This window comes from Glandiceps talaboti, chromosome 8 (assembly GCF_964340395.1).
Source record: "Glandiceps talaboti chromosome 8, keGlaTala1.1, whole genome shotgun sequence".
In the NCBI taxonomy this organism is placed as follows: domain Eukaryota; kingdom Metazoa; phylum Hemichordata; class Enteropneusta; family Spengelidae; genus Glandiceps; species Glandiceps talaboti.
Genome location: NC_135556.1, coordinates 12719211 through 12863389, shown reverse-complemented (window position 1 = coordinate 12863389; position 144179 = coordinate 12719211). Strand labels below are relative to the sequence as shown.

The 144179-nt window shown below is 36.8% G+C and overlaps 11 protein-coding genes and 4 non-coding genes across 16 annotated transcripts in view; 10 read left to right on the top strand and 5 right to left on the bottom strand.

Moving 5' to 3' along the window:
• LOC144438591 (WD40 repeat-containing protein SMU1) overlaps positions 1-4780 on the top strand; it is a 7324-nt gene extending 2544 nt beyond the window's left edge. The window contains exons 4-11 of the mRNA XM_078127685.1: positions 1-55; positions 240-380; positions 770-865; positions 1228-1355; positions 1798-1924; positions 2163-2330; positions 2723-2875; positions 3501-4780. The exon at positions 1-55 is cut by the window's left edge and continues 185 nt beyond it. Of these exons, the coding sequence (XP_077983811.1) occupies positions 1-55; positions 240-380; positions 770-865; positions 1228-1355; positions 1798-1924; positions 2163-2330; positions 2723-2875; positions 3501-3599 (967 nt within the window). The 3' untranslated portion in view covers positions 3600-4780. The remainder of the gene's footprint in view (positions 56-239; positions 381-769; positions 866-1227; positions 1356-1797; positions 1925-2162; positions 2331-2722; positions 2876-3500) is intronic.
• Positions 4781-5737: 957 nt separating this feature from the next.
• LOC144439040 (uncharacterized) lies at positions 5738-8666 on the bottom strand. The gene is made up of 3 exons (XM_078128285.1): positions 7776-8666; positions 6360-6490; positions 5738-5840 (listed from the first exon to the last, which is right to left on the bottom strand). Exons 1-2 carry the CDS (start codon positions 8616-8618, stop codon positions 6362-6364), a joined length of 972 nt encoding a protein of 323 aa, XP_077984411.1. The 5' UTR covers positions 8619-8666; the 3' UTR covers positions 5738-5840; positions 6360-6361.
• A 1847-nt stretch (positions 8667-10513) lies between these two features.
• LOC144438641 (signal peptidase complex subunit 3-like) lies at positions 10514-15722 on the top strand. The gene is made up of 4 exons (XM_078127758.1): positions 10514-10697; positions 10975-11128; positions 12554-12669; positions 13023-15722. The coding sequence occupies exons 1-4, from the start codon at positions 10555-10557 to the stop codon at positions 13141-13143; spliced, it is 534 nt and encodes a 177-aa protein (XP_077983884.1). The 5' UTR covers positions 10514-10554; the 3' UTR covers positions 13144-15722.
• Positions 15723-16377: 655 nt separating this feature from the next.
• LOC144439529 (ubiquitin carboxyl-terminal hydrolase 12-like) lies at positions 16378-34655 on the bottom strand. Of its 2 annotated transcripts, XM_078128834.1 has the most exons (11): positions 34579-34655; positions 34230-34310; positions 29222-29435; positions 28180-28260; positions 25524-25645; positions 24729-24805; positions 23949-24032; positions 22891-23023; positions 22300-22364; positions 21628-21706; positions 16378-20569 (listed from the first exon to the last, which is right to left on the bottom strand). In XM_078128834.1, exons 1-11 carry the CDS (start codon positions 34579-34581, stop codon positions 20462-20464), a joined length of 1047 nt encoding a protein of 348 aa, XP_077984960.1. In that variant the 5' UTR covers positions 34582-34655; the 3' UTR covers positions 16378-20461. The 2 variants fall into 2 exon arrangements, with proteins under 2 accessions (XP_077984960.1, XP_077984959.1); XM_078128833.1 differs by lacking the exon at positions 34579-34655 and having other exon boundaries at positions 25524-25648; positions 34230-34343.
• Positions 34656-34845: 190 nt separating this feature from the next.
• On the top strand, positions 34846-38136 carry LOC144438867 (large ribosomal subunit protein eL21-like). The gene is made up of 5 exons (XM_078128074.1): positions 34846-34879; positions 36022-36165; positions 36531-36643; positions 37211-37361; positions 37981-38136. The coding sequence occupies exons 2-5, from the start codon at positions 36031-36033 to the stop codon at positions 38068-38070; spliced, it is 489 nt and encodes a 162-aa protein (XP_077984200.1). The 5' UTR covers positions 34846-34879; positions 36022-36030; the 3' UTR covers positions 38071-38136.
• LOC144439557 (small nucleolar RNA SNORD14) lies at positions 36756-36852 on the top strand. The gene has a single exon (XR_013481120.1). It is a non-coding gene; the product is annotated as a small nucleolar RNA SNORD14 (small nucleolar RNA).
• A 29304-nt stretch (positions 38137-67440) lies between the features above and the next one.
• LOC144439533 (ribonucleoside-diphosphate reductase large subunit-like) lies at positions 67441-81914 on the bottom strand. Its single transcript, XM_078128838.1, has 17 exons — positions 81828-81914; positions 81599-81687; positions 80115-80292; positions 78895-78995; positions 78529-78588; positions 77383-77499; positions 76640-76725; positions 76360-76501; positions 75994-76077; positions 75346-75587; positions 74351-74552; positions 73776-73925; positions 72708-72929; positions 71830-72042; positions 71417-71512; positions 70307-70495; positions 67441-69343 (listed from the first exon to the last, which is right to left on the bottom strand). The coding sequence occupies exons 1-17, from the start codon at positions 81850-81852 to the stop codon at positions 69152-69154; spliced, it is 2388 nt and encodes a 795-aa protein (XP_077984964.1). The 5' UTR covers positions 81853-81914; the 3' UTR covers positions 67441-69151.
• A 3743-nt stretch (positions 81915-85657) lies between these two features.
• LOC144438922 (epidermal retinol dehydrogenase 2-like) lies at positions 85658-91406 on the bottom strand. The gene is made up of 4 exons (XM_078128148.1): positions 90894-91406; positions 90022-90266; positions 88318-88434; positions 85658-86204 (listed from the first exon to the last, which is right to left on the bottom strand). The coding sequence occupies exons 1-4, from the start codon at positions 91347-91349 to the stop codon at positions 86111-86113; spliced, it is 912 nt and encodes a 303-aa protein (XP_077984274.1). The 5' UTR covers positions 91350-91406; the 3' UTR covers positions 85658-86110.
• Positions 91407-92321: 915 nt separating this feature from the next.
• Positions 92322-92403, top strand: Trnas-gcu (transfer RNA serine (anticodon GCU)). Its single transcript has one exon. It is a non-coding gene; the product is annotated as a tRNA-Ser (tRNA).
• A 1743-nt stretch (positions 92404-94146) lies between these two features.
• Trnas-gcu (transfer RNA serine (anticodon GCU)) lies at positions 94147-94228 on the top strand. Its single transcript has one exon. It is a non-coding gene; the product is annotated as a tRNA-Ser (tRNA).
• Positions 94229-96053: 1825 nt separating this feature from the next.
• Positions 96054-99609, top strand: LOC144439457 (5-hydroxyisourate hydrolase-like). Its single transcript, XM_078128744.1, has 4 exons — positions 96054-96164; positions 96975-97144; positions 98297-98432; positions 99224-99609. The coding sequence occupies exons 1-4, from the start codon at positions 96114-96116 to the stop codon at positions 99311-99313; spliced, it is 447 nt and encodes a 148-aa protein (XP_077984870.1). The 5' UTR covers positions 96054-96113; the 3' UTR covers positions 99314-99609.
• A 2453-nt stretch (positions 99610-102062) lies between these two features.
• Positions 102063-112665, top strand: LOC144438583 (galactose-3-O-sulfotransferase 2-like). The gene is made up of 4 exons (XM_078127667.1): positions 102063-102156; positions 106391-107452; positions 109700-109808; positions 110180-112665. Exons 2-4 carry the CDS (start codon positions 107238-107240, stop codon positions 111110-111112), a joined length of 1257 nt encoding a protein of 418 aa, XP_077983793.1. The 5' UTR covers positions 102063-102156; positions 106391-107237; the 3' UTR covers positions 111113-112665.
• Positions 112666-113520: 855 nt separating this feature from the next.
• Positions 113521-120192, bottom strand: LOC144439207 (GTP-binding protein 8-like). The gene is made up of 6 exons (XM_078128478.1): positions 119855-120192; positions 118757-118855; positions 117142-117272; positions 116257-116356; positions 114814-114932; positions 113521-113626 (listed from the first exon to the last, which is right to left on the bottom strand). Exons 1-6 carry the CDS (start codon positions 120188-120190, stop codon positions 113521-113523), a joined length of 891 nt encoding a protein of 296 aa, XP_077984604.1. The 5' UTR covers positions 120191-120192.
• Positions 120193-121294: 1102 nt separating this feature from the next.
• Positions 121295-121376, top strand: Trnas-gcu (transfer RNA serine (anticodon GCU)). The gene has a single exon. It is a non-coding gene; the product is annotated as a tRNA-Ser (tRNA).
• Positions 121377-143834: 22458 nt separating this feature from the next.
• The window catches only part of LOC144439009 (kynurenine/alpha-aminoadipate aminotransferase, mitochondrial-like), an 18321-nt gene continuing 17976 nt past the window's right edge, over positions 143835-144179 (top strand). Inside the window, exon 1 of the mRNA XM_078128248.1 lies at positions 143835-143997. Coding sequence (XP_077984374.1) covers positions 143931-143997 — 67 coding nt within the window. The 5' untranslated portion in view covers positions 143835-143930. The remainder of the gene's footprint in view (positions 143998-144179) is intronic.

The following is a 144179-nucleotide window of genomic DNA, read 5'->3' as shown; positions in this document are numbered from 1 at the left end:
TGTCAAGGATGAAGAGGTGGAAAAGTACCCAACACAGCTTAGTAAAACTATCAAAGTAAGTATCCATCATAGCCAAGTAAATCTAAACTACATAACACAGACTCTCAGCCAACCACTGAAGGGTGTATAAAAACGATGTGTTGTATCACAAAATATTGACATGAAGATCACCTACCAAATATTGATGACAACATAGCTGAACATGTAATGATTCTATCTCTATATCTTCACATTCACAGTTTGGTCAGAAATCCCACGTAGAATGTTCAGCTTTCTCACCAGATGGCCAATACTTGGTGACAGGTAGTGTGGATGGATTTATCGAAGTCTGGAATTTCACCACGGGTAAAATCAGGAAAGATCTCAAATATCAGGCACAGGTAAGTTTGACATTTTTGAAAATGAAGCAAATGACGGAAAGAGCTTGATAATAGAGTTTAATGTACAAGAAAGAGAAAGTTACAGATCCAGATGAAATGTATTTAGTTGGTTCCCTGTGGCGCAGTGGTTAAAGGGGAACACCACTCCAGGTATTTTCATATACTTTGGGTTCTTTTAGAGTCATTTCATGATTTCAGATGTCGTGACACGTATTTCGCTTGATTTTCTAAGTGCCTACATGCTTATTACCTTCAGATAAAGTCATGCATATACATTGTTCATCTAATACATATTCACCTGTAAATCTTTGCGACACTGTTATGCATATGTTATTCACAGGATAAGAATGTAAATCTTTGTGACACTCTAATACTTCTGTTATTCACAGGATAACTTCATGTTAATGGATGATGCAGTACTGTGTATGTGTTTCAGTAGAGACAGTGAAATGTTGGCAACTGGAGGACAAGATGGCAAAATCAAGGTAACAATGATGAATAACAATACTGAGTCTTTAAATAGCAAATTCCAAGACGCCATACTCAAAACACATACTGGTACATGTTGTAATGTACTGCTCCATTCGGTGTGACTTTTTGAATGTTTTGTATGAGCAAGAAAAGTAATGTAACTTCTTATACCCAGGAGAAAATGCAAATGATGTTTTCTGCTGCACTTTCACTAACTTTATTCATCAAAGTAGAGTTACAAAGAACACAGCAAGCACTTGTGTAAATAACCAGAGTATGTCATACTGGCTCATCCTGCGTTATTGCATTATTTATGTCGTAGTATGTAGTATGAAACTTTCAGGATAAAATTGCTGATATTCTGTTTCATGTATAGGTTTGGAAGATTCAAACTGGTCAGTGTCTGAGAAAATTTGACAACGCACACAGTAAAGGTGTAACATCAGTCAAGTTTTCTAAAGATGGTAGTCAGCTGCTTAGTACATCATTTGACCAAACTATCAGGTAAGACCCTTGTTGCCCTCATCTCCTTTCAGGTAATGTTTGTTCTTGTCCGTAGTTGGTACCAAGAGAGGAAATCGTGAGATTCATTTTTATCAGCCTGTGTATGCATAATAGCAAGTATAGTGATAGCATGTACAGATTTGTCAGTCACCACATGGCAAAAGGTACACATATTAATATATATATTGTTTTCATAACTACCTATGTTATGACCCATTCACGTCAAATCCTTCTGACACATTTCACCATACTGGGTTCATAAATTAAATATGAGTGGGACTATAATATGTGAAGACTTGTTTTATTCAAACTTGGAATAAATAGTTACCGCTACCCTGTATACAATGTGTACACTAATGTGTTGTTGGAATCGATAGACTTTAAGCTAAATAATCAGTTTCTGACCACTAATGAAAGTCTATCATTTCTTCCATTGTTTCAGAGTTCATGGTTTAAAATCAGGCAAAACATTGAAAGAGTTCCGTGGTCACACATCATTCGTGAATGATTCTATGTTTACAGCTGATGGTCATCACATTATCAGTGCATCATCTGATGGCACAGTCAAAGTGAGTTATCACAGTACAATGTATCTACTCTTTGTTCTTATTGTTGTCAGTTTGTGTTGTAGTTTTAGATGATGTGTATGTATTTGTAGATGATATGTATGCATGCATGTATGTATCATATGTATGCATGTGTGACTGTGTGTGTGTGACTGTATTACGTACATACACGCGTATGTACATATGCATGTATATGCGTTCATAATTTCTAATACAATGATATCTATGCTATTCTATAAAGGTTTGGAATGTGAAGAGTACAGAATGTACCAATACCTTCAAGTCTCTAGGAGGTACATCAACAGCTGACATCACAGTCAATAGTGTCCATACACTGCCAAGGAATCTGGAACAGTTTGTTGTCTGTAACCGTAGTAACACCGTTGCCATTATGAACATGCAGGGCCAGGTCAGTTGTAATACAAAAATGTAATAGCATTGCCGCCAAGGCAGGAATAGATATCTATAGTGTAACACAGGCATGTAACTGTTGTGTCTGATGATACAAGGTCATTTACTTGAGGCCCAAATCATCCATATTAGAGTACAGTATTAGGTTGAAATCGTGAGTGTGTTAGGGGTGCTCATTTTAAGGTGCAAACCCAAAAATCAATTTGATTGTATGTATTCTACCATACTATATGAACAGCTACACAAATATGTTTACCAACAGGTGATTCAATACTGATTTTGGTGTACAATATTACAAGTAAATTATCATATCTAACAAAACAGTTCCAGAAAATGATCCAGTTGCAGCTAGATCAGCTTTAATGAGAATTTTGTCACTTTCTTCTCCAGATTGTGCGTAGTTTCAGTTCAGGTAAACGTGAAGGTGGTGACTTTGTATGTGCGACTATATCGCCACGTGGTGACTGGATTTACTGTGTGGGTGAAGATCTTGTACTCTACTGTTTCTCTACCACCACCGGTAAACTGGAAAGGACACTCAACGTAAGTGTGAAATTATTTACCATCAAATGATTTACACAGGTTATATAACACACAAGCAGTTCAAGGTCTTTTTAGCATAGATCTGTCTTGGTCGACAATCATGATCAGAATGACAAAGTCTTCATCAAAATGACAAATTCCATAGCTACAGCTAACCACATACTGCCACCAGGTCAACTGTAATTATGACATTGTCATTCTGATGAAGATTGTCAACCAAGATAGATCAAAATTTATAGGCTAAAAAGTGTTCAAAATCCTTGTGACCTAAGGGGCCTTTGTCACTACAAGTCCCTAGACAAGTGGTGACAACCCTTACCAATAGGTTATGAGTATTTTCCAGCCAAATGAAGAAAAATATTGGAGAATAACATAATTATACCAGAAGTGGTAATATCAAAATCGGGGAAAGTAAGGGCAATTTTGAACGTTTTGACTCATATTCAAAAACAGCAGAACCAGTGATGTAGACACGCGTGGTCATGATGTAGAACAACCTGAGTATATATTTCGTATTTTTTGTTCTAAATGGCTCATGCATGGTATAATGTCTCATCTTCACCACTTTGATACAATGGCATACCAAAACACAAGACTGTTATTTTGTATCTGTTTATCTCACCAGGTACATGAAAAAGATGTGATTGGTATTGTTCATCATCCTCACAACAATCTGATTGGTACATACAGTGAAGATGGTCTATTGAAGTTATGGAAACCATAGGATATCATGGAATACAACGGATTTTCAATGGAAAGATGCTGCCAAGTTATATATATACCCATCATATGACATTCTGATCAGAGACATTAATAGTCAACTTTGGGGTTATAATTCCCATCAAACGACTTCCCTACAGACGTAGTCAAGTTTGAGAACTTCTTTGTCAGCACAGCCATTCACACATTGACAATGTAATTTTTAACTCTATTCAGTTGTGTAATCTTGTTGCAGGAGCACCTCTAGCTCTCTCACCCAACAGAATCCCGTTTTCCTGTGTCATATAATTAATAGAGTACTGGGGTACTTTCATTTGATATGAGCTATGTGAAATGTATGTGGAAGGGAAACTCTTGTTTTTCAAACAATACCATATACATTTGTACTGTAGTTGTACAACAAGTTCTTGCAATTGCCCAGCCAAGTTTAGACTACATCTGATTAAAATCAGATGTAGTTCGTGAGTATGCCTCTAATTCTTTATTCACCTCACTATCCGTCATTTATTGTCGTTTGTTTTCAATTTTGTCATTCTGAGAGTGAGTGCCTCGTTCCATCTGACTGAATACAATACAAGTTCACATTCAAATCCCTCACGTACATGTAGCCAATCAAAATCCATCTTACAGTTGACACTCCAGTCTCTGTGCTTGAGCTCTCGGAACATCCTGAGATACTGCACCCATCAGTTGTAGATGTAAATGAAAACGTCTTCTTATTGGTATAGTGGGTAACTCAAAACATTAGATTTGAATGTGAACACCTGTGGTATTCGGTGACAAAGAGGTGCTCACTCAGAACAACAAAATTGAAAAACACAGTCATCGAAAGACCTAAAGGTAAATAAAGAAATTGAGTTGTATACATCAGATTTTAATCAGATTGAGTTTAGGCTGAAAGATTCATCATTATTGATGCTAAACACAAGTAAAGGTGTTTACACAACAGCTAATATCTCAGTCTAAGTAAAATATTCTACTGCTCTGTAATGTATATGTTTCGTCAGCTTTTCAAGCACATATTTTATGTGTGTTATAACTTTTATGTAGGGACGACAATTTTTTTTGTAAGTTTTATTCAAGGCAATGTGTGCTTCTTTTGTTTAGTTTTGTTAACTACAAATATTGTGGTAGAAGTTAGTATTGGAAAGTATCCAAGATGGCACCAGAGTTTTTAGCAGTTGTCCCCCAAAAATATGAGAAATAAACCCTTTTTACATTAAAGGAGATTTGTGTGATGTTTTTTCTGACTCAAGGTATGTATTTAAAAATGTGATGATACAAATGAGACACAGACCCCCTAACACCACCATCTGAAGTTCTTCGGACTTGCGTTTCAAAATATTGTCCCTAAAAATATAATAAATTCTTGATATATGATATGATATGATATGATACAAAGGAGGAGACATAGACACCTCCCAACCACCACTTGGGGTTCTTTTGACTTGAGATGTATATTTCAAAATATGAGAATGATAAACCAATAAGACACCCCCCCCCCCACACACACACACACACATACCACCACCTGAAATTCTTTTGACATGAGTTCCAAAATGTGAGAATATCTTACAAACAAGTAGGAGACGCAGAACCCCCACCCCCACCACCACCGCCCTCAACCAGCACTACTGGCACTCACTGTATCACCACCACTAACTTCATTGACCTATTGGACTATAAATTTGGTCAACAGAACCCCACCTCAATGATTCATTTGCCCTCATTCACTAAATTGTCAAATCATACTACAACCCCTGGAAAAATACTGATGCATTTGCTTGCTTGTGGTAAGTACGAACGAAACATTTGATTGTCGTTATCAGGCTTGACAACAATCTTAGTTAACTAACACGGCTATATTTCCTTTGGGTGATCTACACCCTTAAAGACCCATGATTCAATCCCAGGTTCTCTTTAGTATTATCTTATCAGTGGCATTACATAAGGATTACATAGGATTATTCTTTTGTTCACAACCAACTTTTTCACTCATGAGGCCAACTGGGTTTTTTTTTCATGATTTTAATCCTAATCTGAACTGGGATTCAAATGTAACATTTTTTTATTTAAAAAAATCGTGTCAAGCCAGACAATAACTAGTACACACAAGACACAACATTGTGTTATTTTGATAAGGGTGTTTATTGACAGAGGCCATGATGATGTTTAAAGTTCACAATTTCAATTGCAGCATTTTGTGGTTTTCTTCACTGCCCTTGACTCTTGCAACTTATTGCTTCTGATGAAGAAACAGACAAAGAAGATTAGTGTCATGGGGGGGGGGGGGGGTCTTGACTGCATCTTCGAATTGATAAGGGGTAAACCATGTGATATCTGGGGGTTGAAGGATTTTGAGCCAACGATGATTTTTTTGGCCACCAAAACTTGAAAAAAAAGCAAATGTTTTTTCAAAGAGCAACTGGAAATCAATTTATTTGGCAACGAGAGTCGAAGCAATTTTTTTCTTCGAGATGTCATCGTTTGAATTTGGACGATGTCTCATGTCGTGTCGCATGACAGCTGGTATTGCTTGGTAAATTACTGGCAAGTCCAAGTTCATTCAGCCAGTGGCAATGCTTGAGAGCGCCCTCAACCATTCAACTATCTAAATCACGTTTTGTTGTGCTGTCGTTGACATCAGAAATTCCATTTTTGTGAGTCTGTCTGTCCCCTCATGAAAATATGCCAAAAAGTTGGTAGACATGGTGCATTACAGCAAGTGTAACTAATTACAAAAAAAAAATCATGTTTGCTATACCTTTAGGTTCTATTTCTAACTACAACACATTGGCTACCACCATGTTCTTGTTTCTTACAAGCCAGTACCTCAGAAGTGCTGCAACAGGCTTCATACACAGCAGCACTAGAAGGACGTCTTGGTAGGGTGCACTAAGTATAAGACAGGTTAAAAAAAACACTTCTTAGCTTAAGTAAAATGACACTACTTGTGTTTCAAATTCATCACACAACATACTGATTTCACCATGCAGGACACAGATAATTATCAATACAATAGACCGGTTGTGGTTCCAATATGCATTATGGAATTATTGCGAATATATATTTAAGCAATAAACCACCCCTGGGGATGGTATATACCAAGAGGTTTTGACTAGTGAAGGAAATATATATTGAGTTCACTTGTCAAAACCGAGTGGTATACCATTCCCAGGGGGTGGTTTATCGCTATTACATTATACCAGCATTTTGAAAATATCGGAAACAAGATAAGACGCAACATTTTCTGGTTTCATTTGCGCCCCCATCCCTGCACGGACTACAACGTTCTAGACGAACAGTGAACATCAAAATTTGGACGCGTGCCAACTGTGCATTATCGCTCATTATATTATACCAGTATATTGATGGCGCAAATGGAGAGATCTGATTGGTCTAGACATCGAACTAGCACGTCTAAAATGAGCGATAATGCACAGTTGGCACGCATCCAAATTTTAATGTTCACTCACTGTTCGTCTACGAACGTTGTAGTCCGTGCAGGGATGGGAGCACAAATGAAACCAGAAAATGATGCGTCTTATCTTGTTTCCGACATTTTCAATATACTGGTATAATATATTACTATATTAGCAATAAATCACCCCTGGGAATGGTATACCACTCGTTTTTGACCAGTGAACTTAATATATATTTCGTTCACTGGTCAAAACCTCTTGGTATACCATCCCCAGGGGTGGTTTATTGCTTAATTTTAGACGCGCTAGTTCGATGTCTAGACCAATCAGATCTCACGATTTGCGCCATCAATATACTGGTATGATATAAATAGGGTTTTGAATTCGTTATCATATTTCCCCAAATTCATGAAATTACTCTGTATAGACTCGTTTAAAATGAAAATGTATTCCCTGATGCACACTTGCACAGATTCCCTGAGATTGCCAAATCTGGTAGAATAAAAAAAAAAGTTAAAACATTGTAGTAAGCGTCTATTATATATTGCACTCCTTAAAGTTAAAGTTCACAGTCATTATATAAATAAAGTATATTATTTGAATTATTAAATTATTTGAAATGAAGTAGCCTGTTTACGGAGCTGTCAAGATACATCGTAGCCCCCATATTCTCCGGGCAAGTAGGAGTTACGACCAGCTAACGGCGTATCTCAACAGCGGGCGCCGTAGACACGGTATATAAATGAAGTTGAACTTACACTATCACCGGCAACCCGTTCTTGTCCACACTCAGAAGCAAGACGGGAGTTAAGATTCGTCTCGTCGTCTCGAACTGGTGCCGAGTCGACGTTATACTCGTCATCTGGTCTCTTTTTCTCCTTGGGGACGGGTTCGTCTCGAACAGGTGCCGAGTCGACGACATCTGGTCTCTTTTTCTCCTTGGGGACAGGTTCGTCTCGAACAGGTGCCGAGTCGACGACATCTGGTCTCTTTTTCTCCTTGGGGACGGGTTCGTCTCGAACAGGTGCCGAGTCGACGACATCTGGTCTCTTTTTCTCCTTGGGGACGGGTTCGTCTCGAACAGGTGCCGAGTCGACGACATCTGGTCTCTTTTTCTCCTTGGGGACAGGTTCGTCTCGAACAGGTGCCGAGTCGACGACATCTGGCCTCTTCTTCTCCTTGGGGACGGGTCTGTCTCGAACAGGTGCCGAGTCGACGACATCTGGTCTCTTTTTCTCCTTGGGGACGGGTCTGTCTCGAACAGGTGCCGAGTCGACGACATCTGGTCTCTTTTTCTCCTTGGGGACGGGTCTGTCTCGAACAGGTGCCAAGTCGACGACATCTGGTCTCTTTTTCTCCTTGGGGACGGGTTCGTCTCGAACAGGTGCCGAGTCGACGACATCTGGTCTCTTTTTCTCCTTGGGGACGGGTCTGTCTCGAACAGGTGCCGAATTGAAGTCAACTGCTGGTCTAACTTTCTCCTTGGGCACGGGCTCATCTTGGACAGACCCTTTTGACTTCAGAGTGTTTCCATTCACTGGATGAAAAATTGTACAGATGACAACCACGGCCATGAATCCCAATATGATAGAAGATTTCATGATGACGGCTAATTTCTTGCACGTCCACGCCGCACTGCACTCGACCGGAAACTGGGAGCGCGAGAGTGGAACATTTCACAAAACCAGTGAAACGATCGTCTATTACGTCACATAGGGCGATGGAACACATGAACATGAAAAACGACATTTTGTGTAGAACGCGTCTCGACCAATGGCAAACCGGTATGACAAGTACAGTGCGTGAGATTTTTAATTTCTACACATTATGCAGTTTGTAGAAACAAAAGCAGATTCGAAATGGGTAAAAATGTTGTTTTGTTGGCATGGCCCATGGCCTATGTAGCTAGCTAGGTTGAGCCTTGGATCTGGAGAGGATATTATTATTTTGATACAAATTATGTAAGTGGCAAGATGACGTAATCTTGTTTCGTGGGATTTTCATGACCAGCCTGATTGGTCACAAGTTCTGGAGTAGCCATTTGATTGGCTACAGCGTTGGACGATAGTTTGAGACAAGTGGTGCGCATGCCATTCCAAGTTGACACCGGGTACTATAGTAGGGGGTACAGCAGCTCTGGATGTATGCGCTACGATGTTCGACACGTCTTTCCATCTCAATGATGTGGAGTACTCAAGTATTAAAGTCTAAGACTCTTATATATTAGTTCAATGGTTTTTTCTTTGTGTGCATATAACAGTGTTACAAAATGTACATTGGTGAATCTGCTAGATTAATCTACCAAGTTATCTATTCAAAAATTATGCAAGAAAGTCATTTTCACTGATGGTATTACAGACTGACCTCGTATTAATCTTCCACTTGGATCTTCATTAACTTTGGCCATGTTTACTATAGTTCTGGCTTGTTTGGCATATCTGAGTGACCAAGCTGCAACCATATCTGACATAGCTAAGACATTAGCTGTGTCAGAAGAACATGTCAGGATGTGTGTCCTCCATCTAGAGGCACTGCAGCAGACTGCAAAGATAAGATCGACGGACAGATTTAGGAAGAGGGAAGAGGAAGATGCTTTGACATATGAAATGTAAGATTGGTTGTCATTAACTCTCAGTGGAACACTTTCAAAACTCAAAGTTAAAGAATTGGACAAATACCTTGAAAGACATAACTTATCAAAGAAAGGGAAAAAAGAAGATAAAATGAAAGCCATTATGGCTGACTGTCTTCGAAAGTCAGTTGTTGACAATGCAAAGCTTTCAAAAACAAAATATTGTGTTGAAAGTGGGCCAGATGACAGTGATGAAGATGATGTTGTAATGAGAGACCTTGACAGTGAGAGTGAGGAAAGTGACTGTGTCAGTCAGACTGAATCAGTTGTTGTAACAAGGGGGGGTAGAAAAGCTGGCTCATGGCGGAATGCTCTTAATAAGTATTCTTACTGAAATGAAGTTGTTTTGTAAGTACCCCAATAATCATTAATAATACAATTGTACCAATATAAATAATATAATTTCCTCTCTTTAATATCCACCACTTCATGTATATAATGGAAACGGGGGGGGGGGGGGGTCATCCAAATTTCTAAAGGCGGGTGGGGGGGTCATTGATGTTTTCCCTGCAGGATGGGGGGGGGGCAGTTGAATTTCCACTTCTTATCAACCAATTCCTCCGACACCCCCCCCCCCAACCGTAAATAATGACGGCTCCCTTAGACGAGAGGGTACTGTTTGCCATTCATCCTTTGTTTGCTGTTTCATGTGTGCACTTTACGTGCCTCTTTCAAAATATGATTAATACTTTGATTTTTCGAACGTTTACAATGAATGAAATTGTGATGTAGGGATACGAAAACTGGTGCTTTATCATGTGTTTTAACTCTGTGTTTTGAATTAATCAGCGCCCTCTTCAGTTGATCTATGTAAATGAAACAGCGACACCAATCGTTGACCCTTTGAAAAACAGGAAGAAAATACACGTTGCTTTACCTACCAGATTGTACATACTTCGAGCAAGATGAACACATTTCTTTCACGTGTAAACACAATATTTGCCTTCACACTGAGTGTGTTGGCTGCTCTAACGTTCGGCTGTTTTCTGACAACGGTATTCAATGACAGTATTGCCCCCGTAGAGATAGGAACTACAAAAGCCGTCGTGTAAGTATATCATGAATATGATCATTCATTTCAATTTCTACACCACTGCAGAAACGAAAACATACGCTCTCGAGCAAACACACTCATTTACTTCGAAATCTTATCGCAGTCTGTCTCTAAATGATGGAAGAGTGTTCCTTCCATGGTTGTGTTGTATTATAGACGAGTCTGTGGTTGTAGTGGGAGCACTGTTGTTGTTGTGGGGGGGGGGGGGCGCTCATGTGAATTATGAAAATCAAGAAATTAAATAAAGTGTCTCATGTAATCCTCCCAACAGAAAAAATGTGGCAAACTTTGCAGCATCAACAAGAGAGAAAAATGACCTGGGTCAGATTGCCTTTGACCTTCATGTTGACCTTGCACCCTTATTCAATTGGAATACAAAACAGTTATTCTTGTACTTGACAGCAGAATATGAAACAACAAATAATGTAAGTATATAAAACTAATAATTAATAATTAATATGACTGTGTCGACATGTGCCTATCACTGATCACATTAGTCTGAAGAGGCTCTGACTTGAGTACGGAGTCAGATATATTTGGTCAGTATGACTACGTTCTCAGTATGAGATCCAAGTGGTCTCAAACTTGCGAACAATGTATTTGAATAAATAATGAGATAGTGGGCCGATTACCGATCACAAAAAAGTAACATGAAGCGAATTAGCTGTGACCCACCTTAAACTATTCTTTGTACTCCCATATTTTATTACAATTTTATTACAGCGAAAAACAATGTGTCATGTTAAAAGTTTAATCATTTGACCTTCATGGTAGTGGTGGTGGTGGTGGTGGTGGGGTGGGGGTGGGGGGTAGTAGCTGTAGATACGTGTCATAATCTCCATTGAGTATTAGACCAGCAGTTTCCCACACGGATAGCTATTGCTACCTATCGGTCCTTATGACCAATAGTCATTTTCCTTTAATTTCACACACTGCTTATGGATAATAATGTACAACATAAAATCCACCTTGACTCAAGATGATGGCCATGATGATGTAACATGATCTTGTTGTGTGAAGTCATTGTATGTGTAATCCCAGGACTAGAAGTTTTGTCTAAGCCATAATGGGAGTAAACGATTTGACATTCAGATTCTTTCTATAAATAACATCATTGTGAACCATACTTTTCTAACCCAATTATTTCAATGGGACTGAGCTGCTTTTCATCGATGGGTCTCCAGTACCAATCCATTACACACAAATTATATCAATTGAAAAAAATAGTATACCCCAAATAAGACCTGCCACTAACCACACAAGTCCATGTAGATATTCATACTAGACATGCTCATCAATGGTGTTAATAGAAAACAGTAACATAGCAACCAAAATTTCAACCACAGCAACCTAAATTTCAAACATAGCAACCCAAATTTCAACCACAGCAACCTAAATTTCAAACATAGCAACCAAAATTTCAACCACAGCAACCAATATCTCAACCACAGCAACCTAAATTTCAACCATAGCAACCCAAATTTCAACCACAGCAACCCAAATTTCAACCATTCATTAGTATCCAATAGCTAGCTGGATTTGATACTCATACCATTCCAAGACAAGAGTAACAAATGACAATAGCTTTTAAGTTCAGTACTTAGTCACAGTGTAACAGAGCTTGATTTGTTTGACAGATCTGGAGGCCTACTGATGAAGAAGAACTCAGTCACCTCAAAATATTTGGGCTAGAAATGTATGGTTCACAGTGGGATTAAAAGACAACAATCAAGTGATCCTTACTGCAGAGAAAAACATTACCGTGTCTTGTTCACTTTGTATTTATTTCGTTCAACTTTTGCAAGTAGATTTGATCAGATAACCACCTGTTTATTTGTTTGTTTCTATAGAAACTAAACCAAGTTGTTTTATGGGATAAAATAATCAAAAGAGGTGAAAATACCAAACTGGATTTCAAGAGCATGAATACAAAATATTACTTCTTTGATGATGGAAATGGACTCAGGTAGGTCAAAGGTCGACATAACCTGCTAGCCACCAATATATACATTTTGTATATAGTTTGTGTCAGATTGAGAATCAGATTCATATTGAAATTATGAATACAATACAAGACTTCATATAATATGTCACCTTTGTGTCAGGTTTAAATGAAATTGGCCATTGCACATTAGCGATATCAGTGACTCTCGGGGGGGGGGGGGGGGGGGGGGGTGGGGGGGGGGGGGTTGTATTGTGTCTTTCACTGGATATTAAATTATATCGCTGACTTAAAGGCATGTAAATCAATCATATTTTGCTTTATATGCATTCTACCTAATGATCAATAAACATTTGCTGTTCTTGTTTCTGTTACAGAGGTAATCAGAATGTAACACTATCCTTAGCATGGAATGTTATACCCAATGCAGGAACACTACCAAGGCTAAAGGGACCCGGAGACTATATCTTAAAGTTTCCAAGAGAGTACAAGCAATAGAATGGTTGATTTATTTATTTCTAACCTCGTGCACTGTTAAAAACAGTGCGTATTACAACCCTTAACACCCAAGTAAAACACTTCCACTATGTACCTCAATAATATAAAAGTATGGTGTGTAAAGATAGTGTGTATTACAACCCAATGTGAACCTGATTCCAAATTTATACATGTAAACAGTGTTACCATTGCAAAGCAATTAATTAATAGTGAGTTTCTAAAGTGCAAACATCGTGAAACATCATCTAGATGTCACTAAGAGCTAGATATACAGTTGTAAAGTTATCATTTACTTAACTTAAGCCCACTCAGGGCTTTCTATTAGCAAGCAACATTGCCTACAGATTAGTACGTTTATAGAAGGGCCACATACCTGGCATATTTAAAGAAAATGAATCTGTATTATATTACATTTGATATGAACCCAATAAATGAGTATGGCACACTGGCAATTACGTTCCTTGGGTGTTATGGGTTGTACAAAGTGTGGCACATAGTGGAATCATTTTACTTCAGTGTTATGGGTTGTACAATACATTATGTATGGATTCTACTTTGACACCAAATATACTAGCATTTTGAAAAGAAAACATACAAAATTGACCAAAACTGTGTCTGACCATGTACATGGTACTATCACATACCATGTATATCATTGTTCTCGTCTTTTCATCTGATACTGAGAACACAAACAATGTTGAATCTGTAGGCAATGTATCATAAAATTTTAAAAAAATTAAAAATTGTATCTTTACTTCCCATCAGCTTGTCAGTGTCTGCAACAATAAGGGTATTTGTGTTTTTGTTGTTGTTGTTGTCATATCATACAATACTACACCTGCAGTACAAGCTGTATGATTCTGTCAATGTGTACACAGCATTTCAAATAACACATTCAGTGAGAACGTATGTGAAATGTATTTGTAGTTTAGACATGGTATGCTCTGTCATTTGCCAAATACTCTTGACAATTTCAGGGACTTCAGCAGTCTACTCTACTGGATAATTAGTTGATTTATCAGACTGATGATCAGTTCTGCTTGTTTAAAGGGATGATTTTCAATCCGTGGTCAGTATCTTGACACTTCCCAACATCTATCAGGCCAACATTTTCACAATTACAGTCCCCAAAATGTCACTAATTTTCTTTTTTTTAAAAAGTGACAGATTTCTTTCCTGCATATTCATAGTATCGTAGTCTATGGTTAGGAGATAAAACAAATCTGTAATGCTCTCTAAAATGTAAGTTTCATAGACACTCTACGAGCTCTGTGAGCATGTTCATGGTCAAAGTCATCTAGCATACTGTGCATCATCTGAATCCTAAGGTAGAAGGGGCCTCAGGGACAAATTTCACTGAAAATCAAATTTCTTGAAATATCTCCAAAATTTGCCATATGGAAGTGTGCTTCTGGTTCTTCTGAAATACTAAAAGAAATTTGGAGTTTCATTGTCTTGTTTTCATGAAAATTACCCATCTTTTATTTTCCCCATAGAGTTAAAAACACAATGTTTGGTAGCCATGTTGGATTCTAAAATATTTGGTAGCCATATTGGATTCGAAAATGGCTCAATTTTGATAACATTTTGACCTCTTATTTCAAAAATTTGTATGGTGACCCCTGATTTGCTTGCTTGATTTTAACTGAGAATGGGTTGGCGTTTTCTTGAACAAAGTAATGGCAAAAATTTAAACAGTTTACTTTCAAGGTACATTTCATGTTATAACACATTTTACTGCCTGGACTGACACCAGTCCCTTGGGAGATTGTTTTTAATTTTTCACAATTACTAATAGCCTCCTAGACTGTCGACAGTCGTTCGTGCCTTTTTTGCTGCATTTCATCTAAATCAAAGCCATTGCCTCGCTCCGTAGCACTGAATACTAATGCGTACTGATAGGAACTGTGATTGCTGAAGGCACAAACGAGTCGCTTGTGCCTCTGACATTCGCTGATCAGTACACCGTTATAGTATTGTTCCAGATCGGAGTGAGGCAATGACTTTAGTTTTAGATAAAACGTAGCAAAAAGGCACGAAAGACTGTCAACAGTCTAGTAGCCTCCCAAAGGGACCCTTGGGAGGCTACTAGTAAATGGGAAATGTTTTTAAAAAGTTGACATTTTCCTTCCCAAAATTTGAAATGAATAACAAATTTAAAACATTTGAAGATTATGAGACAAAAAAAATCTCCCAAGGGAGACTGGTGCCAGTCTAAGAGCAGCCCCAATATTTGTTACAGGTAATTCTCATAATAGAAAATACAGAACAGAAATTTGTCTTCATCAGTGTCAAATTTGGATGTCATCTTTTTTTTTTTAAACAGCAGTGAATTTATCAATTTCCACACTCAGTTTGTAAACAAGTTAAAGTTATACCCACAAAGACTGCAAATCTTTTATTATCTGTAGCCTTTTTTTCATGTCACTCGCCCAGCTTTATCACCTCTTATTGAGGAGCAAGAGATTTTGATAATGAAGTTATTTTTTAAAGTATATGTTATGAAGATATGACATATGGGAAAAAAACCCTGCAATGAATGTGAAACATTTCTACAAAGAGGTTATTGAATAAAACTTAGAAAGAAATGAATGTTGACTCATTTGTGAACTCTGTTTGCTGTCAGACTCCATCACCATTTTGTCATTTCAAAACAGCTTGCGAGTGTCAATTAAAAGTAGCTTAAAATCTCAGCTAAGTTGATCTTGGCTATGTTCTCCAGAAAATGTTTCTGTGTGTTATTGGCTGTATGTACCTGTCAACTGATGTTAGTTCATTAACGTTCACATCACATCACATTACTGTACTACCAACGTCATGTGATGCACAAGGACGATTTAAGATCCAATATTTGCACTCATTTTCTGGCTGCTGCTTCATTTAAAACAAAACATCGAATTCATTAAAGCATGTGTTGAGAAGTACATCATCAAGATCACCCAACACAAGTTCTATGGTAGTGTGATTGTGGTGTGCCTTGATGATACCAGTGTAATCACGTGTGTAAATACTGGAAGTCAATGGAAAATATACATGGAGGGCTACAAGATAGAATGCTGCATGGGTCTTGCTATACTGAACCATTTCATAGCTGGTTTGAACTTTTTGTTTACACAGACACACACACAGACACACACACATACATACTGATGCTTCAACACACATGCAGCACTATTGAACCTCAGTTCAGCTTTGCTAAAAAAATAATCCGACTCCATTCTCTCGGTATAAACATTGTCTTTATTAAAGCACTATATCATAAAGTCTGTTAACAGCTATAAATGTGAATTTTACTGTAGCTCCGACATAGATCCAACTAAAATCAAATCTGCTGCTAGACTATTGGAACAGACATATTGAACAATAATATTTGTGATATAATAGTATTTTACAACAATTTTTACAACATCAGTATATAAAAGACAAAGAGAAAATTAATTCATTGCATTCAGTATCTCTCTTTATGGCAATTGTATGCTTTCATTCAGTTTCACTCATTTCATAAATCTTGGTTAGGATACTACATTCATTGCTACAATTGTATCAATAGGTCTGAAAGTGCTGTATAATCTCACGCCAGGGGTTGGCAGGTGTGTGTACATTTACTACATAATCTCAATCCAGGGGTGGGCAGGTGTGTGTACATTGCTACACAGTCTCAATCCAGGGGTGGGCAAGTGTGTGTACATTGCTATAGCTATAGTTTCACATCCAGGGGTGGGCAGGTGTGTATACATTGCTACACAGTCTCAATTATATCCAGGGGTGGGCAAGTGTGTGTACATTGTTATAGCTACATAGGCTCACATCCAGGGGTGGGCAAGTGTATGTACATTGCTATAGCTACACAGTTTCACATCCAGGGTGGACAAGTGTATGTACATTGCTATTGCTATACAGTCTCATATCCAGGGGTGGGCAAGTGTGTGTATATTGCTATAGCTACATAGGTTCACATCCAGGGGTGGACAGGTATGTATACATTGCTACACAGTCCCATATCCAGGGGTGGGCAAGGGTATGTACATTGCTATTGCTAAACAGTCTCATATCCTGGGGTAGGCAGGTGTGTGTACAATATTCATTGCTATTGTTATACAGTCTCATCCAGGGATGGGCAGGGTACGTGTACATGTATGTACATTGCTACATAATCCCAATCCAGGGATGGGCAAGTGTGTGTGAGCATTGCTATACAATCTCAAAGGAAGTATGCAAACTAGTTGCTACTGTGTCTTACAAATGCTAGTCAGGAGGTGCGGATACATTGATAGTCTCACACCCAACAAACAGATAGTGCCTATGTATAGCTATATCATCTCACATCTAGGGGCCAGATATTTTGTCTTCATTGATGCACAGTCTCACACTGAAGGGTCAAATTATGTATACATTGGTTCAGTCTCACATCTAGGGGCCAAATAGTATATATAGATTGATGCAGTCATACATACAGGAGTAAGATGGTATGTATACATTGATTCACAGTCTCACATCATGACAGTATGCAGTCATATGTCCGAGTCAAATAATGTAGACATTGCTACATAATGTCATATCCAGGGGCCAGATAATGTAGACATTGCTACATAATGCCATATCCAGGGCCAGATAATGTAGACATTGCTACATAATACCATATCCAGGGGGCCAGATAATGTACACATTGCTCCATAATGTAATATATCAAGGGGTCAGATAATGTAGACATTGCTACATAATGCCATATCCAGGGCCAGATAATGTAGACATTGCTACATAATGTCACCCAGGGGCCAGATAATGTACACATTGCTACATAATGTCATATCCAGGGGTCAGATAGTGTAGACACTCCTACATAATGCCATATCAAAGGGCCAGATAATGCACACCTTGCTACAAAATGTTATATCATGGGCCAGATAACGCATACCTACATAATCTCAGATGAAGTAGGCCATATAGCATGTAGATTCTATAAAATCACAAATTTCTTGACTCTGGAATGTATTATGGATACATTGTGAGCCGTCTTTTCCTGATATCCAACACACCATATTCTGGTTATCTTAAAAACAAAAGATTGTATGGTTTGGCCACTCGGAGTGCTGTTCAGCAGAACCATTTTGGACCAGAAGTGAGGACAATAATACATCTTGACTGTTGAAAAATTCATCATTTCTCAGTGTTTCACGGCAAAAGTTGGTTGCACTCTCATTTGTTTCACATCGCATCATTTTTTAGTTGTTTTAGCCACATTTTGCTGACTGGTTTATGTACTGCCATGTCATTTTATCCCTCTTTTTTGCACCGAGGAAAGTACGCTCTCTTGTGACACTGCTGTCAAAAATAACTACAATCTATATGATTGATCTAAGGAGGAAACTAAAACTCCACTTGAAATAAGTCCACATTGAAACCGTGGCAGTGAACCTCATTGAAATAACTTTTGACCGCAAGTAGTATGTGAAAAAGAGCACATAAAATTTAACAAAAACAAGTTTCAGTATTTGTATATAAACATTTTGTGACAGCAGAACTGTACATTTTGCGTGATTCCATTACTTTAAAATGTCATGGCATGTCATGGCTTAGTGGCCAATGATGACCACTACGCTATGGGGAGGTCATTATAACTCATCTTAAATACCTTAAACATAGATGAAAAATTTGGTGAAATGGCAATTTAGGACGTGTTAGGCATACTTTAATTTAGCAGACAGTGCAAGAGGAAAGTAGACACTACTTCTAAAATAACTGATCTGACCAGTTTGATGTATTCAGTACAACTGTTGATGAAATATGACAACTTGTAAAGTATGTTATGTATGTTAGACAGGCCTATGCCCACAGAAAAAGCTTTTGTATGTATTCAGCTGAACTAAATCCAGCGCCCAAAATTATACGACAACAGTAGCCGTGGTGATCTGATTTCATTATAATTGATCTCTCCCATTGAAGTAGTTAAAGCTATCAAAGCTGTACGGTTACCATGTCAACCCCACCCCACACCAAACACTTAACTTGATTGACTGCCATCAACAACGCAATGCAAGATTGGGTGCCTTATTTTGTTTACTCGTTTTAAAGATGACAACCCCTATACCTTGTTGATTCTATAACATTCAAACATTACCTAAATTGTAGGTGGTCTCATTTTTGCTGCTCAAGCGGTGTCAGTATCTTTACGTCAAATTACATTTCAACTACTTTGTATTCAAATTCATTGTCGGAGGCAACCATATTGGAAAAACAGTTGACATGGCGATGGTATAAAAGAAACTCTATGATTGGTCAATTCTCTGCTGGATAATGGCAGGTGGTAGTTGTTTGGGGGCACTAGCATTGAAAGCATCGACTTCAAGGAGAGAGATGAATTACTTTACTATTCAGAATAGTAAAGTAATCACAGCTCTTTCAGTATTCCAGATTTCTACACCAATGGCACTACAGTGTATCTGACAGACAGGACAGTGGTGCTAAATAAAGTGAATATCTGACAGCAATGCTGATTGTCTTTCCGAGTGCCATTGGTCAGTCTTGTAGGTGAAATTTTTTAAGTGTACCATTCGTAATTTCCATTGACATAGTTCTCAGTACCTGTAATAGCATTTAACCTCATGCTAGAGGGTCCATAAGGTTGAATCGTGTGTGCTATAGTAATGCATGTGTAAAGTGTAGAGTGAAATCATTGTCCATCATGGTTACTTTCATGATGCACCTAGGTGGTAAAATTCTTTCAGGTGAGAGCCCTGATACTCTTTTACCTGACTGTGTACTGATATCATACAAATTTGAACCTGACCCTAAATGTATAAAGCTCAATGTCAATTTGACTGAATACTCTGACTTTGACATTAACCGGAAAGACATGGCGTTCAATGTCAACACAACTGAATACACAATGATCTTGACCTTGACCCTAAAGACATGAAGTTCAATGTCAACCTGACTGGATACACTGTGATCTTGACCCTGAAGATACAAAGCTCAACGTACACCTGATTGACTACACTATGTTCTTGACATTGATCCTAAAGATATGAAGCTCAGTCAACCTGACTGAATACTCTATGACCTTGACCCACTAAAGATATGAAGTTCTGTGTCAACCTGACTGATACACTATAAACTTGATCTTCACCTTGACCCCAGGAAACTTGGATGGCTGTCCAGTTATAAAACGCAAACATGTTTGGCTCGAATGTGTATTTTTGTCTGTAGCATTGGGAAATATTTTAGTCACTCATTTGTATCACAACCATGTCAAAGTTCAAGGTAAAGAAGGTCCAAGAAGCACTATGTACATATAGACCATGTGATAATCATGTGACCATCATGTGCCATCTCTTTGTTGGTAGAATAGTATATAACCTGACTCAGATGTCTTCTGTAAATCGGAAGTTAAACCATAAAATTCTTCGATTGCCTGTGCATCAATTTTCTGCAAGTAAAAATAAAATTGGGTATAAAAAATGAAACTCATAATTTTTTCTGAAAGTAAAAGGAGATTTTCTGGTACAATGGAGTATACACATTTTCTAACAGTTAAAAGATTTTCTGGTAAAATTGAATTTACTAATTTCCTGGAAGTAAAAAATGATTTTCTGGTGAAATGGAATTTTAAAGTTTCTGAAAATGCAACATGGTGAAGTCCTAACAGGTGCATATATTTTCCTTTAATAGTTTCCTTGTAAACATTTGACATGCCTTTCAAGAATGTCTGTTGAAAAATTCATAAAATGTCTATCTCCTGCATTAAATCATTAATATCTGAACCGATGAAAATAAGTATTGAGAAACCCATCAGTGGCAATTCTAGCTTTGGAAATGTTGTAAAATGTTTCCACAAAACCCTGTATACTGGTGAGATCTGACTGACTTCAAGGCGGTAATGTTCGAGGGTACAAATCAGAGAGAGTTGTGGGTAAAATATTGTACTTTGTGCATGTTGTCATGATGTAGAATGTACTATGTTAAAATTCTGCATTTTTGTTTGAATATACTGTTACTGTGTAAGATATTATTCCCAATATTTTTCTTCATTCAGCCACGGAAAATACAAGTGACCTAAGGAGTTTTGTCACTACAAGTCGCTAGACTCGTAGTGACAAAACCCCTTAGGTCACGAAAATTTTGTGGCTGAATGAAGAAAAATATTGGAAAATATTATAATCATACCAACACCAGTAATATCAACGAAAAACTTTTGAAAGTTTTGACTCATATTTTGAACACAGTAGAACAATGATGTAGACATGCGTTGTCATGAAAGACGTGTGTTGTCGTGACATAGAATGACAGGGTATAAATTCCATATTTTTTGTTCAACTAAGCTAGTGCATAGTATAATATACAACACCAACATAGAACAGAAGAGAAGTCAGGACAGCAACACTATGAACTAATTTATATCTTGTGAACACATCTTACTCATTAAATTCCATATGGAACACTGAGCAGTATTCTCAAGAAGATTACACCTGGTATAAAATATCTTACCTCAACTATGTCATCATCAAACAAAAGCCAGAAACCATGACTTTTGACTATAGTGATATAATGACCTCTGTTGGGACCACTGGAACAGGAGCAAAATGAAAAACAATGTTAATATCCATCTTTGCAATTATCTCCCTCATCAAGATATCTATGTTCCTTATTTGCATAAAAGTCTCCCTATTTCAAATGTCTATCACTATAACAAATACCACTCTTGGTTGCTACAGTCATAATTACAGTTGCTATGGGCTTTGGTTGATATTTGAAGATATAAGTAAATCTACCTGCGCTTAATTAAACCTGTTTTTCCCTACTCCAAGTTTTTTGTGTGTACAAACAAATGCTTCCTTGGAAAATCAACTATGGAATAGCTATTCAACATTGTGATCTGCTGGTTAAAACAACGTAAGAAGTCTGGACACTCCATCAACCCTGAAAACATCACGTTTATACCATGTGAAGATCACTGCATCAAACTTTGAGTAAAAGCATCCATCGAGATAAAACAGCAATGCCCATCATGTACCAGGGATGAGGGATGGAAATACCCTGATAGTGTACATTGTCCTCCTGCAGTCACATGACAAGCATACACCGTATACTGTCTCAGTCATACTATACTAGGGAAACTATTTCGTAAGTACATGGAATACTAAAAACACCAATTCTTACCTTCCACAATGTATCACAACAGCTACCAAGTCATAAAGTTTATCTGGATTGTATGCATCATCAGACTAGAAAGAGAAATCATGACAAGAAATGATGAATGTTACCACTATTCTAAGCATCAATCAACTACAGAGAAATCATGACAAGGGTTATAGACATCATATCATAAGATGAGATTTTAGTGTTCTTGTAGGCAAAGCCTCAACATACAGAGATTCAAAGCCTTTATATAATACATGACTGTTAACATCGGCTTGCCATATTTTCATAATCAGAGTACAATGTATATGAATTAATATTACGAAGTACAGACATGAACTCCAGGGTCTTAGTTCCAATGGAAATACCACCCTATATGATAGCTTAGTACAGTACACTTGATATGGATTACTTTGTAGTCACACAATTTAAGTTCCAATGGAAATACCACCTTATAAGATAACTTCAATCAATCAATCAATCAATCAATCAATCAAATTTCTATAGCACCTATTTCCTCAGTAGCACTGAACGAGCACTGAATGGCTAAAGCACACCATATGCTTTAATTAATAGTATGGTATTATACTTTATTTGCTTTAGATTACTTACTGTATTCATAAGTCTTAGTTCCAATGGAAATACCACCCTATATGATAACTTTGTATACCGATGTAATTGTTCCATGTATTTAAACCTTTTTAAATGTAATGCAAGTATCATTGGTAGTTTCTTTACCCTCATTCTGAAATCAGAAAAGACATAGAATGATTAAAGGTCACCTTTCTTCTCTTCTAAGTGTTTGACTTTGTTGTTTCAGCTGTAGTTTAAAGACACAAATGTCTTGTTCCTAAGTCTGAATTTTAGAGATACAATTCTCTGTTGTACTCTCTTTCAGAGACACAAATTCATCGTGTTCATGTCTTTCAGAAACACAACTTTGTGTTCCCCTGTCTTTCAGAGCCACAAATGTGTTGTTCCTTTGTCTGTCAGAGAAACAAACATCTTATTCCTGTGTTTTTCAGAGACACAAATCTCTTGTTCCTCTGTCTTTTAAAAGAATAAAGCTCTTGTTTTCCGTCTTGGTAGAAGTATAACTCAACCTGCATGCATCATTATTGTTCTTTAAGAACTACTTTTGTTACAATTTGAAGAAGTTGTCTAAAACCCATCTATATAAAAGGGTGTTCACATAATGTAAAAAACCTTGCCATGGCCTGGTCCCAGTAAACAAATTAATCAGGTGTTAACTTTTGGTCTGCGTTCAGATTGCATATTTGTCGTCATCCAGTCTAGGACAAAAACAGCTACATCAACGCTACTATTGTTAAATATGGCTGACTTCGATAATTGTTTACTTTCCAACTGATAATAACATTACACATTCATGGGACGCTTAGACAATAGTAAAAAGGTCAACATATACTGTAGGTCAACATGAGAGGGCGTCATCTGGGACAAGGTCTGCATTCACACGGACGTTTTTGCTCTGGGACAAGACCAGGCTCGGCCCAGGCCAGGGCCTGAACCACCTTCTCGTCTGGGACCAAATCTTGTCCGGGCCAGGCCCTGGCTAAACCGTTCACACCTGTTTTTTTGTCCCAGACCAGGACCTGGCCATGGCCTGGCCCTACACAAAATTCGTAGTCTGAACAGGCTATAAGTCTCACCTTTTTTGTGCTTCCTGTTTACTACAACAGTTTTCACAATAATATTTATATTCACTACAAAGTGTCTCTGTACTGCTAAACCCCCTGTAAGAAATACATAAAGCAAGTGAGATTAAGGTGTATGGTCATCCAATATTTGTTGGTGTAAGATTAATCCTGTGATTTTCTTAAAGTTAAAGGATATGTCATTGTGGTTCAATCTATATGTAAGTTATAAGCATGTTTCATATGATGTATTAAAGTATAAGAGTATGAATGTGTGTTTGTGTAGAACTTTTATTAGATAAAGGTGTCTCACTGGTTGGGAGAACAGTGCTCAATGCAATATTTGTAGCACAGCATTATAGACGTAAGTTGAGGAATTTGGAAGTCACACGTTGTAGCTCGAGTTTCATGTGCTATACATGGAGAGAGAGAGAGAGAGAGAGAGAGAGAGAGAGAGAGAGAGAGAGAGAGAGAGAGAGAGAGAGAGAGAGAGAGAGAGAGAGAGAGAGAGAGAGCGAGAGAGAGAGAGAGAGAGAGAGAGAGGGGGGAGGGAGGGAGGGGGAGAGAGACAGACAGACAGACAGACAGACAGACATACATTACGACATAGTCACTTTTACTGTGTTGAATTTTGGTTACCTTGAAAAAGTTGTTAAAATTATTATTCAAGATTAATAATAAAATTTTACATTTGCTTCAGTTTCAATGAAAAGTGTCAAAACTCCTAAATACAAAATGTACTTGGTAAGGACATATTCTATTCTACTTGATATTATAATATTCTTTGCTGCTGACCTTAAGCAATGAGTTATTGAAGTATTTTGGTCTACATCAACAGATAAGTCCAGGAAATCTTCATCTTTGCTACTAACCTGTGGGTGAATGAACATAAGACAGATTCGATTGGTGTGCTAAAAATGTACAGTATTTGGACTCTAGTTACAAATATGACATACCTTGTTACATATACATGCAATGACATACACACAATCTTCATGTTTGCGAACTGTTACAGCCATAGCAAGAAATATGATGTTTTAACGTGACATGGGACCAGATCCGAACAATCTGTGTTATCTAATTTATTTAAAAATTACAGGTGTTATACCATGCACAAGCCAAGTTATTGCCTTTGAAATGAAAATATGGATAATATATCATGGTCATTCTATGTTATCCTTGTCCAAATTCCAAATTCATTAAGTTACTCTTACCATTTGCCCACTATGACAGTAATAACTTCTGTATCATGGTCATTTTTTTCATTATTATTTTTAAGTTTCTCTTGCTGTAAATTTGTACATCGTCACGTCAGTGCAGTAAGGTCATATCTGCCCATACAATTGCATAGCAGATACGACCTAACTGCACTGACGCGATTATATATTTTCTAATTTTCTTCATTGAGTGAGGTCAAACTCCATTACTTGTTTTGTCAACTATTTTAGTCCTCATCTCCATGTCTGCTCATTGACAAATGTATTTTGTTGTTCACTCAATTTTCATAGTTTCAGTTGTATAATGTTTAATCTAGTGGAAATAAGTATATTAAGTAAATATATGATAAATTGCAACTATAATTAGACTTACAGTTTCACAGCATAAACAACGGGTTTCATTTGTCAAGGTGCCTTGGAATATGTCATGTACCCACGTTGGTTCAGGTTTGGTTTGGTTATCATTGCCATTCTTTGGCTTGTTGCCTTGCTTTTCTGCTGTGGACAAATCAACAAAATTCATTAATAAACAAGAAATATAAATTATTAGTGAAATTGATCCTTAAAATAAATTTTGTTCACAGTACATTGTGGAATGTTTAATGTATGGGGATATTCTAATTTCCTCTATAATTCGTACCATTATTTCCCATTTTGTTTTTTATTTGGAATTTTGTCTGAAATAAATATATGAACAAGTCTTCATAGAAGACATAGCCCCCACTCAAATATGACTGAATGGCGATATGATTTAAAAGAAATTGGTGGCAACAAATAAATACTACAAAATGTCTGTGAAAATGCAGGGAATTGCTGAATTTCAGTGAACGTGAAGATCCAGGTCGAGGTCAAACGTCAATGTCTAAAAAGAAAGTTTAAACTTGGCAATATAGGAGTAGACACTTTACTGTAGTCTCCATATATTAATGTTTTTTTTAGTTAATTAGTAAATCATGATTGTTCACTACAAATATGGCTGCCATTGAGTAAAAGGTTACATGAGCACCAAAAATAATACATGTGTATGTTTATCTGGTTCTGTATTATCTATAGACATGATCTAAAAGACATTAGCCACACATAATTGCTACAGCATGTCTGCAATATGTAATTAATAGTTTAATTTTGATGGTCTATGAATAGAGTCTATGATTAAAATTGTTCAGTTATGCAGTATCAAACATAGTGACTGTTCACTACAAATATGGCTGCCATTCAGTAACAATTACATGAGCACCAAAAATAATGCTGGTGTATACTTCCTTTCTTCAATGTTACTTGTAAACATGATTTAAAAGAAATTGGCAATATGTAAATACTGCAGTGTGTCTGTGATAGGTAGGAATTGGTTTGATTTTGATAATCGACTCTGAAGGTCAAGATCAAGATCTCCAAAGATAGCTTGCATCTGGTAATATGGGGGTAGACATTTGAATGGAGTGTCTGTGTACTACAGTTGTTGAGTTATGCAATAAATATGATAATTAACTACAAATATGGTCACCCATTCGCTCAAATTTGCATATATCAAAAAACAAATTGATCGTGCATGTGTCCCACATAATATGTCACCTTTGTATCGGGTTTGAAAGAAATTGGATATTGCATGTCTGAGAAATGACATATTACATATGGACATATACAGGCACAGACATATGTATGCATACACCCACATGGACAGATGCATGGATGAACAGATGGACGGAGCCATTGTAATATCACTCCCTTGGGGTGACTAATAAATAACATTATCTACACGGAAGTGAGAGGCACAGACCTGATTAGACTGAATGATAAATTGACAGTTCAATGATCAATTCTCATATTTCTAACAAGGAACTGATCATCATGGCAAACAAATTCAGTTCATGAACGGTCAGCTACATACACATGGTTGTTGTTCAAGGGAAGGTGAATGATAATGATGATAACGACTTAAAAGTTATATCTCAAGAGAAATGAAAATGTGAAAGAGGTTCTTTCACTTATTTGAGATGCCGACCACTCTGACCACTCTCATTATCATCTCTCAATTATACTCCCGCTGACTCCATAATTACACTTCAATTTTTAGCGTGGCTGGAGTATCAAGTAACAATTCCCTTGGGATACCAAAATGTCATTGTGAAGAACACATGTATTGAGACTAATATTAATGGGCATAAAATTGATTGAAAGTCCAAGACATCCATTAAACATAGGCCTTGCCTGTATTTAATGACAAATTTGATACCATAGAAAAACCCATCATTACGTAGCAATTATAAGCCTTAATGATCCTGTGCAGTGGGCAATATCTTTTTAACAATTTCAAATATGAGTACACAAATTCATATTGAAAGTTGTTTTTTTATATTATACATGTCTGTATATTTTTTGGCCAGGTATTAATTTATATGTCTCTAAGTGGTCATAATATATAGATGGAAAAAAAGACCGCTGCCTAAATATTATTTATTATGACATATTGTATACTGCTAGACCATTCTCAATAGGAAAGCACCGAATTATGTAAATTCTCAATATGGAGTTATAAGTGAGAGGGCCTTCTTGCTTTTATAACTCCATGCTCACAATGATACAGACTGATAATAAATTGAAAAACAAGGTCAACCTGTTAGCAACTATTCATTATGTATTACCATGGATACAGACAAGGTCATTACCTAATACATATTTATAATGCATGCATATTGTGATCTGAAAGTGTCAGGCTAGCAAATGGCAAAACCTGGTTTGGTTGAATTACCGATCTGAGAAGTCTCGGGCTAGCAAATGGCAAAACCTGGTTGGGTTGGGTTACCAACTTAGGAAATAATGTTAAAACTCCACAGGTAATTGTGGGCTAGAAGTATACATCACCAAAAAAAGGGACAAAGCGAGGTGAACTAAAAATGACAGAAATTACTTTATTTTTTTATGTCAATATAAATATCATTCAGGTAAAGAGGATATCTCTGCAACTCTACTAAAGAACATGAAATATATAAAAACAAATTTGGATAGAGATAAATCTGACGAGTCCTTACCTTGTAGGAGATCAGCTATTGTATTCAACAAATAATTGAGGAATTCATGTGCATCTTGCTGCATATAATTATCAAATAATTCTAGAAAAGACAACATGAGACAAGAGAACACGGTTTCAGTTCCTTCTCTAATTACACTATAATATTATATCATGTATATTCAGTGAATACTCCCCTTGAAATATGAATGACCAACTACAGACATCTTACACTTCATTTTATGCTTGAGCCTAGAGGGTCAAAATAGAACATGAGGATTCACTTCTCATGTGCTCCCACTGTCTGTTTCATGTTAGTATTCACTGGCTCTGTTTGATCAGCCACACTGAAATGAATAAGAAACTGCACATTCTACACTTAAGAATAGCATGATGGTAATTTCTTGCTAGACGTAGTGTAGGTCTGATGAAATTAACCACTTAAACATACTGCAACTAGAAGCAGACTCGCGGGGCACAACTGTTTTGATGATGTCTGCATTTGATGTCTGCATGGTGGCACGTCAGTTCATTTCATTAACAGGAAGTGTCACCAGAAACTATTGATTCAATCTTGCTACAGTGTAGCTATGTGCAGTTTCTTATTGGTGTCTATGTGGCTATATCAAACAGAGCCAGTGAATACTAACAAGAAATGGGCTGTAATATTAATGTGCAGTCCTCTAATGTGTGTAGAACATGGCGGCGTGAAAGTCATGATGTTGACAACAAATTGCATGATTGCTATTTTTATGACATGCTTACAGTGGTAAAATATACTACTTCAGATAATGAGAATTTAAACCACATCGTTTATACTGCTGTAACAGAAACACTTCTTTTCTTTGCACCTTTTTAACACACACAATGTAACACATATAAATTATTGATACTGTACGTAATTATGGACACTGACTCCTAATGTCAAAATAATGTGTTTGTGTCTGAACATGTACACTGCATCTTTAATTATGTGATTAAAAATCCATCCTAACACTGTAACAGATGATGACTTTAACAACAACATCATATTACATCATTAATGTTCATTAATCACAACTTACCATTCTCTTTTCGGAGTCTTGCTATGAACTTTTTGGGAGCAATAACGCCAACTTTCTTCTTCTGGAAGGCAACATTGTTGAAGAGGTCCGCTAAACAGGTAAGTAAAGTCTCTTTCTTCTTGGGCTGTGCTTTATATGCTAACACTTTGTCTCGGAATGGTTTACAGAAGTATAATGCTTGTAAGACTGAATTACAGTAACATGTATTTCCAAACTGAAAAAGAAAAGAAAACCTACTGAGTCATCTTTCCTTTGTATTAGATTTGAACTCAAACATGTCTTTTCACTCAATGATACCAATGAACTTAATCTAATAAATGTGGGTGATATTGACAATTTCCTTAGTTAGGAGAACTGAAGTTGATAATAACATTCTAAATGCTTATACTCAATAGTTCTGTTTATCAGTGCTACATGTATTAAAGGCCACAGAGGGCCATCCCTCATGGGTTCAGCGTTAATGCTGGAGAAAATCTGTGTGCCCAGGGAAAACCTGTGTTGTTTGGTAGAATCAAGCTTATTCTTTTATGCTGCACTGACTTTTTTAATAGCTCTGCAGGACTCCTGTTTTTCACCATTCTCGCAAACCAGAGTTATTATTTCTACCACTACATTCCGAAATAAGTAAGCTTGTGGGAGGCTCGTTAAGAACGTTGCCGTGAAACAGGCCGTGGTTTGCGACGATGGTTTTCACATCCTAATGTTAATCGTAATCTGAACTGGGCCTTAAATTAATCTTGTCTTACACCTAATTTAACAAAATTAAGGATCAAGCCCCAGCAGGCCATTCCAGACTGCAAACAGGAAATTGAGAATACAGCCTCCTCACTCAAATTGGGGGTATCATCACCTCATAGTACCGTTTCTCAAGGGCTTTGTCCCTTAGTATTCTGTATAGAAATGTAAATCAGGGATGTTTTTCGTATTGTTCCGACATGGAGGAAAGCAGCAGTGCTCTATGATTAACTGTGTAACCTATACCGTGTGTATACCCCCAAGGTACACAGACAGGAAGTAGAGTGCCACCATTCCAAATTTTGGAAAGGCCTACTCAGTGGTAAGGATCAATAGGATTTATACAACTCTGCCAATAACAACCTACATGAAGACTGTCAGTGCAACACCATCTACTTTCCACTATCAATGACGAAGATCCCCTGAGGGATGGAAACATCTGGAAGTTTTCATAAATAAACTTTAAAGTGTAACTAGACTCTGATTTATCATCCTACACTTTATTTCTACTCAATAATTCTCAAGATAGAAATGACTTATTTTCAAAAAGAAATCTAGTGAGGGCTGCTCTCACTAATAGACTTTTGAAGAAGGACAGAACTATAACTCTACTAAGATATTGATGAATGAGTTAAAACCCTGGTTGAGGTACATTGTAGCTCGGGGGCAAATACTAGGAAGTCAACCACTCAGCAATCAATAAAATTCTTATGGCGTGATCTTGTTTGATCCAGAATTTCTATAGAAATACTTTTTCAGTCTTGTGAGCTTTGACTAACTCAACTTTGCTTTCTTTTAAAACCATATGTTCTCTGAATGCATGTTTGTTATGAAGGCTTTTGATGCAATTTTCTGTCTCAGGAATTTGTTTACATGTAATGGATTTCTGACAAAAGCATGTTTTGATGAATGGATTTCAGGAAGTGAATGAAAAGAAAACCAGCTGAGCTGATCACCAGGTGACAAAAATACCTCATGATCAGTAAAAATGTGGTTTTCATCAGGTCAAAGGGTTTTAGCTGAGCTATCAAAATTGGTATTATTTCATGTGTTCAGTTTAACTATGGAATAATCCCAGTGAGATATCTTAAATCAAGAGGTCAGGTAGATTTTACCTACTTCTAACCATTATTTCTTACAAGTTATTTTCATACAGCCTTCAATGATTGGCTTATATTATGTCACATGGTATAGACTAGTGACCCATAGTGACCTCAATTTGCATATAGCTGGCATTATTTGTTTTCTATTTCCCTAGGGCACTATTAATATAGCACAGGAGTCCTACTGGTGCTTTGACCTGGAAAGAATATGTGCCTGTTAATATGATGTGTTATAAACACTTATCACCTAGCCTTATTTGGAAACTAATAGATGTCATATTACCCCTTCAGCAGTGTTGTAGCAACTATTTCCCTCAGCTGAAGTATATGTATCAGAGATTACTTGCACAAATGAGTGTGCATTGCATACTAGTGGATTTGCACTGCAGTGCAATACTGAAAAATACACATCTCTCATGCAAATGATATGCACATAAGTATGCAATAGTTCATGTACAAAAAGAAATCACATGGTAGCACAGTATGACCTTTACATAATTCTGCTGTTTCAGTGCCAGTGTGGGTACTTTGGGGTACTTGTACTTGGTGTTTACTGCTGCACTTTCACTCACTAGGCTCAAGAAAGTATGACCACAGAGAACAGCACCAGCACTCATGCAAATACCTCGAGTACATCCTACTTGCACTCACATATCATGGGGTTCTGTTGTATTATTTTGCCCTTACGAAAATGCTTCACATGAGCAGTTTTAAATTACATGGACCTTATTCATTGTTATTGAACAGTGGTACCAGAAAGAGCTTGTGCTGTGTTTACACTGGAATATCCAGTAGACCAGAAAGACTAGGTAACCACTCAACTCAAAGTACACTTAAATCAAATGTGCATTTTCACGTGCTGCCCCATAGCGCACTAATTTGGAAAAGTCTATCTATTGAACTGAGTCAGTTACCCAGTAATTCTTGATAAATTCAAGCAAGTCATTACAATTCATCCCTTTGCAATGGCATTTTAAATGTACTCTAGTGGCTGTTTCTTGTTCAATGCCCTGAGATTATGGTGCTTTTACAAATTATTCTGATCCAATGATTGATTGCTTGACTGACTGACTGACTGATTGATTGATTGGCTGAAAGTGTTAAAATTCTTTGACAGTAGAAAACGGTTAGATTTTTAATAAAGCTTATAAGAAGATAATTAGGTCAGGGATAGGGACAGGAATAGGGTAACACTCCCTAAACTCTGCTGTGAATCATCAATCATGAATCTGACACTGTTTCTTACATGCAAACTGTTTTGTTACTATAGGATAGGGTCCCTATACACAACTATGATTTCCATCTCAAGATTTTAGGAATCATAAAAGTATGTATAGTAGAATTTGTTCCTCATATCAAGGAAAATAGTTCAAAGAAAACATTTAGTTATAAATTCAAGTTTTGATTTATTTATACTATGTACTCCATACAGTTTTTGGTAATATGTAGTGTTCATTCTACTTCTTGTTTACTGTCGATATCCTTACCAATATTCTGAGGACAGTATTTTCGGTGTTGCAAAACGTAACACTTTCCACTGATTTAGAAATTTACACTATAATAAAGTGACCTTCAAACTGCCCATAAACAATCTTATGTCCATTTTGGCAAGAGTGCAGTTCAGTGTTCTCCTCAGACAGAGTTCAGTCATGGGTAATTTGTATAACAAAAGAATACATTGTTCTCGATACCCATAATAGCTTTTTACTTTAACCTTATCATGCTCAAACCAAAGTAGAACATGAAGGACTAAGGTCAACTTACTATCATGCAGCCATATAGTAGTAATAATGTGTGTAGCGTAAGAGGCAAAACTCATGGTATGGTGTCCCCCTAGAAATTGAATTATTATTACTGTTATGATATTACTAATACTAGATGGTATAATTTTATTCCAGGTTATGAAGTTAGAATGAATCACTGGAAGGTGCTCCAGTTTGGTAAAAACTCTAGCTGTAATAATTGTAGCATTTGCTGTGATTTTGAGGGGGGTTTCTACTGTTTTTGTGCTTTTTGTTGTTCTGATGTTTAACTGGAAGCAAACACTTCAATACCTGTAACGTAAGCGCAACTAGACAGAAGCGATGAGATCTGAATCGCAAAGTAAGGTGAATTTTTCTGCTGAATCACGCCATACCTGCAAAAAAATCAGACATTTCCTAACTCCAACATTAATCACGAGGCCTTCAAGACCCCCAAAATGGTCAGAGGTACCTCAATCCCATCAAAATCGGCAAAAGTAGAAACGCATGCAGCATTTTCAAATGGGTAGTACGCTGACATCTTGCTCATGTTTTCAGCAGGATCTCATCTATTTTTATTTATGTTACAGCAATTGTAGCGTTTGCTACCAATTAAACGTTGGAACGACAACTTAAAAGCAGAAAAATCCCTCAAAATCACAGCAAACACACAAATATTACAGCTAGTAAGAACTCAATTTAGCAGAATGGAAGCATTGCTATGGAGAAATTGTAATATCATCTCAAACACAACTTATGTCATCAACTGGAATGCTTGAAATTCACAGTTTTTATATGTCGTATTATAATATATTACTATTTACTACATGTAGCTGTGTGTATATTATTGTATTTTTCAACAAATAAAAGTCATCGACAGTGAAATGCCACAAATTCGCCACTATATAACATAAACGTTGTTCTCAATAGTCATATAAAAGAATGATTATACAAGCCAAAATAAAATAATTTAATAGTTTTGTGGTTCAGTACATTCATGGAAGTATAACTCAAACTCTTACACTTTCGTATAAACCTTATTTTGTTATTTTTTTGTTAACTATTATTTAATACTCTAGTTTATATATTTATTAGTTTGTTTTAGCACCAAACACTTATTGCAGAAAATCCAATGAAGAAATGTAGTTTTCTTGACGTATGTAATAAAAGATATAGTAATCAGTTTATCATTTGGTTTTTAGCACCCACTGAGACCCAGTCATGTTATCACTTCACATTCCTCACCCAATACACACGATGGCATATAAAATGATCACAGACTGATTTCAAAAAATGTAATTTAGGGGACATCAGCTGTATTGAATTATGGCGTTCAATTCTTGCACTCTAAATATTATTAAAACTGCTATTATTAAATCGAAATGAGGAAACCACACCCACTCTCAAAAAAATGAAGTGTTTACTTACGTTCACAAGCCCAAAATAATGTTCATTTGGTGGGAACTGATCAGATCCAATCTCCTTTTCCAGTGCCGATGCATTAGTTCCCTGGAGAAATAAACATGAACACATGACATCCATGTTAGTATAGCATAGTATGACGTTTGGAGCGACTGTCTGTGGTATATTATATCAAGAAATAATTACTAAACGTCAGGCGAACATCACAGACTTTCGCGATAGAAACTTGTCTCCTGAAATAACAGCAAAGTATGCCTATTCCCTGACTGTTTACATTACGCACAGATGATTATTCCCAGTCATTCGACCAACTATAAAATGCATTGTAATGTCGATGTTTGAAAGTACGACTAACCATGTTTTTATACAGCTATTAACAGACTGTGCAGGACAGCTCATTGCTTCAATATAATTTGCGCCGCCATCATAACCTTATTTGCGCTAAGCATGATGGGAAACAGAATGTCACACATCTTTTATGTAAAGATCTGATTTATGAATTATTTTACATAACTTTCGTCTACCAAACACAAATGTTAATGGAAATGGCCATATCGAAGTTATAAAATTTGGTTGATTTCGAAAAAAAGGAACCCATACTTTGATCACGTGACATCTCCATCTTTCTCTTTCCTCGGTGTCCGCCATTTTATAAGGTACAGCCACACATGACACAAATTTCGAGCTTAAATTAATACGACAGGGCCGTACACATTGGAATAATTCCTTGTCCGAGCGTTACTTAAGGTTGTGGTCCAGAATCCAAGCGATTATTAAACGTCATTGTTCAGTAAAGTTTCACGTTGTGGTAAAGTGCCGTATCGGTAACTGAACGTAACGTTGGTACAGAGCACATGGTGACATGGTCACCGATAATCATACCAACGCAGTACTCACTAAATAGTAGCCTAATTCGTTGACTAACATGAACACTCAACATATGGCGTTTATTGTTTTTCGTTAGAGCAACTGATTAAAATAAAAATATTGCCAAAACCATAATAAATGAAATTCTACCAACCTTCAATAAAACTTGGGAGAGATGTAAAAGGTTAGGTTGCAAATATATCATTACATATGTCTGTTTTAGTTTATCGACTTGTACAACTATCCTGTCGATGTGTTATATATTTATATCCACCTTTCTGGAAATGACATCTTATAGTAGGAGTATTGGCGGGTTTGTTTTGAAGTCGGGTATGAATTCATTGTAAACTGAAGCATAGTCTGTGATAGTTGCAATAATTGTAGTGTTCGTTGTGGATTTGAGGTTTTTTATTTCTGATGTTTAACTGGAAAATGAACAGTTAAACATCGAAACAGAATAAAAGCAAAAAACAGGGGGGGGGGGTGACAATTCAAATCCACAACGAAAGCTACAATTATCGCCGCTAAGTCAGTGACAGTTCGAATGTCTCTGGATTAGAAGGGTTGATAATGATGTGACTTTAATATACCAACAGTTCCATGTAAGCAGTGTTTTTTGCCAAGGGGTAAAAGTTATATAGTTTCCCATACAATCTACCATAATTCTGTTTGGAAACTTTCGTAGATTTTTTACTGCTTACCACCCTTATCAAAAACACTGCTGAAGTAACAGTTGAAAAGTCAGTGATATATCTACTACAGGAAGAGATGCATCAAAGTTTCTGTTACAAAGCATGTTAAACTTTAGTTTTGATTTCATTCATTCATTCATTCATTCATTCATTCATTCATTCATTCATTTCCATCAGCGTAGTCTCTGACATCTTCAGACTCCCTAACCAGACTTTATATATTTGTTTTATTTTATTAGTTTTTCATCATGGTGAAGACCAACACAAATGGGTACCGACGTGGTACCAGGTACATGTTCTCCAGGGACTTCCGTAAGAAGGGTCCTTTCCTCTTGTCAACTTATATGAAACTTTACAAAAGAGGAGACATTGTTGACATAAAGGTAATATGTGTGTTCTTGTCACTCATTTACTTCTTGCAATTTTAGACATTTTCTTTATAATTTACCTACATTCTCATGACATATATGCATAACATGATTTAGGTACTTTTGAAACACTAACTTCAAAAATCGCCTAGCATTTGATGTTTTTATGCAATAATTTACTCTAAAGCAAACTAACTGTACTGTCAACTTGGACTGATGTGTTCTGTTTGGAAGTAAACTGTTGTCAAAAATGACAGGAAAAAAAACAATACCATGAAGTCATACCAGAATTACGATTCCTCCACAGAATTTTTTTATTTAGAGGCAAAACGTGTCTTGCTATGATATTAATGATCATCTATGTACTGTCTCCTATGTAGGGTACTGGTGCCCAACAAAAAGGTATGCCCCACAAATCATACCATGGCAAAACAGGCAGAGTGTACAATGTTACTCCTCATGCAGTTGGTATCATTGTCAACAAGCAAGTCAGGTATGTAACATTGAAGAAAACATTAACCTACCCCCTGAACTATGGATAAAAAAAAAGAACAGCTTAGTTTCCCAAATATCAAAAAATATGTTCTTATGTCTGCCATTGGTAGTTGCGATGATGAAAAACATTCCAAAACATTCGCAGTTTCCACCAAAGAGATTTCAGTCTCAGTGATGGGAAAATTCCTTCCTTGGATGTCTGAGCTGCTACCATGTCATGACAAAACAGATCATATTGGTAATACTCAAGGTAATCTAAATGGCATGAAACTCTCGAGAGGCAGTGCCAATGACTTTTCCAGATTGAGATCACAGTTGGCTAACAGTTGGAGAATGATTCACCCAATAAAGATGTACATCTTAGTGTCATCAGTTCTGTATGTTTAACCCTCTTCCTGCCAAGCCTCCTCATCTGCTAAGTGGTCAAGTCAGTGGCCAGCAGTCAATTTAGGACCCTCCAGAGATTACCACTTGAAAGCCATTAGACTGCCAGGGATTTTCCCTCAAATTCACTAACTTCTCCTTTTTTTTTGGTCTTTCTCCATTTCTACCTACTTCATTCTAGGAATCGTATTATGCCCAAAAGAATCAATGTTCGAATTGAGCATGTTAGACATTCAAAATGCAGAGACGATTTCTTGAAAAGGGTGAAGGAAAATGAAGAAAAGAAGAAACAGGCTAAGGAGAAGGGAGTCAAAATCAATTTGAAGAGACAGGTAGGTGCAATTATAGTCTCCAAGGTATGCTGTGATGGGGCACCCTCATCAGCCAACCCCTTTCACGCTAAGGTATACCATGACAGAGCGCCCTCATACATTAACTACATTGGGCAATACCCCTTTCATGCGAGTGCTAGCTGATAGGCAAAGCATGCCATGTCATATCATACAGACTGGTGCAATCACAAGTACTATCTTCACCCCTTGAGACAAGTATAGCCATTCCCACAGCCCTCATCGGTGTCACCAAAGTGTCTATATATCTACTTTGTGTGACCAAGCAGCTATTTGTCTACTCCAATCCCATTGTATGGTGTACCCTCACTGGTTACAAATAGGTTTTTTTGTGACTTTGCCTCGTTACACAGCACTTAGTCTTTATCACATACGACAGAAAGGGATCAATCAAGCTTTGAATAAGTCAAATAAATTTATATCTAAGGCTAATATCATAGAAGTGAAATTAAGAATTTTGTTTTGTATATTAGATACAACTGACAACATTACATTGCTATTTCCATAGACAATATGCATATTATTAGTTTCTGAATACCATAATTAGTAGATTCATTCTCTACAAGTACCATAATGTTATTTTGATATTTCTGTTTTACAGCCAGAACAGCCTCGCCCTGGACACTTTGTGAGGACAAAACACAACAAGCCAGTGCTTTTCGAGCCAATTCCATATGAATTTATTGCATAAAAGTGTATGAAAAACTGGGAATTACAGAAATAAACAACGGACAATAGTCTACGTTTAACAGAAACAAATGTGTGTGTGTCTTAATTTTTACAACAGTACATCATTACATGGTGTAATTTCTGACATGACTAATACAAATGTTGAACTGTTCGAAAGATGGTAGCTGATTTTACCATATTACCATGGGTACTGCCTTGACTTGTACAACTGGCTTCTTCTGAGTCTAATTTGCCCATTTCCATAGCTAAACTTTCAGAGAGGTTGTATAATGCAGGGTGGTAGAAATGACATGTTGTGTTTCCTGTTACATAGGAAAAGCAGCTATTATGAAATCAGCTTCCCTTGTGGTGCCACACTTGGCCCTTCCAGGGATGTGAAAATACAATCATGGCACTTTCTTGGCCTAATAAAACTGGTATTTATTGCGAGAATGTTCAAGACTGAAACCTTGGAATGGTCCAAGTGCTGTCGGTGTTTACATCTGATTAAAAATCACACTTTGCTACAATGTATCAATTTAATTCTATTAAATTCTGAATCGCTTTTAAATCTTCCTGTCTCATTGCCGTGACAAATAATGTAGCCTTGATTATTCAAACCCATATGTATAGGTTAGAGTTCATCAAGAGAGATCTTCACAAATAAGTTTGGTAATGCCCACACTATCCATGAAGATCTCTCATCAGACTCTAACTGACTTAATTAAAAGTCAGCCAGTTTTTGGTTTGATTATTGACTACCAAAACCCATCACTGGGGGGGGGGGGGGGGGGCATACATAGTTTGGTATGCAACAGTGTTGCAAACATGTATTGTAAGTGTATCTGTACACATTCAGGAGGAGATGAAACAAAGCCATTGTTCAACTGATCTCAGTAAGACGTTTCTTCAGAATACAGAAAAATGTAGCAAATGAACTATGAAGATTTATATTGATTAATGCATTGGGGTCACCAGAGGTTGACTTCAAAATGGAAGGTTATCCTTCCAAGCACTCTGCATAGATATTACTGGAGAAATGAAGTTGCCATAGTATTTCACCCATAGAACATGATAATTTTAAGACAAAGATACAGAATTCAACTCAAGAAGAACAATAACAGAAACAAAATACTGACAAGAGTCCTGTACCTTATCATATTGAAAAGTCACAACATTGCTATTCTTAACAGTGCAGTAGAAACAGGCTTCTGTTGAAAAAATTACGGATGGCCTTTATGATTTTAATGGCTTCAATTGTTTACTTTCCAACTGAGTGATAATCACACAAGTGAATTTGTCTGCATCTACATCCCCTCTGTGGGTGGCACCTCTATTATTGTTTCATTTGCATTGGATGTTATCTACGTGTCTCGTGAGTGAAACACCAAGACTTCTTCATTTTTTTTCTGTACAGTAACTACAATGTACAAATAATCACAGTGTTTTGCTCCTGCATGAACATGGTCAGTTTGGATTGTAAAGTTCTTTATTCTTTGAAACTGAGAAGTATTGAACTACTGGTTACAGTGGCAGTGTGGATTGGGCATTCTCGTAAATCAGAGGACATATTGTTGCTGAAACAACGTAATATATGCTTCATGCTTGCAGGTACGTTCTGGATGGTACTGCAAAGTGGGCTGTGGTTTATGATGTTGGGATGGGGATTTAAACTCCCAATCTATCTCATCACAACACAAATGAGTAAATGGTTATCTGCAAGAGTCATTGGTACATTCTCTATCGGAGTGGTCTGAAACATGGAAATGTTGAAATTCGTCATTTTATCTCGAGAAAAAACGTGCCTTCTTTACAAGAGATCATAAGGGGAATGCAAATATAACGTTTAGAGGAATAAATGAAATCATATATTATTCAGTTGATAGCTTCCCTGAGTTCTTAGTTTTACAGTAAAGTCAGCCATCAATTGTATATTATCCACTTACTATGTCTGTTTGTACATTAATTCAAGCAACGATTCTGGTATGTGTGTGTGTGTGTGTGTGTGTGTAAATGTGTATATATATTTGATTACAATGTTAATTGTCTTGATGTATACACGTCTCAATCAACAATTCTCGAAAGCCATAGCAGGTTTTTCTGCTGAAACGACGCAAAAAAATGACATCTCTTCAGGGGTCCTACGTGGGGGTAGCGCTGTCGTAATTATAATAAGTGTTTAGTAATTTTTCCATCGGGCATTGGCGATATAAAAAGAGAGACTTTTTTTATTTTACCGAAGAGGGCGCAATTTCGGTACTAATGGCAACCAAGCTTACAATGTCCAGCAGTTATCATAAAACTTTGCACTTGAGAAGTAGTATCATCCTGTATACCAGTAAAGGTTCTGGTATGAGTACACTGCTTGTGATTGTCTAATAACAATAGTGAAGTATCGACCATTTTTAGATTTTGATTTTGAAATAAGTATGTTTATCTTACGTGTGTAAATAGCCCATCGAATGTCGCCTTGCCCAAGAAGCGAACTTCACCTTTTTGAAGGAGGAGAAGTATTGAAAACTACATGACTGAACTGAATTCCAAATGACAACACGGCCAAGTCCACATTATATGTGGATAGGTGCATTAAACAAAGTACACTATAAGCAACCCATCAGTTGTATAACTTTGGCGAACTGGTTAGACAGAGGTTAACGTTGTCATAGACCAGTGACGTTGTTAATGTAGGGCCCTTAAGCTTGTGCCGATATGGGTCTGTGCAAGTATACTATAAACAACACAGTTGTATAACTTTGGGTAACTGGTTGACAGAGGTTAACGTTGTTACCTACAGACTGTGATGTTGTTAATGTAGGGCCCTTGTGCCGATATGGGTCTGTGCAAGGGGTAATAATTGTACGTTGTGTCGTACGTAGTAGAAATGTTCCGATATCTGTAATACGGAGATCAGTGTATGTAGATTGCCGTACACGTACGTAGTAGGAAAAAAGGCTCATTTCTATAAGATGTATTTAGACTAAGAGTAGCATACACTGCCGTACATCATCACCGTAAACCACAGCCTCTTTTACGGCACTGTCCAAAACGCACCTTTATTTCGCACTGCCGTGGAAGAAATAACAGTTCTCGTTTGCGAGAATGCCATACATAGGATACGTCTTTATTTCAAAATCAGTGTAACTTTGAATTAAAATGAACCGTCAACACTGGAGTATAAAGTAACATCAGTGCCCACTACATATATTAGCATTTCAAGACGTATTTATACATTATATAATATTATATGTGCCGTTAGATAGTATCAAACCATAAATATTTTACCATGTATCCATTCAGATCATATTTTTATCTTATCTGATTTTCTGACATTTCGCAGTTAAATACTTATTATTCTTAGGTATACTTTTTGTAAGGATATTAACTTGACCCTAACCCTAAGATTGTGAGATAATAATATTAATGTACATATAACATGCCTCCTGAATTCTCGCAAGCCAGAGCACATATTTCCAATTTTTTCCTGAAGCAACAAAGAATCAACAAAATGTGTACCGCTTGGCGGTACGTGCCGTAAAAGAGGCTATGGTTTGCGACGATGGCCTCTTACCCGTAGAATAGCTTATATTTCATGGCATTTTTTTTCAAACGAAGGAGAACGTTTTCATGCTGAGGAGAGAAACGCGCGCCTTTTAGACTATTTTAGCGGATAATAGCGACACCTGTCCCCCATGAGGCGATATGTGTTGTATTTAAACCTCAAATCACTGATTCTATAAAATTATATAGTCTGAGATTAAACGGGAAAGGAAAGAGTGTAAATGTAATACTTTCGAATAAAAAGGGTTTTGAAAAATGTAATGACAGTAAGTCCGTCTAACAGAGGTTCTACAACTACGTGTAAGGGGAGGGGTTCAAAGAGTTATCTCATTTGGTAGATGTGAGGGGAGATTATGAAGGGGAGACTATCAGTGAGTTCAGAACTTTTCAACATATGGGGAGGGAAGCTCTCTCTCTCTCTCTCAATGAACAGACACATACACAGACACACATCACCACCCCCACCCATACCACGCATATGCACATAACTAACGAGCAAAGATACAAGCATTACATCATAAATAAATCTTTTAATACACTTTCTGGTTAGATCATATATCAATCGAGAAGCACAACCATTGAGAGTATAATAAAATATACATACAAAAACTAAATTATGTCTAAGGTGACTCGAAATCGGTTTGATACGCCAGTACAAAGACTTGCACAACATTACAGACTGTTCGTTCAGTGACTATACTACTTATCAATGTATTTACAAAGTTCGTCTGTTGGCAGTGTTTCAGTCTCGAAGCCTGAACGTAATGCGATCGGTTGTGGGAAGCGTACTTCCGCACACAATTCTTGGCAAGGCACATATGCACGTGCAGACCAGTCTCTCAGAAAATTTTACCGGAGTAATGTTCAAATGTCTATTCTTGCCCTCTTGGAGGGTCAGCTAGTCTCTGTAACCTACCGAATGCACATCTGTTAAGACCAGTTCCGTGATTTGTCAGATTAGCTTTCCTGATTTCTGTAGATTTCCTTCTGCAGTTTGTTTTCAGACAATCGCTCGCTCTTTTGCAGTCAACTTCCTCGTCGTCCAGCCACTCTTCTTCTTCTTCCTGTAGTTCCTCTAGACTAGGTAGTATGCTCGTCGCAGATCGGAGAGGTGATAGCGGCGTTGCTTGTAGCGCTGCTACCCAATCGTCCCTGTCTGCTTGACTCTCTGCCGTAAGATGGAGCGGTCTGCCATCGCCGTTCTTCGGACTGATCACGAAGCTTTGGCGGTCTTGTTTCGCCATTCGGCAGTTACGGAGCTTTAGAAAGCCACACGAATTGCAGAACTTCTTGTCTTGGTAGAAGACAACGAACGGGTCTATTGCCTTACCGTGCACTCTCACGACGAGTCGCCGTTGACGGCTAGGCTGTCCGGGTTGACTCACGGCAAGCGTACCACATTTCGTCTCACTGCCAGGCATTGGTTGTTCCGTCAACAGGCTGAAGTCGCATCGTATGTTTTCTTTGTTGCACATCTTGTGGCGATATTACTGGCGTAATGTTCAGAGGAGCGTAGTCGGAATAGATGTCGATGATATTGCTGAGAGTGCCTTGTTACTCGTAAGCGTGTGGTGTCAGATGTGATTCAACGTGGCCTGCCTTCTATATTTATAGTTTTTTTGTGAACGTTACTTAACCTCGGGAACCTCGAATGTGATGCCTTCTGAATTCATAATTTTTGCTAACGTTACTTTACCACATGATCTAGTGGGGTGTAAACATATACTTAAGGCTACTCCTACCACTCGCATATACTTATACATTTGTACCCGGGCCGTATTGTGATTTGATTGGTCGAGATGACATTTCAACGTTTTTACCGTAAAAGTAACGTCAGCCATGACCAGAAAGCCCCGATTCTGCGAAGACTATATATCGATATCGTCGATTGCATCGATCTTTGATCCTTTCAAAATTGTAAAATCCAAGACACTTTTTTTGTCGTGTTGGTCTAAATTGTTGTGTTACATACAAACTAGATTATTGGTAGTGATGATAATGAACGACATGGGCATAATATACCTCCACTATTGTAAAAACGTAAGCTTGGTCGTCTAATTTCAACAATACATGTGTCAGTATGCTGATCCTAAATCCTGCAATCAGAATGTTTTCATTCGTAATTTTCTATTTAGACACTATTTCTGTCGCAATATCTGTGACACTCCTATCATGGTTGAAATTTCATTTTTGTTCTAAATTTAGCCGAAAGCGTAGTATGACTACGTACACCATCGTAATAGTTTTCAAGTATTGCTTTCAAGTCGAACAAAATATCTAAGATCCAGGTCACATGCGACAATACACGTGCCTTTCACATACAGTCATGCACGTGTACTCAGACGTTGAGATCACCGCACCGCCTACTAAGGCCAAACTAAAATTAAAAAAATGTTTGTTTCCGATAACGTGACTTCAGGAAATAGGGTATGTATGTCGGGATTTTATTTTATTTTTACATTTTATTTTTTGATCCCTTCAACCCAAAGACAAGATACTCGTTGGTCACAATACTTCCGTAAGATTCGATGAGGTGTAAAAGAAGTAAATGAAGACAAATATTTGACTCAGAAGTAGACAAACACAATATACAGACTGTGCTGTTATAGTCTGAAATGACATCGTTTCTCTCTGCAATGTGATTTTTACACACACAAAAAGTAACCAAAGATACTTTGGCAAGAAAATCTACTTGGAGACTTCTTTCATTTTTATGTATGATAGCTCTCCAAGGTGATCGAGCACTCTACTTGGCGAAAGAAGAATGAAATTATATGTATATATATATATATATACATACATGTGTGTGTGTGTGTGTGTGTGTGTGTGTGTGTGTGTGTGTGTGTGTGTGTGTAAGGTATTAAGGCATACACAACATGTAAATTTATCATGATTTTGCATGCAAAAAATGTTTAGGGTCGGCGGCTTAAACCAGGGTCGGTTGGGTTATCGGAGACCACACTATCTTTTTCTATGGCTTAAGTGTGATTTGTGTATATATAATTTTTCTTTCTTTCTTTCTTTTGGCACTTTAATACTTCGCAGAAGAACTACATCCTTTCACAAGCCAAGCATTCCACTATTAGGGGTGTATTTAGGCCTGCTAGGTTTACTTCCTCCGGATTCCCAGAATACATCGAGTTGACTGCATCTGCGGTATTTCTTCATCAAAATACATCTTAATCTCCCGATTAGTTCGCACAGGCTGTTATGGCATTCCTAATGAAAATAACATCACAGTCTGGAAAATTGCAATTTGTGGAAATTGGCGTTAACAATTTGGCAAACGGGTAGCTTTTCTTCCAGCTTCGAATTTTGAGATGTAAAATTGCGTCAAGTACTCTCGTATTGCATAGTATGGTGTATCTTTTGAAGTTACTCAGTAGGCTACGGTCGTTCATTAGTCCCACAGCCTGATTATTTGTTGACGTCATTTCCTCTGTGTCACCGTCACATTTCGCTTATACAACATGTGTTGTTAACAAGGGGAGGGTCATATTTGATAGAGAAAGGAAAGTGAGGGAGGGTAACTTTTTAGCACCACAGAATAATGATAATGATAATAATGTTGGGTTCTTAGCACTTTCCCGTTCTCAAAGCGCTTTACAATTATTACCCCTGGCTCGGATCAGAACGGCACAACGGCCCTTTAGTCTTCCTCAACTCCCCGGGGAGCATACAATCCATTGCAGCCATTCCAGCGCATAGGATTAAAGCCTTCACATTACAACCTACATCCTACCAGGTCCCCAATTATACAGTTGGGTTGACTGAGGCACAGTCGTGGTTCAAATCTTGCCCAAGGACTTTAGCCACTCAGAAACAAACAGCAGGCAGCGATAGGGCTCGAACCTGCAACCTGTAGATTCCAAACGGGTCGCGCTAACTATTCATGACCCATCATGACTCCACCAGAATAGGGGGAGGGTCATATTTTATGCAACAGCCCTGATTTCCTCTAGCTCTGGATGTATACGCCACGGGGTTTCAAAACGCCGAAGCATAGTACATCCAGAGCTAGACCCCCCCCCCCTTGTAATTACTAAAGGCTCTATTATTTAAACCGTTATCATTTTACCATTATTATGTATACTGTTACTTTGAAATTGGCAATGAATGAATGAATGAATGAATGAATGAATGAATGAATGAATGAATGAATGAATGAATGTCATACAGTGGTAGTTTACTACTAGTAAAAGCATGGCAGAAATAAGCCTCTAACTGCAAAATGGTTATTTTTCTCACCAATAATATTACATCTTATGGAAGAGTGAATGACTCGACGTTGTAATCGAAATTTATGTCCATGAGTTATACACGCCACCCTGAATCAAAGGTGTTGCAGCACGGTGGGTTGTTAACTATACGGCTGTAGAAGCCCCCCCCCCCCCTCCCCCGTGTTCATTTTCACGCCGAGACAGAATTTTTATTGCATTAATCGATGATCGCACCTTTACAGATGATAATCCATGAGATTGATGAGTTAAGGTATACAAATCTTCAAATTCGGATTGAAACATTGAAAAACAATTATATAGAATTTTAAGTTTCAAAACACGCCTGTACACGTTGTGTAGATGAAAGTTGTTTTCTGTATTTCAACCTACTGTCTCAAAACATGAAATAGTGTAATAGCCACTAGGATCTGTACTCAGAACAGACACACTCATTTACTAAAAAGGTGTCAAAACAATGTAAAACGATTTACCCATACCGGATACAATTAGAAAGTCGATTATTTCACAATTATCTGAATCTTTAAATGACTTGGCCATTTTGTTGCTTGCATAAAACCCACAACTGTACATTGAATTAATCTAATTATAGACATTGTGTTGTTATATCTGCTATCTCAGTTTGCCTGTTGTATTTTGAAGGACGAGTTGAACCTTCTTCTGTTATGACTTTCCAGACAAGAGATTTGTACAAGCATTTTATTACTTTAGGTAAAGAATTTTACTGTCTTTCCAAGTGCTCAGCAATTCTGCCGTAAATCAAAAATTCAAACTCAAAATAGATGTGAATTTACAATTTTGTGCACTGCCAGAAGAAATTTTTTTTAAACATCTCCAGTTTCCGCTTCATTCGTTTAATCACAGTACACATACTGGGTATACAATAAAATAATTGAATCCTTAACGAAACCCACGCAGCGCAAAAAAATGGAGCTTTCACTAGAAGACTGTGCAGCATATATACACTTGTGATCAAAGCCTTTTGGGGTTGTTTATCTTTCTCGATAACATCACTTTTACGGATTCTCGCAAGCCAGAGCACAGGGTGCTCAGGCTCATTTAGTTTTGTTTACAAATATAAACATACAAGTACACAAACAAACAAAAACAAACAAACAAGTAAACAAACAAAATAAACTGACAAATGAGTAGATACATACATGAGTAAACGACAACAAACCAACGAACAACTAAACACTGCCCCCCCCCCCCCGAAATGGTCACATATGGAAATGGGTTATTTCCATATGTGACCATTGGGGGGGGGGGGGGGCAGTGTTTGGTCGTTCGTTGGTTTGTTGTCGTTTACTCATGTATGTATCTACTCATTTGTCAGGTTATTTTGTTTGTGTGTTTACTTGTATGTTTATTTTGTTTTGTTTATATTTGTAAACAGAACTAAATGAGCCTGAGCACCCTGTGGTTGGGCTAAAAATAGAATAATTGCAACGAAGGAGAGTTTTTCTTTTTGTGTCAACAAGTAAGATGCCTTTGAACTGCAACTCTGTTGTGTGATGTTACGTTTGCCCCCATTTCATGCTGTTGTATTATCAGGACCATGGAATGTGGTGGGCTAGACTTCTTGTTAACACATAATAATAATAATAATAATGTTCGGTTCTTATATAGCGCTTTCCCACACCGTGCTCAAAGCGCTTTACAATTTATTACCCTTGGCTCGGATCAGAACAATTTATTACCCCTGGCTCGGAACATGGTCAATAGCCCCCCCCCCCCACCCTATAACATAGTGATATAGTAAATGGCCCTGAATCTAACACAGTGATAGAGTAATGACCATGAATCTAACATAGTGGTAGGGTAAATGACCCTAAACCGAACATAGTGGTAGGGTAAATGACCACCCTGAATCTAACATAGTGGAGGGTAAATGACCCTGAACCAAACATAGTAGTAGGGTCAATAGCCCGACCCTAACGTAGTGGTATGGTAAATGACCCTGAACCTAACATAGTGGTAGGGGGGGGGCAATGGCCCTGGCCCTGACTACACTAATCGGATACAAAGGGTTTAACATTTGCTGATGCAGAAAAGGAGTCAAAACGGATGTAAAGAAATAACAACCACTTTGATGAATCTAAATATAAAGATAAATAAGTATATCACGAAATTCCTTTCAGAATATTGTTTTATCTTTACCGATATTGATAAAAATAACTCGCAAAGGTTCCGAAAATATAGTCAGATGTTGAAATGTCCGTATTTTATACGATGAATCATTATTGAGTCATGGTTGGTTTGTGATTAATTATGAGGGTGATTACAGTAAATCTTTACCCACGATCCAATTTGTCAATGACTGAGATAATTCCGGATGAGACTGAATTTTATGACGACGATAAATACAGTTCGTTGTATTTGGAATGATAACAGAACGATGGGTGTTCTTAAAGTCACATGCCAATACACATGACACAACCGACATTATGTATCTCTTTATTGATATTAAATTCTACATCGACCATGTGATCATGCACGAAGTATCGACATGTGAACAACGTGGACATTTGCCCCCTTTTTGATAGCATTTTTCTTCAAACATTGCTAGCTTGAAACGTGGTACACACATCCTTTATGTTTTGCGTCTTCAAGAGATAAGGGTTTGATAAATATCGTACATATTAATGACATTAATTTGCATACATGAATTTGAATGTACAAATTAAAGTTAAGTAAAATGGTGATAAATGTTTATACAAAATACATTTATCACCATGATGCTGAACAGTACTGTGTTTTAATACTCTAATTTATGTATAAAAATTAGTGTAATTAACCAGATGTGTTAATTTGGACGGTTGTCACAATTAGAACTTTTTTCAATTAAGTCACTTCAAAATAATAAGTTGACATCCTTGGATCAACATACAACCAACAGGAAATACTTGTACTGCATTTTGTGGTATGCTAGACTAATTTTCTACTCATGACAAATAAATTTTACCTCTCTACCTGTACACATTTCGTTCAGTACCACTAGTTTTATAATCATAAAGGGGTTCCTAATGTTGGTACCTAGTTGATGTATTATTATTTTAGTAGTAGCTTCAGAGAATGCAACAACGTAAATACATCCCTTGGCTAATACTACCAAACCAGAGAGACTATAGAGTTTCTATTGGGTGGCATGGTGTTTTTCACTACCAAACCAGAGAGACTATAGAGTTTCTATTGGGTGGCATGGTGTTTTTCACTACCAAACCAGAGAGACTATAGAGTTTCCATTGGGCGGCATGGTGTTTTTTACTATCAAACCAGAGAGACTATAGAGTTTCTATTGGGCGGCATGGTGTCTTTCACTACCAAACCAGAGAGACTATAGAGTTTCCATTGGGTGGCATGGTGTTTTTCACTACCAAACCAGAGAGACTATAGAGTTTCTATTGGGTGGCATGGTGTTTTTCACTACCAAACCAGAGAGACTATAGAGTTTCTATTGGGCGGCATGGTGTCTTTCACTACCAAACCAGAGAGACTATAGAGTTTCCATTGGGCGGCATGGTGATTTTACTACCAAACCAGAGAGACTATAGAGTTTCTATTGGGTGGCATGGTGTTTTTGACTACCAAACCAGAGAGACTATAGAGTTTCTATTGGGTGGCATGGTGTTTTTCACTACCAAACCAGAGAGACTATAGAGTTTCTATTGGGCGGCATGGTGTTTTTCACTACCAAACCAGAGAGACTATAGAGTTTCTATTGGGTGGCATGGTGATTTTTTACTACCAAACCAGAGAGACTATAGAGTTTCCATTGGGCGGCATGGTGTTTTTCACTTCCAAACCAGAGAGACTATAGAGTTTCTATTGGGCGGCATGGTGTTTTTCACTACCAAACCAGAGAGACTATAGAGTTTCTATTGGGTGGCATGGTGTTTTTCACTACCAAACCAGAGAGACTATAGAGTTTCTATTGGGCGGCATGGTGATTTTTTCACTACCAAACCAGAGAGACTATAGAGTTTCCATTGGGCGGCATGGTGTTTTTCACTACCAAACCAGAGAGACTATAGAGTTTCCATTGGGCGGCATGGTGTTTTTCACTACCAAACCAGAGAGACTATAGAGTTTCCATTGGGCGGCATGGTGTTTTTCACTACCAAACCAGAGAGACTATAGAGTTTCCATTGGGCGGCATGGTGTTTTTTACTATCAAACCAGAGAGACTATAGAGTTTCCATTGGGCGGCATGGTGATTTTTACTACCAAACCAGAGAGACTATAGAGTTTCTATTGGGCGGCATGGTGTTTTTCACTACCAAACCAGAGAGACTATAGAGTTTCCATTGGGCGGCATGGTGTTTTTCACTACCAAACCAGAGAGACTATAGAGTTTCTATTGGGCGGCATGGTGTTTTTCACTACCAAACCAGAGAGACTATAGAGTTTCCATTGGGCGGCATGGTGTTTTTCACTACCAAACCAGAGAGACTATAGAGTTTCCATTGGGCGGCATGGTGTTTTTTACTACCAAACCAGAGAGACTATAGAGTTTCTATTGGGCGGCATGGTGATTTTTTACATCTCACACAAAATTCGGTATGAATGACACAAACAAAATATAAGCACAGGGAGATCAGGCTCAGTTACTTTTGTTTACAAATACAAACAAACAAGTAAACAAACAAAACACAATCAAATAAATAAACAAGTAAACAAACAAACAAGCATAAACAATAAACCAATAAATAAGTAGATAAATACATGAATAAACAACAATAAACAAACAAACAAACAAACACACACACACACAAACAAACACTACCCCCCACAGTCATCTCCATTGGTGACTATTTGAGGGGTAGTGTTTGTTTGTTTGTTGCTGTTTACTCGTGTATTTATCAACTCATTTATCGGTTTATTTCTTTGTTTTTGTTTGTTAGTTTGTTTGTTTGTTTACTTGCTTATTTATTTGATAGTGTTTTGTTTGTTTACGTGTTTGTTTTTTATTTGTAAATAAAACTAACTGAGCCTGAGCTCACTGTGATATAAGTGCTGATGGCACGTTATCTCACTGTGAACACAAATAAACAGTTCTATGTTTGAGTCTTCCTTGTTTCATATGACAGTGATGTTGCTTATTGTTCACAGTGAGATAAAATTTATCATTTTGTATGTTTGCACGCTATCAGTGTCTGTATTTTGTTTTATGTAACTGTAACGAAAAAAACACCCTGCTGCCTAATTGAAACTCTATAGTCACTCTGTTTTGCTAGTACATATGCTAAAATCATGTTTCCGTTCAAGGCGAGGGGGGAACGATTGTATTAACATTTCATTGCTTTAAATTGGTAAGCAACATCACAGTTTATTTTTTCCCCGATAACATTAAAATAAGTTAAACTTCAGTTAGCATACCCAAAGACGGTGATAACTGAGTGTCGTTATCTAAAATTAAAGACTAACAAAGACAAGGCCAATTTATTTATCTCAGGTGTAACAGTATTTCTCTGTGCTTCCGGGCACACGGAAGTCATTTTTAGCAACCTTTATTACATCGTGCGATCTCTCTAAAAACTCCAAGGTTAAACAAAGGAAGATGGAAACCTTTATACAATGTAATCAATACATAAAAAATAACCAAATTGGACACTATTCTGGTCGAGATATAATTTGTTTAATAATGAGCGAACCGTTCTCAATATCTGGTGACATGAATGAACAACCTACACTTATTAGATTATTTCCATATTTGCTAATAGTAGACATGAGAGCCGATAGAGTTTGCTATGAATGGGAACTTAAAGACGACATGTGTTCGCCCGTTGTTCATGAGGTCGAGATGAGGCGATGGTTTTGCGAAAAGGACATTAAATTTCACTTGGCTTCAACATCAAAACAATGTCCCGTTTTCAAGTTGTTATGTTCTTAACATCAATTTCTGTGTCGTTACCAAACTCCACAACACAACACAACACAACACAACACAACACAACACCACACCACACAATACCACACAACACAACACGACAAGACACGACACGACAAAAAAATGCACTTCACCTAACTTCACAGCGCAGCACAGCACAACAATGCACTACACTACGCAACACTACATTACACAACTCTAAACTACGCTACACTACACTACACGTAGACTAAACTGTGATACACTTTACCTCCCCATCAGCTCGTGTATTAGCACGTGAGCATCCATATCAATGGGTACTTTAATATCCAGCATCACATATTCATACTCACCCCGTAAACAGACTACATTGTACATCACGTGCATGAACGCGTGATTTGTAGGCAAAGTCGAGCGTAATGCTACATCCCAAATGGGGTCTTATATATTTGCACATGTGTTATCTTGGTATCAAATTACTTGGCAAATCTTATATATTATTCTTAAAGACAGGTTTTATTTCACATACAGCAACATAGCAGTTATCATTTTCATTTCAAAGGTCAATTACCCTGAGTGGAGTGAAGATGGCGACGTGTAATAAAAGTATTTACGTTTCTAATTCCGTAACTTTCAGCGAGCTTATTAATTTAAACGCTGTCGTATTTATGGAGTTATTATTCCGAATATCTGATTGAAGAAAAAATGCATTATAGAAATTTGAGATAAATCATGCTGACATTATGATAGAAGTTGACTCGAAAGCCAACAAATCTGACGATAATTTGGTGCATTATGGTAGTTAAAAGGAGATAAGTGTATATTTTTATTTTGGATCGATTCGAGAGTCATCCGAAAAGAGCGTTTTTCCGGTTAATGCTAGCCTACAGCGACTTATTTTAAGTTCGTTTCTTCCCATTACCATAACCATTGGCATAGTCTGGCTTCATTCGTCGTCTCTTCCTAATATGTTTTGAATACTGCACGTGTGTAGAAGATGGTTTTAACAGCGCCGGATTTTTTAAAAAAAAAGACGATGCATGCTCTCACCACACGTTCTCTAGTGTCGTTCTATACTATATAATATACCCAGGACGTACTTTAACTGGCCACCACTCTGCCCAACCCCCTTGTAAAAAGGTTTTGACGTCGAGCAAACATATCGATCTGCGGTCGGTATATCAGGTGTCGTGCTCCTTTCGAAAGCCCAGTTATTTCTTTTGTTTTCTCTGCATATTTGTCGTCAACTTCACGAGATTTTGATTCTTTCCCCTGTGTAAACGTGAACTGTTATACCAGTTGATGTGGCAAATTCCGAGCTTAATAGGAATCCGACGAATCTACTTTCGGCGAAAGACCTATATATTTGAATCAAACGACCCACACTGAAAAAGAAGACTCGGGCAGATACGTATAAGATAATTGACCTGTTACCATGGTTATTTAGATACTAGTATCAAATTCTATCATGTAAGATGGCTATCTTTGCTATCTGCAAATGACATATTAAATATTTTTAAATGCTGGGTGTCCTGATACTCGGTTCTGAAACTTTGTTCAAAATTGTGATTCTTAGTTATTTTGATTTCTTATTAAAAAGACAAGGGGAATTATATATGCAAAGGTTGAAACGTGTTTTAGCTAATTTTTATGTTCAACAAAGATGGTGCGTACTATTAATGTTGAGTGTAATGTATTCCCGTTGTAGAAGTGTAATGTATTTTAGCTGTTACCAGCACACACACACGCGCGCGCGCACACACACACACACACACACACACATACACACACCTGTACATACATACATACATACATACATACATACATACATACATACATACATACATACATACATACATACATACATATGTTTAATAGTCCGCACCAAGTTATAATTACGAATCCAATGTTTATGGTGTCAAAATGCCTCCTAGAGTAGCGTTCAAAGGTGTCAACAAGCCTATCTGTCAGTTTATTCCATGGGGGGTCATTTCATCGACCTGGGAGACTATACAATATGAGCGAGTACAGTAGTGTAGGCGTGTGAGCAGACAGTGACGCAATGAAGGTGTGAATCAGGTCTACATCGTGAGGACTATTAATATGGCCATGTGTACGTATTCAGACAAGACCCTTTGCTAAAAAATGTGTCGAGTTACAAACACAGACTTTGTCAATGTTGTTTTGAATTACATAAAGTAATATCGATTATTTGATGGAATTTTTCTGTTGTTGTTAGTGACCAACTCCAGTCTGGTTTATGTTATGATATGATGTATAATATAATATGATATGATATGATATGATATGATATGATATGATATGATATGATATATGATATGATATATATGATATGATATGATATGATATGATATGATATGATATGATATGATATGATATGATATGATATGATATGATATATGATATGATATGATATGATATGATATATATGTTATGATATGATATGATATGATATGATATGATATGATATGATATGATATGATATGATATGATATGATATATATGATATATGATATCAAATATGAGGTGATATGGTGCATAAAAGTAGTGGTACATGGATCAGTCAGATTAAATCTGATGCAGTGAGCTTGGCGCGATTTATCTATTTACCTCCTACTTATATTGAGGTTTGTTACTTGTTTGTTCTGCTAGCCACTTGTACCTACATCTGAGACTATACCATATATTTTCCCATCCCTATTAAATCAAAGAACTTCTTTCACACGAGCTTTTCCCCCAACCAGGGAATGTAAGATTAAACTCTGATTAGGGAAAATAAATTGCTGTAATTAATGACAACGGATCGGAGAGAACGAAGAGCGTTACATTAATTTTATATAGGGTCACTTGATGAAACCCTTTTTGCATTCAATCGTGACTCAGACCACTACAGAAGTGGTCTGAGATAGTGACCACCCCAGTACTAGAGTTTAGTTTTAATATGCGATTATGAGGATTTCGATTCCCATCGTAGATTTTGGAATATCATGGACCCTCCAAGATCTAAGCTCCAATGTAAGCTTATTATTTCCCTCACGACACAATATCATTCATTTGTAGCACAAGATGATGCTACAAAGCCGATAACCTCTAGTACTTTATACGTATAGAGGTACGTCCACGGAATACGGCATGTCGTGTTTATTCTGCAACGCACAGGTAACTCAACGTGATGTAAGGAAGTCTTTTATCCCTCCAGAAATATTGAAGCGCAGACGACTACACGTGTTAATACACGGGGTTAAACTGTGCGGTAGAAGACATTAATCACGTGATATATGAAAGCCTTCACCCATCATGATAAATATTGAACTATAGGCGAGTACATCTAAACACGTGACAGTGCACGGGATAACGGTAGTATAATAAGCTACAGTCAGATTCCGAATAAATCAGGGATACCCGTTTGCTGGTGATGGTATTTTTTGAATATTCGTAAATGCCCAAAAGCGCCATTTGGGGATGATGTAGCTCTGTTTTCCGATAGTGTTATAGCTCTACAGAGATTGATAAACAGACTAAGTAATTATTGTGATAAGTGGCAGATGTCAGTTTAGGAAAGGAGGTGTCATTTCCCAAAAGGAAAAATGGTTCTCTGTAAAATTGAAAAACTAGATGTCGTATCCTATCACAAATATCTATGGATTTTATTTTCTTGTCAGTTTGAAATGGTCAATGCAACGAAGCTATTGGCACAACAGGGTAAAAAAGCGCTCCTTAGTATCATCAAGAATGTATGGAAAATTAACCCACTATCGTTTATTTACTTTTTATTCAAAAACACCATGGTGATGCTTTTTCTGACATACGGCTCCGAAATTTGGAAATCTTATATTTTATTAGAAAGAGTACGGTATAATGCATGTAGGTTTTCCCTTGGGATATCAAACAGTGCTCCAAACTGCACCATTCTTGGCGAATGTGGTAGATATCCTCTTCATCTACAAACACCAAAGCGTTGTAAGTTAATCACCATGCCAAACTATAGACACCCAAAAGAATGTTACAATAACAGACTGGACTAAATTAATTTGTTATGTAGGAGTCGGTTTTAAAAACAAGACACACGTGGGCCTCTGACATAAAAAAAAAAATCTATTGTATGTTTGTAACTTACAAGATGTTTGGGAAACACAAGAAATTAATGACACAGATGTCTTTCTAGATATATTTGTAGAGCGTTTTTAAAGGTATTTATCAAATAATTGGTTGGCAAAAGTTTCAACACTTGATAAACTTGATACCTATAGAAATTTTAAATCATTACTTCAACCTGAATTGCATTTGTCAGCTGTCACTATTGTTAGTCATTTGCACGTTTTAGCTGCCCTTCACAGTTCACACGTACTGTTTAAAAATTGAAACAGGAAGACGACAAGGCATTGACAGAGCCGATTGAATCTGTATCATTTGCTACTCAAATGAAATTGAAGATTAGTATCACTTCCTATTGAAATGTAATTTTTTTTTGGCAATGCTATGTCCAAGTATATTCCACACTATTTTATTCTCCGCCTGCTTATGAAAAAATTACTGAGCTATTATCATCTGACCAAGTAGTTAATTTACAAAGTCTTGTAGTCTTTCTACAGCATGTTCTATCAGTAAGAGCTGAAGCAAATGAATTGGAACTGTAAACTTTAATCGTATTGAGGGGGGGAGGGGGAGGGAGGGAGGGGGAACCGAACTGAACAGAATAGAATAGAATAGAATAGAATAGAATAGAATAGAATAGAATAGAATAGAATAGAATAGAATAGAATAGAGAATAGAATAATTCAGTTCAACATCTCTCTTGAGAAACTAACCTCTGAGCATATGATTATCTAATTTAACCTGTTATCGCAACCAATATGATCAAAGTGTCCCATTGACTATTCTTTTCAGATATTATAAATGTGTCACTATGCGACGTCTTTCTGGGAAAACAAAACTTCATAGAAGACAGATTCCAGGCTAACTGGTATGTTGCAAAGCTATTGTGCAAATTTGAATGGCGTCTCTAGATACAAAACCTCATAATTTATTGACCAGTTTGCCATTTGACCTTGAATATGGCGGTCAAAAGTGAAAGGTCAGGGTAGAAAAAGAAAGAAATTTTTTTGTCATTTCATTTTGAAAGTGTTTACCAAGGTCAAAGGTCACGAAATTAAGTGATGTACATATGCCTCACATAGTAAAAGACAAGACATGATTAAAATATCATCATCACTTGCAATCGTTGACTCAAAAAGCTATGAAGATAATCCAAATTTGGCTATTTGACCTTGAAGAAGATATTCAAGGTCAAAGGTCAAGAAAGCTCATATATAAGTGTGGGCACTTGAATGGAGTTGCTACTATTACACCTTCAAAGTTTCAAAGTTATGCAAATTGTGAAATTTTACAACAAATATGGCTGTCATTCGGCCGTGTTGATCAGTTGCAAAACAAAAGGACGTACATACATATCTCACATATTATGCTGTGTCTGTGCCAAGTTCGATTGAAATTAGTTGGCGCATGTCAGACATATGAGGATGAACATACAGACAGACGGAACCCAACGTAATGGCCCTCTCCGGGCCATGCCCGTGTGTGTGTGTGGGGGGGGGGGGGGCTAAAACATCGCTGGTATCTGAAGATATGATTAGTTTACAAAATGGTTTAGTATACTGTTCGATCATATAAGAGCGATCATCATGGTTAATTTTGAGCTGAGATAAGGGGACTTTATTTGTCAGTAAACTTGATAAGTAGAAAAATGTGGCAAATGACCCAGGAATATATCTCTGGGTTGATACACTTGAGTCAACGGAAGTTCAGTTCTAAGAACAGGTTGGTGTTTATACAGTAGTTTTGTACATTGCCTCGATTAGTATATATGGAAACAGGCGTGTTCAGTTGTTTTCAACAAGATATGCGTGGAGTTCAATGACCTTTACACTATTTAATTTACAGTAATTGATGAAATTCGAAGTACTGTTGATGTTAACTTGAAACCATGAATAATAACACCTAACATTTCAGGCATGTTTCACATTCCGAGCGTGAGAACCACCACAAAACATTGCATAAGTACATTATTGTTGAGTCGGTCAGTCGGTCGCCCCTTGTGGTCGCTCGCGTCGTTCCTCTTTCGGGTCAACAAATACGTGTACTTTTAATCCAGTTGTGTTCGTCCATTACAGTAAGGGGTTTTCAACATTATCTGGCATTGAATCACCACACATGTGAAGAAAAAAAATCACTATCCTCTAAATTCTGTATTTTCCTTTTCTAGACATTAAAAGTCAGGATTTTGACGGTAATCTTTATGAGGGCCTATTTCTATGGTAGCATGGCCAGCTAGCAGTTACGACAAAACGAAGCCCCTAACTTTGGTGATTTCCCACAATGCCTCATCTGTTAAGTGTACGCGTATATACGGCAGACCCCAGTCTTCTAAATGAAATTTGGCAGTTTTAAGAATTATTTTTTTTTTGTAGAAAAGTCGCGCAGTACAGGATTGATTGATGAAAATAACTTTTCTTGGTCTTTTATGAAAGCAAAAACAAACACAACTAGGACAAGATCAGGTTCACTTTCGTTTCCCTTCAAGATATGCCAAAATCAGACTACAAAAAAAGTCTCGGCATTTATGACTCCAACTACCATTTGTAGTCAATTATTCTCCCGACAATTCCCCGAAAGATCAGTTTCTGACGTAAACATTTTCCCCTGGTGATTACACGTACACATATACATTGCGTGAATAGGTTCTACGACATATCAAATATCGAAAACGTGGCAAAGTTGACGAATGTTGTCGTTCTGACATAAGTGTATGTATTGTGTCAAACTACGAAGTGTAGGTCCTGACTGGCACTTTATTACGTACTCAGTGTTCTCCATTTTTACTATCTCCACCCGGAGTCAGACGCTGACGATTTTGTGTTTTTTGCCTAGAGGTAAATTAGACTGAAACCAATAACTTACATCATGTATGAGTTCTACTACGGTAGACGAGGGGGACAATTCCGCGCTCTCAATGACTGGGCGTTTCAAAGCAATTTCCGCGCTCTCAATGACTGGGCGTTCAAAGCAATTTCCGCGCTCTCAATGACTGGGTGTTCAAAGCAATTTCCGCGCTCTCAATGACTGGGCGTTCAAAGCAATTTCCGCGCTCTCAATGACTGGGTGTTCAAAGCAATTTCCGCGCTCTCAATGACTGGGCGTTCAAAGCAATTTCCGCGCTCTCAATGACTGGGCGTTCAAAGCAATTTCCGCGCTCTCAATGACTGGTTCTACACACCTCTGTATACGAGTTGGACTCGATTTCTCTGTACACTTCTATTTCCTTCGTTGAGTGTCGTTTGTGTACGATTTTGTTGTTTCGGAAGGCGGCGCTCACTCCCGTTTTGTTCAATGCATATTGTTTACACTTTTAAAAATCACGATGTTATGTCACCCTGTATCACGAATTATACCTGAGTAAGCCTTTTAAATGTTCATGCCTAGGGTTAATTTTGGTTCTGCTTAGCTGTAGTTCGGGTGGGGGGGGGGTATCAGTGACCAGCTCTAATCTGGTAGTGGTGTGCGGTCAATATCAACCCCAGATCTCAGTCTAGACCTCTACTGTTTTAAGAAACATTTCCGAACGTTTCCGAAGGGAATGAAGCCTGTAAACGTCATGGCAATATCTGAGGAAATCCAAGAAGTCACACGGCGGAAAACCTAATGTAATTAATTAATTGGATGGACTACGATATATTACATTACACTATTCTCTTTGGGCAGAGGGACTATCTTTTGATAGTCACTTCCCTTAGTCATTTTGAGCTCACACACACACACACACACACACACACACACGTGTGTATATATATGCATATATATTTACATACATCTACACAGATAGATACATTTACACTCACAAAGCAAATACGTGCTTGCGTGCGCGCGCACACCCACGCACGCATACACATGCACTTATTGTACAGATAACTACTTGTCGAACTACACCACCTAAAATATGATATACAACTGGTGACCGTTTATACATTGCCAGATTACGGCTCTGTAACGTTACACTTAACATTTGCCAAGATTACCTTGTCCTTGGCCATGTTACGACCTTGGCCTTGCTACGAATACTAATTATCATCATAATATACGAATGTTATACAAAGTAATTGGAAGTATTGACACCACTGCACTACTACACTGTATACGTGTGGGTCATGGAATGTTTTCGGGAACGGAGTTTGGTTTATAGATGTACCAAGTCGCGCCGACATCCGCATCGAGACGGTAGAATTCTGTGAATTTTAACGCTGTGAAAGAAATGTTAATTTGAATTCAAAGCTGATAAGTCACAATCACTTTTAGGAAGCCCAGTGTGTTTTCCTTGAACGAATACACTGTAATCAAAAATTCCTCTTTCATAGCTGGCTCTAGGCCGGCTTCACGATACAAGCGTGTGGTTGGTGTTTTCCCGAACATGTCCATACTCGCAAACCAGAGTTATTATTTCTACCACTACACTTATAAGGAGCGAGATCAATAGATCACCTATGTAGGATAGAAAATTAAATTCTTATACTTAGGCCTCAGACCCCCCCCCCCCCTTTCTAACTAAATTGACCAAAATTGAAAATTGCTTCAAGCCGCACAATCAATTTCAAATCAGTATGTAGCTAGTAGTATGTAGTGCTGTGAATACAAAGCCAGTATGTAGTAGTATGTAGTGCTATGAATACAAAGCCAGTATGTAGCAGTATGTAGTGCTGTGTATACAAAGCCAGTATGTAGTAGTATGTAGTGCTATGAATACAAAGCCAGTATGTAGTAGTATGTAGTGCTATGAATACAAAGCCAGTATGTAGTAGTATGTAGTGCTATGAATACAAAGCCAGTATGTAGCAGTATGTAGTGCTGTGTATACAAAGCCAGTATGTAGTAGTATGTAGTGCTGTGTATACAAAGCCAGTATGTAGTGAGTACAAATTCTTTTACTGACACTTTACTTTATTTTAGTGCTATGCATTAACTATAGCAAAAATACGTCCATTTCTCAATTTGACATTTTTAAAGAAATATCTGTATTTAGGGGTACAAAGCATCCATTAAACGTAAAATCGATTAAGTAGAAGAATTACTTTTAATCCTACATTGAACTATTGAGCAGGCCCCTAAGTTCTAGATATATAAGTTCAAGGACTTTGTGTACCAGATCTCGTTCATTTGGGTATGTTGTTTTTGATGATCAAGTCAGTAGAAAAATTATGCAAATGAGAGTGCCTTAAGCTGAGTTTATATACCCTTTTCGAGTGTTTATACTTACATGGAGTCTCGATTAATCTATAAGGTATAGAACAGCGCTTCAGAACGTAATACGCATGCGTTAATGTCGATGCATGTCTCCTATCATTGTTAGAACAGTTGATTGCCTAACATGGATCCCTTGACATTTTTTATACGTATAAAAATTACGTCATCGGGTCGTTTAATATGTAAGAAGAATACTACGTATATAAATCTCACCCAAAACTTATCAAGTCAGTTTGTGGAGTCTGTGGAGATTGCTGACAATGGGCACGAGTGCTTGCATATGCTCGTGTGAAAACGTGGAAGGTGTTGATTGTGTCGTTGCCACCACACAAGGTGTTTGGTTTATGTCTCAGCCATCTCAGAACTTTTAGTCAGAGTGGTCTGAAGAGCCACTCATGCATCATTCCACCTTGACTCATCAACGTCATGTCAAAATGGTCGTGTTGAATCGAAGACGCTTTGCTTTGTCAAGATGTTTCGAGTGTTTACAATAATATAGCCACAGTTGATAACGAACTTTACAATAATAACGTGTATCCATATTACTAGTATTGTCATTCAACTAATACAGTGAGAGTGTCCACTTTCTTTTATATCGTAGTACCTATAGCAACTGACGCCGACTGGCAAGCTAAACACACCGGATGATAAGAAGTGTCAGAAATTGCTTTTGTACATTAGCCGTGTCTCCTCTCAATTCAAACACACAGTCTGAAATTACTGATGTTGATGTAGGAAACCCAGCATGGTACGATAACACGATAAGTGTCGAATCTACCAGAGTCCCTCAGGATTTGAGACAGTTACTGTAACAGTAGTTATGTTATTCTGCATTTGAGTATACGATGGAAAGAACGATAATAGAAAAAACCCACATGTAGAGTTACAAGGACTACTTTACCAGTCAATGCCAATGCATGCCTCGTTTGCCATTGTCTCCTGGCCATTGTTAAAACAGTTTATTTCACACTGCAGGGATAATTTTTAAAAATGTAATTATGAAGAATTACACCATTCAGTCATTTATACGTTATTTCTTAATATCAGGTTAAGTTCAGTCAATTGCAAATACTTGAATGCTTCATTAAGTTGAATACTGGGAGTATTTTTTGAATATGCAGCCAAATTCCGCCCAAAATGTGTAAACTCGAGTTGTGTCCCTTTTAAGTACTACGTGTTATCACTGAGAGTACTCCAAAACAAGTTGATTACACGAACAGATTGAACTCATATTCACTGCTATTTGGATCAATTTAGGGAGTGATCAGGTAATGCGGCCGAAGGTGGGCTGGCACATTCTCACTGCGCTCACAACAACCTAGCTATAATCTGAGACCCCTCCCACCTTCATTCACAACAAACCTAGCTATAATCTGAGAACCCCCCCCCCTTTGCTCACAGCAAACCTAGCTATAATCTGAGACCCCCCCCTTCGCTCACAGCAAACCTAGCTATAATCTGAGACACCCCCCCCCCCAGCCCAGTTCTTTTAAAACAGACCGAACCCACCTTGGTATGGTGATCGTCTCTTTTTTTTCTTTTTTTAATAACGGATACCAATTTGCAACTTATTATTTAGGTTTCGGTGTTTAAATAACACAACATAATCCACTAAATTCATATCAGGGAGGTTGAATGGGGTCCCCTTCAGGTACAAGAAATATAGACATTTCTACCATTAATATACTACTCATTGGTTCAGTGGAAGTAAAATATCGAAAATTACGACGCTGCTTAAAAACCTGGGAAAGGGATTCCTGTTCTATGTGGACATGGAAATTGTTTTTGTGAGGTCCATCCCCTGTTGATGTAAAGCTTTATGGTGTAATGAGGTTAGTGGGAGCTCGAGGATAGGCTATTGATTTATGTACAGATTTTTACTGAACCCCCTCCTCCAAAAAAAGTGAGAAAAAAACTTTAAATGTAACGTATTGACAATTCTATAAAGCCACTGCTGCACCCCTTAATGCAAAGTACTGTTACTCATAATTGTATAGTAATTCTATAAAGCCACTGCACCCTTTAATGTAAAGTACTGTTACTCATAATTGTATAGTAATTCTATAAAGCCACTGCTGCACCCCTTAATGCAAAGTACTGTTACCCATAATTGTATAGTAATTCTATAAAGCCACTGCACCATCTTAATGTACTGACAATTCTATAAAACCACTGTACGCCTTTAATGTACTGACAGTTCTATAAAGCCATTACACCCCGGATTTAATGTACCAAATTATAATTACTTTCAATCGAAGGCAATGGGCGGGATTGGGTCTAATGGCAGGTAATGTCTTCTCTTTTAAGTAAACAGTTCGATAATTGACAGTTTTCGCCTGGGAACAGATGGATACGTATCAATCGACTTAATGTGGTGTGTTTTTTATCATCAATTATGACCATGTCTACCTCGTATCGAATGTGTGATGTGAAAATTAAAATTCGACACACTTGTAATATGATGTCAGGCAACAGAAAATGCCCCCCCCCCCCTCCACCCCCTTTTACTCACAGTACGTAAGTTGAAGAGGTTGGCTAGAAATTTAGCGAGTTGACGGCGGTTATGTCTTATATGAGAAAGACATATTCGTACTCTTACATAAAACTTGGAGGAAAGTTTGACACTACAAGTCAATTTTTGATAATTACTAGATCGTAGCATGATAATTTACCGTTGAAAATGATAGATAATTTTGTAGATAACATCACGTCTGTCCATCATGTGGGGGGCTGTTTGACAACTCATGATATGATATGAAGGTCAAAACATTAGAAAATGCATTTAATATAAGTTTAATGACTTGTAATGGAAACTAACGATGACAAATTGAAACCCTGATGGCTTATTAATTTGTTGGCGTGACGCTCTTTACGACAAAATTTATGCGCACCATAATGATGCACGTCACAGGAATCAGCGTAGTCTTTGATATTTTACGAAATTACCCCCTCGAGTCCCTATGGACTATACGTAATGTTTAATGTTTGCGCCCGGGTGTTTGAGCCGCCATTTGAGTTCATTTTTTTCTAGCGCATGAGCCCTTTGGTTTGATTTTCGAGTTGAAGAGTTTGACATGGGGTCCACTCCGAGTCTACATTGTTTTCGATTTCGATAAATTGGTCTAAAGTGTGGTCTATTGTCTACCAAATCACAACTGTGCCATTAATTGCCCCAAAATGTTGCCTCCTGAGGGAAAAAGTACGAGTGAACACTACGTTTTGTGACTCCCATTTCCTTACTCAGTATGGAATTCCTACAATGTATTTTGGTCTAAAATTTGATCTTCTAAAAACCTGCAATGTTATGAAATGGTGCAAATTGGTCTTTGGTCACAAATAATAAATGTCTTTTTATATAACTGACGACTTTTTAGTAAATATGTCTTTGATCGATTAGGCGTAAAAAAAAATAAGTGTTTGGTGTCGGTTACCCGACTCCACCTAGTTTTTCACTGCCGACCCTAAACTTTTTTTTTACGTATTCGAGAAAAAATAATAAAATCGCAAAAATTGTGAAGTCTCACGAGAACTTAGTGGATGCGGAAACTGGCATCAACTTAAAGTGCCAATATGGATGAGAATTGGGTATTTATTTTGGATTTTTAATTTATAAAACAACTTTACTACGTTTTTCTACTTGAAAAACCGATGTGAAATAACATATACCAGGTCCTTGTTTGTTTGTTTGTTTGTTTGGAAAATAATGGAACACCTGAACTACACTCGAGCATGAAAAAAAATCTACCTACCCCACCTATTCTAAAATAGAGCGAAACCGGAACCACACAATTTTTTTTATCAGGCCTTACACTTGAAGAAAAAAAACCCCGTCCCAGATACAGCTGTGTGGTATGGTGTATGAGGCCATTCCAGTCTGCAAACAGGAAATTGAGAATACAGCGCCCTCACTCAAACTAGGGGTATCTTAACCTCGTAGTGCAGTTTCAAGAGCTTTGTCCCTTGGTATTCTGTAGAAGTGTAAATCAGGGATGTTTTTCATATTGTTCAGACACAGAGGAAAGCAGCAGTGCTCTATGATTAACTGAGTAACCTATACCATGTATACCCCCAAGGTACACACAGACAGGAAGTAGAGCGCCACCATGACAAATTTTAGAAAGGACTGGGATCTACCACAGGAAGGGCACTGTCAAGTCTACACTTGCATGCACAGAAATCCAACAAAAAGGTTATTTCATGTTCATAAACCATACCACCACAAAAGTATATGACCGAAATAAACCGACACATCACTCACGATAGTTATAGAAGTAATATTGTATTCAAAAGCAAAAAACAGATTATAGATTACATTTACAACCTAAGCTTACACAATGATATGGATATAATTAACTCAAAACATAATTAATTCCTGAAGAGGAACTCTTCTTGCTCTAACTGACAATTTTCGCCTGGGAACAGATGGATACATATCAATCAACTTAATGTGGTGTGTTTTTTATCATCAACTATGACCATGTCTATCTTGTATCGAATGTGTGATTCGACACACTTGTAATATGATGTCAGGCAACAGTAAATGCCCCCCTCCACCCCCTTTTACTCACAGTATGTAAGTTGAAGAGGTTGGCTAGAAATTTAGCGAGTTGACGGCGGTTATGTCTTATATGAGAAAGACATATTCGTACTCTTACATAAAACTTGGAGGAAAGTTTGACACTACAAGTCAATTTTTGATAATTACTAGATCGTAGCATGGTAATTTACCGTTGAAAATGATAGATAATTTTGTAGATAACGTCACTTCTGTCCATCATGTGGGGGGCTGTTTGACAACTCATGATATAATATGAAGGTCAAAACATTAGAAAATGCATTTAATATAAGTTTGATGACTTGTAATGGACACTAACGATGAACAATTGAAACCCTGGTGGCTTATTAATTTGTTGGCGTGACACTCTTCACGAGAAAATTTATGCGCACCATAATGATGCACGTCACAGGAATCAGCGTAGTCTTTGATATTTTACGAAATTACCCCCTCGAGTCCCTATGGACTATACGTAATGTTTAATGTTTGCGCCCGGGTGTTTGAGCCGCCATTTGAGTTCATTTTTTTCTAGCGCATGAGCCCTTTGGTTTGATTTTCGAGTTGAAGAGTTTGACATGGGGTCCACTCCGAGTCTACATTGTTTTCGATTTCGATAAATTGGTCTAAAGTGTGGTCTATTGTCTACCAAATCACAACTGTGCCATTAATTGCCCCAAAATGTTGCCTCCTGAGGGAAAAAGTACGAGTGAACACTACGTTTTGTGACTCCCATTTCCTTACTCAGTATGGAATTCCTACAATGTATTTTGGTCTAAAATTTGATCTTCTAAAAACCTGCAATGTTATGAAATGGTGCAAATTGGTCTTTGGTCACAAATAATAAATGTCTTTTTATATAACTGACGACTTTTTAGTAAATATGTCTTTGATCGATTAGGCGTAAAAAAAAATAAGTGTTTGGTTTCGGTTACCCGACTCCACCTAGTTTTTCACTGCCGACCCTAAACTTTTTTTTTTACGTATTCGAGAAAAAATAATAAAATCGCAAAAATTGTGAAGTCTCACGAGAACTTAGTGGATGCGGAAACTGGCATCAACTTAAAGTGCCAATATGGATGAGAATTGGGTATTTATTTTGGATTTTTAATTTATAAAACAACTTTACTACGTTTTTCTACTTGAAAAACCGATGTGAAATAACATATACCAGGTCCTTGTTTGTTTGTTTGGAAAATAATGGAACACCTGAACTACACTCGAGCATGAAAAAAAAAATCTACCTACCCCACCTATTCTAAAATAGAGCGAAACCGGAACCACACAATTTTTTTTATCAGGCCTTACACTTGAAGAAAAAAAAAAACCGTCCCAGATACAGCTGTGTGGTATGGTGTATGAGGCCATTCCAGTCTGCAAACAGGAAATTGAGAATACAGCGCCCTCACTCAAACTAGGGGTATCTTAACCTCGTAGTGCAGTTTCAAGAGCTTTGTCCCTTGGTATTCTGTAGAAGTGTAAATCAGGGATGTTTTTCATATTGTTCAGACACAGAGGAAAGCAGCAGTGCTCTATGATTAACTGAGTAACCTATACCATGTATACCCCCAAGGTACACACAGACAGGAAGTAGAGCGCCACCATGACAAATTTTAGAAAGGACTGGGATCTACCACAGGAAGGGCACTGTCAAGTCTACACTTGCGCACACAGAAATCCAACAAAAAGGTTATTTCATGTTCATAAACCATACCACCACAAAAATATATGACCGAAATAAACCGACACATCACTCACGATAGTTATAGAAGTAATATTGTATTCAAAAGCAAAAAACAGATTATAGATTACATTTACAACCTAAGCTTACACAATGATAGTGATAATTAACTCAAACATGATTAATTCTTGAAGAGGATCTCTTCTTGCTCTCAGTAATAAAAGCTGAAATTGGTAACGAAAGGAGTAATATCAATTTATTCTGATATTCAAAGAATCTCATCCTAAAAAAGGATACAATACGTCACATGTTGCTAAAATTTAAAGGGTACCATACAAAGAGTTTGGGGTTAAGGAGGTAAACCTTTCCACAGAAAATGCTAAAATTGTGATTCAAAGTATGGAAAATCAAATCAAAATTACGCCACATAGGATAGAATGTAAATTTGATAGATTTCTCCATTGTTAGTGTTGCTGTGGTTCAAAAACGAATGTCATTGGTAAAAGGTACAGGAATCTTATCAAAGCTTTACACTTGTGTTACAGGAGTCATCCCACCCACCCCCACGTACAAGGTGTGATATTCTTAGTAAATTTTACCAGATTCCCTTCCTAGGGTTCCCCCCACTAAAATTGTGGGAAAAGGAATATTTGCAAATTTGCTAGAACCCCCCCCCCCCCCCATAACTGGGGTACCCTTTAATATCTTACCAAAAGAATGAAATAAACCTACTGCAGAGTAGGCTGGGAAATAAATTAAATTGAAAGGAAAGAACTTCTTGAAAGAACCCCCCCAAAAAGTAATACCAGTGTAACGTATATTAAATATGTATTTGCAGATTACAAACCCAAATGCAAGATTTAATGTTGAATGGTCATCTATATACAGTGTACACTACAAAGTGTAAAAAAAAAGCCTGCTACAATCTTCAGCACTTGAAATTGAAACATAGAAAAATACACAATTTCTGTTCATTCTTTATATAAAAGTGTTATTATTCTTTGCAATGTGAATGATGCCATTTGCCTTGAATATGTGTATCCTACCAGTTACTGCATAAATAGAGTTCACATTCTGAAATGGATGAGGGCTAAAATACTCAGGAGACTACAAGAATTTATTTTTGTAAATCACATTATGCACAAGTCAAGTCTGGAATATTTATGCAAATGTGTCAAAGTTCTTAGAGGGAGGTCAAATATTGCATAGGTAGAGCAAATGTAAAGTTGATAACTACATTACATTATTAATGGTTATAGACAGTTTATTAAGGAGTATAAAGTTGGTCTCAGATTCAGAATCAGATTCAGATTCACAATGGAGGACAATATGAAGCCAGTCTAATATTGAACCTCAGGTTGTCTCATATTTGAAAAATCACAACAACACCAGAAAGCGGTCAAACAAGAAATTATAACATAGCGAGTACAGGAAATGTCCCACTTCTCACCCATTGTAAAATATTACTTCTACAGACTTTTAAATAAGAAATTTTTTTTTTAAACGGCCGCAATGCAGATTCCATCATTGGAATAGTGCACCTACCAACAAACACATCAGCTGAACTTTGACCTCTCACAAATGTCTTGGCGACAAACTTTTATCTCTTGATTTTCAGGTAATTTCGCCATGCAGGCTAGCTGAGACATTCCCTTTCCCATCAAGCAAGCATGAAGGGGGAACATTTCCTATAGTCTGGACTGCTTTTTTTTTTTTTTTGCGTTATCATGATTTTTCGGATATGAGACTGAACCTGAGGCTCAACATGAGAATGTCCTCCGATATGAATCTGATTTTGAATCCGAGACCAACTTTATATTCCTAGTTCATATCATTTATGACATCAGTCAACACACACACACACAGTAATTGTCACAGCACAATGTCTTCAATTTAAGATCCACACATAAGGCAATCGTCCTTGTTTTGCAATGAACACACCATTGCAGCTTCGTTTTTCTGGGCTTCCTCTTTTGCCTTTGCAGCTTGAGTTTGGGTCTGTTTAAGTGATGATTTATCTAATGTGAATTTGATTGGGTCAGCAGCTGGTCTAGTACGGAGGTAGTACATTCCTGTCTTCAAGCCCTGTGAAATGATAATACAAGTCGTTTGGGTACAAGTACTGATGTTACAAATCGAACTATATTCATGATTTTGAAAAAGTGCCACAAAAGAGTGCCCCCCCCCCCCATCTCCACCCTTAATCAAAACTCATTTTTCATAATTTTTCACTGTGACATTATGTACACTTTAGTCACTTTTTTCCAAGTGTTTCAACATGCCATATTTTGGACAAAAGTTGGTAGCGTTAAGGCCACTCGAGGTGTGCTGTTTAGGTGTCTTTTGGCCCAGATGAACGTCACCACGTCATAATCATTGTACAATTGTAAATCATTATTGCTAGAAATCCATAGCAAAAGATAGTTGCATTCTCAACCAGTCAAAACATTCAGGTGACTTGTTTCTGATCATATGACACAATCTTTATAAACTCAGAGTTGTTGTAGTCATATTTTGTTGACTTTGTCATGTAGTCATGTGATTTTTAGCCCTCATTTTCCCTGACGTGGGGTGCCCTCTTGTAACACTTCTTTTGAAAGTGATGGCAAGGTGGCTACCAGAAATATAGCATACCAGCTTTCAAATTATTTTCCTGAAGTATTTTGTATAACATCTCGCACCTAGACTGTCATTTCAATAAAACTGAATTTTCAAATGATTTATTTATTCTAAAATAGACAAACCAGAAGTCTGTGCCTCTCAAACACATAGAAGTGTAATGTTATGAAAAGGTGGGTTGGTTGGTGGGTGTGTCTTTCAATGCTTTGGAGAAGTTTGTATCTAAAATCATAAGTGGCCAAGATTATGCCCCCCCCCCCCCCCGACAGATGTATCGACCCAGATGGCACCATGCTTTCATATGCTGTTTTAGAGTAAATTGTTGCGTTGAATCAGAAAAAGCACATTACACAACTTAGTGGAAAAAAACTCATAACAGCGCCCTCACAGTCAATTGTGTAAAAGACAAATTCCCATAGAGATTCTTACCTTATTCCAGGCATAGAAGTGCATACTGGATAGTTTGCCATAGTTAGGTTCAGCTATGTGTATGTTAAGTGACTGACTCTGGTCAATAAAAGCTCCTCTATCTGCTGCCATGTTGATAATGTTCTTCTGAGATATCTCCCAAACTGTCCTGTACAACATCTTGATGTCTTCTGGTATACCCTCAATGTCCTGTAAAACACACAGATAAAACTATGAAGTCACTGCTCTGTATCTCTTATCTTCTACTTCTATACTGTGTAAACATCTAAAAAGGATTATCATCACATTGGCGGCGTCCTTCAGATCTCGCTCGTCTTCAGGTGAGCACGAGCTATGAGATCGGTTATATCAATGCTGGAGAGGGCAGATTTGAAACTGTCTGTTGTCTTTGATTGTTGAATGGCTAAAGGTAAGAGATTCCATTCTGGCATTGTGCAAGGAATAAGTGAATATCCACCAGCTATGAAACCTTTCTTCAGGTTCTGTTACCATTCCACCCCCAAACGTACACCGTATCATCATTTCATCTCCTGATATTCTTCTTTACTCTGTTCTATAGCCTTTAGTACCTATATACAAGTTTTTTTTTCAAAACAATTTATCCAAATTCTACTTTGGGCCTTGAGAGAGTATATAAACCATTTTAGCGAATTGAATACCAGATTTCAATCTCAATACAAATCTCGAATGACCCTTTTCTTTCCTTGTTACGTAGATGCTGAAGTCTAAGATACAAATATAACAAATTGTGCATTTTGGCAACCAGCAGCTTTTGCACCTAGTATAAAATGGGCAAGAGAAATCAATTGGTACTATCACTTTCATGTCAGGAAAATGAAAAATTCAGTATTTTTTGATAAAGATGGTGGGTCTGTGAAATCCGAGTTGCCCAGTCACTTTACTGGGAGGTTCCCAAAACAAAATTCTGATGTTTTAAGGCAAACCATGTCATTTTTTGCTGACGTGTTCTACCATTCGTCTTTAGAGTAACTTTCTATCGAAATGTCTAACCCCCACCAAGTTTTTTCCATTACTGTATACAATGCAAGTAAAACAATCACGTTTTCATCAACTTATTTAGCAATACTTAGGAATGTATTCAAAGATTACCTGGATAGATCCATTGTTGGCAATCAACATATTCTTTGTATCATCATTCCACAGACCAAGTTCTGTCAAGTCGTTGAGGAGATGGTGATTTACCACCTGTAGAAAGAGACGCATAAACACTTGCATTAAAAAAAAAGACTATTCCTCAATCAACAAGTTCATTTAGATTTCATTAAAATTATCGACAATATGAATAATGTCATGAACTGTAGAATGGGAAGCAGATGCACTCAATACAGAATCAAGGGATATTAGATTGTCATGGTTTTTACAAATGTTTAATAAATTGTATTTGAGGGGCATGATTATGTAATCCCCCAATATCTTTCGTTGTTGTCGGAAAATATTCTCCAGATAGCACCCTCATTTAAGAAAAACATTGGGAATAACATATCTCGACCAACTTTACACACCTGAAATTCTCCAGACAATACCCTCCTTGAGTAGATGTTACTAGTGTATGGTTCAATTGCTTCATTATTTCCAAGGATCTGTGCTGTAGAAGCGGTTGGCATGGGAGCCATCAACAAACTATTCCTAACTCCATATTTGGCAATGTCTTTCTTCAGAGCATCCCAATCATGCAAATCTGTTGGTGTTACACCCCACATGTCCTGCTGTAGAATCTGGAAAGGGAGAAAAAAATACGGGATTTTTTACCTCACAACGCAAAACATACACAAAAACCCTAAGAATACAGTACGTTCTGTGAAAAAACCATCTCAAACTTGGGGAATTCAAATGCAATTTTTCCATAGAATTGTTTTGATAAATGCAGTGTACGGTTCAAGGGCAAAATTATGCATAGCCAAACATTGTCACACCTGTACATGACTACATCTGGTCTGTACATCTGGTTTATACCCTAGTGTGGTTTTCTTAGTCTAAAATCTGATACTTAATTTGCATAACAGAAGAGCTTATTATTATTGGGTAAATTAATGTTGTGCATTACAACCAAATACTCTATAATGGCTAGGATTGACTCAAGTTAGAATGACTTTTGGGTATATTATCCTTACTTCTGGCCCCAAGACAGCTTGCAAACAGCACTCCTAGTGGCCAAACCATGAAATCTTTTGTCTTTCCTATAACCAGCCTAAGGTGTATTGATACCATTGTAGTGTATTTTTTCTTTGTACTTCCATTAATTACAATAATTCATTTTGTATTCTTACCATTACTACACTAGCAACTACTTATCTCGGGAATAAATCTGTACATTTTCAGTGCAATTATTTTCAACTTTCTATATACACGTTAGTTGAACAAGGCATCATTTATTACTTACTCCTTTGCTGACTGGTGAGCCTTCATATGTTTCATAATGACCTTGTTCCTTTGCAAGTTCACAACTGGCTTTCAAGGCACCGTAATAGATTGTCTCAAAGATCTGTTTATTCAGATGCTGAGCCTCAGGACTATCAAATGGATATCTCATCAGAATGAACGCATCAGCTAGACCCTGTACACCGATACCAATTGGCCGATGACGCATGTTACTGTTGCGAGCCTGTTAAGTATGAATGAACTCTGTTAGCATCACCTTACACAATCAACTTGCAATCCCCCATGACTTGAACATCCTTCTGCTCTGGTTTATTTACTGGTCAGTCTATGTCACAAACGTTCAGAATTGCGTATCACAAGATATTTCACAATACTTACAATTTTCCCCCTCCCCGTGACTTAAACGTGATATTCAGTTCCACGACATTAATTTTTCTTCCTATGAAAAATACTTTTTTTTGTAAAATATGGCTCGTTTTAGATGCAATATGAGATAGGACGATTTTCCTTTTCAAGCCATTTCTTGCAAGTCTCAAATCTGTCACAGTGACAGTCAAAAGAAAATGTTTCAGATAATCAGAACATTCATCATTACACACCATGCGTAAGTCACATAGGATTCAAAAATATATATTGTATTCAAACAGAAAATGTGAGATTTATTTACTGGTCAGTCTAGTCTGTCACAAATGTTCCGAATTGTAATTATCGTTCACTTTTATTTCTTGAAGGTGAACTTCACAAATTCATACTATTATCCAATACTTTTCTTCATGAAAATACTAATGCCATGTTATTCAGGGATGTGGACAAGGGTTGGTAGATGCCAAAAAACCAGCTACTCCGTAATTTCCTGTAAGCTACTTTTCCAGGAAGTTGTGTTTATAAATTCTTTGTTTCAATCACTACACATCCATTACGGGCATTTTCCTGGGTCTCCCCTGTAGGTATTACTGCCTACTTTTCCAATTTTACCAGCTACTTATAAAATGAGCTGCATATTTTCCTTGGCCAAATGAAAAAAAATAAATAAAAAAATTGAGGAATAATGTCCCACACCATTACTCACCTCTACAATGGGATAAAAATTGACTTCTATAATTTTGTTTAGATTTCGTACAATCACACCAGTGACTTCAATCAACTTGTTAAAATCATACGTTTTATCTGGTTTGACAAACATATTTAGAGCTATGGATGCGAGGTTACAAACAGCCACCTGTTAAAAAAAAGAAGACAAACCAAGAAATGCAATGACACTAAGAAATGTCAATTTAAAACTAAAATTCAGTATTGTATTAATATTTGAAAAGCTGTACAGAAAGTAATTCAAAAGGTCATCTTTGTTCCACTTTAATTCCCTTCCCTTATTGCGATATTTTAATTTATGATGAAGGTTTTATTAATAGTAACAATGATTGTTTTAACATGAAAACTCATGTTATTTTGAAAGCAATTTTACAGCTCATGTATACATACATAGTACATACATACATACATACATACATACATACATACATACATACATACATACATGCATGCATGCATACATACATATACCAACTCTGTTATGCATCAGTAATTTGAAGTTCACTTTAACAAGTTTTTGTGGTTTGAATAAACTTAAAACAAGGACCAACTCACCTCATCAGCACTACTGTATTCAATAATTTCTGTACATAAATTACTACATTTGATTGTTCCTAGATTCTGTTGGTTTGACTTGCTGTTGGCTGCATCTTTGTATAACATGTACGGTGTTCCAGTCTCTGTTTGAGCTTCAATGATTGCATACCACAACTGCTGGGCTTTGATAGTTCTCCTGCCTTTGTTTTGCTTCTCGTACCTAACCAATGAATAGTATCATGGTTAAACATCAATTCAAACCAAGTGTTGGCTTACAAAGCCATAAAAATAAACATTGACAAGGAGTAATACTGTCTTCAATAATTCTTCATCTGGACACACCTACAAACACTCCCATTAGATGAATTAGAGCAGTAGTTTCGAGATTAAACTTTTTGATCAACAATCAGGTTTTTTTAAAATTTAAAGTGCTGCAGTATGGTCAAGCTATCATAAGTATTGGTTTGAACAATTCCAAAATAGACACAAGTATATTACCCGCCAAACACTGTCAGGCCCAGTGTGCTCTCTAATGACAGCCAAATTTTGATGTTGTGAGTCAAAATGATAAAACTGGGATTTCTTGTGAGTCATCACATAGTAAGAGATAGGGGAACACCATATTTTGGTGCATCACTCCAAATTGTGTGCATCAGTGGCGAGTCAAATTGACTTGGAGGGCACACTGGTCAGGCCTGATATAAAACTACTACTTTGCATTGAATCTTACAACATGTGTGTACTTTGCACTTTCATTTCAATAATTTCAAAACGAAGAAATATCCTTAACAATTACCACGGCAACTGGTCTTTTACTAAGTCGTTTACTGACACATGCACAATTTTGCCATGCCTACAGCATGATTGACTGAAGCTCAGTTCAGTAGTGGTAAAAAGCGTAGTTTTGTATACTTCAGATCAGTAAACCCTTCCATGGCTTCCCTGTCAGAACCACCATGAAGGCATCTTACAGTTGAAAGGAGGGGGTGTAAACATTAACAAGCATGGCTTACTTTTCATAAAGCTCCTCAAACTCCTTCCCCCATGTATCATGCAGTCGAGGACATTCATTTGGACACATCAATGTCCAGTCTTTGTTATCTTGAACACGTTTCATGAACAAATCGGGGATCCACAAAGCATAAAAGAGATCTCTAGCACGCTGTTCTTCTTTGCCTGTATTCTTCTTGGCATCCAGAAACTCAAATATGTCTGCATGCCAGGGTTCCAAATATATAGCAAAGGCACCAGGACGCTAAGAAAGAACCATACATGAAAAGTGTTTGTGTTAAATAAACAACATATAAACCGGGTTAACCTGGTACTGGGGACACTTTGCACTATTTTTTCGGAGTTACCATGTATCACAAGAATTTCCTGTCAGAGAGGCATATCAAATAGCTTTAGAGGTCACATTGGTACAAAGCATACAGTTCTATACACTGTTTAACCCCCCCCCCTCCAGTTTTCAAACTTGTGCAAGTCTGTTTCTTACCTTGTTTATCCCCCTCCCTCCAGTTTTCACTATTTCCCCCTTGATACCCCCCCCCCCCCCCATTTTCAAACATCCCACCTTGGTATACCCCCACCATTGTCACCACACACACACACACACACACACACACACACCATTTCAAAATTTGTACCAGTCTATATCTTACCTTGTTTCCTCCTTGGTCAACATATCTTGCAGTATTATTGTAAACCCTCAACATTGGCAGCAGACCGTTAGAGTTACCATTAGTCTGTGCAAAGAGATCAAATTCTCTATATTAATAATCCATCTCTCTGACATTTCACTACTCAGAAACTTGAACACAACAAGTCCTTAGCCTCGGCATATCTTTTCTCAAGCATTTGTCAAAATAGTAGTGGGCAATAACATGGGGAACTGTATGCTACAAATATAGGGAATGTTTTTCTGTATTATTTTGTCCTTTTAACTATTGAATAATTGCATGTTGTTCTTCTAACTCAAATATCTTCTCTGTTTAGACAAGTTATTAGGGTGAGATGATATCACTTACCCCGGCTATGTAACTACCAGAAGCTCTAATACAGTGAACATTAACACCAATTCCTCCAGCACTCTTTGAAATCAAGGCACACTGTTTTAATGTGTCATAGATTCCTTCTATGCTGTCATCCTTCATTGTCAGCAGGAAGCAACTACATAGAGAAAGGAAATGTCAAATAGTTAGGGAAACATCAGACAACTAAATTATAAATAGAAACTATGGGCATAATGGAAGATATCCATTTCTTTCTATACTGGCCTTTATATACATGTACATTGATGTTATTTACCTTGAGAGTTGTGGTCTGCATGTACCAGCATTGAACAATGTAGGGGATGCATGGGTAAACCACTTCTCTGACAGCAAATTGTATGTCTGTGAAACAAAACAGAAATGGAAAGGTTCACTTCTAGTGTTGGCAATATATACACGACATGTAAATAGGAAATTGAAGTATAGTTTAATCAACATTTACTGCATCTCTGTAATACAAGGCTCAACTTTTGCTGTTACTTTGTTCAAGAAAAATTCAACACCAGTGTGTCCGCTAAGCTAATCTGACGTGTCAGTGGCACACATAATTTCTAGTGATAGACCAAAATTTGGTGTTCCCCTATCTCTTACTATTGTGACTTGCAAGAAATCCCAGTTCTTGATTCTGACTCGCAAGAACAAAATTTGGCTATCATTAGAGGGCACATGGTCCAACGTATTTCAGTTTAAATCAAGAAAAAAAAACGGATTATAAAAATTGTAAACAATAGCCACTACATGAAAACCAACTCATTTAAAATCCAATATGGCTGCCACTAACTATATGTTAACACTGAGAAAATACAAATGATTAATTTCCTTCAACAAGACAGTGAATTTTCAGGGAAATTGGTCTGAGTTGCATTCTATTTTATAAAGACTCGATAAAATTGGTTATAGGTTTATTACCGTACATTCACAAATAATTTCTTTTTTTTTCATCCACTGTAAATGATACTGTAGATGTCCAGCTTTGACAACACAATGTATAACACTCACCTCAATAGCAGCATCTATATCATTTTGATGGATTCCAACTGATACCCTCATCAACATGTGTTGTGGTCTCTCAGCAACTTTACCATTAACCTTCAACAGGTAAGACCTCTCAAGTGTCTGTAGGAAAAATATGCATGGTTGAATCAGTGCGCCCTTCTGTAATGGTATTACATCCATGTACATCATGTTTGAATTTTTATAACACATTAGTATAATTATGATGGAATCATTGTACTGTATGACATTTAATCATGTACATTGTGTTTGAATTTTGACAACCGTATTATTCTCGGTACCCGTAATAGCTTTTTACATCATGCTAGAGGGTCAAAATAGAACAAGGACCTTGACTTATTTTCATGTGCGCCTATAGTAAAATGCATGTGAAGTGCGTGAGGTGTAAGTAATGGTGTCGACCACGAAACTGAATGTTCATTATTTTTATGATGCACCAAGGCAGTAATATTGTATTTCAGGTACTGAGAATTGTGATATTGCCTACATAGTACTGTAGGTACTCTGTGCAATATTTTCCTATCTCACAAGCTGTGTGCTCAGTTTTGAAACTATACAATGACACAAAATCTGAAGAACTGGCATAATTTCATGCATACCATAGTCATGATCAAGAGCCTTAGTAAAATGATTATAGTATAAAGGTAGAGTTTACCATGTAAACAGTGTTTAATGAAAATATGGAGAAATTACCAGATATGTATATTAGAAAATGTCAACATTTATTTGGCATGTTGTGCAACATTTGTAAGTCACAACTTTGACATTGAATAGAGAATAGGAACATGTCTGAGCCCGCAAAACCACATACTGTGTGACTTTGTCTTGTGGACATCACAGCAGTGGGTGAAATCGCTCAGTTTACTCTATGATAGCCTAAAATCCAACATGTATGACTAGAACAGTTCGAGGAACAAAACTATCAACACGTTATAAGAAGTGAATCTTTATATCTAAGATTAGTTTTATTTTTCATTGAATGTATGAATATTTTGTCAGCCCAGTAAAATTGACATGGTTAGGCAAAATATTGAACTGGTGTTAGAAGTGAAACCAAACTGTGTTTTACATCTATGGTCTACACAATGAAAAACAGAAATAACTGAAAGATCAAAAGAGTGATGTACTTACCTTGAAACCAAAGAAGTTGTAGTTGAAATCTCGGTCGTAGATAATTGCAGAGTTTAGACGCTGTAACATAAAAGCAACAATTGAAATATATATCAGTTTTGAAACTGCAACAACTTGAAGCCATGACAAATACATCAAAACAGACAAAGTACTGGCACTTATGCAAATGTACTGTGGAATAAAACCTAGAACTATCATAATAATAGTGAAGCATGGTAGAAACATGCCAACGAGGGTGTTAGCACCGTGTTTTCTGTACAGTCGGAAGAACAAGGCAAATTTTGCAAGCTGATGGCCATTTGGTTTTATTACAATGGTATTTCCAAATTAGCATTATTTTCCAACCTACAATATCTTTGTACTCACCTCTCCATTGTTTATGATGATATCATACACCTCCTTTGAGATCATCGGTGAGTGTTTTCCATTCCTGGGATTCACATACTCGTACAGTTCCGTCATCACAGCTAAAATATGCACAACAGTATAATCAAATTAAACTAAGAAAGACTACAAAACTTTTACTGTCACATATCAAATTTACCAGGATGAGGAGCATAAAACTTTGATAAATTACATTGATATACGAGAAAGAAATTAAATCTATTTCCCAATGATGAGAACATACTTATTTAAGATCTTATCCATGTTAGACGAGAGTTGTTAATAACAAATCACCTGCTGGCCAAAGATTCAGTGAAATCATGAGTCGAGAGGTGGAAATACAAAAATGACATGATCCAATTGTAATCAATCTACATACAAGAACACTGCGACTTTAATTACACTGATCAACTTTTCTGCATCAGCCTGGCAGGAGGTACTTTTGCATCAAATACATTATAGAATGGTATTTGAAATTTATAGGCTGTAGTGTAACTTATGAACAAACATCTTGAACTAAGGCTTGAGTACAGAATATTTATTATTGTTCAAAGCAGATATAATTTTAAATCAAAACTTCACAATTACACTCAGTGACTGCCAGTGTGCCCTCTAAGCCAATTTGACGCGCCACTGACGCACACAATTTCTAGTGACACACCAATATTTGGTGGTCCCCCATCTCTTACTATGTGGTGACTCACAAGAAATACCAGTTTTTCTCATTTTGACTCACAACAACAAAAGTTGGCTTTTGTTAGAGGGCACACTGGTGACTGCTAAATAACCTAGATGTAAATTCCCTGTAGTTGTCAAAGGCCCAGTTCACATGTTCAGCAGTGTTTTTGCTAAGGTTTGGGAACCCTGGTAACAGAAAGGGAGAAAGAGGTAAAACTGGTAGTGCTTCCCATGCAATGTATCATAGTTTAGGTGGGGAACCCCGGTAGATTTTACCTACTTACCGCCCTTAAATAAAACACTGATTAGGATGTAAAATGTAGGTGTGAACATTTTGTCTGGCAGAGGCATAGAAAAGGTTGGTGGAGGGTCTATGGCTGATCCAAAACAAATGAATGATCCTAATTAATTGATATGAATTCACTGATAAGATAAAACTAATGATGTTTGAATCTGGGAGCAACAGCCTGGCCATTAAAAAAGTCAACAGAAACACAGCTATGTTGTGTGGTTTGTGTACTCACAAGTGAATAACTTGGTTGTTTCTTTGTGGAGATTTGATACTGCAATTCTTGCTGCAAGGACAGCATAGTCAGGATGTTTGGTGGTCATGCTAGCTGCAGTCTCTGATGCCAAAGTGTCAAGTTCAACTGTGGTTACACCTGGATAGACACCAGTTATTACCTTCATGGTGATGGCAGCCTGCAAACACACATAATAATGTATGAGTTTTGTGTTATTGAGATCTACATTTCCATGTAAACTTGAGCTACTGAGTATTTATAACATGAAAAAAGTCGAGATGTGAAATATGCCCTGGACCTATCTTTGTACATGATAGCTATCAAAACCATATGGTAGTACATTGCTGACTGACTTACTATGTGAGATAGTTTGCTAGATGTGTCAACACACAAGAATGTCATTGACGGCTGAAATGAGAGTATAGTGTTTTGCTGCGGAAAAAGAATGGTAACACTAACACAGAGGGGAATTTTTTGTAGAATTGCAGTTTCCTGTATACCCTGTAGCTTTAGTTCTATTTTTTTAATGAGGTCATGGGATGGCCCATTAACTTTGATAGGACTTTGATAGAACTTTGATAGGACATATTTACAAACTTATGAAGTTTCTATAACTCAAAAAGTCTGTAAATGCTTTTTCATTTAAAATGCAAAAGAAAATTCATCTTCAACTCTAAATCTGGATATACATATAGGATACTATTTACTCCACTGTGACTGTCTTATACCTTGACCCAACACTTGCTACAGGGTCGGGTGTTTTGTTTCTAACTTTCTGGTTGTTACTATCACAAAGTTTTTATTCCAACAATTACCTAAAAAAAACATGGAATATATTTTTTTTTCTTCTCGCTGCAAAACCTGAATTCTGGCGGCAGTTATCATGATATCGTCAAAATTTGGGATTGCCCTTGAATCGAGGACAAAAGGCAGATACTCGTATTTCCCGCCATCTTTCACACTAACAGCTGTTCCAACAATGGTACACAAAACAAAAGAATATGTTGTCTTTCACAATATAAGGATAGCAACATAACGGTACATTTTCTTCTGTCGTGTTTCACTGTTTACTCATATGCCTGATAAAGTTGTTAGTTTAGTATTATTTCGTAGCAAACGAAGTTTCACCGCCATAATGTCTAACTATGGTTTACATGTCAACAGAACAAGTTTAATTTCCCGGGAAATTTATAAAGCTCGCCACCATAGAAATGGCTACGCATATTACCAGAAAATGAAAAACAAGTCACATACATGAGCATAAAATTGGCCTTTCGCTGGTTTCCTTCAGTCCATTTCTGTTTTCCATACTGTACGCTAAAAGTCTCAATATATCTGTCAGTGTTTGACTTTGCTTCTTCGTGTGTCATTATTGGTTTGTTTTCAATTTTGGCGCCTTTTTCACACCTTCACCCAAATCAATTAACAGTTCCATATGCCACTCAAAATTATAACTTACAGAATAGATAAGAACCTATACTCACCGGGTCAACAAACTCGCTGTTCAGACTGTAACACAATTTTGATATTCTGGACGTGATTTTGTCGAACATAACCTTCTCCTGACGGCCATCTTGAACGAGACAAAATGTGGAGGGAAATGTTGAGTAGACTAGACACAAAAAACTTTTCATATAAATACATTGGTAAGATGATATATTGATATAGTTTGCTATAAAAGGCATGTTAGTGATATCATAAAGTCGAACGTACCTCGTTTGTTGACGTACATCGTCATTTTGAAACGTTCTGGGACAAATACTCGACAGCAAGACCTACAAAGTCCGAACCTTTCTTGTGTGATGATTGAACGCAGCGCCAAAACCAGCTGATCAATTATTCATGAGATGACCTTTGACTTCGAGAGTGCTGACGATTCAGATAAGGCCAGCTAATCTATTCAAACAGAGGTAAAAGCTCACCCTAGTTCATCGTTTTTGCAACTACACAAATGTCAACATTATAATTGTTCATAGATCTTTATAACGTTATCTTTTGAACTAGTCATGGAGATATGTCTCATGGTAGAATAAAAACGCTAGGAACACACTTTGAAGAGAGGAGGGCAACAGTGTATATGACACCACACTGATGGATAATGTGGTCTTCCAATGTGGTACACTTATCTCACGTGCACTACACGTCCAGCAGGGCTCGCTACATATAATACGAGTGTGAAGCTACCATCATATTCATATTCATATTCACTTTCAAAAGTTGACCTCTAGCTCAATGTGAATATGATGATAGCTTCACACGTTCATCATCAGATTCGAAGTCTTCCGAATGGGTACGAACAAGCGTTCGGCAAATCACATAAATCCTTCATTGGCAGGTTGAAATCATGTGATTGTAGTTACTTTTCACTTGATTTGTGTGGATTTGCCAGAGTATCCAATTTGCACCATGAATTATTGTTGTCATATAAAAAACTAATTTGGATGTTTAGTATGCCTTTCCCATATCATTGAAAATGAAATATCAATATTTGGGTGTACAAAAAACCTGTATGAGTAATGTAATAAAATACGGCTTGGCTGGGTGTGTTTTGATTTCCCGCAGTGTCGCTATCTTTGAAACCCTACTTAACACTTACAATGGTGAAATTTACACAAAATAGTGTTGTCAAGACCACAATTATCACAATGTATGTAGTTCCCTTGATCGGGGATGGTCAGTGCAATCGATTGTAAAAATTATGGTCCATGACAACAATAATTCATGGTGCAAATTGGATACTCTGGCAAAAATAAGAAGAAAGCATGCAAATCCACGCAAATCAAGTGAAAAGTAATTACAATCACATGATTTCAACCTGCCAATGAAGGATATGTGATTTACCGAACGCGTGTTCGTACCCATTCGGAAGACTTCGAATCTGATGATGAACGTGTGAAGCTATCATCATATTCACATTGAGCTAGAGATCAATTTTTGAAAGTGAAGATGAATATGAATATGATGGTAGCTTCACACTCGGCTACATATAATACATGCACTACCTGACCTAAACATAAACGTAGAAAAATAAACAGCAAGCAAAATGATGATAAGCACAGGCACTCGAATCAATATGTATGGTTTTTTTTTTTAAATGTATAGCGAATAAGAGCAGTACATTTAAAAAAAATCATACCAATTGATTCGAGTGCCTATGAATCTATGATGACAAGTTAAGTATGTTGATTGTAAAATTCCGACGAATGGTGCATTGTGTATATTTGGGAGTCTTCAAAACACACTAGTCTAGACGGACATCCGTAAAATATATAGGACAATATTTTCCTCGAATTGCACGATGAGCTCAAACCCTGGGAGGTTTGACGGGGGGGGGGGGGGGGGGGGGGGGTGTGTGACACCAGAGGACCGTACAAAGTTCATCAATGTACAATAACAAATACTCAATCAAATATGAATATCATTGTATGTTCTTCATTTCATTAAAAATGTAAAATTTCATTTTATTTCAACAAAAATACAAATCATTTGGATATGACAGTTAATATAATAAGTCTTGAGAAGAATCACAGAAACACAGATCAAGGATCTTGATACATCTGTTACCATGACAATGATATAATCTTGACTAGAATGACGGAGATCGGTGATGTTGATACATCTGTTACCATGACAATGATAGAGGACTATATACTATTATTATTTATTTCTGTTATTATAGAATAACACAGCTAATCTAGCATGTAGACACATTTAATACCATGGCAACAGCAAATCAATGACAATGGAAAACTGAGAATTTATGTAAACTATTTCTTACAGGGCAGCAGTAAAATTGTCATGTTTAATTTTTTTTGTTCATGAAAAAGGACTTGAAATTATTCAATTTATCCCAGTAAATTTATACTACATATAAACCAAACACTAACCCACATCCTGGTAAATTTATGCTACATGTAAACCGAACTCTAACTCATATCACGGTGTACAAGTTCTATGTGACAAGTACCTATGGCCTCAATCTGATTAAAATCTGATATGGTTAAAGCGGTTTGATGTCTTTATTTACCTCTATTTCCATCTCTTTAGTGTTGTTTGTTTTTGATTTTTTTGTTGTCCTGGGTGATTACCGCCTTCGAGGCAGCGATCACTCCTAGAACAACAAAATGAAAAAATGAACAAACAAACAAACAAACAATAAACAAAGGAAATAGAGGTAAATAAAGCCATAGTCACCCTATCAGATTGTCATGACCTGGCATTTTCTCAATCTGGTGAAATGTCTGAACAAATGAGTTGTTTGTTAGTGCACCCATAATCAAGGATTATCTCAACTAACTGAATTGCAGTTAGTTTTCTAAGTTTTTGGTAATTTCTCTGTTTGGTCAATGCAATGTATGAGTTATTCAGAAAATGGACAGCGCACATGACGATGGAAAAGGAAAATAGTGACAAACTAGACCTAACTGTGGTAGATTACACAATTGGTTATCTTCAAGGTTAAATGGATTATAATCACCCTGCAATAAAGGTAGTGTAAACATTGGAAGTCAATGAAAATAAACCACTGGTAAATCCAGAGGTAAATCATGAACAACTACAACAATAAAACACTGCATATGGCTTCCCATGGACAGTTGACATTAAAGATGGAAATGTGGTTGAATGTGACACTACTTCTATCAGAGACACCACACTACTGTGAGAGTAATTACAATCAATGTTGATTGATAGCTTATCTCAACATAGTCTAGAGACACCACACTACTGTGAGAGTAATTACAATCAATGTCGACTGATAGCTTATCTCAACATAGTCTAGTTCCTATACGGTATCGTTACGATTTACACCTCCACTCACGGTATAGTCAAAGTTGTTACTCTAGAAGTCCTAAGGTGCATGAGATGCACGAGATGCAATATAAAATTCATCCACGGCCACCCACACAGTCATTAAAATTATGTCTTTGTTAATCAATCACAAAATTCTAACCAATAACACAGTCCCTCATAAAGTTAGTGTTTATTGGGACAGTTATGTAATGTCTAAATATGGTATATTTGTCAGCTCGGGAGGCTACTAATACACTGTTTACGTCACTGTAACAGTTGGGGTTCACTGATTGGATGAATAACTTTTTGTGCTGATTGAGGGACTTTGACCAGACGTGGTTTAGTTAGAAACCATGTTGGCATCCAGACTAATCTCAACATCACAATAATAGTTTTAGTTTGTGTCGTTATTTGTTTACCTACAGTCCCTCTACCATTGTTGCCCTGTAACTGAATCTGAGTGGTTTCTTTACAAGAAACTTCTTGGATAACAACTTTGTGAAAAAAATAACCCTTTGTTAACAAAAAAAGAAATATTTGCATCTCTCTTGATAAGTACAACTGTGAATTTGGTGGCACATTATCTAGAATTATATATATATATATATTCCATATCTATATCTATAACTATACATTTAGATATATAAATTTTATATCACGATGATGCCTTTCACGAAAAAAAATCAATGCTTCATCTAAGTACTACAACACAGTACACAGGTACAAATATCGATACTGTATTTGTTTCTTTTTGTTGATGAAATATCTTAATCTTGGTCCCAAAGTACAACTTCTGGTGGAATATATCCATAAATTGCAGATCAAATTCGTCATTTGAATAGTGTACATTATACCATGCACGAGCAAGGTTCAACAAAAATATGATATATCTAGTCTGGTCGTTCTACGTCATGACAATGTGCGTCTGTCACAACAATGCGTGTCTACATCATTGGTTCTACTGTGTTTGAAATATGAATCAAAATTGCCATACTTTCCCCGACTTTTTTTTCATATTACTGGGGATGGTATAATTATATTATTCCCCAATATTTTCCTTCATTCCGCTGGACAATACTCATGATCTAAGGGTTGTCACTACTTGTCTAGTGATTCGTAGTGACAAGGGCCCCTTAGGTCACTCGCATTTTCCTTTGCTGAACGAAGACATATATTGGTGAATAATATCGAATTAGTCAGTATTACTAATCCCTTTTCTGTCTTCCAACAAAGTTATCCATCATACCAAAGGCTCCAGAGTACTTCAACATATGTAGATAAGCATCTACAGGTAGGATTCTGAAATGCACAAAAAATATTAGATATAAATACAAGAAAGGGTGTTCATGGACTCTGGGTTTCATAGCTAACAGTGAAAGTTATTACTCACAGAGATAAAATATTTTTTTGGAAGAATTCCTTTGTAGATCATGTACACCCCAGACTTCAATTCAGTAAAAAAAATGAGATTCATATGAACAATTTGTTGATTCCTGTGAGTATGAATTTTCATTTGATATATAAATAGTTGGATGTCCTGGTACTTTTCAACTATTCGTGTACGACAAATCATGTGATCATAGCTATAACATACTGCACTATTTCTATGAATAATTATTCACATAATATGAAACCAAATCTTATCAATCTATTCTGATCATCTCTACAGGAAGAACGTGATACAAAGTATACACTTATAGTCTGGCTATTAGGGCATTATCATATCAGCACTCATACTGTTATGCAGCATAATGGTACAAGTTTCTTGTGTTTGAATGTGTTTGGAAATTTCTTGTGTTTGAATGATGATAAGACTGAATTTGTTATTTTTTCTGCTACTTCAGGTGATCTGTCCACTAGAGCGATTACAGAAATTCGTGTTGGCGATGCTCTGATTCCCGTCCATTGTCAGGCCAAGAGCCTTGGAGTGATCCTTGACTCTTGTCTGACAATGAAGCCACATATTGGACAGATCTGCCGTTCTGCCACTTTTCATTTGCGTTGTATTGCGCTTATCCGCAAATATTTATCTCAACCTGCTACTGAGCAATTAGTTCATGCATTCATTACATCTCGAATAGATTCGTGTAATTCACTTTTATTTGGGCTTCCGAAGTACCTAATCAACCGTATTCAACGTATTCAAAATATTGCTGCTAGAATTGTAACTCGTTCCAAAATCACCTTTCACATCACTCCACTTTTATATAAGTTGCATTGGTTACCTGTTTCTGAACGTATTGTTTTTAAGATTTTAGTTCTTATTTTTAAATCCATTCATAGGCTTGGACCAATTTATCTTTCTGGCATGATAGAACTATATGTTCCACGTCGTAATTTAAGGTCAGCTGATCAATTCAAACTCTGCCCCATTCGATCACATACTAAGACATATGGTGATCGTGCTTTTAGTGTTGCTGCTCCCACTCTCTGGAATAATCTCCCACTCAACATCCGTCAGTCACCTACCTTATCTGCTTTTAAATCCAATGTTAAAACTTTACTTTTTAAAACTGCTTTTTAACTGATATTTGTATTGTATGATTTGCTTACAGCGCCTTTGATCACATTTTTTGTGGATACTGACGCTTTATAAATAAATTATTATTATATTATTATTATAAGGGGCAATCGATCAAGTGCCCTCATAGTCAGGCAATAAGTGTACGATAATCCATTCTCAGGCACATTCATTCCATAGTCATAGTCAAAGCAAATCACTGTTAGGACTCGTCGTTCTACATGAATAGTGCCCTAGGGAAAATGGAATATCAATGCTGCCCACTCTATGCAAATTGAGGTCACTATGGTCACTAGTCCATACCATGTGATGTGATCCATGCTAATCACTAAAGGATGTATGAAAACGATGTATGATAAAACAGTTTTAACTCCGAGACATCCAGTATACTTTATCTAGCATGACAGCTGGGAAACCAGAACTATAATACACAATAATATGTAGGTCCAAAAAGGGGGATATTTTCCAATGAAATAGGTCTCAAATTGCATCATCATCTTTTATTACATATGTACCGAATGTTACTTGCATTGATCCATGCACACTCTAGTGTTATCTGCACTCCAGTGCAATGCTGGAAACATTATTGCATGTGACCCAGTATGCAAATGAGGGCACATTATCCAATGTTCTTTGTCCAATAAATCATACGAACAGACAAATGAAATTTGCTAATTTGGTTATGTATGTCATAATAACAGAACCCCATGGTGCGTGATTTCCAGTGCGGGTATTCTTGATGTTATGAGAGACGTTTATTCACTTTACTTGCGAAAGTATGGCCACAGAGAATACATCAGGCACTTGTGCAAATACCTGTGTAAGCCATACTGGCATCCATGTGTCACAGAGTTCAGATGTAGTGCTAGCACCTAAGGTTGAAATACTTACAATTTTATGAAGGTAAAGATATATGCCACTCTTGGCAGACACAAAATCTTCTGGTTGGTTTCAACAGCCTCGGTCACTTTATCAGCAACATATTGTGGTTGAAGTGCGGGTACATTGCTACAGAAATGAAATATGACATGCACCACGATGATTATCTCCATATGGGTAACCCTATTTTTTTTGTTTCTCATTACATTTTGTGGAACAGCGCCCTCTCTGGCATGAATAAGCAAGTGTCTGGACTGTCAACGACATCTACAGTCATGGTGGCGATGATGACACTTGTTCACAAAAAGAGAATTTCTTTCATGACAGAAGTTATTCAAGTAGAGCTGAGAACATGTCAGTTATGTGGAGAAGGGGAAAAGAGAAGCTGGAGAACCTGGGAAAGGGTTTGTTACAGCAATCCAATAAAAAGAAGATAAAAAGGAAGAAAAGGAGACGCTGTGAAACATGAAGAAGATGATTTTTTTTTTACTTTTTAAAAAAAAAATCGACCAACGGACCTATTGTTGCCATGAAAAGTAATGAGAAACATTTCTAAAAATAGGGTCACCCTATGAGAAATGTCCGAGAATCTGAGTCTGAGAATGTGACTACGAACTCATTAAACAGTAAGAAGTACAAATCTTAAGCTAAATTGACATAACTCATGCAGCTATTCCAAGCTAGGTCATGTAATAATAACAGTGTCTTTCACTGGGAAAGGTGAGCACAGCTCTGTTCTGAGAAACTAAACAGTTTCTGCAGGTCTTTCTTACACATGGACATTACAGTTACTGCGTCCCATTTCAACTCATCCCACTCAACTCGATCCATTTTCAACTCTCCCCAATTTCAACTCGTCCCATTTCAACTCGCCCCAACTCTTTACAATATAATTTACCTGAGTATATATGAAAATCGAAGCTAGTAACACTCAGTTTGGAGGGTCTACGGTATCTCATATTCCACTAATGAAGTACCACTTTGTACGTACTTCAATACTTACGTTAACCAGTTGCGTTAACTAGGTAGAGGAGACACGTCTTTGAAATGCGTAAGCAGAAGTCGTAAGCAGCAATTCAGTCACTAATATTCTCCTTGGTTATTATCATTATTATTTGGGCTGTAAAGTGGTATTCCATGACTCTTAATGGACACCGTTGTCTATTTGTGCTAGTATAAGTGCTAGATCTAGCAAACATTTACCCAAAACCCACATGCATGTGCAACCACCACTTTATACTACGACATGCTATATTTGCTATGCTTCAACTGGCCACGTAGGTAAAATCATGTAAATTTTTCGGTCCCCGTACTTCGAGTCCATGTATTGTTTACATTTGTAAACATTTACTAGTGTTGTTTGGGGCGAGTTGAAAATGGGGTGAGTTTAAATAGAGTTGAAACTGGGACAAAGTGAATCACAATCCTGCTAATAGCCTCCTGAGTAATGTGTGTAAACCTCTGAGAATATAGGTTTCATTGCTGAGGAAAATTGTGGTCTTTACTTGAAGTCAAAGTTTCTGTGTGTTTAGGTATTCCTGAGGTATGCCTAGCTAAGTCAGTATATCACATGTTCACTGCAATTCACTTTCCCACCAAGATATTGTGGAAATAATCGAATTACCAGTATGTACGATTATGAATTGATACGAAGTTTACCAGATTCCCTTACATGTAAACTTAGGGGGGTATGTAAAACACAGAGAACCAACCTACCCTTGATCAAAACCTTCAAACAAACCAGTGTCAATAAATGATGGTTGGACTAGAGTTGTCTGTACACCACTTGCATTCATTGATGCTAGTTCAAGCATCATAGATTCATGGAGACCAACGGCAGCAAATTTACTTGCGCAGTATTCCACCAATCCTGCAGCTCCCATTGATCCAGCCATACTGGCTATTGTCACCAAATGACCATGGTTATTGGCTATCATTGATGGCAAGAATGCCTTTATTGTCTGAAACAAAACATTAATTTTGTTAAATAAGCTAATTTATGGCAGGATGTTGTATACTTTGCACAAACACTGACTTTTTTTTTTTTTTTTACATATTTCTAATGTGCATTTCATTAGTTCTGTGACATCCCATATATATTAATGCTTTAACAATAATACAGACATTTTTAAGGGGAATGTCACTCCAGGAAATTGAGGTATTTCATAAATTTTCAGTTTCGCAAGTCACTTCAATATTTCACATTTCCAAAAATGTTGGTACATTTCCACCAAATAAACTTTGGTTTCTGGAGAGTCCATATTTCGCGCGCAGTATGTGAACCACACATAAGTAAGTTCGGACAATGGGAGATGGCCCGTTGCCAAAATGTTTCTTACTTGTCTGTGTGTAGACTTGCGCGATCCTAGAAACCCTTGTTATTTTACCCCTTTCATAATCATATATTATTTGCTGAGTATCTCAGTATTATCGATATCACTACCTTATTGTATTCAAGAACATATCCTGAGAAACAAGTGCCTGTGGGGTAATGATATACTACATGACTCTATTCATCCATACAATACAACGAAATTAAATCACATCAATGGAAAAAAAAACCATGATACTTCCAAGTAAAAACTAACCCAAAAATGAGCCATTGCGTTCACATTCATGGTTCTCTCGACCAACGCATCGGGGCAATCCAGCAACTTCTTGCCTGCCACAACGCCAGCGTTATTCACGAGTACAGTCACGTCGCCGACGTCCTTCTTGACCTGCTCGGCCACTTGGTATACGTTCTCTTTCTTACTAACGTCACAGACATAGCAATGTGCAGTAGCCCCCAATTCACGTATCAACTCGGCGGTTTTCTTATTACCATTATCGTCAATGTCCCAAAGCACCAACGTAGCTGCCCTCTGAGCAAAGTTGATAGCGAGCAAACGACCAATACCACTTCCGGCACCCGTCACCAGAACAATGTCTCCGGCCAACGATTTTTTCTTTGCAGGTAAGAAGAATTTGATCATCGCCCAGAAGAGGAGAACCCACCCTCCTATGAATCCATAGAGTTCTGACAGGATACCAGGACTTGCCATTGTGTGAATACAACGTAAAACGACGTGACGGTGTGTGAATTATACATGTACTAAGGAAACACAGTGAAATGAACCTTTGGACTTGTTGCAAAGTACTAAAGGTCACTAAAGGTCTTACAGAGGGCGCCCTTCTAAGAAATGTTGGCCATCGGCCAGGCTACTAGCAGAGGACAGAGCATGAGTGAAGTATAAAGGACAAGTTTGACAAGTATTTGGCTATATTTTATTGATTACACGTAACAAAACCTTGGGGATTTGTTAAAGGTACAAATAAAATAAAATTGAAAAAAAAATAAAAAAATTTGACAAGTAAAATACGATTATTTTGGGATAAACAAATACAACCACATACGTAATGTCCAGAATAGTTTGTTTTGACCATGGGTGTGTCACAGTTTGACCATGTTTCCTAAATATATTCAAAATCGCCATTTTCTCGTGTTTCCTGTTTGTAAAGTTTATTACAAACTATACTGCATGTGTGTGTGTGTGTGTGTGTGTGTGCGTGCGCGTGTGTGCGCGTGTGTGTGTGTATGTGTGTGTGTGTGTGTGTGTGTGTGTGTGTGTGTGTGTGTGTGTGTGTGTGTGTGTGTGTGTGTGTGTGTGAGTGAGTTGTGAGATGCCCCAAAATAAAAGGAATTATATTTTGCGGACACCCGAGTCTCCGGTCAGAGTCACCTCGTGTGATTCTACATACCATCACAATATTAAACCACTGAACTTTTGTGAAAGTTAAATGAACCATAGACAATAGACTCTCTATTGTCTATGAATGAACTTAATGTAAAATGTGATCTACAAAGGGAGTTTTTAGAATTTGAAAAATCACGTGATAGTTCTACGCATGGATAAAAAAAATGTACAGTTATCTCTCATAATGTATAACTTATTAATATCGTTTAATGAAATTCTGAAAGGAGGTAAACTGGTGCTCTAAATGTATTTACAGATACGGCTAACACATGTATAACAGACGAGGTGGCCGAGTGGTTAAGGCGATGGACTGCTAATCCATTGTGCTCTGCACGCGTGGGTTCGAATCCCATCCTCGTCGCCATATTTTACTGATCTCTCTCGTTTTGAGAGACTGATAGACAAGACATACATACATTACACATATACACACGTGCATGATAAGAGAGAGAGAGAGAGAGAGAGAGAGAAACATATTTTCCAGCCGTCATTATTCAAGGTGAACTTGTAGAACTGAACTTATCAGTAAATGCAGGCATGCTAACAAGTTCTTACTTAAAAATGCGTAACCTTTATTTACATATATTTTTGTGTACACACAGCCGACGTCAATGACCCATCTGCAAACACACCTTGGCACTGTACACACACATACACCTGATGATCCTTTTGGTGAAACGGACCGTAGTATCCATAATGGAATAACATACTCGTCTTCTTTCATTTTCATTTTTACCTCCCGTAAGGGTACGGGAGGTATTAAAAGGGGAAGGTGTGTCTGTGTGTCCGTCCGTCTGTCTGTCTGTCTGTCTGTCTGTCTGTCTGTCTGTCTGTCTGTCTGTCTGTCTGTCTGTGTCATCATTTTCTAAAAATCGGCTGGCTCAATTGTAATGAAATTTGGGATATATAATTTTTAGGGTAATAGCTAGACCTGATTAGGTTTTGAGCCAGATCTGTTAATGTTTAATTAGAGACATTTGCATATTAATGAAATCAACTAATTACGCAATATCTTAAGACTGCATACTTCAATTTCAATATAATTTAGTATATTCGTTCAACATAACAACATACATTTGTCCTATAACATTCGTTGATGTATCTTACAGCGTTAATGAATAATTTGCATAATTAATTATTTTTGGTAATTAGGCTATATCTTAAGAATACATACTTCAAATTCAACATAATTTAGTACATACGTTAACCATAAGAAAACACATACCTCCTATCAAGTTTGTTTATAGTACAGTGTTAATGAATAATTTGCATAATTAATGATTTTCGGTAATTAGGCTATATCTTAAGAATACATACTTCAATTCCAATATAATTCAGTACACACGTTAACCATAACAATCACATATGTCCTGTAAAGCTTGTTGGTGTACCTTTCAGTGTTAATGAATAATTTGCATAATTAATTATTTTTGGTAATTAGGCTATATCTTAAGAATACATACTTCACATACATACTGCACCTGTCCTATGAAGTTTGTTGCTACAACTTTTGCCTTTAATGAGTATTTTGAATAATGAATGATATTTAGTAATTAAGCAGTATCATAGACTCTTACATACATTAACCTATTAGGTTAAAGAAAGCACGCTTGTCCAAAAAACAAAGCCTGTTACCATAGTTTTTTAGTTTAATTTATTTACATATTAATTAGTGATTCCCTTACGGGAGGCATTCAGTTTAAATCTGGTTATGTATGAAATGCTCTCCATGCAGATTGGCCACTCTACTTAGCGAAAGAAGAATGAAACTCTATGTGTGTGTGTGTGTGTGTGTGTGTGTGTGTGTGTGTGTGTGTGTGTGTGTGTGTGTGTGTGTGTGTGTGTGTGTGTATAAAGTGACAAAAGTTGCTTTTCTATCAGTTCAGTACTAAAGTCACAACTTTGTGTTCATGTTATTCTGAAACTTTTGGAAATATCGTAAATGGTGACTTCAAACGGCCATGGTTGAATAAAGTAAACCGTACAGGCCAGTTGAAGGCTACATGCAAGTTAATAAATAAATTATATTAAACAATATGTTGTTGCGGCATATCATGTGCAAAATTATATTTTTTGGCGGATGGGGTACATTATCGTAAGCGCAGACGAGGTGGCCGAGTGGTTAAGGCGATGGACTGCTAATCCATTGTGCTCTGCACGCGTGGGTTCGAATCCCATCCTCGTCGCCATGTTTTGTTGATTTTTATTGCAAAATATTTCGTCAGTGCAAAAGAGAAATTTGTTTAGTTGAACGAAAGTGGTGTTTGTTTCTTGCGTATATTGCCCTCAACCAACCTTGAACAGAAAAGGCTAGCATAACGACGGGGCCGACCAAGATACGCTTCTCAACACGCGGAAAAGTAAAACAAGTACACAAGTTTTAATATTTGTACGTAAAAAAATAACTTAGTTTTTGGACACGTGCCAGATCAGTACATTTTTTTTAAATACGGAGATTGAAACGTCGAGACTCGGCCCACCTTTCCGAATCTGTAAGCTTAAGTAGACATAGTATACACCGCGACACGTGGCATTGTTAGCTCACAACAATACACGGTTGCACTCTGACCTTACCGTACTGCCAAATGTTCAAAGGTCCTTCTGCAGTTGACTCGCTGTGTAAACGGAATGAACCGCTGAACTGAATATTGTAATTTGCATGCGTATTTTAATAGCACAAAGTGTGAATTAAAACCAATATCATATTATGTAAAATGAGCCCCAAACCACCTGCGGACCCTCCCCATATTGCCGTCGTCAAGGCAACAGTTGCCCCCCCCCCACCTCCCCGGAATGTAGTGGAGGGTAATCGTAATTTGTATATTTATGTATTATTTATAATATTATCAATAATGCATTTTCTAAACTCATGAATTTAAAATGAAATACAAAAAACTATAAATGAAACATGTACGACATGTGCGATAATATATTCTATTTGTTACAAAGATCAATACATTCACCATCACTCAGGATTGTACATATCAGGACCGTTTTACTTTTGCACTCCTCAGTTTCCATTACCAATTGGTAACTTTAAAAATACCCGGTTGTCAGAAATTCAAGGCTTTTATAGCATTACAAATGTCATGTTCAAATGTCGACTTATTGATTATGTACCACGCCCTCGTGTGGTGAGATGATGAATTTGACGTCGTAACATATCTACGACATACTAACTGGTACACAGGCACTCGAATCAATGTGTATGATTTAAAAAAAAATATGTATGTAAGTCTTATTTACATACGTATTTTTTTTTTAAAATCATACACATTGATTCGAGTGCCTGTGAACTGGTACATTAGGTGTATGTATAGCTGTGGATACACGTATATAATGTGCTTTGATAATTCCGACACATCTTCGGAGCTGAGTGGGTTGTAGACGTGTCGGAAACCTCGACGCGTATATTTGCAGAGCTAGTATATATTCATATGTTTATAACCGCGAATCTTTGAGCGGTAGGAAGTCTAATTACTAACGTATTATAATTAACATCCATTACAGCCATGAAGGGGGATAAATTGCACTTTCCGGTTTTAATCAAATGGACACTTTTTAGTCCATGTAAAAATGTAGATAAAACAGTCACTAATTGTAATTAAATTACACTTAATTGATATAAGCTTATTCTTTATGAGAGGGTTGTACGTTGTTTTTAATTAACTTATAACAACATACTGTGATGGAGACACAAAATTATAATTAAATTGCATTTTAAATTAAATTTGCAACTTTCAACTTGTAATAACAAATTGAATTGTGGAGATTAACACGACATTGGGCCCTTACTCGCATCAGCCGTCGACCTACGCTTCCAAGTTTTTAAAAAAAAGTATTGAAAGGACCTACTTATACTTCTTCTTTTTTCATGATAGCATTTATGTCTATTTTTGTACGCTTATGAGTGTTGATTTATTTCATTATTGTCGTCGTCCCCTAGTAATTGTAAACAAAACAACTTACTTTGGTAAACGTCACATCCGTGTCAAAGGTCACTGATCGTCATCTGCCCAGCAGCAGCGCAGCGGGCCTGGACTCGATGCGTGTTTTGCGGAGTGCCAACTTATGAGCTGTAACCGACTAAATACGATTGTAGGACACCTACAACGATCGCAGGTAAAGACAAGTAGATGCAGCCTTTAAAATGAATTGCGGTTACAAGGACGAGGTCATCAAGATTCCTGGATCTCGGGCCGGGGTCTTCTGCCATTCCACTTCCGGGTTTTTATATTTGCACCAGGGTCCATAGGTGAAATATTATTAACGAGTATCTGCGCATGTAGTAAAATCTAGTTAGTTATATGCCCCCCCCCCTCGACGTAACCCCGTGTCCCCAGGAACGTCCTCTCTTCGCTCAGAGTGAAAGTTTTGTTGTTATGATTGTTTATTTTGTTATTTTACGTGCACATGTCACGTAGACAGATTTCAGCGTAGTGTTCATGAACACCGTCATTTATAAATCTCTTGGAACTTGATGCAACAGAAACTTAATTCAACTTTATTGTTGAAATTTTAGCTGTAGTTTAAGAGGAGGAATATGTAGAGTAGTAAACGTTTGCAATACAAATTCACAAATGTATCTGCTGGAATACGTTATCGAACCCCCCCCCCCCCCCACACACACACACACACAATTTTTTACGTGGTTCATCATTTACTGCATTTATGATATAAGATAAGATTTGAATTAAATAATCTTACATGTAAAGTCCCATTTCGAATTAGGATTACAAGTTACATGTGAAGACAGACGAGACACATCTCACCATCATCAACAAAATAAGCAGGTTCCTTTATAGATTAGGTTACCAAATCATTTTAATTGAAGTGTTAGTAATCTCAATCAGTGAAATGCCACATTACCCAGAGAAATCATTTCTGTATGAATTAATGTACATATTTTCTTTTTTGGTTGAAATTGTTCAGCCTGGAGATCAGAGCCATCAGCCAAGATTAGAAGTTTGCGATATGGCAGGTCAGCAAAGCCCCCTCACAACCCATGTCCTAGATACAGCAAGTGGAAGACCAGCATCAAATCTAGAAATAAACTTACATTACCAAACATCTGATAGGCAGTGGCAGAAACTATCATCAGGGTGAGTGACATTATATCCTCAAAATAGAAGTATGTTAAAATTATATATAACAGTTATTTATTACATAGATACTGCTGTTAACCCTTTCATTCCTAGAGACGACATTGGAATAAATAGAAACTTGATTGTAAGAACATTTTCTAAAATTTAAGAATATTACTTCATTGGGAAGTAATATTTCTTGAATTCTGATCTAAAATAAAGTTGATCTTTTTCCAAAAATTACAGAGAAACAAGAATTTTTGTTCAAAAATTTTGGCGGGAAAGTTTCTAGTCCTGAAAAGGTTAACTTGCATTGGTGTAAACATACTATTCTTTACACTGCAGTGCTATAACATAAGCATTTTGGCATACTTGTATGCAAGTGAGCACACAAATGTTCATGAAGTCATGTGAAAGCATACCAGTAGTCTCCTTTACCCAGCAGCCTCACTGCTAATACCACACTTCATGGCCAGGCGAGAGACTGGAGTATTGCATGAGTATCTAAGGAACATGGCCACTGTTGAGATCTCAGTGTGACAGCCACTGGTTGGATAAAATGATTCCCAATTTTCATTTTCATCACCTCTGTGTATATTTCACAGAAATCATGGTATAATTTTTTTGGAAATCATCTTGGTTTGAAGATTAAAGTAAAATACTCTTAGCAAGAGTTTCCACAGTGTGACTGTACTACAGAGGTCTTGTTCCAATCACTGATATTGTATCGCCCCAGACTCTCTGTTGGAGATGGCATAAAGTCAGAGAGTCTGGTTAACTGAGACCAGACTAGTGAAAACATTGTTATATTTTTTGCAAAATTTGGCTATTTTAGATAAACATATATGATAAAAAGAGCACCATACGACACTTGAGTGCTGCTTGTGGTACTTCAGGTGTTTGCACTTGTGTTTGTTTGGCATTCTGCTGAACTTTCACTCAGTTCACTTATGAAATATGACTGCAGGGAATGCCACAATCACTTGTGATGCCACACTAACACTCACATGACATGGGGTTCTACACTGTCATGATGTCACTTGTCTTCTTGGAAAGTGAGGGAAAACTCACCAGTTTTGCACTCAACTGTTTCTGTTATCTTGAAAAAATACAACATTTCTCAAAGTGAGTCATACCATAGAATTTATCCTAAGTATTTATATCATGTAGGAAAACAAATCCTGATGGAAGATGTCCTGGCTTGGTGACACAGGAACAGTTTAAACCAGGAATATATAAAATATCATTTGAAACTGGAGCCTATCACAAAGCACAAGGTGTACAAGGTTTTTATCCCTACGTAGCGGTAAGTGATAGCTCTGAGCTTAGTGTATGGCTAGATAGCTAACTAACATGTAATGAATGAAATTAAACTGAAATGCAAATGTGTTTGAGGTCTTTAATTCTTGGTACCTGCAAATAGCATGTTACCTCATGCTAGGGAGTCAAAATAGAACAAGATGGTTAACTTATTCTCAGGCATGCCTATGGTAATGCTGCATGTGTAGCATGTTGAGCCAAAGTCTATGCGTTGACCAAGAAATCGAATGTTCATTATTTTCACAATGAACCTAGGTGGTACAATTCTATATGAGATACTGAGAATTAAAACAAATGCAATGTTGTATTCATTTAAATATGGGGGATAGCTCTGAATTAAGGGAAAAAGATTTCAAGCATTTACGGGAAGGGCAAAATACTTTCAGATTAGACTTGTACATACACTGTATATATTGAGAACAACTCTTCTTTTGTTATATGTAAACTTGTTATAAGCTTACATTTTGTACAAGAATACAGTCTGCTATCCTTAAACTCATACATCAGGTCAGTAAAACATAGTAATAATACCTGAATAGGCAAAACATTACTTGTAAGTAATAAGCACCCTTGGTTGTAGTACAAGAATGTATTATTACCATACAGTTTGCTTTTTCTATAAGAATTCTTACAAATTGAAATCTCTTGTTTATAAATGAAACCATACCCTTTATGATTATAAAATGATGTGTGCTTTACAGTATAGTCATCCACCATAATGCTTTCTCATTCTTGTCGATACCCATTTCTTTTTGTCTTTCTGTCTTGTTTTCTCAGATTGTTTTTGAGATTCATGACCCAAGTCAGCATTACCATGTTCCATTGTTGCTGAGTCCATTTGGATATTCTACATACAGAGGTAGCTAACTAAACCGTCAACTCTCACAGAACAGCAACCAATCAATCAAGTGATTTATACAGCATTGGTAGCCTACAGTAGATGTAAAATTCATCACTGCTTTACAGTTACAGGATGAAGACATTGGCCGATGGACTACTGTTGAGGTACATTCTGCCATCCTTTATCAAAACCAAAGCTTGTATCTGACCGTAAACTTTACCTGTCATGTAATTTTAAGACACAAACTAAAAACAGTAAAATGTCTGATTTAGAATTTCTTTTTTTTACTTCTACATGATACAGCAATACATTTTGTACCTGTAATGCAGCAAATATTTTAGGTATTAAGAAGTTTGTAATCATGATACAAACTGCTATGTCTAATATTGTTATGGATATTAAATATACAAATAAACAATATATTGAATTATTTCAAACATGTGTATGTCTTGGATATGTTAAGTATTACTAAAGTCCATTCCAAGTTGTCATTCCGTGGCTTCGTTTGATACAACCATGCTAAAATCATAAGAAACTGCACATGTTATACTTTAAGAAAGCAAGATTGAATGATTACAGTTTCTTGTGACATTTTGTTTAAATGAAATAAAGAAAAGTGCCACCATACAGACATCAAATAAAGACATCAAAACGCTGGCATCTGCATGTCAACACCTAGTTACAATATTTATTTCATAATAGACAAAATGTAGCAAGATATTTCGATCTTAGTTTGTCATTGGTTTCTGTGTGGTTGTATCAAACAAAGCTGTTGAATGGTAACATGAAATGGGCTGTACTGGGAGAGTTTTGATGGTTCAGGAAATTTTCAAATTTTAGAGTGGCTATGATCCTTTTTGGTGTTATTAAGGTCTGACATGTATTTCCAGCCTAGCAATGTCTGATTCAGTTGACTAAAATCTGTATGTAGACCCTAAACATTTGCTCTATAGACCCTTAGCTGGCTAGATTATAAACCCAAATTTACCACAATGAAAACAATGTTGTCCGAATAGAACATTGTTTGACTGGACGCAGATTTTGATAACCACATTTACAGTATGTGTAAAACCATGGATTTGAGTATCGATATTGGTCCACTATAAAATATTATGGTAATTCACACTACGAAAATGGATCAATGTTAGCAACATCAAATTTTTTTGGAGAATTCTTATGATCTGTGAAGAGAACAAAGATAAGCCTTTTTATATATCCATCATGGCAGCAGTGTTGTCTCTCAAATCACCTCTTTTAAACAATTCTTCACAGTTTTTTTTGTGTCTCGACCTCTTTACACACCTAGTGCACCTTGTCATAATATACAACAAAGAGTATTCCACCTAGCCTACTATTGAGAACTTTTTTATAATAAACAAACCCGCATACCACTGTGTCATGTGGGTTGAACTACTTTTTGAATTTGTAATCATTTTACAAATTGAAATCTGAAGTCTTTTGTAACACATATTATTTTTCACATAACTTTGTGTCACATACAGCTGTTTTTGAAAAAAAATATATTTATTAAACTTTTTGAAATTAGAATACATTGTGATACCTATGTACCCTTTGGATGAAACGAGATGGACCATTGTAATGAAGCTAACCCAAGTGATTTGCTAGAGAAGAAAATAATGTATTCATAGTTGTCAATATCCAAACAGCTGTGTATGATATGTCTTGATATCGATGTTTCCTTGTATCTCCAGGCTTTGTTACATGTAAAGATGATTTGATATGTGTGTGTGTGTGTGTGTATATATATATATATATATATATATATATATATATATATATATATATATATATAACTCGGTGAGTATCAATCTGCTAAGACAGTGCTCTATACCGCAGTATATTTATATTTATATATTATATTATATATATGTGTGTGTGTGTGTGTGTGTGTGTGTATTCCCAAGTGTGTGTATGTATTCCCAGAAATACAAATATCTGTATTAAGACAAGGTGTACTGATAACATTACATGATACCAGGAAAAGGGGATTAGTAGTTGACTAGCAACTAATCGAGTCCATTCGCTATAAACACACACACACACACACTCACACACACACACACACACACACATACACACACACTCACTCACACACACACACACACACACACTAAAACACAATGTCTTGGCTTTTTCAGACTATCCTAAAACACTAAGTTACAATACACAGATATATACAGTCACGATCACATAAATGTTCACTCATGAATGGAGATAAAATGAAAGAGAAAAACTGTCATCTACTGATGATGGAGAATTATTTGTATTTTTTGTTTGAATTCTGACCTGCAGTGAAAATTCCTGATATCTGGTATGCTTTTCCAAAGTTTTGATCCTGCAAACTTTAAAATTGTCCTGACCTGTCCTGTGGGTGTATTGTGCCTTATACTTTGTTTAGTTGAAGTTGTATATGAATAATACACTGGAGAGAAAAAGTAATTAATCAAAATACGCTTGTGAAATACTAGAAGTACATCGTGAACGATGCTATATTGAATATTGCAAATGCATTAAATTCCCTACATACATATATGAGCGTCGGTTCACATAAGTACTAGTTGGCCCCGGGTGTAGGCGTTCCTTGTAACACCAGTGAGGCACGATTGCATCATGCAGCTAACTGGAAGAAAATAAAATGTATTCATGACCCGCTCATCGAATACTAGTATTGGCGAATAAGGGAGAAGTGGGTCGCGTCACACGGCTAAATGCACGCTGATCGCGCCAGACACGCACGTGTTACCAAAGAATTAGTATATGACACCGCGCCGCATCGTTTTATGATACATTTATAAATGATCGAAAAAGCCGCCGCTGTTCACTTCATAAACTAACTTCATACAGCCAGGTAAGCGTATGTGACCACACGTTATATGTTTTAAGTTTTGTGAACACCTAGTAGGTATAAACAGTGTGAGATTGTCGATATTGTTCTCGACATTTGTCCCTGACATTTTGTGTTGTATAATTTGTAGAGTTTCTTCCTTGTCTGTGATTGTAGCCGTTGCAGGTTGTGAGGCCGCGGTACAAACTCAGTCTTGGTTATTTCAAACCCCAGTCGGAGTATACGTAAGTTTACGTCGAGGCAAAGTACAGACACCTGATGAGATGAATTGTTGATATTATTGACAACACGGCCGATAATATGTGGCAAGGTAGAATAACAACACAGACGATTAGACATTTTATAAAAGTGTGTACATCACTACATGTATCACTGGATCGACAGTGTTTATAGTGGTAGCAGGAATTCAAACATCGTATATAGGACGTTTTGAATATTATAAAATGTAAAAAAAATGATCAAAATCGTTAAAATCCCTGCTGTCGGGCAACGTATCAACTGAATTGTTCGAACCACTTTACGTGTTCAGTTATAGAAGTACACCACGCACTCTAATTATGTGTCTCCAATATTGTCCCGCTTGTAGCAATTCCAAGATGATGCAATCTTTATTTTATATTTCGGTCAACTAGAGTTAAGTAGAGTTCATCACACCACGATCTGCGTCGAGTCGCTTGTCATACAATGCAAACTAATATGTATATTGTAATCTTAGGATTTGGTGACACCGCCATCGAGTCACAAATTGTGAGAATGTGTCTGGTCATAGGAATTGTAATGTCATGGGGTCTAAACTGTACATGCAGGTACTAAATACTACTATATGTGCAGTGGCGTAAGCTTTTGATGCAACTCCAAATTATGGTATGACGTCACCAGATGCCAACTAAGCTTAGTTAAGATGTAAACGAGTGAAATATTTTAAGCTTCTGCTATTGGGACACCCGTTGCAGTCACCCTGTCAATCAAATTTCACCCCTGACGGTAAACGTACGCACGTGAGGTGAATTATTTCAGAAGTCAGGGAACATTATGCATTATGAACAGTATTATACTCAAAGGTGTCTGAGAATCAACGAAGAAGCTCAAGGTTAAGCGCTCAAACGTGCATACATGCATGCATGCATGGATGCATGTATGCATGTATGCATGTATGCATGTATGTATGTATGTATGTATGCATGTATGCGTATGTATGTATGCGCATGTATGTATGTATGTATGTATGTATGTATGTATGTATGTATGTATGTATGTATGCGTATGTATGTATGCGCATGTATGTATGTATGTATGTATGTATGTATGTATGTATGTATGTATGTATGTATGTGTGTATGTATGTATGTATGTATGTATGTATGTATGCATGTACGTATACATGTATGTATGTATGTATGTATGTATGTATGTATGTATGTATGTATGTATGTATGTATGTATGTATGTATGTATGTATGTATGTATGTATGTATGTGATATGATATGATATGATATGATATGATATGATATGATATGATATGATATATATTTTATTACCCGATCAAAAATAAGTACAATACAAACGTAAATACAGGAAAAGCAAACTAGATCGGATAACAGGAGTCAGAAAATAGCTATGCTAATCGTGTCTGACTCCTGGCCAAATGGTACAAGTTTAGAGTGCAAATAAATATACAAAAAGCAGCTCTACCGTACCCTTAACCCCCTCCCCTCACCACCCCCATATATATACGAGTGCCATAATGAAAAGAAGTCATATATTACATTAGAACTGTACAATGTTACATTACATACTCTTTTAGTAAATCTTTACATAGTGATGACTTGAATCGCTGCCTTCGTGGTTCATTTCTTGTGCTGTGTTGTATTGAATTCCATGTAACTGCACCCGTGTATGTCATTGACTGTTTACCATAGAATGTTTTCACAGTAGGTACGCATAAAAGGTACGTAGGTACGTATGTATGCATGCATGCATGCATGCATGCAGGCATGTATGTGAAGTGAAACCAAAGTTACTCCACAGTGTGGGACACAGACTGGGAATGATGTTTGGCTTTCAGAAGATCACATGACAAATTATTGTTACAGGACATTTGGCTCCCCATATTAGGAACTGTTAAATTTAGGAAGTGCTGAAGGTCAACGCTTCTGAATTGTATACGTTTGATAAAAGTTTGTTTGACGTCGGCATCCTGATATTCACTACCTTGTATATCTTTCATGTCACGTGAATCCTTTGAACACGTGTCTCTCCAACTGTGTCATTCATATTCTCACCTGTTGATAGACCACAATACTTCATTCATTATTGTTCTGTAAGTCTCCGTGGGGCATTATGTATTCCACATCGTTTCCCTCACGAGGTATAATAATCCATAAATATACGTATTATCTCGAAAGAACGTGTTAGCCTATTCCGATAATTTTTCCCGTCGAAAATGAGATTTGTTCAAAATTGAGATCCTCTTCATCAGTGGTTCACATGTAATACTCTTGAATGGCTAAACACATACTTTAATGGTTTTATTTTATCTGGTAGCGGGGAATTATACAGATTCTAGTTTATATTCTGTCTAGTATCTAGTCTATACTATCTACTAGGCCTTCGGTTTTTTTCATATATTACAATCGACCGAAGGTTGGGCTTTTGTTCGGCAACCTCCGGAGCACAGTCCCGAGGTCTTATTACCATACTACTTAGACTATTGGGTCATCTATCAATCATTATCCTGCAAGCCACATCATTTTTCCACTGACGCGACGAAAAATAATACACTCTTGTAGATCGTTTTATACCGATGCAGCAAAGAGGCTGTGACTTTACAACGACGAGATTAATATAAGCTTACAGATATTCATGCCATAATAATATCCCCGTGAAATTCTACTGGGGTGTATTCACAAACATATGGCATCAGATACGACGAATATTTCATCATTCTCCACTGTCTATCCTTTCATTCAATAAAGTCGTTTCTCTGTATGGTTTCCGCCTATCAAAACTCAGCTCATGAATAAGCTTACTAGCGGCTTATATCTAAAGCACCATAAATAATAACATGTACATATGGGCAGTTCTGAAACACCCCATTTGTATTATAGACCATACGCTAAGTTAGGTCCTCAAATGTTAAACTTTCACGAACTGTATATGTTCCGTATGTCAGTGTCACAACATAGTATATATTACCACGGTGTTGCTGGTCAAAATTAACTACATACTGCATACAGAATCTAAACCGGATACGTTTTGACAAAAATAACTAGGACGTTGCCTATATTGAAAGGTAGGTTTTCGATGTTCATATAGCCACCATACATAGCACCTAGAGATAGCTGACATTGCTGTATTGGATGCTGTATAAGAACCAGATAATAATCATATTTTGCGTTGTTCCACGCTTTTTTTCTTCTAAAAATAGAGAAACGAACTTCAGTATATTTTATATATGAATATCAAAACGGGAAAAAATACTAGTTTGTATCGGAGGAAGGCGACACTTTTTGTACACGTGTAGTGGCCGTATTTGTGTGCGCACGGGTTTCTCTTTTGGTTAATTCACTTTCATTCTAGATGTTTGCTTGAGTACTTGTAAAAGAGCACGTTCTCGATTGATGACTTCCATCAAACTGGCTGAAAACCTCAACAAACAAACACACACACACACACACACACACACACAAACAAACAAACAAACACACACACACACACACACACACACACACATGACATAAAAACAAAATACAACATGACTTGAAAATTACAGGGCATAAATATCAGCGCATTCTCTCAAACCAGAGCTGTTATTTGTTCTGCCTATATACGTGTTGCTGTAAAAGATTCTATGGTTTATATTTATGACAATGATATCAGTGACACTCTATCCTGTCCTAACTACGACAAGTTAAATCTGTTCCGAACCGATTTACTTTGAACTGAATCGAAACCACCCCCTCAGGTGGTTTCGAACCGGTTCAACTAAATCGATTTACAACCGATTTAAGGGCATTTGGAGACAGGAGAACTGAATTCGATTCGAATCGAAACAGGTTCAGAATTTAGGTGGGGACAGGGTTTATATAAAAGTTTGTGAGTATCACAGATGAATTAAAGAACTGGGGACGAAGGAAATGTTACGTTCACGAAGGAAGCAAATATTTATATATAGAGTCACTCAGTAATGCGTTCAGTTCCGATTTTATTATCAATGATTTATTATTTCTCTTACAGAGATCAAGAACATACAGGTTGTATGACGGTCTGCGACGGATGAATTATTCAACACAATAACCGTACAGTTTCAGTTACAACCAACTCAGTACATCGAGTAAGTTGCAGGTTTCACTTCGGAACATCTACTGAACAGATAGACTTTTCTTTTATTTCTGACAGCGTTTGTTACTATGGAAACCTATCACCAGCACCATTTATCTTGGTCCCGTTTGTCTCATTTTGAATTGGAAGTCATCCATTTTTAATCACAATGTCGTCACGTCACATTTACGTCACACCTTTCCGATCTTTTGCTTCGAATTCCGCATCGCTTCTCCCTTGTGCTCCCGTGAATAAGAACATTGAGTGTCCATCCCCCGGGACTTGTATGAAGTCAGTAGGACGAAAGGCAATGTATAAGTCTGTACCTGGTCAACCTCTTTCATGTACAGGTAATTGTACACGTCGATGTACACCAGGGACAGATGTTTGAAACCTTTCCTCGGAGCTAACCCGATAGCACTTATTTAAAAGGTTCAGTTCGAATTAGTTACATTCGATGAGTGTCATCAGTGAACAGTTCACGACATCTGCATACGGAGAAGACGCCCCTTCGTCGGTCACCACAACTCTGTCACGCGGGATTGTTGTAAAAGGCAGTAGATCATAAACAACTTGATATTTTCCAAGGACAAAATATCAAGAACACACCCATTTCACTTCAGTATAGTTGCAAATATTGTAATAACAATTTTAATCAGCGTTTTGTATCAAAGAATATAAATTTGAGATAAAGATGTGTAGATAGAGGAAACGTGGTGTCACCCTTGTGATACATCACCAAACTAAAGATAAACAAAACGCCATGTTCGCCTTGAAGTTTCCACGTGAATATTGCTGTTGTAAGTATTCAATGATGAAGATGAGAAGAGTTCGCTACCATTACGCCGTGGCACTTTTGGTGTTGGTTGCCTGGGCGATAGTGTATGTACTACTCAATAACAGACCGTTGGATTTTGGAGAAGAGAGATCCAGGGCCTTGCCAGTACGCAGTCCGATTTCCACAAACATTGGAAATAGGTAAGGGTAGTCAGTTGTATTTCCCCGCCAAAACCACTAGCAGACGACAGTGTTAAAAAATCACATTGTAATTTTCTCATGTTCTTTTAATAAAGGTTTTCACTTATGCAATATATCTACTTACTTGTGACAGGCAATTGTATAACACTCATTTTGATAACCCATATACGATGACCACGATTCATCAAGCTTATTTTCCAAATAAGTTTGTACAGGTGCATCCAGTTTGTCTTTTTATGGAAACAATTAATTACACACTTGGGAAAGGGTTGGGTGGTTGTTGGTAGTACTAGGCTTATCGTTGTGTGACCACGGGTTTACAGCACCTGTTTTCGAGACGGATGCTATCAACAAAGTGACTGCTACTTGTGTTAAATGTGGCAAATCTATGGGAATGCAAAGAACCAGTTTTACATATTTACAGTGAATGAATAGATTTTATGCAAATATTTGTCTCCGCATTAAATAGCATTGCAACTATATTTAAAACAAATCAAATTAATTTGTTCAATAATACGAGAAGGGTTTTTGAAGAAACGCTGTCGCTGTAAAATATTGAAAATTGATGTTTTGAAAAAAAAATGTTGAATTTGGTAGTACTTTACGATCGTTTTGAAGCTTCGATTGTTCAGTGTATAGTCGTGATGTGATGACGATAATAATGGATACTTTACGTTTTTATACAATATTGATTTGTAATAATCTACCAAATGATTAATGGATATTTGTATAACATATTTATTATGTGTTTACTTTGATACTGTTACATCTAAAATATCGAATTTCAAAATGTCTGTACATGTACATGTACAACAACTGTTGTACAGCTGACAATGTCCATCAACTTCATATATGACGCTTCATGTTCATACTTCGTCAGTAAAATCAACAGGACTCAGTCTGCACGACAAATTTGACAGTTTTCCGCCGAAATGTTGACATTTCTTTTATATTAAAGCTTCTCCCTTTTTTTTTTTTTGCAAAATTGAAACTGGAAATATAGTCCGAATAATAATATCTAGAGAATAGATAAAATCCATTTAAATCGTGTGAATTATCACGCGCTACCTTCGTGGGGGAATGTATGCAGTTTTTTCCTCAACATTGTGTTTAAGAATTCACACACAAATCAAGTAGTACGTAACAGTGTACCAAATGTGACGTCTGTTAACATAGCTCTCGTGCTTCTCTCAAATGAATAGTCGAGAGACAATTTGATTACAGTTGAGTTAAAATCAAGTACGTTTTGAGTGACTGTGTGGATAGACGAAGTCGCGGATAATGTGTAAGCGCTGGCACAGTAACATTTTTTTCGCCTTTTCCTTCAACTTTTGGTTTAGATTTTCATTTTAAGAACTATGAGGAATGAATATCAGGTCAACCTACCCGCTCAATTAAACACAACATAAATGATACTAGTACTACATTCTGAATCATGATATAATCTAAAAATAGACATTAGGAGGTCACCAAATATCACGTCTTTGTTTGTGTGTAGTCATCTATTTAGATGCAATTGTTATAAACTGCAATGAAAACTAACGGTACACGTAAACACAACCGGAAAAACTTCACCATGAGATTCAAAATGCCACAGGTTTGTGGCGTTTCTATGGCAACCACCATTTTCATCTCACCGCCTACGTTACTACTAGCGACAAAGGGATCCACTTCAATTTGAGTATTTAATTGATTCACAGAAGGGTAATAAATGTAAGTGGTCGCTAGTATTGATGTTGAAGCTCATATACTATTCGACAAGGAAATCTGAATCATGCCTTGGTCTTGTCGATTCCATCAAATGGTTGCTACCGGTGTTGCCGTACGTTGTGTGAATTGCTTGTATTGTCAGTGATCGCTATTATCAGTTGAAGGTGATCATATGTATATAGGATGACGTATAAATTCTAAACCCAAACTCAATAAAATGTGACCAAGAAAAATAGACTTGTTTTCAAAATGTGTTTATTTTTTTGTCTTTTGCAGCAACACGTTTTCTAAAAAAATTCCCCAGCAGATAAACACTTCCAACTTTATTTGTGATGATGTTTTGCAATAAGGATTTTCTCAAAGTGCTATATGATGGCTGTCTTAATTGATTGAGAAACAGGCAAAATTAACATTTAGGGCCTAAAACCAACACGAGTGTAACATTGTTTTAGCGCTATTTATAATCTGAAACGTTGCATATTATCGAAAGTTGACGTATAACTTTATACACATTTTGCCCCTTTCGTCTTATTTTAGAGATACGAAAAAGGAGGGAAACCTGTTAGAACCATGTGAAGAGAGCACCAACATCGTTTTCATCAAAGTCCACCAGGCCGGTGGGGGCGTCGTCGCTAACATCCTACAGGTGGGTTATACAAAGTACATGTGCACGTAAATAAGCACAGGGGTACTAGCAGTTTCATGAGTTTCGTAAGGTCTTGTGTCGATATCACGTGACTCACTTTTTCAAATAATGGTTACTGTGCACGTGCGTGTCTCTGTACATGCAATGGTGTCAAGGGAATAATTGAATTTGGTAGTGTTTAGTTATATTTATGCCTTATTGTCAAGATTAACTGCATAGACGAATGATCATATTTGAGTGGACAGCAGTGCATGATTGACGCCGGCCAAACACAAACATGTCATTCTTCACCTTATTTATCAGTCTGTGTGTTTTCTATGTTTCAAGTCGGATTACACATACATGACTTGTATCTCTTTTTCTATCGACAGAGATTTGGCGACCATCGGAATCTAACATTCGTTCTTCCAAAAGATGACAGGACTGATTCAGCGGGATGGCCGTACTGTTTCCATACCAACCACATGCTGCCTAGCTCCAATGGACGCTACAACATCCTCTGTAATCATGCAGTGTACAACAGACGAGAGTTCAATAAAATCATGCCTAAGGACACAAATTACGTCACCATACTACGTCATCCCGAACAACACTTTGAAACACTTTTCAACCACTACCGATTTGCCGAGAAGCTGGGCATTCACTCTCGTGATCCGTTTCGTAGTTTTTTACAGAAGCCGGAGGAGTTTATCAGTCGGTTTGCTTCGAACGAGAACGAGCGATTTCTGTTACACAATCCGATGGCGTATGACCTGGGGTTCGATCCTGAAAACTTTACCAACGAAGAAGCAGTGTTTAGTTTGATCAATGATATCCAGAAAAGTTTTAAACTTGTCATGATTTCCGACTATCTTGACGAATCACTGGTGCTGTTAAAACGACAGATGTGCTGGGAACTAGATGACGTAATCTATTATAAGCCGAGCGATGCGAAGATTCATTCCGAGCATCGATCCGAAGTGTCGAGCGATCTCCGAGAGAAGCTTCAGAAATGGAACTTCGTTGACAACATTCTTTACCGCCATTTCAACAAAACCTTCTGGAAAATGGTTCGTTCTCAAGGGGATGATTTTTATGAAGAAGTCGAACAACTTCGCACCAAAAACAGACAGATTTTCGACTTCTGTATGGCAGAGAAGAGAATTCGCCCTACACTCGGCAGCAACGATCATGTTATAACCAAGCCCGAGACTCTAAAATTGCCATTTGATGCCGGAATATGTACTAAGCTAGATACATCTGTACCCGATTACACAAAGTATCTACGCGCTAAACCTAACCAGTATATTAAATGGGAACTGTAAACTGTTAAACATTGTATTAATATGTGTTCATGCTCTGTGTTCATGCGTGCGTTTTTTGAAAGCATGTACCATAGCTTGTTAGGTAGACATGCAGACGATAACAAGCGAGGAGAACCCCAACACGGAGTAAAAATACAGTGCGCATGACATCATTGGGATGTAAAAGAATCTTCTCCTAAAAGTACATTACCTTGACTTCGAGAAAATATATATATTAAACTCATTACATCATGTTCATTTTCATGATGTGTATAAACATGATTACCTAGGTTACCCTGTAGTCATAGAAACCATGACGACTGATGAACCGGGTGGTCGAAAAGATATCGTCGATTCGAAAAAGCAAGATAGCTGCGAGACCATGAATATAGACAATACATGCATATTTGCGTCAGTAATCATTGCCGTGCAAGAGCTAGAGAGAAGACTTGGATCAGAACTCTTGTTTCGGTTTTCAGGAAATCCACCAATTTAATTTGCGACTCTGACGATGTATTCCGTTTTACCACAAACTGTTCATGTCAGGACTACAGAATAACTGACCTAGACCTGGTGGTCTAAACCCGAAACTACCACGAGCAGTTCGCCATTTTCTCAATCGAACGTTGTAGTTGTCAAAACACGACATCTTCTGTATTTTAGATGGGAGGTGTCTGCATGGCTACGCTTACAATGTATTATATAACAGTTATTGTAATATGGACTGGTTATTTGGTATTCAGAATTTCGAATTTCTTTGAAGAAAGCAACTCTCTGCTCTAAAAGAGGAAAAGCAAAACGTACTCTATTTTTAGCTCGTTTAGCTTTTCGGATGAAACATGCGAATTGCAAATTCAGAGTCTGACAGAGATGGATATTTTCATTTTTCAAAAAAAAATAACACTATATGAATAGGACATAGTTCATAATTAAGTAGCAATTTTATTTTTCAAATTTGTGTTACATGTAAAGTAAATCAAATGTGGTACTGATTGGTTGTTCGGTTTTGATTTTTAACCTATTTCGTTCTGAAGAATTATTCAACTATGCGATCTATATATCAATCAGTGCTTTACAATTTTCATCACGGGAGGGCGCCATCCATCTTGAACAGGTAACTTCAACCATTTTCAACAATTTCGCACGTGATAATGTTCGGCTATGCATGGAATAGACCCTTTGTGCGTAATATTGCATCATAGTGTATTTTTAAGAGTTCATGTATTCAAAGTTCATTATGAGTTACTCAAATGTTTCCCTCGAATTGTTTCAGATTTATACACTGATTAAAAAATGGATTTTTGACTGATAAAACAGCTCTATTATTTATCTGGGAAAATGTAAAAAAAAAAGAAAACCACATAAAAAATCCTTGTCTATAAATAAAATAATGCAAAAATAAAATTCTAATGTGTAAAATGTGTGTTATCTTAACAAACTTTTTACACACTCTTTAGGTTTTGCAATTTTTGAATGCAGACATGGACTTGGTTATGCCGTTCTAAAGTATTTTTTCAAGTAGTAAAAGAAAGCAATGTTGATTGATAAATCCAAAATAAATACCCATTTGTCATCCAGTTTAACATAAGATATATGTAAATAAATATTATGAAACCATGACAACTTATTTGGATTGAATTATTTTATTTTAATCAAATTTGTCCATATCCATCCTCAGTAAACATAACATCCTTTTACAAGTTCTCATTTACTTTCAAAACATCCTGAATTACATTGGTGAAAACCAGAGAAAAAAACTTGAGTAAATTACCCAACATTTCAGTGAACTTGAAAACAGCATTGACACTCTTTCAACAGGTCATCGACCTACAACATACTGATAATATGATGATGTTATGTCATCTAAATTGGAAAATTCTTGGTTTCCAACAATGATAACACAAGTGTTCTACATGAAAAAAAAATCTTAAACTACAGGTACTGTATTACACTGTAGAAGGTCTACACTTATACAACTACAAATGTACCACCAACATTCCACAAGAGTCCTTACTACTGGAGAAAAGGTTAGAGTGGCCAGTTTGGATCTGCAGGTTGCAGCAGGTTGAAGCTCTGTTGCTGCTGTTTGTTTCTGATTGGCAAAAGTCCTCGGGCAAGATTTGAACGATGATTGTGCCCCAATCAATCAAGTTGTACGATTGGGTACCCTGGATAGAGGTTGCTATGCGAATGGTTTAATCCTATGCACTTATCGCAGCACAAGCACATTATAAATACACATTATTACTATTAAAAACTGATATCCAAATACTATTTTGGGGTTCAGAGGAAACTGTAGAATGTTAAAAGACATATTCTTTAGTCTCTGAATTCTCAAGACGGGAGGCTTACAGAAATCATGAGCATTGTATTCAAAGAAAGTAACTAATAATCTGCACATTTCAAAGATGTCCGACACCAGTTTTTCATCACCTTTGCACATTGATGGAGTCTGTCGTAGGCTGTGATGAGATGACTCCTGTGATCTGTCCGATGAATGACTGCAGCATGGCTACTCCATTTAAGTTATGTGAACTAAATAAGAAAAATAAACAAAATATTCTTCTGAATAGCACAATTCCTACAATTTTCACATCCTCAGACGTATGCTGTACAACATGGTACAATTGGTTGAGTTCTATTTCCGTTTCCACTATCGGCAATTATAACTGTATTATAAATTTTAGGCATGTAGTAAATAAAGCGATGACTATTCGATGACAGTGTAAATCCTTTAAAAACTGTGGAGCTGTCAAAATATTGCCAATGGTAACATACAAACAGACACAAAGTAAAACCATCATTTCAACTAGTTGACATATTACTCTGGTAATTGAGCCTTTGGTTTTCTAAGATAGACACAGACTAAAACTATTGTTGCAACATGTTGATACAACTGTGATAAACTATTGAATGGACATTGGTTTAATTGTAGTCTCAGTAGAGAGGCATCACATAATTTTATGGAGAGAGATCTATGAACTTGCTGGCAGTCTCAGACCACTACAAAAGTATATTGGTCTGAGCTGCAGTGTACTCTTTTGGGACTTCCAATGTTTACACTATCTTGATCACAGGGTGATTACAGTTGCGCAACAGAGGAACTGCTATCACCCACTTGTGTGATCTACCACACTGAAAAACAATAGATTTAGTTTGCATCTATCTTAGTAAACCGAAGGCAGGATTACAAGATTCATATCATCAATGAGTATTGATGTAATAGGGAACTTGCAAACCCGCCATGTTGAATGTTGCATCATGGGAAATGTGATAATAAACACTAATCAAATAGTATTGTAAACAATAATGTTACATTGTTTTTAACCACAAATGACCAATTCATAGTTGCCCTGACCATTGTGGGAGGTTTATTTTATCAGTAGCTCCATATTAGGTATTACGATAGCCACTGATAAACCCACAGTCCTTTGCATCTGAGCATGCTCAGTCTGGATTGCAAGTTCCCTATTACACTCACAGAAGGACAGTGTCTCTGATAGTGAGTTGTCCGGCTTTCTAATGACAACACAATTTGTGTCATCATTACAAAGAAAACTCACTACACACATTCAACCTCATTCAGAGTTTACACTATCTTGATTACAAGGAAATGATATCCCCATAACAAGGCACCGCTACCAACCACTTGCGTAATCTATCTTTGTGTTCATCTTATTTGTCCAATAGCCTATTTTCTGCAGTAATATTACATACTGTACCTGACAAGGAACGGCTGTGGTAAACAGAATGAAGTTTTTTCTCTAATAACATCTCTCGTCTGGAAGACACTTCTCAGTAATGCATGTTTAGTAGGTCTGTCTATTTTAGTCATAGCGATCTGTAAAAATAAGATATTACATACTTTGAACATATCAGTCACATAAGCAGAAGTGAAAGGCACATAATCATTTTCACATGCTGCCCCCCCCCATTAATATGGAATAGCCTACCAGTTGAACTTTGTCATTCTGCCAATCTTAAGTTGAAGCACAGGGTGCAGCAACAATATTACTAAAGATCTGATCTGATTTGATGTTTCCATCTGACTTTTCCATGCTTTTTCTTTCCCTGACTAGTCTTTCCCTCAACTGAATATTCTCTATGGCAACATCTCTATGGCAACAACGTTGACCCCCTTTACTCCATTATTGGCATCTCTCTTTATTGACTGAATAAAGACACTGTGTCCTTTCTTCTATTCAATTTCCTGTATCGGAATGAAAAACCTCACACCTTATAATTAGGTATGAATTTCATTCACAGTTTTCCTTCCTACCATCTTATCCTCTGGGAGATTATCACACCAAATAAACATGTATTTGCATACTGATTTGGTCTAATTACATTATACCTAATAATACCTATCAAATCAAATCAAATCAAATCACATCACATCAAATCAAATCAAATCACATCACATCAAATCAAATTACATCACATCACATCACATCAAATCAAATCACATCACATCAAATCAAATCAAATCACATCACATCAAATCAAATCACATCACATCACATCACATCACGTCAAATCAAATCAAATCAAATCATCATTATTAACATTTTCCCTGCCCCCTGTGGTTGAAGTACATTCTCCCACTCTTAATAAATCCTAGAAAGACATTAGGCAGGGGGCATTTTAAGCAACCATACTGCAAATCTTGGCTTTCTTTTTCAGTGCCCTTGCACATATCTGTACACTGAATAGGCCATTGTAGACTGCAAACAGGAAATTGAGAATACAGTGTCCTCGCTCAAATTGGGGGCCTCATCACCTCATAGTACCGTTTCTTAAGAGCTTTGTTCCTTGTATTCAGTAGAAGTGTAAATCAGGGATGTTTTTCATATTGTTCAGATATTGAGGAAAGCAGCACTACTCTATGATTAACCAAGTAACCTATACCATGTATACCCCCAAGGTACACACAGACAGGAAGTAGAGTGCCACCATGGCAAATTTTGGAAAAGTTCATGCACTTTATATAGTTTTTGATTGATTGATTGATTGATTGATTGATTGATTGATTGATTGATTGATTGATAACAGTTATTAAACATGTAAGCAAAACTTTGCAGAAAAAAACAAAAACAAATGAAAGGCTTGCAAATTAGTATTTATAAATTATATATTGCATACAAAATACTGACTGTTAAACTCACCAAATATGGAAGTGAAAACTGCTCCAACATCTCTATGGCAACAAGGTCGATCTCCTTCACTCCAGTATTGGCATCAATCAACAGAATTGTATTCTTCAAACTGCCACAAAATGTACATTCAATAATTAGTAATATTATCATATACAGTATCTACACCAATGTTCTTTTGGGAGATACATTAACATACGCTTTGCTTTAGGACAGAAGTAAATTGTGGTAAAACATTATTGTACACCTTTGAAAATGTTAGTGATGTCAAAACCCCCTCAAAAAACAAGAAAGATGCAAGTGATAATATTGGATGGATGTTGGTTTAATCAAAGTTTCAGTAGGGAGGTTTCTCTGAAAACTATTTTATTTGGAGGTTCATTAACTTGCAGTGCTGTTTTGGGACTTCTAATGTTTACACTATGTTGATCACAGGGTGATTAGAATTGCACAACAGAGGAACTGCTATCACCCACTTGTGTAATCTACCACATTGGAGAACAATAGATCTAGTGTGCACCTATCCTAGTAAACGGAAGGCTGGATTACAAGTGTGGTATTACATTTCATGATTTGACAAGAACAGTTGTATGGCCTCTTTATGTGTACATGACGGTGACAGGGGAATGTGAAATCTGTTTATGAATATGAGCTATTATGTAAAGAGGCAACGACCCTATTCTTATCAAACCATGAAATGTAATACAAGTCTCTGTATTTCCAACATGTTGTGCCAAGTGTTATTAATCTAATTCATTTATTTACTTTCCCTGTTTGTAACAAGTTTCGTTTTTGTAAATGCTTGCCTGTTACTGGGTTTATTAGGTATGGGAATCTATGCCAATTTTATCACCTTTGTTACCAGGGTTCCAAACCTGTAGCTAAAACATTACTTACTTCTTTCTTGTTGCAAGGTAAGCCTCTGTTGACTCAGCAAAGTCCTTGGGTTGTCTGTATCCATAACCTGGCATGTCAACCAGCATTAAGGAGTTACCAACTTGAAAGAAATTGACCATCTTGGTATGACCCTTGTGAATATAGAAAAGGTCAGATGTGAACAGTTTGAATGTCACAAACAAGTACATTCATCAATGTGGTATGACCCTTGTGAATATAGAAATGATCAGATGTCAACAGTTTGAATGTCACAAACAAGACATTCACTAATGTGGTATGAACCACAGTGAATGTAGCAATAGACAATTATGAACAGTTTGAATGTCACAAACAAGTACATTCATCAATTTGGTATGACCCACAGTAAATACAGAAATGGTAAGATGTCAACAGTTTGAATGTCACAAACAAGACATTCACTAATGTGGTATGAACCACAGTGAATGTAGCAATAGACAATTATGAACAGTTTGAATGTCACAAGCAAGTACATTCATCAATTTGGTAATACCCACAGTAAATACAGAAATGGTAAGATGTCAACCGTTCGAATGTCACAAACAAGACATTCACTAATGTGGTATGAACCACAGTGAATGTAGCAATAGACAATTGTGAACAGTTTGAATGTCACAAACAAGTACATTCATCAATTTGGTATGACCCACAGTAAATACAGAAATGGTCAGATGTCAACAGTTTGAATGTCACAAACAAGACATTCACTAATGTGGTATGAACCACAGTGAATGTAGCAATGTATGGCCCTTGGGAATATAGAAATGATCAGATGTGAACAGTTTGAATGTCATAAACAAGACATTCATCAACTTGTTATGACACTAAGAATTATAGAAATACCTGCATGTTTCCAGTTTGAATGTCATAACTTGATAAACAAAAGATTCATCAATGTGGTATGACCCTAAAATTTATAGAAATGGCTGAATAGGAATAGCTTGAATATCATGAAACAAAACCTTTGGAAATAATTATATCAATGGCTAGATGTGAAATGTTTGAATACTGAATATTAAAACTAACACACAAAAAAAGTACAAGTTTAGGCAAAGATATGAATTGCTGCCATTTATGAATGGACAAAAATGTCTTAATGCATCAAAATGGGTTTTGTTGGGATGGGTTGGGTTGGGTTGGGTTGGGTTGGGTTGGGTTGGGTTTTGTTGGGTTGGGTTGGGTTAGGTTTTGTTGGATTGGGTCGGGTTAGGTTTGTTGGGATGGGTTGGGTTGGGTTTTGTTGGGTTGGGTTGGGTTTTGTTCTGATGAGTTGGGATGGGTTGGGTTAGGTTGGGTTGGGTTAGCTTTGTTGGGTTGGGTTGGGTTTGTGGGTTGGGTTTGGTTGGGTTTTGTTGGGTTGGGTTAGGTTTTGTTGGGTTGGGTTAGGTTTGTTGGGTTGGGTTGGGTTTTGTGGGTTGGGTTTTGTTGAGTTGGGTTGGGTAAGGTTGGGTTTTGTTGAGTTGGGTTTGGTAAGGTTGGGTCATGCATGCCATGTCATAATGTTTCAATGTATATTTTTTAATCGCAATGTCAAGTGCAGACCTTCAATCTTTACATATCAAAATTAAGAAGAGAAAAGACTGTACATAAAACTTACAGGAGTTTTTGATGTTTTCACTACCACTTCTGGTGCTTGATTGAATATAGCTTTGATCAATGATGACTTTCCTACATTGCTCCGCCCAACGAAGGCTACCTGAAAAAAAGATATACCAATATAAATATGATATGTCTAACAAAGTAATGATACCTTAACTATACATCTACAGCTACCCATGAAGTGGTTCATAATCACAGCTTCTGTGGTTTTTATCTTAGTCACAAATATCTCCTGATCAGGATCATTATTATACAATGTTACTGTACTTCCACATTTATCCCGATACAGACAAAAAAAATTGAATTAAATTGTTGGTAGGTACCATTGGTTTACCCACTTTTGATTTATTCCAATTAGGATAATTATCTTGCATTATCCGTGATCGGGATAAACGTATAACTTTTTTCAGATAAAATACGATTCAAACATGTGTACTGAAAAATTGCCCTTGACAACCTTTATGTCTGACACTTGGCTATTTTGTGGGTATTTGACAGTAGAATGCATACATACCTGTTTCCATGTTGTGCCAGAGTGCCCAAGGAGCGGCATTTATCCCAAATGGGATAAACATTGATCATCATTGAGGGACATTCCTGTCATATGTCCTTGTATGTATGTATGTATGTATGTATGTATGTATGTATGTATGTGTGTGTGTGTGTGTGTGTGTGTGTGTGTATGTATGTATGTATGTATGTATGTATGTATGTGTGTGTGTATGTGTGTATGTATGTGTGTACGTGTACGTGTGTGTGTATGTATGTATGTATGTATGTATGTATGTATGTATGTATGTATATGTATGTATATGTATATGTACTATATATATATATATATATATATATATTTATATAGTTATATATAATTATTATTGATTGTTTATTATCAGTAATATAAATAAATATGTGGTTAGTAAACAGTCCTGCTAGCAGATGGAATAAGTCGGAACTCAATTATGATAATGACTAACGTCCCTCCTTGGTGTTGAGGGAGAATCGAGTCTCGTTCACCGTTTTCAAAGTAGGAGTACTAGTAGGTATAAAATAACATTATATTAGATTTTATATGCTACAACTCAAGGAAGCTACAAACCTCTGGTAAGTTATGTTGCGGAGCGAATTCTGGCCTTGGTGCTGAAGTTACAAAATCGATTCTGTAATTCCTTTTGGGTACAAACAATTCTTTACCCTCTTTGATTTGATCAGCGTTGGGACTGAAGATAATCTCGTGGTCTTCTAAAATTGGTACTGCAGCTAAAGGTGCGATTGTTTTAACTGGATCGACCTCGCTCTCGAACATTTTCCTGCTTTTGTTACGACGCAACACTCTCCATACTGGGAGCACAGTTCGCGTTGTTGTAGTATCGTATGCATTATTCAGTCCCGAGTAACGCAATAGGGAATGCAATGTTCGAAAGTTTCGCATCATGTACTACCTGTAACGTTTTGTCGATGTCAAAGACACGTTGTTTTGACTGACAACATTGAGTCACGCGACAACAACCTTTCATATAAATATGTACTCTTCTTTTCGAACTAGTGCAAAACTTCAAAATGATCTATCGATAGAATGCGGAATGAAAAAACGGTAATTTCGCTGTGGTTTCATCATCTCAGTCACCGAATGTGTCTGTCCATGGGCGCAGCCATATTGTTTTCGGACAAACGCGAAAGTGAAGCGCCCTCTAACACAATTTTACGCTATTGGAAATTGCTGGTTTTTCGGTAGAACATGTATTTCTTTTTTTTTCTTGTGTTTAGCCACTAACTTCAGTCTTATCGCAATTAACTTCAATCGTATCACATACTCAGGGAAGTGATGAGAGGTCTGTCTTCATTTTTCAACTTTTCTTGACATATTAAAACTTTCTTTTACCTGTTTCTCAGTTTTTCGACTGTCGTGTCCCAACGTCTGCCAATAGTTTCTCCTGTGTTCTAAAATTTCTTTTCACTTTCATATCTTCCCTGCTTAATTCAACCATCCATGGGGTGGAAGGTGCCACCCTTTTTTGTTCAATATATTGCTTTTCTCATTTTGTATTTATTTATTTATTTATTTATTTATTTATTTATTTATTTATTTATTGATCGATTTATTGATCAATCATTGCATCCATGTACTTACCCATCAAACCATTGTTTGTATGGTACGTACATACATACATACATACATACATACATACATACATACATACATACATACATACATACATACATACATACATACATACATACATACACATCAACAAAAGGAGAGTAAGAGATTACATATATGCACTTAGCACAAACATCATGACATAAATATTTTTTTTACTCATATCTATTTAAAAATGAACAATGACACACAACCACCATTTTTATGTTGTATTTATTCAAATGAAACCTGAAAAGATAATATTCAACCCGTTACATCATGCTGACGATTGTCTTTATTCAAATGAAGCCTCATAGTTATTTTCATATAAGTGAAAAGAATTTTAAAAAAAGCCTATTTCAAAAATTGTTCAAATGTTACATCGTCGTCACGTAAGCAGACGAGGTGGCCGAGTGGTTAAGGCGATGGACTGCTAATCCATTGTGCTCTGCACGCGTGGGTTCGAATCCCATCCTCGTCGCCATATTTTTTTGTTATGACTCCTATATTTATATGCCAATTTTTTGAGTGGTATTATCGTAGTGGTGCATGTAGTGTGTGCTAGATTGTGTGAATAGGCACAAAGATGCATACAATTTGCATAATTAATGAGATTTATCAATTATAGATACTTCTTTATAGCTGCTCATGATGTCATCTAATGTGATATGTATATTGAAGATATGAAACCCAGCAGTGTGAACATGTCCCTTTGATATAACAGGTAGAATTTGCATATGAATGACCAATTTGCATAATTAATGAGATTTACCAATTATAGATACTTCTTTAAAGCTGCTCATGATGTCATCTAATGTGATATGTATATTGAAAATATGAAACCCAGCAGTGTGAACATGTCCCTTTGATATAACAGGTAGAATTTGCATATGAATGACCAATTTGCATAATTAATGAGATTGGCCGATTATAGATACTTCTGTATAGCTGCTCAGGAAGTCATCTAATGTGATATGTATATCGAAAATATGAAACCCAGTAATATCAACATGTCCCTTTGATATGACAGGTATAATTTACCCATGAATGACTAATTTGCATAATTCATGACATTTACTGATTAATGGATATATTTTCCATTATTGTTTGAAAATATCATGAAACACTGTAGATACATTGATGATGATTTCTTAATATGAAATCATCGCTTTAATTCAAATGCAAGCTACTGACTGGATGTTCCATCTCTGTTTTGTTCTTATTACTAATTTGCATATTTAATGACATTTACAGATTTTTGGCATTGTATGACGTGAATTTTTCCTCGTGTGTACGCCGAGCTGAACGTGAGCATTCTGCTCACGACTTTCTCTTAAGAACGCATGCGTGGAGATGACGTAAGTCCAACATATTTGCCCCAGTCTAAAGCACAGGTGAGTAAACTTCTACGTCAACAACTACGGTATTTTCATGATTTTAGAAGAATGCTTATTATCTTTAATTTTATTCAAACAAAATATTCTCTGCCTCTGTCTCCATCATTACTCATACAAAGACAACCACAGCCCCTTGCGCTTCAAAATATTTTGAAGACCCCCCCCCCCCCTCATTTTTTCATGCCATCCCCCTGGTATCTCCTCTGACCGCAGCCTTATTACTTTTAAATTGTCGCGGTCACAGTAAACTGATGATAAAAAACCAACCTTCCAAATATCCAGAATACCCACAGGGGACCCAGGAACCGTGTGACAAAACAAAACAAAACAAAACAAAACAAAACCCCCACGAGTATCTGTTTATTTGCTGGTTTATTTTATTATTTTATTTGTCCCTATACTTGTCGTTCGTTTGCTTGTTCATTTTTCATTTATTTGATAGTTGTTTTGTTTTGTTTTGTTTTGTTTTGTTTTGTTTTGTTTTGTTGTCACACAAAGGCAAGTAATAGTTTTGACATGTTACTCAGCATGTATATCACTTAGTTCTGTCTTTGATTTTCTAGTCGGTTTGGTCACATCAGAGATGTACCCCAATTAATATACCCCCTCCCCCAGTCCCCCCTCCATGTTTAAAACAAATGACAGATGTTCCCATTCACTCCAACACACTAGTACTGCCGGCTTGGGTTTACAGCTTGTAATAACGACACAACATCGAAACTTATATAGCCGCCGCTGATCAAGCATCAAGCGTAACCATTAGAATAAAAAGCGCTGGTATTTCTCTTATCGTGAGAAGTTTCGATTTTTTCACTAAAATAGTTCTTCTTTTGTTTTTCAAATATCCTCATCGCTTGCTCATAAATTCTGACGTCATAATACAGTGCTTCACGCACTCTATAATCAGCGTGAAGTTTTTGCCGCCGTTCTTCTCTCTCTTTTTCTGGCGTCCTCTCCATATTGATATTCGTTGAATCTCTTTTACAAATACTACTAAACGAAATACCATATGCGCGGTCTAACATTTTGAGTGTTAGGTCGTATTCTGCAGTCGTCCCTATGATCATAAACCAATTTTCTAAATTATCATTGATGTAAGATAAAAGCTGATCTTTTGATGTTTTACTTAAATGGTATTCCATGTACGCTTTATGTTTATACCAACACGGTTTACGCATTGACCAATCTATCGAATCGTGATTTCCAACCGACCGTAGTTCTTCGCCTGTTGCCGGAAGGTTACATATTTCCACGTTGTACAGCAACTGGGAAAACAAATGACTTCCCGTATGGAGGGCGAATTCCTCAATTGAAATATTTTGTACATTCCATAGGTTACATATTGGATCCATGGAATGAACTGCGATGCAGTACTCATAGGCAGATACAATACGGTCGTACGGTTCACGCAGTATTGTAAAATATGAACAAAGTTCCCCATTCATTTTAGTATCACACACTCCGAAAGCAGCGTCTCCATAATATAGCAATACATCATTTGGTGTGTGTCCATCTACAGCTATCTTCTTGTAGAAATTAACGACGGATCCATCCCAGATCAAACGAGGGTGTTCCATTGAGAAGGTTCTGGCCACTTTGTCCATGCATCGACGCATCGTCATCCCCGCACACTTCTGGTGATGAAGAAATGAAATTGCAACCGCCTTATCGCTGAGGGCGCTCCTTTCTTCAGTTGACAATTTAGTGAAGAAGTTCGGGATGAAGTTTTCCCGTGGTACGACGGGATAACCAACATTCGGAATACGACCACTCTGATATGCATACTTCGAGAATAGAGTTGCGTTCTTCAGTTGAATACGACCGATGGGAGGGACTATCCTGTGGAACAGAAGACAAATGAATATGTCAAAGGGGTTTTCATAAACAGTGAGGTTAGTTCAAAATTAAAAAATAGGTAGTGTAGGTAGTATTTTGCCTTTACTCAGCAAAATTGTTGAAAAAATGGTTAATAATCAAATTTTAAACTTCTGTGAGAAAAACAACACATTTCACAAACACCAATATGGTTTTTCGGAAGCAACATGGCACGAAACTGTCTTTGATCAGCCTCACCTAACATCTTCTTGAAGAAATTGATAAGGGAAATCCAACACCTGGGTTATTCATTGATTTTTCGAAAGCGTTTGACACCATAAATCATGATATTCTAATATCGAAATTAGAATATTATTGAATACGAGGTTCGCCCCTTCAATGGCTAAAAGATTATCTCACTTTCAGGTATCAGTTTGTAGGTATAAATGGTGTTAATATCTCCAAACGGGCAATTACTTGTGGTGTTCCCCAAGGCTCAATTCTAGGACCTACACTTTTTCTTGTATATATTAATGATATACCATTATCTTCCGATTTATTTGAGTTTAGATTGTATGCCGGTGATTCAAATTTATTCCATACTTTTACTGATAGAAGTAATGTTATTGATATGACATCAGTGTGCTATGAATTAACAAATATCACAAATTGGTGTGATGCGAATAAGCTAACGATAAATCTAGCTAAAACGAATTACTTTATTCTGAAAAGCAAAAGGAAAACAGTGGATAACATTGGATCTATGCGCATAAAAGACACAATACTACAAGAAACTGATACCGCATCATTTGTTGGAGTGTCAATTGATCAGTGTATGTCCTGAAAGCCACTGCAGTAAATTCTAAACTTACAGGCATATTCCTACATATTCGCAAAGTTGTGCCTCAACATATACTTATCATGCTTTATAACTCCACTGTTCTCCCACACATCACCTATGGACTGGAAGTATGGGGCGGTACGTACCCAACTTACCTTGATGAATTATTTATTGTACAAAAACGATTAATTCGTATTATGACTTTTAGCAAATGGAATGTACCTTCAGAACCATTATTTCAAAAGCTCGGTATTCTAAACATTTTTCAACAACACAGCCTACAATTAGCGATGTTTGTCTATGATGTTTTACATACAAGACTACCAAGCATCTTCCACGATTACTTCACTCCAATTAGCCATTCTTATTCAACACGGCAAAGCAGGAGAAGCGATTTGAATATTCCAAGAACAAAACATAGGTCGGGCCAATTCAACATAAAATATACAGGTGCGAAACTATGGAATAAAATACCAGTGCATATTAGGACTATACAATGCAGGTCAGAGTTTAAGCGGGAATTTAAAAATGTCTACAGTCTGGTTGTTTCGGGATCTAGAGCTCATGTTTAATCTATTTTGTAATTTCAGTGTATTTCCATGTATCATCTACCACGTTTAATTATTCTTGATTGAAACAGGGCAACATTAATGATGAGTGTCATATGTTTTGTGAGAGGAGGACTCGATTAGTTGTGTAACAACTACTTCCACACCCTTTTCCCGAATAACACGTTTATTGTATATAGATAAGGATATTTTGTTCTGTTCTGTTCTGTAATCAAATTTTGTACGTGGGAATAAATTAATTATTATTATCTCAGACCACTAAAAAGATTCGTTAGTGGTCGGAGATAGTATGCACCAAAGATAGATGCGTTATTTTGACACGCTTGACTTTGGTAGATGAGGGCGTGTTTGGTTTGGCTTTATCATGAATACGTCACTGTAATTCATTTCACTTTAATTGAACATTTATGAATAATTTCCAACTGACACTTGAATGTTGAATTTCTTTGCAATATGTAAGATATTGTCTTAATCGTAGATTCCGATGCAATGCTCACCTCTTTACAATGGGTTCACCGTGGTTTTCCACGGCTGTATTTGGTTCAGACACTTGGAGGAAGAGTTGAACAGTTTGCAACAGCATTAATATGAATGCTGCGAGGCATGATAAATATGTCCGTCTTCTGGTCCATTTCATCAACATTGTATTCGCGGTCTGTTGAATGAGAAGGATGACCGGTGTTAGAAACTTAAGAAGTTACACACGTCAGGTTGAGTTTATAAGCATTTGAGGAGGGTGAATACATTTACAAAAAAAAACCTCAATTAAACTATTCCAGTTTAAGGTTGTTTCGATGACCTTCGATGGTGTTTAAACGTCTGCCATCAGTAAATTATGTTATCAAATCGTGTATATGTATAGCCTGAATACCTGGCGTTATGTCTGCAAAACTTCAGAATCCTACCGCCACAAAGAGCTTGATCGTGATCGTAATCTTATCTGCCTCATATTTGCCGCTAAGCTGTGAAATAATCTATCTACAAGCATCCTGTTGGTCAATGTGCATTGATTCCTGAGTGAGTACTACTAGCCAAGTGAGTGTGATTCCCTGTATGAAGTGCACGTGTTTGGTAACAGTGTAGTGACAATACGTCAATGCACTTTCCTGTTGTGCTGGAGGAAGCTTTCTCACGATATATTCTATTCTATTATACTAGTGTCACAGCTGTTTGAGGTCGATCAGACATTTCTATATTTCCACAAGTCGGTTAGCTATCAAATTATTATGTACCGGGTATGTAACACAAACATTCAACAACTATTAACCGTCCAATTGCAATCTGCAACTCACTTCACACAGTCCATTTAGTAACCTGGGACAACCATCCACTTATACACCATACTCCGCATTGTCCGTTATGCAGGACAACCGTCCAATCTAAAGCACACTTCATATTGTCCGTTTAGCAGGACAGCCGTCAGATCTACAGCACACTTCATATTGTAAATTTAGAAAGACAACCGTGAAATCAACACTAAACTCACTCCTTCAGGTGACACAAAGGTGAACCAGTAAAGTGGTGAGTTATCACACAACACGATTTAAAGTATTAATATGATACGTCACGTCACGACACGACACGACACGACACGGCAGCTTTTAATACCTAGATACAAAACAGTTGAGCTGAAATTAATTTGTTCACAAGCAGCGACGTTGCCTCGATTGGAGATTTGTATTCTCCATACACTGACACTCTCGCTTGATATACTATACGTACTGGCAGCATCAAGCAAGATGGAGTAAAGTACAACCAGTAATACCGTAGCCTGAAGGGGGGCAGGGGGCAGTTGCCTCCCCCTCCCCTGAGATTTTGGAAAAAACAAGGAAAAAAGCGACTTTTTGAATACATAGCGATGTTATTAAAATCGTTATTTAAGTGACGATTCCTAGCATGCGCGATTTAAATTGATGGTTCACTAAAGTCAAAAGTGACTGTACACTGACTCCTCGCTAATATGTATCTTATATCTCTATTGTACGCTGGCTTAACTTTGAATAAAAATGTGTCCAGTTAAAAATTGTAACTTTAAAAATTCTTTGTGCGGGAAGTACAAAAGAAGTTCACATGCACTGTGCATTTTCCACGAGTAACAGGAGTCTTGAAAGTCTCCTTCATTTGAAGATAGCAAGTCGCAATAATGTCAGAGAGTGAAACTCCAAAAAAGACGGTAAAAGTCGTTCAACGCGAGGTCGCCTGTTGCATGCAGTGACTCCGAAGATGCACTCGACCTCATTTACAACTTGTTCCTTATATTAAAACATTTACTGATAAAACGGTAGACCTCTTTTTGGAATATTTGGTGGCCCTGAAAAACTATTAAACTAGGTACGCAATTTAAGATCCACTCTTTAAAGAATCTGATCCACTTTCAATAATTGTGTTCGACATTGTCTTTGGTTAAAATGTTGTGTGATATAATTATCTCATTGCACTGACACGAGCGTTATTACGCAATTCATTTTGAAGCGACAATTTGCTATGGAAAGAATGGCCCTGAATTTCTAAACAGAGCTGTACCTCGACATTAAAATCCAAACTTCAACTATTTCCATTATAATGATAATGACAAGGAGAATTCACTGAGTTCACCTTGGGTTCCAACATAAAGGAGGGCCATAAAAGTGTTGGGAGTAGGGTAAAGAAAATGATTATTTTGTTATACATGTGTTACTTATTTGAGAAAGCACCATCCAATTTTTTTTAATTTAAAAGTTTGGTTGTTTTTTTTACTTTGAATGTGATATCTTTTCGGCAACTACTTTGACAGATGTGACATTAGGCCAGGAAAAATGAAAAAGCTGTTCAACCTACCCATATATATTTTTTTGGTGATGGGCAATATATCCTCATGCGGGCTTCGCATTTGTTTCAAAATTAAGGATATTTCTTTATATTTTCTGAATAGTACAGTAACAATATACATTTGAGTATATTCCAAATTATATAATATCTTATACAGTGGTTTACTTGGCTCTGCTGATGCATACAAGCATGAATTGAGATTAAATTAAGCTGTTGCATATCCAATGTGCACTAAATAGAATTGAGCAAAAGTTTACGACCATGGAAGTGGGCAGAACAGTCATAGGGCCATCAAAGTCTGAAAGTCTTGAAATGTTTTGCTCTTTATTTGGGATTCTTTGGAACCAAATTAAACATCAGGAGAAGTCATTTACCAAGTGCACATCCGCAAAATATCTTTCAGCTTTGCCACAACAAAATACACTTCCAGATAATATGTAATGTATAGCATAATTGTTTCAATTCTGGTATTTTATTACAATATTCACGCATTGTAAGACTTTAAATTATGTCAATGGTTTGATATTTTATGCCTCTAAATGGCCTCCTACACTATCTTATTTTCATTTTTTTTTCACCTTTGGAGTTGTCTCTCCAATCAGTAGTAATCAAGGTGATAATTGTCTTTCTCCCAAAACAAGATGGATGGTGTCTGGCTAAGTACCTCCCTCGATAGGTTAGAGCTAATTAGAGACATCTTCGTATGCGTGTGAAATCCACATCCTGTGGAAAGTAATCTCATTCGGAGTATTATTGTTGTTGGCTATCACCGTTATTTTAATGTATCATATTGTACAACATAATTTTATATCTCCACTTTAGTGTAGTGACAGAAGGGGTGGCTAAAATATTGCTTGAGTTTCATTTGGCGAGGCTTAACATTTTTTTAGAAGAGAGGGTGAGAGGAGCTACAACATTTATTTAACCTGCTATGCAGACAAATTGCAAGAGATAGTATCAAGATGACTGAATAAGTTCTATCTAAACTCGACCTGAAATATTTTGCTATCATTATATATGGTTTGTTTTATCCTTGTTAAGCATTGTGGAAAAAGAAATTCTACCTACCTACCAACCTACCCAATGTGTTGGGTTAGGTTGCCCGTTGACCAGCTTTTTTATTTTTTCTAGCCTTACATATGATATTTGATTGCGTATGCTAAAATATATATAATTTAAATTGTATGCAATTTTATGTAAATTAGCCACGTTTCTATATTTTAAATGCATGATTGCACCAAGACAAAGTTCGCCCCGCTGGTAATTTGGTCAGGTACGGCCCTGTATCATCATTCACATTCGTAACGTTATATTCTATGTATCCATCCATACAAACAAGATTGCATGTCCCTATGTACTCGTATATAATTTCCTGTTTTCGATACCGTGTGGTGAGAGTGGTATGACCGTTTCACATTCTACATTAGGTCACTTGACATTCAAATCTCTCAACGTATCTGCTTTGCATGGAAAGGTTGGATGCAGTGTAAATCACTGTCATAACATCACCATAACAACCCTCTATAGTTATCAACATAGCTGAGAAAAAAAGCATGTTTTTCCTCAGATTCATGTATTTTTGCATAATTATATCCTGGGCATTCAGAAATAATCTGATGAAAATAGTATTAAAAGTCGAAATATTTTTGTTTGCTTCAACATTTTAGATTATTTAATAATCTTCAGATTCAATGAAAATATCAATACAAACACTTGAAACCCCTTTCCCAGTTTAATACATCAAAGCAAGGAGGTGAGCACTGAAAATACACATCATCTGTAAGCTTTATTGCAAAGATATACAGTCACAATGGTCTGCTCACTTCACACCTTTCACGCATGTATACGATTTGGAGCAGATGGTGCGTCTGTCAATCTCGATTGAAACAAGAATGTATACACTTTACCCAGGGACGAAGTAGGGCAATAATACTGTATCACTTCACTTTATTAAAGTTGTTCAACTGTTATGATGCGTACCATGAAGTATGTAAACATTCTGATGCGTAATAGCAATGTTATGCAGGTTTTAATTTCGTTTATTATTTGCCGTGGAAATGGGTGTACATATCCCGGGTATGTAAGGGATTACGAAACCCAAGTGCAGTTGAGGATGGCAAGCTTTCCTGGCATTTGACCAACGTTTTTGACAACTAACTTTCACTGGGACTTGAAAAAAATCACAGATGTTGAGCTAAATTTCTTGCATAAATCATGAAATTGTAAGACTACCCTTACAGAAGGCATTCAGTTTAAATCTGGTGAAACATGTATTCATCATTTTGATGTACAACAGTTTCATAACCACTTAATAGTTATATTTACAACAAAGTGCAGCGTTTACTCACGAATTTGGGGAGGGTCGTCGACTCGTCATATAAATCTATCTATCTGAGTACTGAGTGCTGCTATCACAATTCTGGCATGAAAACATGAATATCTAAGCTAATTCATAGTTATCATATGTTTGAGTGAAATTTGCTACAAGTATGCTAATTGAATCAATAATTGTAATATTGAGATAAAACTCGATGTATAACAATTAGTCCAATTAGAATATTTTGCCAATCTCTGGTGAATTTGTATATCTCATTAGGATCTGCCCATAATAAGAATTGTAACCTTTTAAACATATTTCATCATTGTTTGGTTACAATCTATGCATATTCAACAGACTAATTTGCATTTTGAATGATTTTGTTGTATTTTTCAAGAAGAACCCTGCTTGCAAGAACACGCATCAGATAGAAGAACATACAAGTGGAATAGTTACAGGGGTCTGTTTTTCTTTGTCTTCATTTCGTGCTTTTTTTGTGATCAGTATGTCTATTTTGAAATATGAAACTTTATTTTGAAAACAGAGAATGATAACTGTGGGAGAAATTTCAGTTTCAATTTTGCCTCAGTTGGTCGCAGTGCAGTAAACAAATATACTATTACTTTGATTTTGGTTCAATGTTCACAAGACCATGAAGGATGAAGTGTCAAAAAAGCTCACGCATGCTGCTTTTGGATTATGACGAAGTTATATACACGAATGTACTGTCCATCATGATATACAATGACTTTCTCAATACCGTGCAGTTTTTCTGCATCATACAACCACGCAGAAACTAATAAGAAACTAGATGTGCTAAACTTTTAGATTTCAAGATTGAATGTGTACAGTTTCTTGTTACATTTTGTCTAAAGTGAAATAAACTACACATGCCACCACACAGACATAAAATGAACACTACAAAGGACATTTTACGCGCCCTACATCGGGTGTTTGATACTAAAGAAAAACATTGGTGTTTGATACTAAAGAAAAACATTGGTGTTTGATACTAAAGAAAAACATATATATATATATATATATATATATATATATATATATATATATATATATATATATATATATATATATATATATATATATATATACATACCTACCTACCTACCTACCTACATGCATACATACATGCATGCATGCAGGCAGGCAGGCAGGCAGGCAGGCACACACTCACACACACACACACACACACATACATACATACATACATACATACATACATACATACATACATACATACATACATACATACATGCATACATACATACAATGTATACATATTGGCGACTCATTAGCAGGGACCCTTTGTTGATGGGATCTTTAGGTTAAAGGGTTAAAGGTTTACTGAGTTGGCTTCTCACCTGCCAGGAGGAAAGTAATGTACACATCAGAAGATTTATGGAATCTAACACTAGAAACATTAGCTCAGCTTGACAGGCACTCTGACTACATTCCAAGGAACGTGGTTTAAATTCCTACACGTGTCTAATATATATATATATATATATATATATATATATATATATATATATATATATATATATATATATATATATATATATATATATATATATATATATATATATGGAGGGTAGAAGAAAATCAAGTAGGGTTTTTCGTCTCCACAAGCCTGTTTCGTGAGTAAATCACTCGTCAGTTCTCCTGACGAGTGATTTACTCACGAAACAGGCTTCCTGACGAGTGATTTACTCACGAAACAGGCTTGTAGGGATGAAAAACCCTACTTGATTTTCTTCTACCCTCAACATATACTCCGCTCTGTGTGCAGACGTATTGAGCACTGTGCTACGGATAAATCTTACCACTGACTTCCTACACACACACACACACACACACACCACCTGTTGGTGGTGGTGGTGGTGGTGGTGGTGGTGGTGGTGGTGGGGGGGGTATACCGGTAACCTGATGATGTTCTGTTAACAGGGCGAAAGCTTGTCAGACAGAACTATTAGTAAACGTTTTAATTTCAAGGTATACGACATGATGTGACTGTTTTTTTCAATCATTTTTGTTAAACAGAATATTTCATCAATAATGTTACAATTTTGTAACAGTCTATCCCTGTATATTGTACACGTAACAGGTGTAAAACTAATATAGTACATTGTTTGAATACATTGCACTACATATGTCCTGTTACCGTGGTAACCAATTCAATAAATGACTAACAATAGTTCGTATGCTCGCACGAACTCATTACATGGTAGTGGCAATATTTCAAACGGGGTCTTTGCAAATTTCGTAGTCTATGTTTTTCATTGCCTTGGTGTGACCATCTTACGTCCATTTGTTAACAAAGGCCTAGTCATTTAAATGATGCATGTATTTACATCCGAGTATAAATCATCATACAAAGTATTAAAATAGGTAAAGAGTTATTAGTTGTATTTTATGTATTATTCAATTGCTACCTAATAAATGTGATTAATAATGTTTCTAGCAGTTCTTTTTCATTTGCACGTATACTGTATGTTGACGAATAAGTAAAATATGTCATTTTACCTTCCGTATAAGGGAAGTCTATGCTGTCTGTCTGTCTGTCTGTCTGTCTATGTACAATGTATGTATGTATGTATGTATGTATGTATGTATGTATGTATGTATGTATGCATGTATGTATGTATGTGTGTGTATGTGTGTATGTATGTATGTGTATAGTGTGTATGTTTGTATGTATGTATGTATGTATGTATGTATGTATGTATGTATGTATATATGTATGTATGTATGTATGTATGTATGTATGTATGTATGTATGCGTGTGTGCGTGTATGCATGTATGTATGTATGTATGTATGTATGTATGTATGTATGTATGTATGTATGTATGTATGTATGTATGTATGTATGTATGTATGTATGTATGCATGTATGTATGTATGTCATAGAAAAGCTTTTGATTTAGGCCGGTCTGAGTGACATTTGCTCCTTAAAAGCCACAGAAATAAAAACAAATTTGCGGATAATTCTCCTGTCTCGTGACCTTATACATCAGTTCAATTTATTATAGATGTCATACTGAATATAGAGCATTCTTAATGGTGAACAAATTTGTATTTCACTTCAACTCTGTGAGTCAAACAGATGGTGGCGTAGAGACGAAAGGATATTAAAAATGAGTAAAGCTCACAACGGGAACAGTGTCTGAGACACAGGAATGTACAAAGATAAATTGTTTTTTGAAATTATGGGCATGGCGTTCTTCTATACAACAAGAATGTAGACTTGATCACACATACAGGAGTTTAAATGTTTCATTTGCCAACAACGCACTTTACTCCATATTGTACAATGTACTACGATTTGTTACTTAATGAATAGCTACGCACCACGCAGTATCCCTAGCCGTACATTCCATCTCCTACAATTACATACACAGTTATTCATAGACTACGGACTCGTTACATCAGTATCAATATCCCTACCAATTAAGACCTTTTACGTGTAGTAAGTTCTGAGTTCATCACATATTCCAGAAGGTGGTGGGTGGGTATTTTATGCCTGATTTCGTTCAGGGGGGGAGATACTAAAGAGTCCATTGAATATTCCCTCATAACACCCAAATTAAAGCTTAATAACTGGTAGTGTTTTTCCTCATAACTTTAATTTGAAAGTACCGGGATGGATCAATCATGATCATGTCAAGGCATGTGATGCCAGGTTCTCGCACTGCTATCTTATCAGTAGAGGCTATAACACATGATCAGTAAGGTATATCGATATAACACATGATCATTATTTTTCAAGACCAACATTTTCTTTAGCTCTGTCAGACAGCTAAACATGAAATTCTAATCCTCGAGTGAGCTGGGCATTTAAATGAACTATGTGTACTTACGTATCAGGGGACTACTTCCTAAGAACACATGTTCAATGACACATGAATATATGGAGTTCCTGCCACACGAAATCCTGTCATAATATTGACTGCTGGACTGACACGAACTTGGTTTTCCGCAGAGTCTGTACGTGCTGAGTGCGATGATGATAGAGTTTGGCTGTTATCGCTTGATTCAGTCTTCGAATAATCTCCAAGATGCATATATATGTATATCATATTATCAAACGTGAGTTCAGAAAGAGAGGTCAGAATGAAGCGCAAAACTTGATACACGACTCCCTCGATTTGCAACTTACTACAGGTTCGTGATTGCCAGACGACCTAGTCGTTACATCTAGCGAGACACTACCCACTAGATTGGAATGAGGCTAGACTCGTGTAAAGGGATTATTGGACACTCGGTATGTGTCTGAGCTGTATAGTTTACATTTTTTAGCTTAGAACACTCTAAGGGGTATACCATTTTATTTGGGGGGGGGAGGATTTTCGAGAAAACTATTTGTCGCCAATCAAAAGCAGTAAACAAAATTTGCTGACCAAATCAAAACAGAAAAAAACATTATGTTTTCAGTGTACAGGTATGAGCTAGATCAAAAATTGTTGTGCTGTAAATTCAGAAACTAACTACAAATTTCAAATACCCCTTTACATGCCGCCCTGGATGCCGCCCTAAACTTTTAAAAATTCTTGTCAAAGGTTTATACTAACTGTTGGCAAGTGCAGCAATGAAACGATACCATCAAATCTAATTACTAAGAATACTGACCTGACTTGAGTACCTAGAGTGATTCCTGTAATTATTCATAAATGATAAAATTATTTAAATGGTATGGCTTGCAACAATATACTTTGTATTAATTTTCTGATTTATAATTTCAATTAATAAAAAAACAAACTTTATTTGTCCAATAAAAACTTGGAAATGTGACTTGGTTTACACAGCCTCCCCAAATATTACAACATAATAAATACAATACTAAGACAAGTGGGAAATCCACTGCACCATTCCGATTAAAATACAGATTTAGCAATGCAAAATATAAAAAGTATACACAAAATTCCAACAAAACACGTACAATATCACATTACACACATGTCGTATAAACAACAGCCAGGTCTACATAGTAGACGATTGATTGAGCATTCTGATAGCTGAAGGCACAAACGTGTTTCGAAATCTGTTTGTGCAACATCTGTGACCAGGAAAGGTATTGTTATCACGTTGAGATGTTAAAATAACACCAGATAGCGCGCGCACTCTTTCAGTCCTTAAATTTCAAAACTTTCTGTACACACTCCTTACACTGCTCCCTTGTATTTTGATTCAAATGTTAACTACATGTAGTATTGTTGCCACCTGGACATATCAAAATAGCACTAGAAAACATTTTTAGTTCTTGAATTTCAAAAACTTTCTAGGTGTACCCACGCTCCCTTGTATTTTGAATCAAGTTTTACCACTTATTATTACTACCTAGCTCGACATGTTAAAATAGCATCAGAAAGCATTCTTTTACTAGGACTAGAATTTCAAAAATCTCCAGGGTCGGGAAGTGGACAACCCCCTCCCGTACACTTGGCTCTCCTGTTATGTTTGTTTGTTTGTTTGCATGCATGCAAAGCATAACATTATATTTTTTTTTAAATTGCTAACCCCGAGTAGGCAAAAACAAATTACCCTCTAGTTGCTCTCCAAAAAATACTGCTGGTGGCTGTAATTTTGTTGTTGTTGAGTCCAAATTCTCCAGCCCCCCCTCCCCGCCGATCAAATGGTTTACCCTAATGCTTGTGGCACGTTCGTTCGTGTACACACTATTAATAGTCAGGGACATGTGACTTCATTTAAATGACATGTTAATTCTATGTTCACGACACTACAAATAACATATGTTGGCATATGGTTAGGGGTGCAAATATATATATGTGTGTGTGTGTGTGTGTGTGTGTGTGTGTGTGTGAGTGTGTGTGTGCGTGCGTGTGTGTGTATGTATGTATGTATGTATGTATGTATGTATGTATGTATGAATGTATGTATGTATGTATGTATGTATGTATGTATGTATGTATGTATGTATGTATGTCTGTCTGTCTGTCTGTCTGTCTGTCTGTCTGTCTGTCTGTCTGTCTGTCAACAAGGATGCATGTATGCATGTATGCATGTATGTATGTATGTATGTATGTATGTATGTATGTATGTATGTATGTATGTATGTATGTATGTATGTATGTATGTATGTCTGTCTGTCTGTCTGTCTGTCTGTCTGTCTGTCAACAAGGATGCATGTATGCATGTATGTATGTATGTATGTATGTATGTATGTATGTATGTATGTATGTATGTATGTATGTATGTATGTATGTATGTATGTATGTAGACTTAATTGAAAAGAATAAGGATGTAATAAGTCGTTCCTCAGAGTTTCACGCTTCGAGCAGTCTTCAGACTAGACTGTCGACAGTCGCTCGCGCCTTTTTTTTCTACGTTTAATTATCTAAACTTTAAGTCGTCGCCGCGCTCCGATCCGGCCCTCGATATCAGTATGCGACTATAGTAGTATTGCGCCGGATCGGAGCGCCGCAACGACTTAAGTTTAGATAAAACGTAGGGAAAAAAGGCGCGAGCGACTGTCGACAGTCTATCTTCAGACAACTAACTTGCGATTGTCAAGCTCGGCAGATTACAACGTTTTGTCTCACTTGTATAAGCAGCCGCTAGGGTGATGATATCCCACTTGATATTATATGGATGATTTCTTTCCTTCAAATTCCAAACTTGTTTGGATAGCTCTGTGCTGTACTGTAGCCTCTTATATTCACATTTTACAAACCTGTTCTTGGGGAGGGTCATATTTTGCATTATAAGGTTTGGTGGAGGGTCACATTTTACAGTCCGTAGTTTTGTGACAAAATTGAAGATTTAATGATTGTCAATTTGTTTTATGTGTTTTGAGATGTAAAAGTGAGATTAGCACTCAATATTTATTTTACGAGTCCTTTACATGCCAAAGTACAAATACATATATTATAAGAAAATTGTTTAATAAAACGGTGCATTTTACTGAGTGTACCATCTCACCTTATCACTCACACTGTCCTTGAATGTTGTTATAATGATGATGATGTTGATGATGATGATGATGATGATGATGATGATGATGATGATGATGATGATGATGATGATGATGATAATAGTGATGATGATGATGATGATGATGATGATGATGATGATGATGATGATGATGATGATGATGATGATTTGGTTTTGGTAAGAGAGCTACATGTAATGTACAATGTAATGGAGAATATGGACAGTGATACATGTACTGACTCAAGTAGTACCAAGGAGTCAGATTAGAGTGACACTGATAATGACAATACTGAAAGTGAAGGTGATGGTGACAATGATATCAGGGAAATTTTACAAGTGACCAGATTAGGCAGAGTATGCACAACATGGAAGGCACGTTTTAGATACTAACTAGATTGTGTATGATTATATAAGAGAAGGGTAACGCCAGTTTTTTAATGTTTGTCACTTTATCTGTAGAAATATTGCTTTCTAATACAGAGTCAAATCATTTGATTTGTATGTATACATATAATGTGAATGTTGAACGTTCAGTATATGCAATTGTTGTGGGGAAGGTCTATCAATTTCACGAGCGCCTGCACAACATTGATGAGTTGTTTATAAATTGTAGTTTATACCGGAGACGAGGAATATACAACATCTCTCCACAATATTAAACATACCACCTCCATAATGTTTTCCTCTCCACAATGTTAAAAGTCCATCCCCGAAATAGAGATGGTGTTTGAACATTGCGGGGAGCACTCCATTCTGGGGACGGACTTGTTAACATTGCGAAGAGTACTTTTTAATATATAATGTTTTAATAATAGCACTCTGCCGTGCAGCTATGACGCACACTCGGGTACATTACGGTCTGTGATTGTCTATAAAAACAATGATATGGTTAAAAGGTAAGATAGCATCTCCCAAACACTATGAAATTAATACCAGTCCTTCACTACATACTATTCTTTTGAATACTAGTGAAATTGTTTTCTGTATGCAAAATGTGGTGATGACGTCATCATTTAAGTATCAAAAATTGCATGTTTTGGAACTATCAAAACCGGGAGGACAAAGACTCCAGAAATCGCCGAATTGAGACATTATACATTATTTTCGATTGTTATGCTACAATATCTAGGTAAAAAGAAATTTCTAAATTAATCATTTTCGTTGTATGACTAATTATCTTTATTTGTTACCTATATTTGCATAACAATGGTAACTTCAACATCAAATTTACTAAAAAATGATTAATTTAGAAATTTCTTTCTACCTAGATATTGTAACATAACAACCGAAAATAATGTATAATGTCTCAATTCGGTGATTTCTGGAGTATTTGTCCTCCCGGTTTTGATAATTCCAAAACGTGCAAGTTTTGATAGTTAAATGATGACGTCATCACCAAATTTTGCATACAGAAAAAAATTTCACTGGCATTCAAAAGAATATTATGTAGTGAAGACTGGTTAATTTCATAGTGTTTAGGAGATGCTATCTTACCTTTTAACCATATTATTGTTTTTATACACAATCACAGACCGTAATGTACCCGAGCATGCACCTACAAGTACGAGTGTGCTTGTTAGTCACTAAGGGGATACAAGCTTGACTAGCTTTGCTATTTCTTGATCCCTTTTGCCATTTATTCTGTATATGTATCTTTTTTTTTAAAAAGATTAATTATTATTATTATTATATTGGTGAATAAACATTATTATTATTACATGCGAGAGTCTGGCGGATCGCCGGAATTCACATCGTCATGGTTACTACGTGTTATTAAAAGTTCAATTGGAATGTTCATATTTGTTTTAATTACATGTAATATTTGATCGATTGTCTGGATGGTAATAGTTATTTTGATTGGATTTCGTCACCATGGTGACATACGCCTTTTGAATAAATTGATATACATGTATTTTTACTGCTCCAGTAATAATATTTTCTTTATTTATTTAATCGTCATGGGTTCAGCGTTAAAGAAACACAAGCTATGTTTATACACTTTTACCCATTCAAGTGAAAATAGTTACACCAAACCAATTGCTTCAACTATTCCAGTATAATGATGATGTTGATGCACGCCTTCTATGACGTCACAATTGTCTCCTGGCATTGTTACATTAGTTGATTACATAGAATGCATTTCCTAGATATTCTTCAATATGTATAATTAAAATTACGTCACTCGTTCGATTTTTTATAATTAAAAGTTACAATATATCTTACTAACAGGTTTAAATTCAGCCAATTGCAACTGCAATGGGAATGTTTTAGTATTAAAAAGTAAAATATTTCAAATAACTGTTCAATATGCAGCAAAAATTACGCCCCCAAACTAACGTATAAACTTAACTTATGTGCTTCCCAGTTTTAATGCAGGAGTGTTTTTGAAGGAAACCTGCGTTGGTTCGTTGGGTCAAAATGAATGACACTCTTCTTACTTATTAGAGCATAGCTTCTTAATGAAGCCCAGCCAAGGGACAGAACCCCGACTGCAGTAGTATAAGAGACAAGTGGTTTATACAAGTGGTTTACAGGCCATCGACACCGACAGCCGGTCATTTGGCTGTGCCAAATTTGTTACTGCCTGGGCGCCACGTGTCATTTCACTGTCGAAAATTAGGTTCCGATGCATCATAAAGGTTGAAAGGCCACAGACATGAAATTGAGTCTCCAGGTGCCCAGATTTCTTATTATCTTTCTGTACAGAATACCCGATTCTTTCCTGTACATATTTCTATTCTCTTTCTGTACAGAATACCCAATTCGATTCTTTCCTGTACAGATTTCTCACATCGAATTGTACAGGTAAACCTGAAAAATGAAAGCGTTTTTAAGGGTTACAGCTAGAAACACGATACTCTTCACAAATGAAAAGCCGTGGCCAGCAGTGTCTTTAAAGTACTGTCTTCTGTTGCAAGGTAAAGACATATTTCGTAAATGTGATGTCAACACAGACCGTTTTTTTCATTTATGTATTAAATGTATGGCAAGGACGTTTAATTGTCGAATTTGGAATCAACGTCAATAAATTTAATTGTCCGACTTTGATATAATATGCCATAGGCTATTCATTAATTCTGTTTGCACCTGTGAAAGATTCACTTTTCTCCCAGGCTATTTCTTAACATATTCTAACCTTTGACCTTGTTATCCCCGAGGACACGTGGTTGTCTTAGTAACGATCATGCCTGTCAGTAAGGATCCAGACTCGTGCCATGTTTCCAATTTAAAGTGTTTCACAACCCGTTTAAAGTTACCGTTCACTGTCAGCGGCTTTGTTTGCTACAACAACGCAGAGACCAGTAAGAAAATGCACATGCTACAAGATTAACAAGATTGAATGAATACAGTTTCTCGCAACATTTTGTCTAAATTGTCCCGCACAATGCAGACCCAGGACACAGACATCAAATGAAGACGCCAAAATATCGAAACTCGTGTGTCTGCGTCTAGATGCAATACGTTTTTATTTCATTTAGACAAAATGTAGCAAGAAATTGCGATCCTACCTTGCTGTAGTACATGCAGTTTCTTATATATTGCTTAGTGCATGGTTGTATCAAGCATAGTCGTTGAAACGGTAACCTTAAACTGTCTGTACGTGTTTGAAGTGAGGCAATCCAGTGGGAGTTCAGATATATGCGGGAGTTCAGATATATGCAGAACAGATCTTCCTCAAATATGAATTATGATATTTTGAAATGCCACCGTCCGACATTGTCGGAATATTAAAACGATTTGTAGCTATAACCTAAATTACCTCCTGGGTTGTGTGTACAGCGGTTAATACAACAATATCAGACACACTCCTTCTCCCAATGTGGGCGTTTGTGCCTGCAAGTTTAAGCTTGACTCAATGAGTGTTATTAATTCGTGAGGTGCTTGGATTAATTAACTTCCAGGCGATCTATTAAGGGAGGGGGGGGGGGGCAACCCTTGATGTTTTAATGGATGCCGAGAGAACGTTTAAAGATTGGAAATGTTTATTCTTTTTGTAATTATGATTTCTAACCGGTTTGACAGTCGGAGTATACTGAGGTACCACTTTCCTAGTATATTGCCAGTGGATAATACTAGTACAGACGTCACTGTCCGGCAACAACCCCGGATGTAATTCCTATCGGAAACAATGCATGGTAAGATTTATTCACATGTATGTGTATATCAATGTACATGTATGTGTATATCAATGTACATTGAGAAATGTAATATGAGTGATCCAATGACGTAATACCCATAAATAGTGTTACTGAATACATTTTACCGCTGACATGTATCGCCCGTGTTTCAACAATGCAGTCAAGCTTGGTGTAAGGTATGCTTGTAACAAGTTCACAGCTGGAAGAAAAGACCGACGAGGAGTGAACGACACGGTGTCTAATAATATAGTATTTGTGCAGAACCGACATTAATGAAGAAACAAATATATAAAGGCGTATTGTCAGAAGAATGTACGCACAATTATATATATATATATATATATATATATATATATATATATATATATATATATATATATATATATATATATATATATATATATATATATATATATATATATATATATTATATAAAAGTATTTTCTGGCAATTTCGTGTATGTCTTCTTTTCAAGCGCAGAAGGATATCACATATATCTAACCTATGAACTAGGTATTATACGCGTCTACCTAGGCCTGAAATACTACGCGTCCCTATGGTTAAAACTTCCTGACAATCCAACCGACTGATATCATGCTTATATGATTGCACTGAGGCCAAAAAAATTGTTTGGTTCCGATTGCGCACAGTTTTAGAATAGGTGGGATAGGTAGATTTTTGAATTTATTTCTTTTTTCTTTTTCTTTTTTTTCCAAGTGTGAGTTTCTGGTTCAGATAGTTCTGTTTTCCATTGTTTTCCATATGGTCTCTGTATTATTGGTTTCTTCCCATCAGATGTACAGCCATTACAGATTTGAAGAATAGTTTTATATTGTCTTTTTAAGATGACGTCAGTTTCTGCATCCCCTATTTCTCGCGAGACTTCACGTGACAATTTTCGCGATTTTATTGTTTTTTTTTTCTCGAATACGTAAAGTTTAGGGTTGGCAGCGAAAAAACTGGGTGGGGTCAGGTAACCGGAACCATACAATTGTTTTTATGCGCTAGAAGTTATATGTACATACACTAGACTATTAGAATAAACTTAGCGTGCAAGTAGACAACAGTATGTCAGCTTGTCTCGTTGGATGATTAGGCGTTAAAAATTGTGTAATTCCGATTACATTCAATTTTAAAATAAGTGGGGCAGGTAGATTTTTTATTTTGTTTTATTATATTTTTTTCATGTGTGAGTGTCTAGTTCAGGTTTTCCATTGTTTTCCAAATGGTCTGTGTGTGTTGTTTATTTCTTCCTATCCTATCAGATGTACAGCCATTATAGATTGGAAGAATAGTTTTATATTGTCTTTTTTAGTTGATGTCAATTTCCACACCCTCTGTTTCTCGCGAGACTTCACATTATTTTTTCTCGAATACGTAAAAAAAAAGTTTAGGGTCGGCGTGAAAAACTGGGTGGGGTCGAGTAACCTGAACCAAACAACTTTTTTTATTTGGCCTTACACGCATCATCAAATTTTACAATAAAATTTGAACAATAGTTTACAACTTTTAATGATGGACTTGGGAGAAAACAAACATGAAATATAATAATGTAATCTTTTGTGGGGTTATTGCAGAGGTTTAATTGAGTTGAAACATCGTCAGATTCGAAAACGCAAGGGCAAAGCATTCTCGCAAGCGAGGTGTATGTTAATTAATTAGAAGAGCCACCGTAATGAGATTACAATCTCCCAAACTAGAGCCGTTTTTTCCTCCGTGACACTGTGAAATAACTACAGCACATTTTGGACGGTGCCGTAAAAGAGGCCGTGGTTTGCGACGATGAGAGGCTATTGGTTTTACCACGATGAGGCAAAGCAACTCTTGGGACTATCTTCATAAATCATACAAGACTCACATCCATAAAAAAAATGGAATATGCTACTATTCCAAAACTTTAGACATATTGCTTAATTGTGGTCGGATCATAGACCCTCCACCATGTCGAATCTAAAGCTGTTATAATAATAAACGACCACACTTTAAAAACAAAGTCACTTGGTACTCAGTTTTCAGACACTAGGGGGCGATATACGGCCTGGGGAAATAAATGGGGGTTAGAGTTCAGGGTTGAATGATTAGCAGGGCCAGGTAGTGTGATCAATGTTTGTATCACGCGACATGGAAAGCTGAAATTTCGATGTACATTCAGTCGTTGATCCAAAGCGCACAAAATCAGCCATGAACTACACACGATTTCTTAACCCAGTCAGTTTGGCAAGGGTGCCATCGCCAATAAGAGTACTGAGTAAGTACGTCGGAAACCGTAGACTTGCTGAAATGCGAGGTCACCTTCTGAATTAACTGTCACTTTATTCGATTGATTAGTGCCTGTGTGATGTTGTAAGGACTATAGTCCATTGAAAAACATGTGCTATTTTGAATGCAAGACTTCAGAGATACCCAAATTAGAAAGTTCAAGAAAGTACT

What these genes read in the sequence shown, in the direction of transcription:
- LOC144439040 (XM_078128285.1), bottom strand. Translation starts at nt 8,618, where the DNA reads ATGAAATCTTCTATCATATTGGGATTCATGGCCGTGGTTGTCATCTGT. An exon ending in AACGGGTTGCCGGTGATAGT is followed by an intron (nt 6,491 to 7,775) that starts GTAAGTTCAACT and finishes TCTTATACTTAG; the next exon opens with TGCACCCTACCAAGACGTCC.
- LOC144438641 (XM_078127758.1), top strand. Translation starts at nt 10,555, where the DNA reads ATGAACACATTTCTTTCACGTGTAAACACAATATTTGCCTTCACACTG. An exon ending in AATATGAAACAACAAATAAT is followed by an intron (nt 11,129 to 12,553) that starts GTAAGTATATAA and finishes TTGTTTCTATAG; the next exon opens with AAACTAAACCAAGTTGTTTT. An exon ending in GATGATGGAAATGGACTCAG is followed by an intron (nt 12,670 to 13,022) that starts GTAGGTCAAAGG and finishes TTTCTGTTACAG; the next exon opens with AGGTAATCAGAATGTAACAC.
- LOC144439529 (XM_078128833.1), bottom strand. Translation starts at nt 34,343, where the DNA reads ATGGATGTCATGTGTTCATGTTTATTTCTCCAGGGAACTAATGCATCG. An exon ending in GTTGTTTATGCTGTGAAACT is followed by an intron (nt 24,806 to 25,523) that starts GTAAGTCTAATT and finishes ATTCACCCACAG; the next exon opens with GTTAGTAGCAAAGATGAAGA. An exon ending in AAACAGGAAGCACAAAAAAG is followed by an intron (nt 23,024 to 23,948) that starts GTGAGACTTATA and finishes TTCTGATTTCAG; the next exon opens with AATGAGGGTAAAGAAACTAC.
- LOC144438867 (XM_078128074.1), top strand. Translation starts at nt 36,031, where the DNA reads ATGGTGAAGACCAACACAAATGGGTACCGACGTGGTACCAGGTACATG. An exon ending in GAGACATTGTTGACATAAAG is followed by an intron (nt 36,166 to 36,530) that starts GTAATATGTGTG and finishes TCTCCTATGTAG; the next exon opens with GGTACTGGTGCCCAACAAAA. An exon ending in ATTGTCAACAAGCAAGTCAG is followed by an intron (nt 36,644 to 37,210) that starts GTATGTAACATT and finishes ACTTCATTCTAG; the next exon opens with GAATCGTATTATGCCCAAAA.
- LOC144439533 (XM_078128838.1), bottom strand. Translation starts at nt 81,852, where the DNA reads ATGACGATGTACGTCAACAAACGAG. An exon ending in ACAGCGAGTTTGTTGACCCG is followed by an intron (nt 80,293 to 81,598) that starts GTGAGTATAGGT and finishes GTGTGTTTGCAG; the next exon opens with GCTGCCATCACCATGAAGGT. An exon ending in ATATAGATGCTGCTATTGAG is followed by an intron (nt 76,726 to 77,382) that starts GTGAGTGTTATA and finishes TTTGTTTCACAG; the next exon opens with ACATACAATTTGCTGTCAGA.
- LOC144438922 (XM_078128148.1), bottom strand. Translation starts at nt 91,349, where the DNA reads ATGGCAAGTCCTGGTATCCTGTCAGAACTCTATGGATTCATAGGAGGG. An exon ending in TTTGAAGGTTTTGATCAAGG is followed by an intron (nt 88,435 to 90,021) that starts GTAGGTTGGTTC and finishes TCATTTCTGTAG; the next exon opens with CAATGTACCCGCACTTCAAC. An exon ending in ATCTTTACCTTCATAAAATT is followed by an intron (nt 86,205 to 88,317) that starts GTAAGTATTTCA and finishes TGTGCATTTCAG; the next exon opens with AATCCTACCTGTAGATGCTT.
- LOC144439457 (XM_078128744.1), top strand. Translation starts at nt 96,114, where the DNA reads ATGAGCTGTAACCGACTAAATACGATTGTAGGACACCTACAACGATCG. An exon ending in GACACCTACAACGATCGCAG is followed by an intron (nt 96,165 to 96,974) that starts GTAAAGACAAGT and finishes GAAATTGTTCAG; the next exon opens with CCTGGAGATCAGAGCCATCA. An exon ending in TGGCAGAAACTATCATCAGG is followed by an intron (nt 97,145 to 98,296) that starts GTGAGTGACATT and finishes TATATCATGTAG; the next exon opens with GAAAACAAATCCTGATGGAA.
- LOC144438583 (XM_078127667.1), top strand. Translation starts at nt 107,238, where the DNA reads ATGTTCGCCTTGAAGTTTCCACGTGAATATTGCTGTTGTAAGTATTCA. An exon ending in TCCACAAACATTGGAAATAG is followed by an intron (nt 107,453 to 109,699) that starts GTAAGGGTAGTC and finishes GTCTTATTTTAG; the next exon opens with AGATACGAAAAAGGAGGGAA. An exon ending in TCGTCGCTAACATCCTACAG is followed by an intron (nt 109,809 to 110,179) that starts GTGGGTTATACA and finishes TTCTATCGACAG; the next exon opens with AGATTTGGCGACCATCGGAA.
- LOC144439207 (XM_078128478.1), bottom strand. Translation starts at nt 120,190, where the DNA reads ATGATGCGAAACTTTCGAACATTGCATTCCCTATTGCGTTACTCGGGA. An exon ending in CGCAACATAACTTACCAGAG is followed by an intron (nt 118,856 to 119,854) that starts GTTTGTAGCTTC and finishes TCTTTTTTTCAG; the next exon opens with GTAGCCTTCGTTGGGCGGAG. An exon ending in TGAAAACATCAAAAACTCCT is followed by an intron (nt 117,273 to 118,756) that starts GTAAGTTTTATG and finishes TATATTCACAAG; the next exon opens with GGTCATACCAAGATGGTCAA.